The following is a 116,753-nucleotide window of genomic DNA, read 5'->3' as shown; positions in this document are numbered from 1 at the left end:
GGGGAATATATATATATATATATACACACACACACAGATACAGATATATATATATATGTATAGATAATTATGTATATGCCCCCCCCCCATTTTTTTTTTTGTTTTTGTTTAACGACACCACTGGAGCACATTGATTAATTAATCATTGGGTATTGGATGTCAAACATATGGTTATTCCGTCTCGTAGTCAACAGAGGAAACCCGCTACATTTTTCCTATTGCAGCAAGGGATCTTTTATATGTACTTTCCCCACAGACACGAAAGTATATACCACGGCCTTTGTCCAGTTGTGGTACACTGGTTGGAACGAGAAAAACCCCCAATCAGTTGAATGGGTCCGCCGACGTGGTTCGACCCTGCGACGCAAGCACCTCACCTCAAGCGACTGAGCTAAATCCCGCCCCTCGCACAAGTGTTGATGTTCCCTACAGTGATTTTAAATATATTAACCAATATATATTTTCGACTTGTTGCGAACAAGTTTGATCTCTTCGTTCTCTGAAGCCAATCTCGGGAACCCATTGGGCTATTTCTCGTTCCAGCCAGTGCACCACGACTGGTACATCAAAGGCCGTGGTATGTGCTATCCTGTCTATGGGATGGTGCATATAAAAGATCCCTTGCTGCTAATCAAAAAGAGTAGCCTATGAAGTGGCGACAGCGGGTTTCCTCCCTCAATATCTGTGTGGTCCTGAACCATATAATCGTAAATGAAATGTACTGAGTGTGTCGTTAAATAAACCATTTCCTTCTTCTTAATTTTTATACTGTACTGGGCCTAATTTCACAAAAACATCGTAAGCAAAGTTTTGCACGTCAACGTAAATCTACGACTAAACCAAAATTCTCATTACTATTATAGTACAACAGATATAGTTAGAAGTACACGTATTTCATTTTATTTTCCTTAAAATACTCCAGCTTCCGTAATGATGTAAGTTTCTTCATGAAATAGACGTCAAACACGTGTAAACGCAGTCGGTTTAACTGCTAGTAGCAGACGTAAACTTACTATATTTAGTGAAATGGGCCCCAGTATTTTAGCCAAGCTCTTCACACTGTTTTTAGATAATTATTTTGAAGTTTTAATGCAAATAATAATATTCATGTCATTCCCTTTGTTTGACCCCCAATAGCCATTGTGTATTTTTGTGCTGTGGTGTCGTTAAACATTTATTAATACATCCAACAGGTTAAAAAAAGAAGAAAAAAAAAGAAATATTTTATTTAACGACACACTCAACACATTTTATTTATGGCGTCATAAATATGGTTAAGGGCAACACAGATGTTGAAAGAGAAAGCTGTCGCCAATTCATGGGCTACTCTTTTCGATTAGCAGCAAGGGTTCTTTTATATGCACCATCCCAGACAGGACAGCACATACCACGGCCTTTGATATACCAGTCGTGGTGCACTGGGTAGAGTGAGAAATGGCCCAATGGGCTCACCGATGGGGATCGATCCTAGACCGACCGCACATCAAGCGGGCGTTTTGCCAATCCCACCCTTACATCATCAATCCAAGTCAAAAACTAAAACCAAACCCCACAATTTTCTACATTTTATTGCAAGTACATGTACATCGTATTTACACATATCTTAGGTACAAATGAATTCATCTAGATTAACTGTATTTAGAAATTACTGTGACGTGGTGCACTGCAAATGCTATACAAAGGCTTGTTATTGTTTTACAAACACACACACATATATATATATATACAAACACATACGTAACGCTACACATGTAAATACCTATTATTATATTACTATCAATACATAATATGCATATAAATATCTGTTTTCGGCAGACGTCTTTGGAAAGGAATGTGTAAAACAAGAGTCTTAGGTGGAGATAAGCATATTTGAAATGGTTTATTAATTGCATATACATTTTTAATTGAAAAAACTAAACAAATCATAGTACTTAACATGCATTATGTTGTTAACAACAAAGGCTGCACTGAACTGGTGGGTGGGTGGTGGTGGGGATGGGGGGAGTTGGTGGGGAGCTATGGTTTACACCATAGTATAAGCTGGGTATTTCTGGGATAAATTGTAATACACATTTCTGAGGTACTTTGGAACACTATCAATGCACCTTTATAAAAAAAATAAAAAAATAAAAAAAAGAAAGAAAGAAAGAAAGAAAGAAAGAAAATAAATAAATAAATAAATAATAAACAATAAAGAAAGAATAAAAAACCCTTGCCCCCTTAGAAATATCTCACTTATGCCCTTGGAGTTATGCCTAAATTTACAAATATGATTATTACCAAAATTATAACAAAGCAATTACACTCAATCACACACACTATTAAAGTAGAATTAATGTTACAATTACTGTACAATGTAGGTTATTACTAAAGATGAAATTTCAGTGAAATTCAAGAATCAAACATTTTAAAACAAACAACATATGGAAGCTGTGTAATATTTATGACAATTTAAAGCCACAGACCCTAGTTTCAACACGTGACACCAAGTTGGGTTAATCTTCAAACCTGTAACACATTGAATAAAGTTAGAAAAGAGTCAAACAAAACTCTGTGATGTTTGAAATGGAGGAAATACCCGTAAAAAGTAGACGAGCGTGTCTCCATAACCCTTACTTCTCAGAGGTATGAGACTCTATAAATATGAACAATGTATTTTGTAATATTAGAAACACCAGGATGACCGAAAACACTTCGAATGTACAGATATAATTAAACCAAACAATAAAATCTAAGAAATGTCTCATGTCACTTTTCAAAAATAGCTCACATAGTGAAGATTATGCTGTAGTGTTAAAAATCCAGAGTCTGTTACTTTAATTCGAAGAAAAAACAACAACGTTATAGCAAGCACATAGTATTCAAACCATTGACTATAATGAGAATGCCAAAGGTATCACCTTCCAAAACTCATGAACATGGGTATACTTTTATTGTAAAATATCCACACTCCAGCCTGCATAACACATACATGTAGGTTCATGTACTATCATAGTCACATTTAGGAAAAACACTTCAATGTAGATCAAAGGGTTTCATAAACACCACACTTTGTACATAACCTAACCCAACAACCTTTATATAGACCAAGTTGGAAAAATTTAAAACATTAAAATAATTATACTGTGTAGTGTACAATATCAACCAAACCAATAAACGTTTCAAAACAAAACGTAACGTAAGTATGATTAAACAACAAAACAGAATGTATAACCAATAATATAAACTGAATAATTTCAACAGTAAATACTCTTACATCTTTATATAAATGAAACGAGTCCCAATAATTGAATAACATTAAATAAAGACCATACACAAAATAACATATTTAATCTATAATTACGACTCCTCTAAAATTTCAACTGTAATTTTCTGAATGAATGAATGTTTAATGACACCCCAGCACGAAAAATATATCAGCTATTGGGTGTCTAACTATATAATTTTCTGCAGTACTGAGGGATAGGATAGTTGTTTTTTTGCGTACATATTTTGTGTATGGTACCATATGAACAACAAATAAAATATAGGTCAATCTCATGGAAAAATATAGGTCAATAACCCAAAATGTGGGTAATAATGCACAAAGAACTTAGCACAAACAAGTATTTGTAAAATGAATATGCACCGTAGTATAATGCAGAGATAATGCAGCCCTTGACAAAAAACGCTGAAATATTTTTCAGCTAAGGACATGCGCCTTTTTTTCTTCTTTTTTCTAGGTGCCAAAAAAAGCAGAATTTCACTTAAAGGCTGCTAACTTTCATCTCTGTAAATGTCACTGACCCTAGATTTTCGAAGCTATCTTTGTGCCACAATATTGTAAGACCGTTGTAGGCCAAGGCATGCATGATATTGTAAGCTTCACATGCAGCTTATGATGGTTTTACGACATCATAGTACAAAGATATATGTGACTTTGAAAATCTGTAGCCTGAATAATAATATCATGCTTAGTGTTCGTAATTTACTGCCATATATTTCACAAATATAACTAAAGAGAAGTGTATAGCTGTAACAAGAATTAAGCATCTCGTCTACATAGATGAGTTTAGTGTTAAAAAACCCCAAAACAAAATAATAATAAAACAATATATTTGCGTAAAGTTTTGAAGGTTCGGTATAATCTACTTGGGCCCGTTCTTATAAAACATTTAGTCCAGACTCAATTTCAAATGACGTCACACGCATGCAATTTGTATGGTGTTGTCATGAAATTAGTGTATCAGACTCTATTTGTCTAGAGTTTTTAGACTCTAAAAGTTTTATAAGCATTTCATTTCAACTTATTTCCGTGCTTACATCCAATTAAGGTTCAAGCACGCTATCCTGGGCACACACCTCAGCTATCTAGGTTGTCTGTCCAGGACAGTGGGTTAGTTGTTAATTGTTAACCGTTAGTGAGAAAGAAGAGGGTGTAGTGACCGTCCACGGAGTCGTTAAAACTTGCTCTGGGTTGGAGCCAGTACCGGGCTGTGAACCCAGTATCTACCAGCCTTATGTCTGATGGGTTAACCATGCCGCCGCTGAGGCCGGTGTTTTATAAGCACAAGGCCTGGTGGTTATCCTCGTTGCCAAGGGAAATAACTCATTTTTCCTCTGTTCGACTACATAATACATGTATGTACATGTATGTTCTATAAATGTTTGAGGAAATCTCTAGCAGTTACAGAAGCTTTGGCTACTACCCTATATGTATTATATAAATAATAAGTACATCATTCAAAGACAGGAGGAACCAAAATACAGCGAAAAGCTAAACCCTCTGAAAACCAAAATCCCTCAAAACCGGAAATTTTTCTGTCCTTTTTTAAATATCAGTAGATTAAAATATAACCCCTCTAAACCGAATACCCTTTAAAACCTGACTTTTTACTTGGTCCCATGGGTATCCAGTTTACAGGTGTTTCGTTATAAATCTTATACTTTTAACCGAGTGTCTCAGGCCTTCCAAAGTGTTATTTAATTTTTTTTACACAAAAATCTATTTAGGAGTCTGATTTCGAGACTATAATTTCTAATTGCTTCTGACTGTCTAGCCACTTGCTTCCACTTTGAAATATGAGAAGCAAAGATTGCTTCCGACTCTACCAAAATGAATTTCAAGCCTTGCAGTTTAAGCTACTACAAACGTTAGAACGACTAGAAACACACTGGCTATACATATACAGATGTTAACATTGTAAGCAAACAAACATACAGGGTTTACAATATTTAAATTTAATCTTTAAAAAAAAAAAAAGAGAGGAAAAAAGAGGCTCCATTAGATAAAAAATTAACAAGTTACAAAGACTACAAAGAAAAAAACGCCCCTTTGTCATAAATTCAAGATGTCTACTCAAAGATTCCATTGTTTCTCCCTCACCCCTCCCACCCCACCCCAATAACTGTAAATTATATATTCCAGAATTTTAAGTTAATCATTGTACAAAATACAAGTAACTTATATATAAAAAAAAAAAACCCAAAAAAAAAAAACCAACAACGAAAACACACACCCTTATACATGTTCATGCCAACACTGACACCAGAATGGAATGTTTCGTTTATCAACACCTCAGCACATTGTTTAATCTATATCTCTACTGTTCATTATGATTCAAAGGAGGTGACTGCTTTATTCAAAATTATCCCACATTTTCAAGATGATGTTAGTGTAAGTGAAACCAATTAGTTTACGAAGTTATAGAACACTGGCAGTCTTCGCCACGAGCAAAACAAAGGTGAGAAGAAGATGGAATGAAAAGGAATGTATATTTTAAACTCTAGCCCTGGCTTATAACTAATAATTTTGTCATAAAGTTAACCTTCAAGTTATGACATACAATACTATGAATGCTACATAAACGTTATCAGCTAAATTCTGAAAGCATATACACATTGTGTACATCATTAGACAGTATCTTAGTATACAACCATGTTAACGTTGAAGAATGCTATAAAAACACTGAGTTATAATCAGACAGAAATGTATGAAGAGTTCAAAACACTTTAATATCCAATTACGTCATTCTGACAAATATGCATTGTACAGCACATACTTTAAATTATTAAAATATTAGCAATCTTAAAATTTAAAAAAATTCAAATAAGTGACATACATGTTAGCATCATAACCTTTTAAGTGAGGTTGTCATATCAGAAAAAAATAATACGCTTAAGTTGTAGGATCAGTTGAAACGATACTTTTGATCAATTTTGATGTTAAGCAGCTTACAAACAACTTTCATTTACTAGAAAATTGTAGAAACTATTTACTGTTACTTTCTATCCTTTTCGTTTAATCAATAGCATTGAAGCATTGTTGTATCTTCAGTTAATCAACGACAAAACAATCGCACAAAAGTGGTTCTGGAAACCGTCTGTTGTACATCTCTTTAAATTTAGCGTCATAAACTATTAGTGTCTTGTATGACCTCGCTAAACTTTTATGGTTCCTAACATTTCCTGGGCCCTGTTCCACGAAGCGATCTTAGCCCTAGATCAACTTAAGTGCATAGGATAGCTATGCGCCTAAGGTAATCTTAGGGCTAAGATCTCTTTGTGGACCGGGGCCCAGACCTATAGTATTACATAGTTTTAATATCCTGTGAAATAGGTACAGACTGCATTTTTACAGAAACTTTATTGTCCTCTTATCGAGTTGTAAAAAACATTATCAGTATACCTCAGGAAACATTTTGTTCGGTATTTGCCTTGCGATTCGCTAAGCTAGTTTCAGAGATTGCTACACAATTTAAAAATATTAAAACAGTAGTTGTTAATCAATTTTCAATTGACTAGAAATACCGTTCATCAGGATTTTGAAAACAAAATGTTCCCTGTTACCTCCCCTACCAACTTAAATATCTGGAAATTGGTTTACACTGTGTTTAGCAAATGAACTCTTCATACAATGCATATTAACATCAAATGTGTCGTATGTACAGCAATATAAATGTATTGTATATCACAATATCGAATACTTCTTAAATTGTAACACAAATTATTCGAAAATCAACTGAAAGTAAAAAATGTCTTACATTTTAAATAAAATTTTAACAGCAATATCAGGGTTTGAAATTTGCCAAAAAAATAATAATGGATGTTGGCAAATTATGGTAAGCAAACCACGAGCAAGATTTTAATGTGGAATACAAATATTAATAATGGCTCATATGATATAGCTCTAAAGAAGATATTATTTGGGCGACTAAGGCCATTATTTGTTAAATATTTAAGTCACCCAAACAGGACATTGGTTGCATTTGGCGACCTGGCCACAGGCCGTTTTGAGCCCTGAATATATTTCACGTCGGTGTCAGTGATCAAATGTAATTGCATCTAACAATTATTGTACAGGCTTCGATGTTGGAACCATTTTGATATATCTACATTTGTGTATGTAGATCCATTTCATTTGTAGAAGATCAATTTTAATTGCAACATATTGCACACATTCTTCAAACAGATATTACATACGATTTCAATAGTTAAAATTATCAAAGCTATAAAACACTCTCTCAGTGCCTTTGACAATTGGCTATACAATGCATTTCATTTCAGTTTCATGCGAGAGAGAAAAATAACATATTTGACTATAAGCGCCCTACTACAACGATAAACAAAAGTAATGCAGCTTGATTACTGCTCCGTCTATGAATATTTAAATCAACACCTCAGACTTCACGGTCAGGTCAGGTCATAGGGCTTAATGTGCACATTCAGACAAAGCTGTTGTAGTGCACGCCTGTCCACTGTCGCCAGACCCTTTGTCCAGGATAGGAAAGTGGTTGGGAGAAGGGGCCACCTGCGTTTGGCAAGTGCAAGAACGAGAACGAAAATTAGCTCAATAGGCCCACCAATGGGGATCAATCCTAGACCAACCGCACATCAAGCGAACCCTTTAAGAAAATGGCGACCGACTACCGGCACAAGTAACAGTTAAAAATTTGAAAATAAAACTTTAAAAAAAACGAGAGAGGTGAATTAAACCAAATAAAAGCTATATTAAGATAGATATAATGTGAAGGAAGGTATTCCACACAAAACACTCTAAAACTAAACCAACAGACAAAAAAACAATGGCTTTGATCTGACTGGAGTAAAGAAAAAAGAACTCTGAACCAAGCCAGTAAACGAGAAAGATGAAAATGTTTAAACTGTGTAATTGACATGTGTAAAGGACGCACAAAGTACTGTCCTCCATGTTTTAAAATGGTGGGATGTAGTCCAGTGGTAAAGTGTTTGCTTGATGTGCAGTCAGTCTAGGATCGATCCCCATTGGTGGACCCATTGGGCTATTTCTTGTTCCAGCCAGTACTCCACAACTGGTGTAACAAAGGCTGTGGTATGAACTATTCTGTCTCTGTGATAGTGCAAATAAAAGATCCCTTGCTGTTAATTTAAAAGAGTAGCGCATGAAGTGGCAACAGCGGGTTTCCTCTCTCAATATCTGTGTGGTCCTTATCCATAGAACCGTAAATAAAATGTGTTGAGTTCATTGTTAAATAAAACATTTCCTTCCTTCCTTCCTTCCATGTTTTAATTTTAATAAATTCTCAAGGTTATAGTATGTCAAATAGGGTATCATACACATCACTAAAACTAGATTAAAGAACAGCTCAATTTTGATAGGAATAGCATATGAACAGAAACCAATTAAAACTGAATATGTTTATATCATTGCAACAATCAAATCCAATACATATAAATATATGTACAACTGAGTTAAAAAACCTGTTCAAACACTTAGCTATTTAATCACAGCTGCTATCAGTCACTATATAATTTTTGTAACTATAATCTCACAAACAATGGTACTACGAGTCACTACAGCAAGCCTAAAAACAGTCAGTGTGACATGCTATCCGTAAAACACACAGCTACTTTGAGTCTTTACATACTGTAAACCGTATTAATATTGCGAAGTGTTTTTTTCGTGAATGTATACCGTAGCGCATGTTTGCAACGTGTAAATTTCGCAAACTACCATTGACAGCTAAAAAGAAAAAAGTGGATAAAGACAGCTCACTGTAATTGTTATAAAGTTACTGTCTGTAAATCAATATTCTGTTATCCTACATCAAGCAATTGTGCCTGGTACAGTCTATAGAGGGGATTAGGCCCTACCCACCTCACCTGTATTAGAATCACAACTCACGGCTTCAGTTGTCAACTGTTAACACCCTTTGGTAGATAAAACAATAAACGATTAGTCGCCATCGATTGAAGTTACATAAAACAATTAACGATTAGTCGCCATCAAGGAGAGCTCGTGTATAGGCTGTGCCTGTTGAGTGAATCTTTTTGTGAATTTTATTCTCAATAAAATATTTCAAAATAAAACAAATTACTTTAAGCACACTTCAAACTGGACAATAGTGCGTGCGTATTAATTTCGCGACATAAGCTTGGACGCGAACGACGCGAAATTTATACGCACGCATTTTTTTCACGGTTTACAGTAGCTATTTCTTTAAGCACAGTGGCTGCGTCAATATATAAATTTTTGTAACTATCATACAAACACAGCTACCATGTGACCCTATATAGCAATCCTTAAAAACAGTTACTGTATCCTATATAGAAACCCTTAAAAACAGTTACTGTATCCTGCTATACGTCTCTTCTAAAAACACAGCTACTATGCGACCCTCTACAGCAGTTCTTAAAAACAGTCACTGTATCCTGCTATACGTCTCTTCTAAAAACACAGCCACTAGCCCCGAGTATTTATATAACTATTCAATATAAGCATGGGTACAGTGTCATTATATACCTTTTTGTAGCCATCTTACAAGGCTACTACGGGTCACTATATAGAGCCATACTAAAAAAAAACCTCTCAAAACCCAGCTAATGTGATCTGCTGTATTATTCTTGTAAAAACACGGCCACTATGAGTATCTCTACAGTAAAGTGCTCTTATAACAAACTGCAAGGGACCAGACACATCGGTACGTTATAGCAGTAGTTCGTTGTAAATATTTACACAAGTTACCTGTTTTCATCCAGGAAGTTGGCCATATTAGGATTTTTAAAATTTTAAACAACATAAACACAAGAATTAGTGCGGTTTTTTTTTATATATTTCATTTATTACCACCAACTGAAGCAAAATGTGCAAATAAATACAGCATGTTGAATCAAATGAGTGTTCAGTCAGTCACGCTTTGAAACAAAGTTGCTTATTTTGTCTGTTTAGTGAGCGTTGGTCTCATAGCCTACAGGGCTGTAGCGATGTCGGCAATCGAATGAAACAGGCATAGCTACATCAAATTTACTTTGGAAAAACAGTATTATCGTGTCCATCATGATTGCGCATAATTATACTGAATACTGTTCAACATTTCATACTTGTGTTACCTACCTTGAAAACAAAATATCTGATTATTTAACGCTAATTACAATGACTGTATAGCGAGTTTCACGTGTCAGTCGTATTGTTGGATACCGGCACTTAAACAAGCACACAATGGCAGTGAAGTGAGAGCAGACGGTTAATTGCTCACTGCATTAATCCCTTAATTGATACCAATCTACTATATACATGTTATCTAATCGGACTTATCAGTGCAATCATTTTGGATGCATTGTTGCTAATGCTACTGATTGATAAGATGCCAAGTGAGTTGCAGGTGTCAATCTTCTTGTTGGATATCGGCAAAATGACAAGGAAGCAATGGGGACTTAAACAAGCGAACAATAGCAGGGAAGTGAGAACATACCGTTAATTGTTCAATACATTACTCCCTTAACTGATGCCAATTGACTGCGTAAATACACGCGGACATTATCTGACAGATCTTATTAGTGTAGTCGTTTTTGATGCATTGCCGTTGATGCTACTGGTTGATAAGATACAAAACAATTATGATCGGTTCGCTGTATATGCACTAATTTACACAATTTTTACCCAAAAATTGGTTCATTTTAACAGTTAATTCGCTATACATAGTTCATTCTATACATTAAAATTTATTAATGCTATATGGGGGGGAGGGGGAAATCGGGACTTTACAATCAGTTTGTTGTAACCGGTAGTTTGTTATAAGCATGTTCGTTCTAAAAGTAGTTTACTGTATAACTATTCAACATAAGTACAGGTGCTGTGTCTATCTTACATGGCTACTACGGGTCAGTAAAGAGCATTACTAAAAATAACAAACAACCCAGCTAATGTGATCAGTTGTACTATTCTTGTTAAAACAGCCACTCTGAGTATCTATATAACTATTCAACACACGTACAGGTGCTGTGTCTATCTTACAAGGCTACTATGGGACACTAAAGAGCATTACTAAAAAACCCACCCCAAAACCCAGCTAATGTGATTTGCTATACCATTCTTGTTAAAACACAGGCACTCAGTTTATATAGCTTTTTTATATAAGCACAGGCTGTGTCACACAATGTTTTGTAGCCATCTTACAAAGCTACTACGGGTCACTATATATATAAAGCTATGCTATATACTGAAAAAACACACACAACCCCCAGCTAATGTCATCTGCTACACTATTCTTGTTAAAACATAGCCGCTCAGTTTATATACCTGTACATGTAGCTATTCTATAATAAGCACAAATGCTGTGTTGTCATATACCTTTTGTAGCCATCTTACAAAGCTACTATGGGTCACCATCCTTAAAAACAGCCATAATGATTCTGACCGGCTATACGGCTGTCACTACATACATTTTTGTAGCTATGTTATAACGCTGAACAGGTCACTCTGTGGTCATCCTAAACAGGCAACCATATTTTACAATCTTGGATAACCGAAATTCGGTTAATTTGATTCTTACCCAAGTAACCAATTTTTTTGGCTGCGTAAATTATGTTTGTGTAGCCGTTGAGTTACCTCGCCCTAACACACTTGTATTACTGTTCTGTAATACATTGACATTTAAAAAATATTTTGTATGCTGGTCATCTTAATGATAACATACATGTAGGTGATACGGAATTTTGAAATCTGAATGAATGTACAATGCTTTTATGATGGAAAGCAAAATCTTGTGAAAGAGTTTATAATAAAACATTGCATATTTTGACGTTAGCTGCTTATCAATTTTCAAGCCTTGACAAGCATTTCAGATTAGTTTTTGTTTGGAAAATGGATATCACACATCTTAATTCTAAAACCACAGCCATTTATATACATTTCTGTAGATTAACTCTTAAGCAGAGCCAATCCTAATAAAAACTACCTTCCAGATTTTATTATTTAAAAATGGGATATCACACATTTAATTCTAAAATCACTGCCACTATATACAGTTTTGTTGATATCTCGTAAGCGGATCAGTTACATATCATCACATAGCTAGCCTAAAAACATCCGTTATGCACTGTCGTACAACAGTCCTAATAACAGCTGCTACGCTGTCATACAACAGTCCTAATAAAAGCTGTTACGCTTTGTCATACCACAATCCTAATAAAAGCTGTTACGCTGTCGTACAACAGTCCTAATAAAAGCTGCTACGCTGTCGTACAACAGTCCTAATAAAAGCTGTTACGCTTTGTCATACCACAATCCTAATAAAAGCTGCTACGCTGTCGTACAACAGTCCTAATAAAAGCTGTTACGCTTTGTCATACCACAATCCTAATAAAAGCTGCTACGCTGTCGTACAACAGTCCTAATAAAAGCCGTTAAGCTCTGTCATACCACAATCCTAATAAAAGCCACTATGCTTTTAAATAAAAAGCCATAACACTGTCGTACAACAGTCCTAATAAAAGCCATTATGCGTTACTGTACAACTAGCCTAAAATCACAGATGCTAAGTGTCGATGTGTACGTGTAGCTACTCCTAGAATCACAGCTGCTATATATTTTGACTTCTATTTCCTGAGTTTACGTCATGTTACACACACATGATCTGGGCCCATATTTACAAAGCCATCTTAACACTACGACATCTTAACACCACCATCGTAAGCTATGATGTGACTACAGCGTGTGCTGTAGTGGCGTCATAGCCTAAGATGGTTTTATGATTTTGTAGTTTAGTGATGTCATGGACTACGATTTTGTAGCGTAGTGATGTGATAGCCTACGATGGTTTTACGATTTCGTAGCGCTATGATAGCTTTGAAAATCCCTAGCCAGGTTTGTATTTTCACTCTCAAATTATCTATCTATAATACAAGCTTTTGCACCAAGCCAGTCACCATGGACTAAGATACATCTCATCGTCAAACAGTCCTCGACTAAATTATTACTCGATTAACAACCTACACGTAGTATTATTAAAGTTATGCTTTTTTCTTCTTTCTTTTTTTACACCTCATCTGTTGCGTTCTTCGAAAAACCGGTCTGATGGCCGAACAATTTCCGCTAAAAGAAACGGATCGAATCAGACTTCAGGATGTGACGTCGTCATTCCTAATACACACATCGTCAGAAGATGTCGGGAGATCGCGACCAGTTGCGTAACCAGTACTCTCCACAGAACATCCAGTCTTCTTTACCAGTCGCCGGGTTCACAGCGTACTTAAACCATCTATAAAGAGAACAAGAATTCAGCGGAATGTAATGTCTTGCCTATGATAAAAATTATTCAATATTGCTAGAAATATTTTTAATATAAATAAATGTTTTAAAATTATATTTTAAATTAAATGAAATGAAATTAAAACAAAAATGTGTTGTGATGAACATCCAGAGGTGCCACTATAAACCATGTAATACCTAAAACTCTACCTTGTCTTTCTATTACGTGAATGTGAGAAAACTGAACAAGAATTCCGTGGAAGGTAATGTCTTGCCTATTAGGATATCCACGAGTACTCGAGTACTCGGGCACGGGTCGAGTCTAACAAGACTCGGAGTCCGTTCACAGGACTCAAGTACCCGTACAAGGTGGAATACAATGAGCAACTATAATACAATGGACAATGTAGGACAATCATTTCAGTAGTAGATAATCAACTATATAAGTTACACAATGAGTATACGATCATGGTCAGGTTAGATCATAGGGCTTTACGTGCACATTCAGAGCAAGCTCTTGTAGCGCACGCCTGTCCTGGGCACAAGAGCCGACCTCGGCAGGCTCTTCTGTCCAGGACTACGATCATGCGCTAGTTTCTCTTTTTAAACTGGTCGTCCGTTACAACACTGAACATATCAATCAGTTTCTAAATGCAATACAATGGCATTATTTGGCATCCATGTTCAGGACCGGCCTCGGTGGCGTCGTAGTTAGGCCATCGGTCTACAGGCTGGTAGGTACTGGGTTTGGATTCCAGAGGAGGCATGGGATTTTTAATCCAGATACCGACTCCAAACCCTGAGTGAGTGCTCCGCAAGGCTCAATGGGTAGGTGTAAACCACTTGTACTGACCAGTGATCCATAACTGGTTCAACAAAGGCCATGGTTTGTGCTATCCTGCCTGTGGGAAGTGCAAATAAAAGATCCCTTGCTGCTAATCGGAAAGAGTAGCCCATGTAGTGGCGACAGCGGGTTCCTCTCAAAATCTGTGTGGTCCTTAACCATATGTCTGATGCCATATAACCGTAAATACAATGTGTTGAGTGCATCGTTAAATAAAACATTTCTTTCTTTCCATGTTCAGCACTGGAATTAAGATGCATAATGCTATTTTACTTTGTTCCTTAAGCTCATCATCATCTAGTGTAAGTGTCGGGTACTCGGGTCCGGGTTGAGTTTGACCCTCGAGTACTCGAGTCCAATATTTTGGACTCGTGGAGGCCCTATTGCCTATGATACACTTTTTTGATATTGTTGACAGTCGCATCCAGAGATATTGATCAAAATTCATGTTTAAAAAGAATATATATATATTATTATTTTTTTTAAATATAAATTTAAAAAATCTAATAACATTTTAAATTTAAATAAAAAAAATAAAAAATGTGTTGTGATGAACATCCATGCTTCATTAATAAAGGACTTAATAGTTGGTGAGCTAAATGCAGAAGTTGATGCTGTTGTCGCTATCGGAAAATTAATACCTTTCTATAGTGTGAAGGTGAGACAAAAAATGAAATAATGAATGGATGTGCGAGTCACTGAAAAGGAAAGGAACTTTTGATTACCAGCACCCCAATACATTATTTATCAGCTGTTATATTACAGGGGTGCATAAAGCTATAAACTAAAGTTTGTTTCGTTTAACACCACCACTAGAGCACAATGATTTATTAATCATAGCCTACTGTTTGTCAAACACGGTAATTTTTTTACTCTTTAGTTAATCATGGAGGAAACTTGCTACATCTTTCCATTAATAGCAAGGGATCTTTTATATACACTTTCCCTATGGACAGAACAGCACATACCACGGCCTTTGATATACTAGTCGTGGGACACTGGTTGGAAAAACAATTTTCTTTTTTAAATCAGAGAATGAGTCCACCGAGGAGGTTTGATCCTATGGCGCAAGCACCTCAGGCGAGCACTCTACCGACTGAGCTAGATCCCGCCCCGGAGTGCAGGAAGTACTCACTTGGGATTCCATTCTTCGTTCTTCTTCTTTCTCTCCTTCTTCGCGGCTCGTTGTTTCTCCTCCAGTCTGTTCTTCTCTTCAGCTGCCGAGTCTGGAATCGGAAAGAAACGACAATCAGATGAAATTACATGCATGTCTATACTCTTTGCAAAAATGAATGTAACCGATATTTCTCATTTTATTCCTTTTTTCTACAAATGTAGTTAAATATACTCATGGTGTTGTTGGGGGAGGGGAGGGAAGAGAGGAAGAGGAAGAGTGACATACGTGCATGGAACATTTTGTTTTCAAAATCTGGATTAGCGATATTTCTAGTTAATTGAAATTTGATCAGCAACTACTGTTTAATGTTTTAAAACTGTTAACTGATCTCTGAAAATTGCATAGTGAATTGTTATGCGATACAGAACAAAATATTTCCCTGGTATGTAATTGGGGTGATGCAAAACTACATGTACTTAATTTCAATAAATAAATTTCCTTTCTTTTGGGTGTTTTTCAGAATTTTTCAAACATTAAAATTTATAATTTCTGAAATCCATGACTTTGGATATAACCTGCTCTGGTTGTCAGGGCATATGAAACTGTTCCTGTAATACCAATTTTGTATCCCCCCTAAAACCCCCCACAACAAACAGAAACAAGCTCATCCAATTTTGTATCCCCCCAACCAAACAGAAACGGGCTAATATATACCCGTCAAAAACAACAAAGTAAGTGTCATACTAAGTTTACTTTCCTTCTGCCCTCCCCACTCACCCCCCCCCCCCCCCCAAAAAAAAAACCCCTACAAAACACCCAACCCAGACCCACCCCACCCCCAAAATACCCCAACAACAACAAAAACCAAAAGAAACCCAGCAATTAAGAAGCAAACAATAAAAATAAGTGTGATACAGATTCGGGAAAAAATATATTAGACCCACTCCACCCTCAAAACACTCCAACAAGAAGAAAAGAAAGAAAGAAAGTCAGCGTGATACCAATTTTTCCTTCCTCCAGGAGCCTGATGTCGGGCCGCAGTCTGCAGTCGGAGCTGGGGAGCTGCAGGGCCATCCCCGCGATCAGCTCGTTCAGAGACAGTGCGAACAGTGTGAACGAGAAGTACTGAAACACAAACACACGACCATCACAACAACAATTACACTCGGTTAAACAATGTCTCCGACACCAGAAACCACAAGACCATCACAACAACAATTACACTCAGTTAAACTACATGTACATGTATGTCTCACACCAGAAACCACACGACAGTCACAACAACAATTACACACAATTAAACAATGTCTCCGAGACCAGAAACCACACAACCATCACAACGACAATTACACACAATTAAACAATGTCTCCGACACCAGAAACCACACAACCATCACAACGACAATTACACACAATTAAACAATGTCTCCGACACCAGAAACCACACAACCATCACAACGACAATTACACAAAATTAAACAATGTCTCCGACACCAGAAACCACACAACCATCACAACGACAATTACACACAAGTAAACAATGTCTCCGACACCAGAAACCACACAACCATCACAACGACAATTACACACAATTCAACAATGTCTCCGACACCAGAAACCACACAACCATCACAACGACAATTACACACAGTTAAACAATGTCTCCGCCACCAGTAACCACACAACCATCACAACGACAATTACACACAGTTAAACAATGTCTCCGACACCAGAAACCACACAACCATCACAACGACAATTACACACAGTTAAACAATATCTCCGACACCAGAAACCACACAACGACAATTACACACAGTTAAACAATATCTCCGACACCAGAAACCACACAACCATCACAACGACAATTACACACAATTAAACAATGTCTCCGACACCAGAAACCAAACAACCATCACAACGACAATTACACACAGTTAAACAATATCTCGCACAAATGTGGATTTGGTGAATAAAGAAATAATCTGAAATGTATCATTCAGAATTAATCTAGTTCTAAAAAAAATCCAAACACGTAAAACGTCAAAAAAAAGGAGAAAAGAATGATTGAATGAATGAATATTTAATGACACCCCTATTGGGTGTCAAACAATGGTAAATGCAAACATGACACCCCCCCCCCCCCCCCCCCCCCCCCCCCAAAAGCCCAAAACACACACAACCCAAACAAGCCCAAACAAACTTAAAAGTATTTTAAAACATTAATATATAGAGGATTTGTCATGAGTGTTTTTAATGTGGTAAATATCAACAGTCTATGTTAATCAGTGTTTGTCAAGGCGCTGGCGAGATAAATACCGATTAACTAGACGAGGTTGATATTTTACATATTAAGAAACATGAGTGGCGAATTCAATTTATCACATAACAGTTCCAAAAACACATTTTAATATGATATTTAGTAAGTAACAGTTCTAAAGTTGCCTCCATCGATCATATGACATCATCGTGATTAGCACAAATGTAGTCTGATGTCACTCATTTCAACTAAATCTCATAAAAGCATTGTGCTCAGGTATAGTCTTGTTGGCTTGTAAAAAAAATTACCCATTGACAGCAAAAAATTATTATCAGAGTTGATAATGGAAATTGTAAACTGATGGCGAGTGTGTTCTGTATTGTGATTGGTTAATTATATTCCTTTTCCAGAATCAAATGAAAATAACACCTGGAAAGCTAATGGTGTCATTAGAAAGTGACGTCATTAGCAACTGGAACAGGCTAAGTTGATAGTTCAAGGGTCTACAGTTTAGGTTATAGCCAGATATTTTTTTCAAGAAATACCAAATATACAGTTAGTTCTGTAGAAAAATGATTCAGTTGAGTATCTGATGCCTGCAAATGTTTCATTTTTGACCTCAGGCTAACGCCTTCAATCAAAAATGACATTTGCGGAATCAAATAGACAATAACACCCGCAAATCTAAAAACTCCATATGGTTTTATCTCCTAAATATCAAATGGATTTATGACATGGATATTATGGGCAAGTACTGTTATAAGGTACATTTGTAAATATTTTTTTAACATGCACGGAGCTGAACCTTCACATAATAGTCCTAAGAACACCTCAAGTACATAACTACCATATCCACTTAAAGGCATACTTTCGTAGACCACTGACCTACATGTATTTAATAGCCCAACAAATTATTACCTGAAAATGTGTACACATTTGATTTGTCCCTAAAAGTACTTTATTCAACCATCTACATAACCAACATATCCCACTTGTTAATGATATTTTGTAAAAAAGTAACTGAATTATGGCAACAGTCCATAATAAAAAAAAAATTGCAAACAGGGTTGACATGGATTTCACTCCAACGTGGTTCAGTTTGGAAGGAAGGAAGGAAATATTTTATTTAACGACACTCAACACATTTTATTTACGGTTATATGGTCGAGGACCACACATATATTGAGAGAGGAAACCCGCTGTCACCACTTCATGGGCTACTCTTTTCGATTAGCAGCAAGGTATTTTTTATATGCACCATCCCACAGACAGGGTAGTATATAACACAGTCTTTGATAAACCAGTCATGGTGCACTGGCTGGAACGAGAAATTGGTTCAGTTTGGGTAATACAATATAGCAAGGTTGGTATCACAAATGAATGTAATTTTCATTTATAATCCATTGTTAGTGGTTTAACGCCCTTAAATCCGTGACAATATGCCTTTAAGGTGATCTTAGCACAAAGATGGATTTGTAAAAAAGTTTGTTTTGTTTAATGGCACCAACTGATTTATTATTAACTGGCTACTGGATGTCAAACATATGGTCATATTTGACACAATCATAGAGAGGAAACCGCTACATTTTTTCATTAGTAGCAAGGGATCTTATATGTACCATCCCATAGATGGAATAGCACATACCACGTCGGCCTTTGATTATACCAGTCGTGGTGCACTGACTGGAATGAGAAATAACCTAGGCGTGCGATTTTAACACCAGGCTATGTCCTACGGCTCGCTTCGTAAAATGATGAAGGAAAGAAATGTTTTAACGATGCACTCAACACATTTTATTTACGGTTATATAGAGTCAGACATATGGTTAAGGACTACACAGATACTGAGAGAGGAAACCCGCTGTCACCACTTCATGGGCTACTCTTTTCGATAAGCAGCAAGGGATCTTTTATATGCACCATCCCACAGGCGGTAGCACATACCACAGCCTTTGATATACCAGTTGTGGTGCACTGGCTGGAACGAGAAATAGCCTAATGGGCCCACCAACAGAGATTGATCCGTAAGCGACCGTGCATCAAGCGAGCACCTTACCACTGGGCTACGTCGCCCCCCTTGGGCGCACAAGAGCGATCATACACTTCAGATATGTGAAGAACTGTAACCAACATGCAAAAAAATCCAACGGTTTGCATTATGTCCTATTAATTCTTCAATAATCTTGTACAGTGATGTTCCATCGACAGGGATCGATCCCACAGTGACCGCGCATCGAGTCACCTAGGGGCTATGACCCCCCCCCCCCCCCCGTAAAATGACGAAGCCCTGTTTAACTGACTATAATAGCATCTCTTCTGAATTGTACGATCTTGGCTTCATAAAATGAGAAAGCCCTGTTTAACTGACTATAATAGCACCTCTTCTGAATTGTACGATCTTGGCTTCATAAAATGAGAAAGCCCTGTTTAACTGACTATAATAGCACCTCTTCTGAATTGTACGGTCTTAGCTTCGTAAAATGAGAAAGCCCTGTTTAACTGACTATACTAGCACCTCTTCTGAATTAAAATGATGAAGCCCTGTTTAACTGACTATACTAGCACCTCTTCTGAATTGTACGGTCTTAGCTTCGTAAAATGACGAAGCCCTGTTTAACTGACTATACTAGCACCTATTCTGAATTAAAATGATGAAGCCCTGTTTAACTGACTATACTAGCACCTCTTCTGAATTGTACGGTCTTAGCTTCGTAAAATGAGAAAGCCCTGTTTAACTGACTATACTAGCACCTATTCTGAATTAAAATGATGAAGCCCTGTTTAAGTGACTATACTAGCACCTCTTCTGAATTGTAGTCTTAGCTTCGTAAAATGACGAAGCCCTGTTTAACTGACTATACTAGCACCTCTTCTGAATTGTACGGTCTTAGCTTCGTAAAATGAGAAAGCCCTGTTTAAGTGACTATACTAGCACCTCTTCTGAATTGTACGGTCTTAGCTTCGTAAAATGACGAAGCCCTGTTTAACTGACTATACTAGCACCTATTCTGAATTAAAATGATGAAGCCCTGTTTAACTGACTATAATAGCACCTCTTCTGAATTGTACGGTCTTAGCTTCGTAAAATGAGAAAGCCCTGTTTAACTGACTATACTAGCACCTATTCTGAATTAAAATGATGAAGCCCTGTTTAAGTGACTATACTAGCACCTCTTCTGAATTGTAGTCTTAGCTTCGTAAAATGACGAAGCCCTGTTTAACTGACTATACTAGCACCTCTTCTGAATTGTACGGTCTTAGCTTCGTAAAATGAGAAAGCCCTGTTTAAGTGACTATACTAGCACCTCTTCTGAATTGTACGGTCTTAGCTTCGTAAAATGACGAAGCCCTGTTTAACTGACTATACTAGCACCTATTCTGAATTAAAATGATGAAGCCCTGTTTAACTGACTATAATAGCACCTCTTCTGAATTGTACGGTCTTAGCTTCGTAAAATGAGAAAGCCCTGTTTAACTGACTATACTAGCACCTATTCTGAATTAAAATGATGAAGCCCTGTTTAAGTGACTATACTAGCACCTCTTCTGAATTGTAGTCTTAGCTTCGTAAAATGACGAAGCCCTGTTTAACTGACTATACTAGCACCTCTTCTGAATTAAAATGAAGATGCCCTGTTTAAGTGACTATACTAGCACCTCTTCTGAATTAAAATGAAGATGCCCTGTTTAAGTGACTATACTAGCACCTATTCTGAATTAAAATGATGAAGCCCTGTTTAACTGACTATACTAGCACCTATTCTGAATTCTACGGTCTTGGCTTCGTAAAATGACGAAGCCTCGTTTAACTGACTATACTAGCACCTATTCTGAATTGTACGGTCTTGGCTTCGTAAAATGACGAAGCCTTGTTTAACTGACTATACTAGCACCTCTTCTGAATTGTACGGTCTTGGCTTTGCCTTCCACAGACAGGATTCCTCTGGGATGTTCAGTTCGTACGACAGCAGCTGCTTCAAGGGGACGTCTTCACTCACGTCGTCCGTCGACGATGTTCTCGACGAACCATTCGGCTGGAAAACAAAACAACGAAAATTTTATCTTTGGTTAGCAACTCAAAAGCCGGTGGGTACCAACTTTACATCCAGGTACCAGGGGTGGGAAATTGTGAACTGTAAAAAAAAAAAGGAAATCCAGAGAGATCCCCCAGAAATTCCTGAAATCCTAAGTTAAAATCTGTGCCATCTGACACATTTTGGAGGAAAGGACGATTAAAATGCGAGGAAACGCAATGTTCCATGAGAGGAAAACAGCTGGTCCGAGGAGAATTCTCACCCCTGAGGTACGAAAAGTCCTGGGTCTCGTGTTATGAAGCGATTTTTTAGCGCTGAGAGCCCTTATGCACTTAAGGCGATCTTAGCGCTAAGATCGCTTCGTAAAACGGGGCCCTGGGCTTAGTGACTTTGAAGGTACTAACCCTAATTAATACAGGGCTCGAAACAGGAAGAAAAGTTTGTCTTGTTTAACGACATCACTAGAGCACATTGATTTATCAATCATCGGCTCTAGAGGTGTATCAATGTGCTCTGTCTGGCCTCGGTGACGCAATGATTAATTAAGCCATCGGACTTAGTCACTACAGGCTGGTAGGCACAGGGTTCACAGCCCAGTACCGTCTCCAACCCAGAGCGAGTTCTTAAGGGCTCAATGGGTAGGTGTAAGGCAACTACACCCTCTTCTCTCTCACTAACAACAAACCAACTAACCAACTAACAACTAACCCACTGTCCAAGACAGGCAGCCCAGATAGCTGAGGTGTGTGCTCAGGACAGCATGCTTGAACCTTAATTGGACATAAGCAGGAAATAAGTTGATATGAAATGAAATTTTATCTTATTTTGACACTGATATCCAATTAAGTTTCAAACACGCTGCCCAGGGCTTGACGTAGCCCAGTGGTTAAGCGCTTGCTGAATGCGCGGTCGGTTTGGGATCGATCCCCGTCGGTGGGCCCACTGGACTATTTCTCATTTCAGCCAGTGCATCACGACTGGTATGTGCTATCCTGTCTGTGGGATATAAAAGAGGTGTGTGCCCAGGACAGCGTGCTTAAACCTTAATTGGATATGAGCACGAGAAAATAAGGCGTATCATAAAATATTGTTTGTTTCCGGTTACCCGACCGATCCTAATTTGAACCTGCCGACCGTAAAACTTTTTTTGAAAATACAAAAATGTTTTTTTAATATAACGATTTCCACGAAAACATTCCAAAACTATCACAAGCACTAATTTGGTGTCATTTAGGGAATAACTCTACTGTGTTTTCCAATTTGCGGACGTATATCGGTAGTTTTACTGTCGCAAATTTAGTTTTATTGGCGACCCGTTAGGCACGAAATGTTTTCTTCTAACAATTGATTGATGGAGTTACTTCCCTTCAAATTGAAGTTCGGTAACTTTCGTGAGATATCGGGTGAAGAGAAGGAAAATAGTTTTCATGAATATATACGATCTTTTCCGATTTACTCTACATCTAGCGTAGCGAGGTGTTCCGATTATTAATAATAATAATAATAATAACTATATTTAATGATTTACTCCAGTGACAAACTGGCCTTGTAGAAATTTAGTGACCTTCTGATAAACTTGGGGAGGGAATGTTTACCGATACTGGTGGAGTTTACTGCCAAATCAAATGATTAAATATGTCATTAAGATTGCGATGCGTTTCCTTATTTTTTGTAAGTGGTCACTGGGAACTTTCCTTTTATTAATTAAATTATGAAATAGATATAGAAAATAAAATGGCCATAAGGTTTTTGTCCTTTTGAAAATTGTATAATGGAAAAAAAGCCCTTATATTTAAAACTGCACATAAAATATGCCCCCAAAACGTCACTTTACCATGCCTTACTTCATTTCTAGGGAAAACACTGTGATGAATGGTATTGTTGGTTTGCATAATGCATTTCTATACATGCAGAGAATATTTTGGATACCGGTAGGCAACACCTTTATTTACTATCCATTTATAAAATTATTTTCCAAAATAAAATGTTTTTCCTACCTACCTACCCTATATTTTGTAATAGGAAACAAGTAATTTTTTTTTTCGGCCTAAGTTGAAATGAAGTGTGCTCCAGAGGTGTCATTAAAGGAAGAAGAAATGTTTTATTGAAGGACTCAACACATTTTATTTACGGTTATATGGCGTCAGACATATGGTTAAGGACCACACAGATAGACCACATTTTGCTATGCATACTATCGAAACTATCGATAGTTGAGGAAACAATTGCGATAGTTATCAATAGCTGAATTAATAATCGATGCATTGCTATCGAGGCAATGACTGTCGCAACATATCGATAGTTCAATATAGTGTAACACTACTAATGTTGAATGACTAATTGGGTGGTCATTATAATGGTATTATGGTGATTGAATGAATGAATGAATGAATGAATGAATGAATTGTTTTATTTAACGACGCACTCAACACATTATATTTACAGTTATATGCCGTCAGACATATGGTTAAGGACCACACAGATATTGAGAGGGGAAACCCGCTGTCGCCACTTCATGGGCTACTCTTTCCGATTAGCAGCAAGGGATCTTTTATGTGCACCATCCCATAGACAGGGTAGTACATACCACAGCCTTTGATATACCAGTTGTGGTGCACTGTCTGGAACCAGAAATAGCCCAATGGGCCCACCAACGGGGATCGATCCCACACCGACCGCGCATCGAGCGAACGCTGTACGACTGGGCAACGTGCCTCCCCGTGTTGTTAAAGGAAACAATTTGTTGTTGTTCTGACCTTGGGGCAGTTAGTTGGCGAGTCCGAGGTGGACGATGGACTGCTCGTCTTTACGCACTCGTCGTAGACGTCGGGGTCGCAGGCGTACAGACCCAGAACCCAGTTGCCGTACAGCGCCTTCACCTTCTTCTTACTGGAACACAAAGCCAAAGAACAACACATGTAATTAGGCAACGTCGGCAAGAGTTATTCAAATAAGCAATTTTGTAACGTAGCTATGCGTGTGACGTCAAAAGTCGTAATCTGCTAGTATACGTTTATGACTTTGCTTTAATCGGTCACCAAAATCTGTCAATAGAAACAATGGCTGCAGGATAAACAGAGAACAATAAAGCAAGTTACTAGTTATTATAAAATTTAGGTCAGTATTTTACTCATCATGAGCTAATTAGCATGATTTTTTATTTTTTATTTCACATGATTCATGAAAGTTTGTGGAAGGAAAACCTGAAAACCACATTACAATTATGACAACCTACATATACATGTACAATGCACTACTCCATATAACTAACAGACATAATATCAAAAAGCTGCCTTTTATACATGACTGACTGAAGAAACGTTTACAACCACACAAACACAGAACATTTTAAACATACTATAACTTGACTTGAATAAAAAATTTCATGCTCATATACCACTAGAGTTTCGAGCATATCCGTCCCAGGGCCTGTTTCTGGATAGCCAATGACCTGCTCCGGGACAGAAAAAATTAACGGGACAATTTTGAAATTTACATCCAAAAATTAAATAGTGGGCTTTTAAAATTTTGATGCGCGTCGCTAATTAATATAATTAAAAAAAAAGAAAAATCTACTCATTAAATTTGGTCGCTAGATTAGATCGGGCGGTCAAAAAGAAATTAGATAGATAGATAACTAGTTTAACGTGTTCGTGTACCAGCAGGATCTCGAACACGCTCATCCCGAGTCTGACCTCCGACAAGATTGGTGGCCTGACTCGGGATGGGGACTTGAATGTAATTATTACACCTGGCTATTCTTTTGATCACACGTACCTTCTCTGTCGTAATGATGACCTAAAGACACACAGTCGGTTTCAAATCTGATGTCTTTATATGGTAGTTTCTCAATAAAGGGACATTTCTGAGTTTGCTGCATTGTAAGATGTTAATTTCCGACTAATAAAATATTTCTACGATTAAACTTACAAATTAAATATATTTTCTTGTTTAGAATATCAGTGTCTGTATATTCAATGCGTTTCTGGTCGTCTTAATATTTGTAAGAAGCCCAATCTGGATTTTGTCTTCAAATAATTTCGTACGTATGAATAAAATATATTTTAGGAAATAAAATTAAATTTAACCTCCATGTAGTACAAATTTTAGAATGATCAGAAACACGTTTAATATACAGCCACAATTTTTTTATGCAGAAAAATATATTTGATATGTAATTACAATCGTTAAAAAGTAACTGTTAGTCGATAACATCTTTAAAATTGCAGCAAACTCAGGAATGTCCCTTTAACAAACCTAAAATGTTTATAGGCTTTCTGCTGGAAAATAATTTGAGGCTCAATGGGTAGGCATAAGAGAATGTTTTATTTAACGACACACTCAACACATTTTATTGATGGTTATATGGCGTCGGAGGGAAGGTGTAAGGCCACATACACAGATTTCACCCACTTCACGGGTGCGATTATGGGTGTGTCCCCCGAGTGGTTGACCTCACATGAGGGATGATTACCCGGCATGCACTGCAGGTTCTGTGTACCCCGGGCTTAGGCGATACCGAGATAGCTCAATTGACAGCAAGCGTGGAGCATGGCCCTGTACCGTACAGAAATGGAAATAGCTTCACCATTCATGTTTGTAATGTCCAAAACCAAAAAGAAATGTCTTTGTCTCTCTGTGTTAAATGTTTGTGGAGTTTTAAAAAAATATATTATTATTATATGTTTTTTAAAATTATTTTAGAGTCGGCCTACTTTTCATTGTAGACGTATCCCTCCACTTTGTGAAGATCTCTGCCGAACCAGCCGCTCTCCTTGAAGTTCAAAACGGCCTTCATCTTGTTCGTGTGATTAACCAGCTCCATCGTCCCAGCCTGGAAGGGAAAGAAATCGCTTGGTTTAAAAACACACACCCACAGATTTAAAACTAGTTATTACATACAGTGTATAGGTGTTCAACATACATGTACATGTATGATTAGGAAAGAAGGAAATGTTTTATTTAACGATGCAGTCAACACATTTTATTGACGGTTATATGGCATCAGACATATGGTTAAGGACCACACAGATATTGAGAGAGGAAACCTGCTGTCGCCACTTCATGGGCTACTCTTTTCGATAAGCAGCAAGGGATATTTTATATACACCATCCCACAGACAGGGTGGTACATACCACAGCCTTTGTTACCCCATTTGTGGAGCACTGGCTGGGTCCATCGACGGGGATGTATGATTATATTAATGATTAAGAGAAGGGGGGTGGGGGGGAAGCTAAGAGAGAGAGAGAGAGAGAGAGAGAGAGAGAGAGAGAGAGAGAGAGAGAGAGAGAGAGAGAGAGAGAGACAGAGAGACAGACAGACAGAGAGAGAGAGAGAGAGAGAGAGAGAGAGAGAGAGAGAGAGAGAGAGAGAGAGAGAGAGAGATAGAGAGATAGATAGAGAGAGAGAGAGAGAGAAGAGAAGGGGTGAGCTCTGGGGGAGGGATAAAATCTACTTCCACCACAGATGTCTAGTTATTTTTTATTCAATGTGCAAAGCCTGTTACAATGCATCTGTAATTTAATTGTACAATGTATTACATATCTCAGCTCTATTAAGAAGTCAACATTTACCATACATAAACCATTTATGAGTTACACACAAAACATTTAAGATACTACTAACCCATTTCATTTGTATAACCCATTTTATGATGATGTCCTACATATGATGCGTGAACGAAAAATCTTTATGCAAAACTAATCTTGTGTGACTGATGCATAGGCAGAAGGAACGACTGTCAATGCAATTTTCAAAGGCCTGAATCTTGACAAACAATTAACTTGTATCAAGTCAGTTGACAAGGTCTGTTGATAGTGACATATTACATTACATGTATAAGCGGTACATATACATAGAGAATAACTAGTTAATGACGTCTGATATCATCATTATCCTGTGAAGGTAAGAACAGGTAATTCCGTGAGGCTCTGCCAAGCGGAATTTCCCATTCGGCCTGAACAGGATAAAGCAGATATCCGACGTCAGTAACTAGTTATTATTTTTATCCTGCAGACCATAAAAATTAGGGGAAAAGCTATTATTCCTGTTATTTTATGCCACATTGTACAATGACCTAGAGGTCAAATGAGCAATTTTGTAATGTAGCTATGCGTGCGACGTCATATGAGTGATGTCAAAAGTCATAATCTGCTAGTATACGTTTATGACTTTGCTTTAATCAGTCGTCATAATCTGTCAATAGAAACAGTGGTTGCAGGATAAATACACATGTACATGTGTAGTTGTTTCTGTGTTATGTCTTTGTAGAAATTACATAGGACTGGCACTTTAAAATAAAACAACTCACCAGTTCGACCCAGAGTTTGCCCACGATGACGTTGTGAACGCTGCAGTTGACGTTGTGCCACGTGTACACTTCGTTGTAGCTGAAACATCAAAAAGGTTCAATTAGCTATATTGACCTGAGTTTTCGTTAAGAGAAGACCGTGACAGAAAGATCCTCAATGTGGTATTGGGCGGCTTACTCACCAATAAAATGCACACCAGAATTGTGACATGTATTGAAATGACATGCAAAATGATTTTAATGTTATTTCAAAAAAATAATAAATACTGAGAAAAAAAAAAGCCGAAAGTGATTTTCCTGAGTGTACATGTACATGTATTTTTATAGCCCTTAAATGAACTGTGGCTCACTTAGTGAAACTGAGATTTTTATTACATTTAGTCAACCCCAGCAATTGCCCACGGCAATCAGCAATGCCGTGGATCGAGTTATTAATTCTCCATGGCATGTTTTTGTCTTGGGACAATATTACGGTTTTCTTTTAATGGCATGTTTTTTTTTGTTGTCAACATTTTCTTAATTACAGGGTTGTTACTGAAATCTATAATTTACTTGCACTGAAAGAATGAAATTGATCAACATCACACAATCTTTTATGTATGTATTATTCCACAGACTGGATACAGTATACTTTATACAGTCTCCTTACAATAACACTAAACTGGGTCATAACCTCTCAAAAACAATCTCCAACATACGTTGTATACCATTTTGATACACAACGGTGATCGCCTACACAGGTGTGTAAGAAATGTAGGACCAACATCTGTGATTATATTACTAAAATCAGAACCGTAATAAATAATATTCAAATTCTGAAAGTACAGTAATTATTTTTTTACATGCATTCAGGTGAAATAAAATTGATTATTCCCATAAACCAGAATTTTATGTCCATCCAGCGAGTAAAGTGGATTTCTAATTTTTTATGCTGCAGGCCTGGTACTAATGAGGAATAGAGAGATCGTTAAATCCTTCTGACCGATCTACTGCAACTGGAACAAGAGGCCAAGATAAATACACAGCAGGGTTTCTATCAGAGGGTAAAATGGGTATGGCATCATACCCAGATTTTTTTGCAAATTTAAATTTAAAAAAGATTTAATCTTTTAACAAAATTAATTACTCTTTATCATTAATGTATGATTTTCTTAACCCTAAAATTAACCCATTTTCTTTCTGGGGGAACCCCACCCCGCCCCCCACCCCGTTGACTGTGGTTGCATTCAATTCCATAGTGCCATACCCAAAAATTTCTTTCTGGCAGAAACAGGTAGGCAGATCGATTCCCATCAGTGGCCTCATTGGGTGTGATTCTACATTATTCTAGTGATGGGGTGGGGAATGAATAAATGAATGAATAAATGTTTAACGACACCCCAGCACAAAAATACACATCAGCTATTGGGTGTCACAAATGGTAAGTTTATGAAAATATTTTTTATATATATTTATGTAAAACCACAGTGTAAGGAGCTGTGTGTGGGGGGGGGGGGGGGGTGGGGGTAAGTATAATACAATATATAAAATTAAATTAAGTAAGATGATGGGGTGGGGAGGGCCAGTAAATAATTCAAGGGTACATAATAAAATAAAACAGACATCAAGTGCCTCTACTAGGTACATGTAGTTATGGGGGACTATTAGTCCATGTTTTTGTGTGAATAATTTCAGTTTGGTTTGATGTAAGAAGAAAAGTAAAAGTGTTTTGGAAATAACAAAGAAATACAATTTGTGTGTGCAATTTACAAATCAATCGGCTCGGAAATACAATTTGTGTGTGCAATTTACAAATCAATCGGCTCAGACATAAATAACTTGTAGTACATTCCATAGTATGAAAAAAGGCGTTCCCTGTTGGGTGGACTATAGGTAGTTATGGGTTTGAAATCTTTTGAAATTGGATATTGCATTTCACATACATTGACAAAGTTTTAAATAGCAGGTCTCTAACCATCATGGGGTGAGACGTATTGGGTTATTTCTCGTTACAGCCAGTGCCCCACGACTGGTATATATCAAAGGCCATGGTATGTGCTGTCCTGTCTGTAGAATGGTGCATATAAAATATTCCTCGCTACTAATGGAAAAATGTAGCAGGTTTCCTCTCTAAGACTATATGTCATTAGAATTACCAAATGTTTGACAGCAAATAGCCGATGGTTAATAAATCAGGGTGCTCTAGTGGTGTCATTAAACAAAACAAACTTTAACTTTCTTACCATTATCTATCTTAAAATTATTAAAAAATATCCATTAATTTCCAAGATTTTTGGATACATAATTTTACCCTCCGTACCCTCTGGCAGAAACTGTGACAGGAAAAACGATAAAGGGTTCAGGTCTTAAACTTAATGGTGGTACTTATGGCAACTGCCATTACAGATGTACATGTAGCTGTCATAGGAATTGTTGTAGGTCAGGGACTGAACCAAATGGCAGTTTTTTCCCACAGGATTAAAATGATTGCCGAAGTTGGCTGATGAGAAAAGCTATAGTCGGTCTCAGTGGTGTTGTCGTTAAGCCTGGTATATAAGGCTGGTAGGTATTGAGTTCGCAACCCGGTACCGGCTCCCACCCAGAGTGAGTTTTAATGACTCAGTGAGTAGGTGTAAGACCACTACACCCTCTTCTCTCTCACTATAAGTTATAACCACCGACAACTAACCCACTGTCCTGGACAGACAGCCCAGATAGGTGAACTGTGTGCCCAGGACAGCGTGCTTGAACCTTATTTTGATATAAGCACATGTTAAATGAGTTAAAATGAAATGAAAATGAAGCTTTGGTTTTAATTTTGTGTTTATTTGTTGCACAAAATACTTGGTGCAGGTAAGCGTTTTGCCTTAGGGACGGTCCATAAATATCGATGTGTTTCACAATCTGAACAAATTTCGGAGGGGGGGGGGGGGGGGGGGAGGGCGTAAAAGCCATGTTCGGATTGCTTTTCAGGTAAAACATCGGTCCATCGAAGGTCAATGTTTCTTACAATTCGAAACAAGGGGGAGGGGGTAAACGCCATGTTTTGATTGCTTTTCAGGCCATAACATCGGCATTGTGGGGGCTAGTTTTTGCGGCGGCGCTCTCTACATAATATTAAAAGTGCATAAATGCACTGTTTGTGGAAAGGTGTTCAGGAAAGCTCGATGTCCACAGAAAACTCCTTGGTCACAAACGTCAACTAGGCCATCCCAAGTAGCCTCAAAATATGGACCGTCCCTTAGGATTAATGTTTTATATCTACCAGTAGGCTAAATATGTAAAGCCAACACGTATAATCTGTTAATAAAAGTCATCTTGTAGTACACATTATATCAATGTTTTTATGTTAGGATTATGAAAACCATTGACATTTATGGACCGTCCCTTAGGCATAAACCTTTTAGAACTGCTGTGGGCAACACAGTGTACAGTTAGAGCTCTGTAAAGAATAAAGATGAAGCAAGAAGCTGCCAAAAACGGAGGAGGAAAATACTAAAGGAAGACAGTTCACAAGAAAACTAGCAATGGAGAGTTTGTTTTGTTTAATGACACCACTAGAGCACACTGATTTATTAATCATCAGCTATTAGTTGTCAAACATTTGGTAATTTTGAAATAGTCTTAGAAAGGAAACCCGCTATATTTTTTCATTAGTAGCAAGGTATCTTTTATATGTACCATCCAAGACAGACAGAACAGCACATACCACAGCCTTTGATATACCAGTCATGGTGTACTTGGCTGGAACGAGAAATAGCCCAATGGGCCCACCGACGGGGATCGATACCAAACCGACCGCGCATCAGGCAAGTGCTTTACCACTGGGCTATGTCCTTTGTCATAGGATCGAACCACATCAGTGGACCTGGGATAGACATGCCTGAAACCCTACTAGTGGTATAGTGGCATATGTACAAAGAGTGTTCTCTCTTTCTCTCTCTCTCTGTGTCTGTCTCTCTCTGTGTCTCTCTCTCTCTCTCTCCATGTGTCTGTCTCTCTCTCTCTCTCTCTCTCTGTCTCTCTCTCTCTCTCTCTGTGTCTCTCTCTCTCTCTCTCTCTCTCTCTCTCTCTCTCTCACACTTACGTTAACAATTCCAGGGTCATTAATCCCTTGGGGTGAATCTCGACGGACTTGCCCCAGAACTTCAGCTTGGGGTTGAGGCTGCCCTTGAAGTGGTAGTTCTGCGACTCCGCGTGGAATGCACTCACCGGGGGGTGGTGGCTTACCTGCTCCGAGACCAGGCGAAAACCCATCTCAGGTCTAAAGGGAAAAAAAACCCCAAATAAATAAAAAAACTAAGACAAAATAAGACAACTGATCATATTAACATAGGGCTCATCCTGTACATGGCCAAATTAGCCAATTACTAATTTTTATTAGAAGTGGCTACAACATTTAGTTTTTAGCTAATAAAACATTTCTCAAATAGACAACATTTTAATAATTTTCAAGGAAATACTTGACATACATGTGCATATCTAAACATTGGTTAAAAAAAAGTGGTTCTAGTGTTAGCCCTGTTAACAGTCAAGTAGTTATGGAGAAGAAGCAGAAGAACAAATTACAGTTTAAATGCATTTCTCTATTACAACTGTAGTAAACATCTACCCCCACCCCAGGCACAAGGAGGTGACCCAATATTAATGACATTAACAAATTAGATAAATCATCTGTTGACCTTTACACATATGAAGACTATTGGGTTATAGCATTTCTGGAAGTAGAGAAGACAATTTGTTTTTATTTGGCTAAGCTTACCTCATGCCCCTGGAGGGTGGGGGTGTGGGCGGTGGGGTCCAGAATCACCAAAGTCACAAATTTGGTTAACCATGTCCCAAGGAAGCTTACCACAAAATGTGGTTGGAATTAGTCGAAGCAGGTTTGGAGAAGAAGTTGAAAATATCAAATGTTTACGCATGAAAGACATCACACGGCGCCAGGCGAAAACAAATTGCAATAGGTCACTTGAACCTTTGGTTCAGATGACCCAAAAATGTAACCCTGTAAAAGTGGTGCGTACCTGTCCAACTCGAAGGTTTCCCCAAGTAGTGGGTTGAAGGGTTTGCCTATCCGCTCCCAGTTGGAGGAAACAGCCGACACAGCAAAGGCAGCCACATACTGCAAGAATATAAAACATAATATAACTAGGGCTTCTAGATTATGTAAGCCCCACTCCTGTGGCTAGTGATATTCAATGTTGGGCTAGTAAATAACTATAATTGCCATGCCCGACGGCTAGTTGCAGTTGTCTATTTTGGAAACCCGCTGTCGCCACGTTCGATCTTTTATATGCACCATCACATATACAGGATAGCACATACAACAACCTTTGATGTACCAGTCGTGGTGCACTGCCTGAAGCGAGAAATAGCGCAATGGGCCCACTGATGGGGATCGATCCCAAACCGACCACGCATCAAGCGAGCGCTTTACCACTGGGCTATGCCTCGCCCTAGAGAGAGAGAGAGAGAGAGAGAGAGAGAGAGAGAGAGAGAGAGAGAGAGAGAGAGAGAGAGAGAGAGAGATAGAGAGAGAGAAAGTTAAGTAATACATGACATTGTATACTCCTCCTTTAATAACTGTGACTTATGTCATGTCATGTCATAGGGTTTTACGTGCACATTCAGAGCAAGCTATTGTAGTGCACGCCTGACAGGAAAGGTGGGGGTAGGGGAAGGAGGGACCGCCTGCACTGGCAGGTGCAAGGGAGCACCAGCAGCCCGATTGAATCGGTAGCAGGCGGGTGGGAGTGGTGGTGGTGCTATGGAATTTGAATGGAGCCGTTAATGCCAAAGAGAAAGTGATGCGCAATTTTGTTGAGGAAATTTTGGCGCAATTTTGAATGGTCGGTCGAAAGGTAAATGGCCGAGCTAATATAGGTTTTGATATTAGTGAATCGAGAGTAGCTCGTTAATTTTAGACCTTTACGATGCTGTGGTGTCTCCCTAGGTTGCCCATCGGGCCCTTGTAAAGGGCCTGACCACTTCTGGTCGAGGCATCACCAAGTACCAAGTTATTACCAGCAGCAATAACTGTGACTGCTTAACAAAGGTTTAAATAATCTACCTGCATCCTCTCCGCGGGGTCAGGGGTCAGGCTTGCTCGCTCGAGTAGAAACGAATACTCCATGTACTCGGAGATCCGCTGGAGAAAACTCAGTGGCTCGTTGAAAACTATTGGCATGGTGATTTTCGACAGTTCCTGAAACAAAAAAACATACATGAACATACAACATTGTTTTAGTTCTTACATTTGACTTGACGCCCATTGCTTGGATTTTGGGAACTTTAGCGTCGTTTTTTTACAATTGGGAACTTTCAGTTTTATATGAAAAACATCTCTTTAACCTATCTCACCCGACATCACACAAGTCGACACACTGTACACCGTATCCAGTGCATTCCCCAATTCATATTTCCCGCCATTTTGCACACGACACTCACAGGAAATAATTATTAATAGACAACCAGGAAATAGGTTAAAAGTAAAGTTTGTTTTATTTAACAACACCACTAGAGCACATTGATTTTTTATCTTATCATCGGCTATTGGACATCAAACATATGGTCATTTTGACACTGTTTTTTAGAGGAAACCCGCTGTCGCCACATAGGCTACTCTTTTACGAGAGACAGCAAGGAATCTTTTATTTGCGCTTCCCACAGGCAGGATAGCACAAACCATGGCCTTTGTTGAACCAGTTATGGATCACTGGTCGGTGCAAGTGGTTTACATCTACCCATTGAGCCTTGCAGAGCACTCACTCAGAGTTTAGAATCGGTATCTGGATTAAAAATCCCATGCCTCGACTGGGATCCAAACCCAATACCTACCAGCCTGTAGACCAATGGCCTAATCATAACGCCACTGAAGCCAGTCGAAATAGGTTACTTAACAGTATATGGCAGCTTTAGTTTTTTGTTTTTCAATGGAAAATACCTGGGTTTTCAGCAAGTATTTTTGCTTGATAACAACGGTGGCACATCGCAGTCATTTTCAGGAATCAACAGCTGATTGTGGCAGCTAATTTGATAATAAATTTGACCATTTCACCATCAATGAAAATCACAAAATATTGGGATATGAATCATAGTTCGTTTCCCTAAAAAAATACAAGTAAAACATAGTTATTGGGAATAATGGACATCTGGCCACAAATGCCCATAAGTAAATGTGACTTTTTTGGGCCTAATTTTAATCAATAATAACTGACGTAAAAGATCATAAAAATTTGAAACCACCATGAAAATAATAGTTACCAATTGAAATATAAACGTTATTTTATTTATCCATTCAATTGAATGTGTGTTTTCTCATTCCAACCAGTGCATCACAACTGGTCAAAGGTTGTGGTATGTGCTTTCCTGTCTGTGGGAAAAGTGCATATAAAAGACCCCTTTTTGCATTAGGAAAAATGTAGCTGGTTTCCTCTGATGACTACGTGTCAGAATTATCAAATGTCTGACATCCAATAGCCGATGATTAATTAATCAATGTGCTCCAGTGGCGTCGTTAAATAAAACAGACTATTTATTTTATCATGTGACACAGATGTATGTATGTAATTGGGTGGGACAAGCATACGATGTCTTTTATTTCAGACATGACAAGAAGATCTGATCATCAATTAAAAATTTAAACCAATTCCTAAAGCTAATCTGTATAGTAAAACCTTTTTCCTTTTTCTCCTTTCTCTTCTCTAATCTAATTTGGAAAATGTGTTGAATCCACGGTCCCATATGCATTCAAGTAAATTACGAGCAAATCTCGAATTTAAAACCAATCAATAACAACAAGTCTTAGGGTTGAAAAACAACAGACGCCTGAAACAGATACATGTACGTGTCAATTCAATTTCAAACGCGGCCTGCAGCTTGGAAGGGGTATATGTGTACGTTCAAGCACACGTAATCATAGGGTGGAAGAATGACTTGAGTGGTGGTGGCAATCAATACACACACGCCACAACACACACATGTGGACAATGTATGCCAAAGATTTCAACATGAGGAACGAGTGTGGCAAATGTGTCCCAAATCAATAGGGTCGATATGCACAGTCAGATATATTCATGAGGGAACGCTTCAACTTGGGACTCGGGAGAGTGTGTTAGTCGAATTACATGATTGTATATACCATCGGGCCAGACCAGACAATGGTGCGGTGTAACGAGCACTCCATGTACTTAACTTAATTTATTGTGTATGATGTAACACTTACAGATACCTGTCTGCCTGATTGCAGAAAAGTACTAGTAACCCAGATGTATTAATGCAATTGTGGGACGGGACGTAGCCCACTGGTAAAGTGCTCGCTTGATGTGTGGTCGGTTTGGGATCGATCCTCGCCGGTGGGCCCATTGGGCTATTTCTCATTCCAGCCAGTGTACCACGACTGGTATATCAAAGGTTGTGGTATGTGCCATCCTGTCTATGGGATGGTGCATATAACAGATCCCTTGCTACTAATGTAGCGGGTATCCCATTAGTATAGCAAGGAATCTTTTTGCACCATCCCAGAGACAGGATATAACACAGCATTGTAAAGATGAACACATGAATATATAGTGTATATGTCGACATGTACGTACATCGGGCTGAAGAAAACAACACGAGCTTCATGCACTGTGAGACATGCCAGTCTAATTAACAACTCTACACGGTACCGTAACTCAAGCCGTTAACGTGATCAATGATTATGTAGGCTTCATTTTCACATTTTCTTTTTGAAGTGGAGTATAGATTGGGTAGGGATGTGTGTGTGTGTGTGTGTGTGTGTGTGTGTGTGTGTGTGTGTGTGTGTGTGTGTGTGGCAATCTCAATTAATTTTTGACCAACGAAAATCAATGGTGTTTTTATTATTACTCGACCACACCTCATTAAATGTTCATGTTTTAATCCTGTCTCACAAGTTGGCATGTTCTTTTTATAACACACCAAATCTACGGCAATCAATAGAAAAACTGCCTGCCTGGCCTATATCGGGCCATTGGGCTCTGACACACTTTCTCATTGATTAGTCGACTGCAAAACACAAAAACCGCTTGCCGTGTGAAGTTAACACGTCCATTACCCTGTGTTTGTCTTGGTGAGTTAGGATGACGAGAGAAATTACAACCAGCTATATAGTCCGTCCACTCCTACAAAAATGTGTTTTTTTTAAAAATAATTTCAGTTTGGTTTGACTTAAGAAAAATAGTAAATTTAAAGTGTTTTGGAAATAACCCAAAAAACAACAACCCAACAAACTATTTTTGTATGCAAATTAGAAAACAATTCGCTCAGAAATAAATAACTTGCAGTAAATTCCATAGTATGAAAAAAAAGCAGCAGCATTCTTAGTGGAATGGACTATAGATTGGAAGTCGTAAAAAGGAAAGGCAGATCATTATACATGGCAAACGTTGCCTATTGTTGGCACTGGTCAGAAAAAAGCGACAAAAATCCGCGAGTTGAAAGTAAATCAACACTAAGAACAAAGGAAAAATCAATAGCTATTGATAAAAATATCAAAGTCTTTTGTCTTTTCAACATGGCTGCTGTCTAACGATAGCTCAATATATGTCTCGACAAAATTCTACATAATGGAATTACTGGAAAGGAAAATGAGAGTTTGCTTATATAATGAGATCTCGGCGTATTTTCAACTACATAATTACATGTACATTTGTATATAGTATAGCATCAGGGCTTTAGATTAAATCAAAGTCAAATTGATAAACATTGTGCCCAGAGACAGAGACAGAGACAGAGACAGAGAGAGAGAGAGAGAGAGAGAGAGAGAGAGAGAGAGAGGCGGGGATGGAGGGGGTGGGGTGAGGTGGGGTTTGCATGCCAGTACCCTAAAGTATTATATTATGTTGTTTTATTATTTTTATGTACACAACCCATGTTTTACCCTTGGCATATGTTGTTCTAATTGTAAACAAGGGGATGGCAATAAAACTTGTAAAAAACCCCAAACCCAACTAACCCCCCCCCCCCCAAAAAAAAAACACAACAAAAAAACATTGTGCCCAGAAGAATTTTTTGTTTTGTTTTTTTGTTTAACGACACCACTAGAGCACACTGATTTATTAATCATCGGCTAGTGGATGTCTAACATATGGTCATACAGGGTTCGAAATCTGCCAAAAAATATAGTGGCCCCCAAAATAATAATGCATGTTAGCAAATTATGGTAAGAGAACCACGAGTATGATTTTAATGTGGAATACAAATATTAATAGTGGTTCGTGTGTTGTATCTCTAAAGAAGATAATATTATTTGGGTGACTAACACCATTATTTTTTAATATTTAAGTCATCCAAACAGGACATTGGTTGCATTTGGTGACCTGACCACACGCCATTTTGAGCCCTGGTCATAGAGGAAATCCACTACATTTTTTTCCATTAGCAGCAAAGAATCTTTTATATGCACCATCCCAAAGACCGGATAGCACGTACCACAGCCTTTGATATACCAGTCGTGGTTGTGCCCAGAATAATCTCTCACAAATTAAGTACAAACATAACTGACTTCAAAACATTTCATTGAAATGTTTAGCTTTAATTACATTACTAGGTTTGGTGCTAATAAAACTTTTAGAGTCTAGACTCGAGACTCTTAATAGAGTCTGAGACCCTAATGTCATGACAACGCCATGCAAATTGTATGTGTGTGACGTCATTAGAGATTGACTCTGGACTCTAAAAGTTTTATAAGCACTGGCCCTGGGCTTCAAAATTGTGGTAGCCCCATGCACTCCCATGGCTATACAGTGATATTCAATGTTGGGCTTAGTAAATAACTACTATTGCCATGCCCGATGGCTAGTGAAATTGTTTTTGGTGAATTATTGTAGTCAAGTCTATTTTGTAAATATGAATATCTTGTTCCCCCCCACCCCCCACCCCAATGTTAGTGTTTTTAAGCTCTATCTCTCCCTTTAGGTGACATCCGATTATTGCTATATAATTATATTTTGTAAAATTTTATTAACTTAAAGTAAAGTAGGGCTAGTGAATTTTTAATCGTGGCTAGTATATTTTTAAAATCACTGATCCCATGGCTAGTGGATTTTATAAAAAAAATCTAGAAGCCCTGATTATAATAACTTGAAATGCAATTTTGAATATCTACAACTCTTTAGTGGTTGTTAATTAATAACATTAATAACGAGCAATTTAATAGTACTGCTAAAGCAATACACGTCCCCTACCGGGCCCCAAAAGGATTTGTATATATATCTCCTAAATACAGGGGGCGGGATGTAGCCCAGTGGTAAAGCGTTCGCTCTCGATGCGTGGTCAAGCTGGGATCGATCCCCGTCGGTGGGCCCGTTGGGCTATTTCTCGTTCCAGCCAGTGCACCACAACTGGTATATCAAAGGCAGTGGTACATGTATGTCTGTGGGATAGTGCATATATAAAAGATCCCTTGCTGCTAATTGAAAAGAGTAGCCCATGAAGTGGTGACAGCGGGTTTCCTCTCTCAATATATGTGTGGTCCTTAACCATATGTCTGATGCCATATAACCATCAATAAAATGTGTTGAGTGTGTCGTTAAATAAAACATTTCTTTCTTTCTTTCTTTCCTAAATACAAGGGCCACAACTCCAAGAAAATAAAAATTGATCTGTAATATAATACACATGTACATGATAATGCTACATTGTATGCATACACAAAATGTCAGTTCAATACTGTGAGGCATTAATTTGTGGAAAAAGTTTGGAAAACTATATGTGGGACAGACTGACAGACAGACACACACACACACACAGACACACAGAAGGATAGAGTTAAGACTGGTAGGGGACCAATATTAATAACACCAGTTGAGTAATTTAATAAAATTAGTCAAATGGAGAGAAAAAACCCCAACCATCTAACGAAAAGTATGGAGATGACAGTTATCGAATAAAGCTATAATTTCCCAGTATACATTTATTTCTATATTAATACAATTTGTCATTGTTGTGAGGTATTATCGGCTAATTCAGTCCGGTGGGCAAGAACATATAATACATGTACGTACAACTTTTGTAGATGATGCCTAATGCTTGGCACACACCTATCGATTAACGCTGACCGTACAGTTCAGTTGCCACTAATGCACACCAACACACACCAGTCGATGTTACAGTCTTGTCGGCACTGTACACCAGGGGCCTAATTCACAAAGGTCTCTTAGGCTCTGCTAGACAACAAAGCATTCTCTTTGCAAGTCTTTTAGCACTGCACTGCGAGATCGCAAAGTTGCGAGAGTTTAGTGAATTAGGCCCCGTTCTTAGACTTGCTGAGACTAGATCAGGGAGAATACTTGCTTTTTTTAGTTCCTTTTAATCACTCCCGTCAGGGTTTTTTTCATGGGGAGGTCTGGCCTTGTGCTTATAAAATGCCATACAAATTATACCTGTGTGACATAATTAGAGATTGAGTCTGGACTCTAAAAGTTTTATATGCACGGGCCCTGTTCTGATGGAAGATAATGTTACAAAACTGCAGATTGAATGTGACCATCGTTTAATTGTGGAGCACACATCTTAGTATCTTACCCACTGATCAGTTGGCAATTACTGGGCAGGTGTGTGCCAAGCATCACACAGGGCATATTTCGTTATGTTGTAAGTGTGTTAACTAGGTGTCAGTAACTGACTAAAAACAGGTTTTATTACAGCTGGTGGATTCTGGATTCATAGTTACATTCTCCTCAGTACCGGCTCAATCAAACACATTTGTGAAGCCCATTTTTCTTGAACACACCTGGTCTTTCAGCATTGTGTTTAATACAATGAAACCTCTCCTAACTGGACACCAACAGGATCAAATGAAAAGTCCGAATTACGGGGTATCTGGTTCACAGAGGTCCTGTTCTTTGTTGATATTTAAAAAGGCATCTTAAAAATTTCTGATTTTGAGAAAAACAGAGATTATTATACAAGCTTGCATGTGTGTCATACTGATTTTACGAAACGAGTGTCTTGAGTTTTGTATTGTAATACAAGAATCCTGACACGAGTTTCGTAATATCAGTACGACTCACACACGAGTGTAATAATTTCTTTATTATCCAGGCATCAAAATAAGTTGAGAACGGTCGTTCAGGTTACCGGGAAGTTACCACATGTAAGAAAAGTCGAGAACGATGTTTCGTTCTCGACAAAATTTTTAACAAACAGTAGTTTCATCTCCAAACGTAAACCAGGCAATGCATTCCGCACTTCCTCGTTTCATTTTCTAGTAAGGAATTGCATCAATGTTCGTGTGCACTTGTGCAATTGCAAGCAATTATAGTCATTCTGCATTTTAAGCAGTGTCCACTAGATAAATTTACTTTCGCATTATGTTTTCTCGAACAAAATTGCACCAATGTTTGTGCACGCTTGTGCAATTGCAAGCAATTTCAGCAATCCACGTTTAAGCAGCGCCCACTAGATAAATTTACTTCTGGATTTCATTTCTCGTATGGATGTTCACGTGCACCGATACAATTTCAGAACGTTTATAAATGCATGTATACTAAAATAATCATCTGACACACATGTAAGGGTGTTAAAAAGTAGTAGTAAGTGGAATTCAATTGTAACTATCATATAGTTGTGGTAACCTATAGGTTATCAGGCTATATTTTGTGGTAACCTGTAAATGGGTTACCAGACACAATGCTTATTTCGATGTCTGATTATCCATAGTATTATTGTTGTTTTCTTTATGAATAACAAGACCCAACTGAAAATGTTTCAGCCATAAGTAGAAGAAGACGATGAAATGACGTCGTATTTCAAATGCACAGTGTGAGCTAGGACTGCAGAAGCAACGTCATGTTATGACGTCGCTTCCCAAAATTACGTCATTACACTTGTTATTACACGTGTGCTTCGTATGATTATTATTAACTCGGTTATGTTGAACCACATGGATAATAATTCCTGTTAACAGAGAGTTCGGCTTAGACGACATTCACAATACATCTAGCTACATGTGACAAAAACAGGCTTTATAAATTTGGTCCAGTCACGAGTCTATATAAATTCCTTTTCGAAGTAAATAACACCTCTATATACACTCAATTGCCAGCTAGTGTCTCTCTCTTTTGGACAGACAAGATAAATACATGTAAGTGAAATGTGCCAGGCAAGCATGCTCAAATGTTAGCTGAAAACAAATTAAAATGAAACGAGGCAACAGCAATGCATTTTGTGTGCATCAAACTATTCCCCTGCCAGTTACGCAGATCAAAGAAACATTAACACAAGCTGCAAAAATCCATCGATAATTCCATTGGAGTAAACTAGATGTGAGAAAGCTGATTACATGCTTCGAGCATCCAACATGAGATACATAGTATATATACTCAGTTACATTAACGTCTTTACGCCAATAAAAGAGAGAGAGATAGACAGAAACAGAGATGGACGGTAAGGCAGGGAAAAAAACACACACACACACACACACACACACACACACACACACACACACACACACACACACACACACACACACACACACACACACACAGACACAGACATAATGACCAGTGAAAATGGAAAATGAAAGAGCAATTATAGCTCTGGGCAAATTAATACTTAGCTATTTAGCTCTTGATAATAAGCAAATGTTATCTTAACAATAATTGTCTGAAAGTGCAACAGCTGTAAATGTTAAATAAATATTTAAGTTCTATCTAGTAATACATGAACCATGGACCTTTTGTGTATCCAGAGAGAGAGAGGGAGGGAGGGAGAGAGGGAGAGAGGGAGAGAGGGAGAGGGAGAGGGAGAGGGAGAGGGGGGGGGGGGAGAGAGAGAGAGAGAGAGAGAGAGAGAGAGAGAGAGAGAGAGAGAGAGAGAGAGAGAGAGAGAGAGAGAGAGAGAGAAGAGGTGAGCTCTGGGGAGGGATAAAATCTACTTCCACCACAGATGTCTAGTTATTTTTTATTCAAAGAGAGAGAGAGAGAGAGAGAGAGAGAGAGAGAGAGAGAGAGAGAGAGAGAGAGAGAGAGAGAGAGAGAGAGAGAGAGAGACAGACAGACAGACAGAGACAAAGGGTGTGTTAAAGTTTGTTTTGTTTAACAACACCACTGGATCACATTGATTAATTAATCATCAGATATTGGATGTCAGAGAGAGAGAGAGAGAGAGAAAGAGAGAGCCATAAAGATAGAGAGATTGACAGAGAAAGTGTATTGTCCCACTTGAGTATTTTCCCAACTGTCCAGTCCAGTCTTTATCCTCCATCCTCCGGGAGGAATCAATAGTGGCGGCCAGCTGACAATGTGATTGATCTACAATGCCAGGCCACTGTACAGCGCCCCGTGCTATCTCCTCCATCTACTGATGGCATGATGGGAGTCGGTGTAATTATTCATAAAACTCCGCAATCTATATACACGGTATCGATACCCCACAGACAGGGTGGTGCTCATTTAAACACAGACAATGCTGCACTTCACAGCTTGCTTTTACAGTTGTGTTTGTCCGATCGAGTGCAGATAATTTAATATCTATATTATGGTATTTGGTATCCATGGTTGTATTTGGTGATTTAATTGTGGGGAGTCGTACGGCTGGCTTTTTTGTTGGTATTTTTAGCATTTGGCAGAATTAACAAAATAAGAAATGTTTTTTTGTTGTAACGACACCACTTGAGCACACTGATTAATTACTCATTGTTATATATATTTTTTTCTTTTATTAGCAGCAAGTGACATTTTATATGTACTTTGCCACAGACAGGACAAGACTACAACCTTTGATATACACAGACCAGTCATGGGACACTGGCTGCGATAGAAAACACACTATGGCTCTACCAAGGGGTCTGACCCTCCAATCCAAGATGTTTTTCATGGTCCCTTTATAAATATCGGACTACAGGCTGGTAGGTACTGGGTTCGGATCCCAGTCGAGGCATGGGATTTTTAATCCAGATCCGACTCCAAACCCTGAGTGAGTGCTCCGCAAGGCTTAATGGGTAGGTGTAAACCACTTGCACCGACCAGTGATCCATAACTGGTTCAACAAAGGCCATGGTTTGTGCTATCCTGCCTGTGGGAAGCGCAAATAAAAGATCCCTTGCTGCCTGTCAAAAAAAGAGTAACCTATGTGGCGACAGTGGGTTTCCTCTTAAAAACAGTGTCAAAATGACCATATGTTTGACGTCCAATAGCCGATGATAAGATAAAAAAATCAATGTTCTCTAGTGGCGTCGTTAAATAAAACAAACTTTACTTTCCTTTATAAATATCGATCAGTACAAAACATATTCTCTCTAAATGGTATATCCTTTTAAAGGCATATATTGACAGAGACCGACCACTGACCTATTACATGGCATAACAAAGTATTACTTAAAAATATAAATACATGTATATATTTGATTTGTCCCTAAATGTACTTTATTCAACCATCTACGTAACCACCATACTCCACTTATTAATGATATTTTGTAAAAATAATTGAATTATGGCAATGGTCAATAATTCAAAAACAAACATTGCTGAGAAGGTTGACATGGATTTCACTCCATCATGGTGTAGTTAAAGTGATGCAATAGCTAGGTTTGGTCTGTAAAAATTAATGTAATTTTGATTTATTATTTATTTTTAGAGACATAAGGTCCTTAAATCTGTGACAGTATGCCTTTAAAACTATATGCACGAAGATGTTTTACTTGAGCCTGTAGAGGTGCTTATAGGTAGCACTAAACCAAATAATTTCCGGCTGGGTCAAAGTTCGTGGTGCACCCAACTTTTGATAGATAAGTTAACACCACAAGTCCTGTGATTGGTTATAAATGTGAATGTGTTGGTTGTAAAAAATATTAATTTCATCTGGCTTAAAAATGTATGCAATTTTACTTCATCTAGTACCACTGTGTCAAGACTCAAGTATACTATAGCCTTGTGCTTGAAACATGTTTGGGGTACCTATAAAAAAAAAAAGTACTCAAATTTTGTGCGAAACTATAGGGGTGCTGTAGAAACATCTGTTTATACCAAAAATGAGCCATGAAAGGTACCATTTTCTGCAGTTAATACTTTAAGGTAGGGGTTGTAGTGCTGATATTTATGGGTCATAATTTGGTTGATATATTGCATATAGTGTTTTTAAGCACAAACGTTAACATGGTCACCTATGGGATATTATTTGGTATAGTCCAACCTACAGACTTGTCCATTATTATGCAGGTAATGCTATGATCTTATCTTTTAGACCAATTGCAATCGAGACGTAGACGTAATGAGACGACACCAAACTTAACTTACTGCAGGTCACAGGTGGAAAGGTTGTCTTTATAAAAAGTCCATCCCCACCACAGGAGCTATTCGGGACACATACTTTCATAAAACCCCAAACATGGTCGCCTATGGGATTTTATTTGGTATAGAAAGAAATGTTTTATTTAACGACGCACTCAACACATTTTATTTACGGATATATGGCGTCAGACATATGGTTAAGGGCCACACAGATTTTAAGAGGAAACTTGCTGTCGCCACTACATGGGCTACTCTTCCGATTAGCAGCAAGGGATCTTTTATTTGCGCTTCCCACAGGCAGGATAGCACAAACCATGGTCTTTGTTGAACCAATTATAGATCACTGGTCGGTGCAAGTGGTTTACCCATTGAGCCTTGCGGAGCACTCACTCAGGGTTTGGAGTCCGTATCTGGATTAAATTTCCCATGCCTCGACTGGGATCCGAACCCAGTACCTACCAGCCTATAGACCGATGGCCTGCCACGACGCCACCGAGGCCGGTTTATTTGGTATAGTGCAACCTTACTAGTATGTGGACATGGATACGAGACAACAATCCACTTCCTCCAGGATTGCAGGCAGCACCAATAAATAAAAGACCGGATATGGCCCGATTACTTATCAGGGTTTCTGCCAGATGGTAAAATGGATAAGACACATTACCCAGATTTTATGGCAGATTAAAAAAAAAAAAAGTTTGATCTTAAACTTAACCCATTTTCTTTCTGGGGGAGGCCTCCCATACCCCCTGTTAACTGTGGCTGCATTCAGTTCCATAGTGCCATACCCAAAACAGAAACACTGCTTATTCCTGGCAGAAAAATTACACGGCGACAAAGAACACCTTAACTTCGGCTTAAGAAAACTGCCCAGTTCACCCTGATGTTGGGTAGAATAGTTTAGTTTGGAAAAGGAACCTATTTAGGACTCGACAGATGATTAGAGTGAATGGAAAAGACGAAAGAAGAAGTGAGATTTCCTGCTTGCAATTATTTACTATTTCTAAATGGAGAGGCTAGGAAAGCATTGAAATTACTAGGACTAGCATATATACATGTACATCTATTCAGGGAACATTTCATTTTTAATAATTTTCATCATAAGCATCAGTTGGTGATCGGTTAAAAATAGAGTAGCAGCTACTATTTAATCTTTTAAGGTTGTGCATCGATCTCTGAAATTTGGTAGGGAAGGAAGGAAGGAAACGTTTTATTTAACGATGCACTCGACACATTTTATTTTACGGTTATAATGGCGTCAGAGATATGGTTAAGGACCACACAGATATTGAGAGGAAACCCGCTGTCGCCACGTCATGGGCTATTCTTTTCGATTAGCAGCAAGGCATCTTTTATATGCACCATCCCACAGACAGGGTAGTACATACCAGGACCTTTGATATACCAGTCGTGGTGCACTGGCTGGAACGAGAAATAGCCCAATGGGCTCACCGACGAGGATCGATTCCACACCAACAGGGATTGATCCCAGACCGACTACGCATTGAGTGGGCGTTTTACCACTAGCTGAGCTACGTCCTGCCCCGAAATTCGGTAGGGAATCGCAATACCAGGCATCGAAATAAGCATTGTGTCTGGTAACCCATTTACAGGTTACCACAAAATATAGCCTGGTAACCCATAGGTTACCACAACTATATGAAAGTTAGAATTGAATTCCTGTTACTGCTACTTTTAACGTGGACATTCTGAAATTGTATCGGTGCGTGCGAACATCGGTACGAGAAACGAAATCCTGAAGTAAATTTATCTAGTGGGTGCTGCTTAAACGCGGATTGCTGAGATTGCTTGGAATTGCACAAGTGCGCGCGAACATAGATGCAATTCCTTACAAGAAAATGAAACGCAGAAGTCCGGAATGCATTGCCTGGTTTACATTCGGAAACGAAACTACCATTACGTTGAAATGTTTGTGGAGAACGAAACACCGTTCTCGACTTTTCTTACATGTGGTAATCTCCCGGTAACCTGAACGACCGTTCTCGACTTATTTCGATGCCTGAATATGATACTGAACAAAATATTCCCTGATATTGTCATATCCATATGATAGATCCTGGAGAGTTTGCTATATAATTAATATATGCACTTATACATATCAATATCTCTTTGTTTTACGATACACATGAAAACAAACACAAACACAGGTGGATTTCATACACACACACACACACACACACACACACACACCATGTGTTTAATAACCGTTATACTTATTATTCTCTGTGACAATCGTCCATGGTTTTCATAATTTAATAGATATCACATTGCTAGATAACCTGAGCAAATACTTTTCAATTGTAATGGATCAAACTGGAACATCACTGAACGAGATTGTTGAAGAATTAATAGGGCATAACGCAAACCATTTGAATTTTTTCTATGTATGTCGGTTACAGTCCTTCACATCTAAAGTGTGCTAATCGCTCTTGTGTGCCCAAGTGCACATTAATTTTATATCTGAATTATACGCTGTTTTTTTTGGGTTAAAATGGTAATCTAAAAATAGTAAAGCACAGGTTGTTTGAAAAGAAGTTGCTTTAACTGGGTTTGCGTATCATTTTAGTAATTCTGTAATTGTTCAATGTGCGTTAATCAAAACGTCTTTTTGTCAATATAATATTATGTACAAGCTTAATTTACCACTGGCGTAGGAAGTGGGGGGGGGGGGGGGGGGGGGGGGGGGGGAGGAGGGAAATGTGCCCCTCCTCTTTTCAGATATTTTGCTTTATATTTGCTTTATAATAGTGTAAAAGTGTGTAAATATAAAAGTGTCCATGTTTACTGAAGATTTTCCCCATGGAACACAAATCATTTGCTTGGAGGTTACATGAGGAGAGTGATTTTTACTCACCTGATATTTTCAAATGTGAAGGACTGAGGTTATAAACAACTTTAAAATAATACAAAATTAACCCCCAAACGGCCACATGCATGGTGAACTATTATGTTTAAGAGAGCTCTGCATGGTTTAAAATTAAAAGCTGATTTTTGGACACTTAATGCATATATACATGTACATGTAGAACATGTAAATATACTATCATTGAAAAACCTGTTAATTTACAACATATATTTCCAAAGTACAGTACAGAAATGTTGTATGTGTATTTTGAAAGCAAAATTAGTACTGGAGTGTTGTCAAGTATATATGGCTGTGTATCAAATATCTCACCCATTACATAAATCGAGGATAATAAACGACCTACCAGTTATTATCAAATTTATGTCCTGAGCGAAATGATTTTCACTTGGCACAAGCTTTAAATAGCATTTATTTCACATTAAACCAATGCAGAATATTTCTCACTAAAAAAATATGAACATTATTTTCTCTTTTTTGAGTGACTGCTGGGGTAATAAATATAATATATCTACATGTATGTAACATAGCAATCATGCAGTGTCCAACTTCTGGGGACTTAAAATTTGGAAAAATTGTCCCCTGAAATAATCTCAATGATGAAAACACTCAATTCATTAATGTATTATGCTAGTGTATAACTACCAACTGCCAGGACAGAGTTGGCCAACTATCTGTTGTCTCGACATAACGACTGTCCAGTTGCTAGTCTGATCTCTCTTACAATTTGATTCTCGTCGTATAACCCAGTAGTTATTTTGAGCGCACCTGTCTAAGTCAACCGGCAGTTGGGAAATTACAATGCAACTGTCGAGTTGGCCAACTTGGTTGTGACAGTTGATAGTCTGAGATTAGCATAACTAACATTACTGTTCAGTGTTTTTACTTACTTTTCCTATGCATTGCTTGAGAATGCTCCAAAAGCTGAAGTTCTGCCTGGAAAACATGGGCACAGGAAGCGCCGACCTACAATTAAAAAAAATAATTAAAACAATTATACATGTAGATACACACAGGGAGATTAGAAAATATATTACTAAAAAATAATTAAAATATTCTAGTAAAAGAACATCTTTGAAATATATATTAAAAATACAGCACAGATGATAGAATTTTCTGAGATTTAAACAAGACCTAAACAATATCATTTTGATGTTAGGTTCTTAGCCTCCTCTCAAACTACAACATAAACACAGCAATCCCCACCCTACCCCCTCCCCACCCACCCCCCAAAAAATTAAAAAATTAAAAACAAACCCCAGGACTAAAATGATTTGAATGTTAGCAATCATTTTTAATGGCAGGTTATGCTAAAGGCGGTTGTACTATAAAAAGCCGAGAATAATAATTTAATTACTACACGCTATAAGATTTAATTGTGTGTACCTTAAAACTGGCTTACTCTCATTCAAACATTTTTTCTGCAGTCCAACTTCCTTCAATGCAACATTACCAACATTTCCATTTTCTTCTACAATACCAACAGCGTTCAATGCAACTTTACTGACATTTCTATATTCTTCTACAATACCAACATCCTTCAATGCAACTTTACCAATATTTCCTTTTTCTTCTATAATACCAACATCCTTCAATGCAACTTTACCAACATTTCCTTTTTCTTCTATAATACCAACATCACATTGCAGAGGCAACATTTTACAGTATCTTCAACCCCGATGCTAATTAAACAGGACACCAGTTCATCAAGTTAGGACTATTTCTCAATTTATAGAGCTCTCTTAATCTTGAAAGTCCAATGTTAATTTAAACATGCTATTAAAAGCTAAGTCAACTGCCACATATACATCACACAATATTCATGATCTGTTAAAAGTCTGATGCTAACTTTATTAGCACTAGAACTTTAAACGTTTTGTGCTAGAATCATGAACTGGTGCAACTGCAGTGGACATTTAACAAGCTGCACGTAAGGCTATCAGCACAGGTGTGTGTACTTCACAAACTGAATTCTTCAGGACCAATTGAAATGTTGCAAGCTGTTAAAAAGTCCAACAGCTACGTAACTCCCATCAGCTGTCAAGTTCCAAGCTACTTCTTTGAACTGGTAAAATCCTACGGTAATACCCTTGTTTATACAGGTAAGATTGTAAGTGTAAGTCTGATACAATAACTTTTAAATGTCCAGCACTCTAACTTGATCACTCTGTATTGAACTGCTAAAATCCAACGGAAATATTGTTGTTTATTATTCTGATATTATAACTTTGTAAAGTCCAACACTCTAATTTTATCACTGTGTATTGAACTGCTAAAATCCGATAGCAATACTGTTGTTTATAATTCTGATAAATATTAAAACTTTGTAAAGTCCAACACTCTATCTTGATCTCTGCATCACTGTATATTGAACTGATAAAATCCGATAGAAATACCGTTGTTTATAATTCTGATAAATATTATAACTTTGTAAAGTCCAGCACCTCTAACTTTATCACTGTGTATCAGTTAAAACATGTAAACAACTACATTGTTGACAACTACATTGTTTACATGCATGTAGCTAGCTGGAAGCGTGAACTAATTAGAAATTTAATATAAACATGTACCGTCTACTGACGCAATATATGCAACAGTACATTGAATTTAATATCAATACACACAACAGGTGGTGTTAAATAGCTGACACCCAATTTGCTGATTGGCTAGAGACAGAGTCAGAAACATGTGGGAGTATGCTAAGTTCAAGGAAGTTGGCAGTGCAACACTTTACGGACAATGCAGTGTGTACATGTATGCACTTAAAGTACTAACAGATTGACCACTCATTTTTATATTTTACTTAATTACCTTTAAATTTTATTTCACACCCAACAAAGCTGAAGTACATGTATAATTTTTTTTGTGTGTGCTAGAATGTAATAAAATATAAATAACTACTTTACCGATTGATTGATTGACTGATTATTTTATATGACAGGAAAGTTAAGGTCTGTTTTGTTTACCATCACCACAATCATCGGCTATTAATATTTGGATGTCAAACATTTGGTAATTTTGATGTATAGTCTTAGAGGAAGGAAGGAAATGTTTTATTTAACGACGCACTCAACACATTTTATTTACGGTTATATGGCATCAGACATATGGTTAAGGACCACACAGGTATTGAGAGAGAGGAAACCCGCTGTCACCACTTCATGGGCTACTCTTTTCGATTAGCAGCAAGGGATCTTTTATATACACCATCCCACAGACAGGACAGCACATACCACGACCTGTGATATATCACTCGTGGGGTACTGGCTGGAACGAGAAATAGTTCAATGGGCCCAGCGACGGGGATCGATCCTAGACCGACCGACCACACATGAGGGACATAAACATGATACGAAATGGAAACTCCTTTAATTTCCTATAAATATTACCACAGGCCTGAGGGATACGATTACGAAATACAAATCTATATCACTCAACTCATTTAACTGGTTGATGTTCCTGTAAGGTTGCAGTGTGCTACTCGATGACGTCATCTTGGCGTTCTTGTGGGACGTATCACTTTGATATGAACTGAGATATTTTTAACCATAATTGTAATATTCCTTATTTTTATATCCCCTGATAATTACGCACATTATTCATGGATGAATATCTGAGCTGGATATATATCTCATCAGCTGGCTTACAACTGCATTCATGAAAACACAAATCAACGTACCGGTACATCTCAGAAAGAGAAGACTTTGTAATGAAAGCTAATTAATACATTCTTATTAAGTGCTGCATGGCGGTGAGATGACATGGACTCATTTATCATTTATGACAGTGCTACATGGAGCCGACAGACGGTGCGAAAACAATTAGGGCTACATGTAGATAGCTCTGGAAACTAATGAGATGGAAGGGAATGTTTGATCCGGCATACACTTGCATCCTAGCACATTTTAAACTGTGCATGACAACATGTCTGGTTATTTTGTCTAACCAGAGATAAAACAAAAATCAAATTTGGAATCCTAAAGTTTGTTTTGTATGATGACTGACACCACCCGAGTACATTGATTTATTAATCACCCGCTAATGGATGTCAAACATAACTTTGGTAATTCTGACATCATGTAGTCTTAGGGGCGAGACGTAGCCCAGTGGTAAAGTGTTCGCTTGATGTGCGGTCGGTCTGGGATCGATCCCCGTCGGTGGGTCCATTGGGCTATTTCTCGCTCCAGCCAGTGCACCACGACTGGTACATGTATATCAACGGCCATGGTATGTGCTGTCCTGTCTGTGGGATGGTGCATATAAAAGATCCCTTGCTGCTAATCAAAAAGAGTAGCTTATGAAGTGGTGACAGCGAGTTTCCTCTCTCAATATATACATGTTGTCCTTAACTATACGTCCGCGGCAAATAACAGTAAATAAAATGTGTTGAGTGTGTCATTAAATAAAACATTCCCTTCCTTAAATATAGGGGTAAAGAACTAGTACTGAAGGTGGCAATCGTATAGGCCCCACTATTTTCTGTGGTTTTCTTATGGGAGGAAATGACGTAAGCCTAAACTATTATTTTTAATGGCTGTCAAAATCACAACAGCATGCGTGTAATGGAGAGGGCGTGTTGAAAAATCAACTTTATATTGAGTTTGAAAATGTGTCTCTTTGCACGGGTTATTACGATAATTTAAATCAGTAGTATTAAAAATGGGTTCCCATGACTTAGTTTTCAGGGAACCTAAAAACAGTCCCATGATCACAAGGCACGGAACCGAAGTGTTTCCCATAAAATTTGAAATCCTATGGCCTGTACTGGATGTCAAACATCTGGTAATTCTCATTCATTCATTCTCTCTCTCTCTCATTCATTCTCTCTCTCTCTCTCATTCTCTCTCTCTCTCTCTCTCACTCACTCACTCACTCACATATATTTTTCTAGTAATATAGCAAGGGATATTTTCTATGCACCATCCCACAAACAGTATAGCACATACCAGGGCTTTTGATACACCAGACATGATGCACTGGCTGAAATGAGAAACAGCCCATTGGACCCAATGATGGGGATCGATCCCAGACTGACCACGTATCAGGCAATCCTTTATACCACTGGGCTATGACCTGCCAAGTCCCAGACTAGATAAATAAAATATTATTTGGCCCAGATCCAAGTAGATGTAAGTTAATATGTTCCTATGAAATGATGCCTGAATAACGGACACCATTTTGCATTCATATACTGACCATCATAAGAACCACAAATATAATTTTCAATAAATTAAAAAAATTTAAAAGTGGAATTGTTTTTTAAAATGTTTATTTTGTTTAACAACACCACTAGAACACATTGATTTTATTAATCATCGGCTATTGGAAAGAAGTGTTTTATTTAACAACACACTCAACACATTTTATTTACGGTTATATGGTGTCAGACATATGGTTAAGGACCACACAGATATGAGAGAGGAAACACGCTGTCGCCACTTCATAGGAATACTCTTTTCGATTAGCAGCAAGGGATCTTTTATATGCACCATCCCATAGACAGGGTAGTACATACCACGGCCTTTGATGTACCAGTCGTGGTGCACTGGCTCGGCTATTGGATGTCAAACATTTGCTTATTTTGACATATAGCCGTATAAAGGAAACTCGCTACTTTTTTCCATTAGCTAGTAGCAAGGGGTATATTTTACAAGGTTTTGGGTTCCACAAAGCATTGAAATTGATGAGGCAGGAAGCAAATTAATGTCACTCAAAATACACATCGAGCTTTCTCATAACCAGTTTCAGAAGCAACTTTTGCATACTTTCCACTTTATTTTTTTATATTATTCCATAAATGTATATTTGCAGGCAGAATCCATCATTTCCAGCAGTGATAATATTAATCATAAATTTAATCAACTGGTTGCAACGAAAAAAAATAGCCCATTAGTGTTTTAACATTGAGCTATGGAAATTATTGAGTGTATTGGTAAAAGCAGGGTGTATCGTAATATGCATTACTTATGCTTTGAATCAAAATATATTGGTACATGTGTACTTGTTAACAACACAAATCATCCCTAGTGTATGGTAAGTAAGCAGTGTTCGAAATAAGCACTTGTCCGTTTGTCCTGACAAGTAAAAATCTGCTTGGACAAACAAAATGTATCTCAGTGGTTGTCCAGTGGACAATTTTAAGTCAAAATGTTCAATGCAGTTTTGTTTTGAGCTATCAAAAACATCATCCTTGTACTTGAATAAAACAAACCATTAATTTGGACAAGTGAAAATATTGTCGGACAAGTAGATTTCTAGATGCATTTGTCCTGTGAATTAGTGAAAAAAATGTCTGCTTATTTCTATCACTCTGCAAGGGCTTGCTCAAGCAGGAACTTGCACCCATGACAGGCGTGTGCTACAACAGTGAAAGTGCACGTTAAAACCCTATGACCTAACCTCATATGACACCTGTAACAAGCACTCTACTATAGTGTGCTACAGAATACATAAAGCTTCTGCCGCTGCAATACTTGATACCATAACTATTCAGTTTCATTATGCAGCCGAACCAACCGGTTCGTGGTCGAGTGCGCTGTGCAATTACCCCCCCCCCCCCCCACCTGGGGGGATTAATTGCGACTTATGGGACGCTAATAGAATACCGCGCCTCGTACACCGGGTCACGGGCAACCGTGACCTTGGTGTACGGAGACAGGATTGCAAGAAAGGAAGGTGGAGGAAGAGGAGACGTGCGCCAGCGGCGGCGTAGGGGGAGCCAAAACTGGTGGCTAAAACGCCGGCAGCGGCTCCATCTGCTGGACCGCCCAACGCCGCTCACCGGAGTAAAAAGACGAAGACGGAAGTGGCCCCGGCCTCAACTGATGGAATCTCTTCAAACGAACAGGATGAGTTGAACGTGTTCGACACAGCCATCTGTGACATACCGGACAACAGACCTACTCCACCGGCCTCTACTTCAGCGCTTCCGGTTGTGTCACCGATTTTACAGGCGACACCCGTAGAGACGCAGGCCCGGAAGACGGCTGTTGTGAAGAGAAAGGCGACCACTCCTCTGAGTGACACTCCAGACAAGCCACGTCACCCCTCACAACCGCCGGAACCAGTTACACAACCAGTGGAGCAGTGGTCACTGCAGGCCGGCCGTCTCCCACAGCGTTACCAACAACTGGTCAAGATTAACCTCGAGGACGTACGTCAACTCATTAGCACGCCGAAACATCAGGCCTACCAACCACTTCCAGCCAGCAAAGATGAAGGGGACTTCGCCGTCCATCGAGTCAAGATGCAGGAGGAACATCACGCAGTATGCCTTACCATCCGCCGGGACGGAAGATACAACCAAGGAATGCTACTCTCGGAGATGGACAACCCGACATTACATCGCGTCCTGAAAACCGTCGCGGGGGGCAGATTACCGATCCATCGCCAGGGGTTTAGCGACCTCCGCCTACCGGCCGTACCTCCCGCATCTTGACACCACCGACTTCATCGGATCACCGTAGACGCCAACCTTTGCTAGGACAGGTAACAACCTCATTTTTTTGGGCTAGTTGGACTTTAAACTTTTTGATCGAGTTCAAAAATTTTATGTTTATTTTTTTTATAAATAGTCTGACGCATTTTACTTTGGCGCCCAAGCAAGTGCTCAAAATCACCATAAAACCTTTTCGGCCGAGCAGTCTTAACCAATTTTTGGCTTAACTATAGGTCCAGACATGTTTTGGATGCAGTTATCCTCAGTAGACTTAGCTATCTGACAGGTTTTGCCAAGGAATCGAACTTCAGCCAATCACAGCACGGCTATCACTTGGTGTCTGCTATTTGGTCTGCGCTCTTGCTGGACTTTACTAAATGGTTTCATTCCAAATTCCGCCCACTTTAAACTCAATCCCCCCCCCCCCCACCCCCCCACTCCGGAATTAGTCACTGGCAAAGTCAGAGGCTAAATCCGCGGTGGGCGTGCCTGAACCTCTGTGGATAGGGGCACGTTAAATGAGTTTCCATTCCATAACTATTTTATCCACTGCACAAACATTTCTTGTCTACTAATTAAAGTCATCCATACGACTGTAAAATTGGCCTTAAAAAACGGTCTGCAGTGAACACATTAAATCACTTGGCCAGTTGCACAACAGATCGAAGTAATGCGCTGCTAATGGAAATTCGGCTTCAATAATAATTACCCTGCTCGTCTTCTGTATGGAACAAAACTGATTAATGTTGGTCTATATTATATGTTGTATATACATGTACATGAAGATATACAATTCCCGTCAATGTATATATACATTGTATAATAGCTTTTATATCTACATGTATAGAAAGTATATTACAAGAGCAAATCCAGCTTTCTTGCCACTTAATTATTATTAAGTTCATTACACAAACATTCAAAGTGCATGTACATACATACAGACCAACTTACTTAATCAGCCACCTCTAGATCACATTAAGTCTTAAAAGGGATAAATGAAGAAATGCATGGATAAATGAAGGACGAAGGAAAAAAGAAATGTTTTATTTAATGACACACTCAACACATTTTATTTACGGTTATATGGTGTCAGACATGGTTAAGGACCACACAGATATTGAGAGAGGAAACCCGCTGTCACCACTTCATGGGCTACTCTTTTCGATTGGCAGCAAGGGATCTTTTATATGCACCATCCCATCGACAGGATAGCACATACCACAGCCTTTGATGTACCAGTCGTGGTGCACTGGCTGGAGCGAGAAATAGCCCAATGGGCCCACAAATGGGGATTGATCCCAAACCGACCGTGCATCAAGCGAGCGCTTTAGAACAAGTCAGATTATACATGTACACCTGATAATTACATATAGAGGAATGTCGCTGAAATAATTAGACACTGATAATTACATGTCTGGATACAGGGGAAATAATGAGGTACGTTCATAATTACACATTTACAATATATATATATATGTAGGCATGTGGCAAGCGAATTACTTAACACTCACTAATTAGGGCGTAGCAGGTTCTTTAATTGTCTGTTCTGAGCCAAGCATGCCAGCCTGTCTTATTAGCACCGTAAATTAACACGCACAGCTGCTTACAAGATATATATTAAGAAATACATTTTCAAGTTGACCAAGGAACGGGACTTATATGTAGCTCAGTGATAAAGCACTTGCTTGATACGTGATCGCTCAAGGATCGATCCCCGTCAGTGGGTCCACTGGGCTATTTATCGTTCCAGTCAGTACACCACAAGTAGTGTAGGTACATGTATAAAGTGCTCCTACTGGCAGTAGCTAGTGGGAATTGGGCTGAAGCTCGTGACAAGTGAAATAGAACTATTTCACTCGGGACATAAATTTTATAATAACTGGCAGCTTGTTTATTATCATCTATATACCTTTCAGGCAGAAACACTTTTTTTATGAATACATAAAACATTACATATATATATATATATAATGAAACTCCTCTAAACCAGACACCCTCGGGATCAAGAACAATGTTGGATGGTTTTAAGAGGCATCCAGTTTAGAGGGGTTAAGTTCTGTACTGATTTTTAAGAAGGGTCTACATGTGAAAAACGTCTGGTTTTGAGAGAATTCCGGTTTACAGAGGGTCCGGTTTTGAGAGGTAATATAGTAATATTGATATATTGATATATAGATATATACATGTACACCTGATAATTATATATATATATCAATCAATAATCCAGCACATGGTGTGTACACACATGTGTGTGTGTGTGTGTATATATATATATATATACACACACACATCATGTGCTGGATTATTGATTATTGATTGATATACACACACACACACACACACACATCATGCTGGATTATTGATTCTCTAGCTAGCTTGTCTAATTTCATATACACACACACGCACACGCACACACACACATCATGCTGGATTATTGATTCTCTAGCTAGCTTGTCTAATTTCATATACACATGTACACACACACACACACACACACACACACACCATGTGCTGGATTATTGATTCTCTAGCTAGCTTGTCTAATTTCACATACACATGTACACACACACACACACACACACACACACCATGTGCTGGATTATTGATTCTCTAGCTAGCTTGTCTAATTTCACATACACATGTACACACACACACACACACACACACACACACCATGTGCTGGATTATTTATTCTCTAGCTAGCTTGTCTAATTTCACATACACATGTACACACACACACACACACACACACACACATACACACCATGTGCTGGATTATTGATTCTCTAGCTAGCTTGTCTAATTTCATATACACATGCACACACACACACGCACATACACACCATGTGCTGGATTATTGATTCTCTAGCTAGCTTGTCTAATGTCATATACACATGTACACACACACACACACACACACAAATACACATGTACACACCATGTGCTGGATTATTGATTCTCTAGCTAGCTTGTCTAATTTCATATACATAATTCATCTTGTCATCAAGCTACATGCATGCACAGGAATATATTAATCTTTTTCTCATCTGTTTGGTGTAGACTAGTTAATCTTGCCTGATAGGAAACTGTCAATCATCTAAGCTAGGAGCCGTATTCTCCGATATTTGCATACATGTTTGTTAACTTTGGTTATTTACAGTTTTACAATGTCAGTCATGGTAAATTAATGACCACCCTAAAAAAAAACCCACTTACGTACACACTTGTACATGATTGTATGTATTAGCAGCTTTCGAGAAATCCACTAGATGCAAGTTCCAGCTAGTGAATGTCAGAACGGGGCTGGTGGAAATTATCAACTGTAAATTACTACAATTTACATCTATAGATCACAGGCAAAACTTCTGTGAGGGCTAGTGACTTTCTCAAACATCTGTCAAACGCACCTTTCGTACACATTGACAAAATTTAAACAGCAGTTCTCTTTACTATCTATCTAAAACTTACTAAAACTATATATTGAATTCATTGGTTTCCAAGATTTAAATACATGTTATTTGACCTTCCGAACCCTCTGGCAGAAACCCTGATGACGTAAATATGTTGAGGTTTGTGTTTCTTGCCATATATGTGTACACAAAGAAAAAAAAATGCATTAAAATTTAAATAGTTATTAAAGGTAAATTAAATTAGACATAAATTTGTCACAGTACGTGTACATGTAACATCAAGTTGGTCAACACAGAATTGCCCTTTAACCATTTAGAACAAACACTGGCATAGCCAGGATTTTAAATTAGGGGAACCCATATATTGGGGGGGGGGGGGGGGGGGAGAGAGAGAGAGAGAGAGGAGAGCAACACACACTATATATTGTTTTGTATAAAATATATGATTTTATAAAACTTAACTTTAAAAATAAAAGTTTGAGGGATCACATGGCCCCTATGAATCCCCTCCTTATACGCCACAGAGAACAAAATGTCCACATTAATTTGGGGGGTGAGGGTGAGGGTTGAGTAACATTTGAGCTGGTTGGTATAAGTACTGTGTACTACATACTGTATAATTATGGTATCAACTGACAAATGTCGAAATTTCGGTATTGAAATTTTTTACGTTCCTACCATGAAGTAAAATTAATACTATATATATAAAAATGTATATACCCAATGACACTTATTACACTAATTATATTAATTATGCAAACTGGTTACAAGATGATTGTGTGGACATCATATTTCCAATGAATTGAGAGGAAAAACGTACATGATGTACATTACAGTATGTATGTTGTGCAAGCAAAAATCATTAGCTGAACATAGTTATTACATCATAATACAGAAGCTTATGAAGATCATAGGGATACTATACAGTATGACAGAATATGAACCAAACAACTTGACGGAATAGCACGAATGGGCTTCAGTGTTAATGGGCTTCAGTGTTAATTTCCTCCAAACACATCAGCTAAAGCTTCCTTGAAGTTGAAGCCTTGTAGGGTAAATGTAACACAGAAAATCCAATATGTCAAAAGTTCACACAACATAACATATTAAACTTTTAGTGCCAAAGAAACAGGATACACATAAGGTACATGGTCTTAAAGCAAAATTCTGACAATAAATTGTTAATTAATATATTAAGAGATAAAACATGGGCATCTGGTGATAATGGATTACAAAATATGAACATTATCATGATTATGTTGCAGGGTTTCTGCCTAAAGGTAAAACAGATACGCATGGTGTTATACCAATTTTTTGCACTGATTTTTTTTTAAAGTTAACCTTTCGACAAAATTAATTACTCGTATCATTACTGTATGATTTTTTTTAACCCTGACCCTAAACTTAACCCATTTTCTTTCAGTTAAGCCCTTCCACCGAACCCAAAAGATTTCAACCAAAATTATAAGAGTCGTGGGTCCAGCTCAGTGGGTAGAGTGCTCGCCTGAGGTGCTTTGGCTGTAAGGATCGAACAGCCTCAATGGACAAATTTTCTTAGTATTTTTCAAGCACCTGTCAGCATTTCTGCCAGAATAAAATGTTTGGGTATGGCCCTATGAAACTGAATATTTACAATGTGTGTACCAATCCAACCGCATGCAGTCGATAGGGGGTATGAGGGGCCTCTTCCCAAAATAAAGTGGTTTAGAATTATATAGGGTTAAGAAAATTATACAGTAATAATAATGTAAGAGTAATTAATTCTGCCAAAAGGTCAACTTTAAAAAATAAAATCTGCTAAATATTTTGGGTATGGCCATTTTACACTCTGGCACTTTGGCAGAAACCCTGCCTGTGTGTGGGGTGTGGGGGGAAAGCATGATCGTAACCAAGACCCCTAAAAACTTAGTTTTTCTGTTCCAACCAGTGCCCCACGAATGGTATATATCAAAAGTCATGGTATGTGCTATATGCAGTGATAGAAATAAGCAGAATTTTTTACTAGTCCAACGGACAAATACATCCAGAAATTTACTTGTCTGCCAATATTTTCACATGTCCAAATAAATGGTTTGTTTTATCCAAGTACAAGGATAATGTTTTAAATTTTTTAAAATGAAACTGCATTGAATATTTTCACTTGTCCACAGGACAACCACCAAGGTACATTTCGCTTATCCGAACATATTTTCACTTGTCAGGACAAACGGACAAGTGCTCAGAGCCCTCAAAAGTACCCGGTCTCTGGCGGCAAATCGCCAACTGAAACAGCTTTTGCCGCCGCCTACTTTTCATTGATGGTAAAAAAAAAAAGTGCTTTCTCTTCTTTAATAAAGTCTCAGAGGTTCGATTTTTCAAATGTTTCTCGGGGTGGGCCCCCAGACCCCCCGCTTTGCTCCCTGCTATCATCACTGTTGTAGCCTGCTACTTCTTAAACTATTGAGGGCGCTGAGTGCTTATTTCAAACGTTGCTATGCTGTCTGTGGGAAATTGTATATATATAAAAGATCCCTTGCTGCCAATAAACTTTTTTTTTTAAGGTTCCCCAAAGACTACAGGTTTTATCAAATGTTCAAGACATCCAATAGTTGATGATTAATAACAAAATGTGCTCTAGTGGTGTCGTTAAACAAAACAAAAATAATATTTCCATTCATCCCATATTTCTTTGATGAAAAGAAAAACCTATTTTTTTATTTTCTATGTGGCCTTATAATAATGAACTTTTATTGTCTCAAACTTTGTTAAAGCAGGGGTAATTGTTTGGTTTTGTTTGTGTGGGTTTTTTTTTTTTTTTACCATTATTAATTTTTTTTTACACATTAAGATATTCCCAAAATGGACCTCCTCCCCCCCACCCACCCAGTCTATTTTTAGAACCCGGCTAATTCAGTGACTTTGGTAATTTTTTGTGTGCCCGTCATTTAATCAATAAAAATACTCCTTACCTATATTCATCATATTTTTCCACCTCTCTGTCTGTCGCGTTCTTAGCCATATTTTAATATTTTATTCCTTTAGTCAAAAACTGTTAAGAAAACCACTGGACAGTGACACTTCCAATCCATTATCGGCAAGAAACTCCGTTTATTTAATTCCACATAATTTTAAATTATTCCAAGAATAAATAATATCAGTGATATTCCTCAAATAATTAGTCCAAAGAACACATATTAAGTCTCTCGAATTATTTGTGTTGCTGGACTTCACTTAGGAACCAAGCAATACACAAATCCAAACATCAAACGGCAAACCTTCCATTCAAGTGAAAACTCAAGTTACACACTAACCTCACGGTGGATAAAAAATGTGGATTATAACACAGACTGGAATGGGATCGTAATTATTAATGTCAAAAATCTATACCGGGTACTGGTTCATGTAAAAGATAATTATATCACATAACAACATATATTTATCAGCCAATAATAATATTCTTTTTTGTCAAATTGGTTTAGGTTTGTGATATGAGAACTTTTTTTTTTTTTTTTTTTTTTTTTTTTTTCTCTGGATTTAATTTTTTGTATTTAAAATAGAAAAATACAAAAAACCCCCAACAAATAAACAACCTAAATTGACATATTTAATTAATGCAATGTACATTGTACTTGTTTACAAAAAAATGCTTAATCTATTTTATTTTAATGATGAATAATAGTAATAATAATAGTGATAATAATAATAATAATAATAATAATAATAAAAAACCCATTTAGATAGTAAAATTTAAATTTAACATAAAATACAAGATAATCTCTGCATCTCTAACTACTGTACTATCTATATATATATATTCTAGAACTACAATGGATTCAGTAATTTTAATTTACCTTTTGAATGTTTGTTTCAGAATGAAAATTTATGAACTAACAAACAAACAAATAAATAAATATGCCAATATGGAGTTTTGAATTATAGTTTTAAGTCATAGATGTATTGCACAAAGAAGTTGAAAAATATAATTATGAAGATGTATTCTGCATAGCTTAATTATTGTTAAACCGCTAGGGAAAACAACTGTTCATTATATATATATATGTATCATATAATATCTTACATTTTCAGTGCAATCAAAGTATGTGATATTTTTCAGATCACATACTTTGAGAATTTGATAACTTTGCAAATTAGATGTAAATTAGTCGAGGTCTCGGCACTAGGTTTATTGACATTTAAGCAAACGTACTTGGGTGACACTCCATGATTGACATATGCATTCAGTCATCAAATAAAAACATTTCAATGGCAATTTGACACTGAAAGCTGTCCAGCGTTCAGAAAACAAAAAACATTAGGCATAACTTTATTTTGATGTAAGGACATTCAAAATGATGTCATTTGAGTTTGACGTCATTTCCATTTTAAAATACACCGCGCCACATATTCTTATGTTATTTGAATATCTAGTAATGGCGGACTGGAATTAAAGTTGCGTGTACAGTTTACAAAACACGTTGTAGTAAGCTTGAGCTTATGTGATAAAGAAATTATTACCCTCGTGTATTCGGTATCGTCAATATCATATATTAGGAATAAAAATAATGTATTGTGCTCGCCAGAGGCTCGCATAATACAATTTTTATTCCTAATATATGATATTGACGATACCGAAATACACGAGGGTAATAACATCTATATATATATACAGTTGAATCTTGTTGGCTCGAACCGTCGGTACTTGAGAAAGTGTTCGACCCATCGGGTAGTTCAACCGAACCATTCGGTCAACATCGAATAGTTCCGTAACATCAGTTAGAAAGTTGAATTAGATAGGTGTCAGGACGTTTCGGCCCCAGTACATGTTCGGCCCCTAATGCAATATACTGCGATCTAGTGTTCGTGTATACAGATATATGCTGTAATTGGTATAGTAACACTTTAGATGGTCACATACACTGGTAATAATATAAATAAAATACAAATTTGTAACTTTAATTTGTCGAATGACATTCATTGCACGCACGCGCGCACACACACACACACACGCGCGCATACATACAATAGGCCTACATACATATTATACACCATGACACGCACACACATAAACATGTACGTCATCGCGTTCATGTAGAATATCACTGATGAACGATATGATGATAAAATAAGGAAGCGAAACTTACGTTTAGTATGTTTAGACTTTCATGTTTGTATATTACATTTTAACATTGTTTCACCAACGATTCAAGCGGTAGAGAGTGATACAAGACAGAATTGACCTAACCCACGATGCCATCACAAACAACTCAGACTAGGTTCAGGAATTGTGCATCCATATGTGTTTTTGCTGTTTCTTTTAAATGCTAGAACACTGAGATGTGTGCCCAGGACAGCTTGGTTGAACTTTAATGGGATATAAGCACGAAAATAAATTTGAACCTCGGTGGTGCAGTGGTTAAGCCATCGGTCTCCAGGCTGGTGGGTACTGGGTTCTGATCCCAGTCGAGGCATGGGATTTTTAATCTAGATACATATTATTCGAATCTGGGTCGTTTTGCCCTAAAACCATTTCAAACTCTGCGTTGTTTCGCCCTTAGTCCTATTCACCCAGGGTTGGTTCGCCCTAAATTTCATTCGTACCTAGTCGTTTCGCCCCACAAAATAAATATATTTATTATAGTTTTGAAGTATTTTTTTCTTCTGTTTATTCATTATTCATTACAAAGTATTAGGTAATTTTCTGTCTTTGGATATTAATGGTTTATCAGCGGTTTACTTTCTGTCAGCTGAAGCTAGGCGAAATCAACATACCGTACTCGGCGTTTTAACCTCAGCTGGGTATGTAGTATATTTAATAAGAAACCACAGCACATCAGTAGTATGCAGTGTGACTGTTCATAAATTAATTATTAATGTGAATACATTGTCTGTATATTATCTAAGGCCTTTATGTATTTCATATACATTGTATATGGCTTGAGTAAATGATACTGGAAATAAACAAAATTATAACATTATTTTTATCTGTAAATATAAACACGCAATGTGTGACCTCTAAAAATCAATGGATATAGGACAAATCAATGAATAAATGTACTTTATTAACAAAATAAAAATTAGTGTGAATCGAAACATGGGGCGAAACGACTTGGTTAGAGGTACGAATCAACCCTGTTCAAAACGACTCAGGTGAACTAGTAATAAGAGCGAAACGACCTGTTACCATATTATTTTGGTAACTGCAAACTTAAAAATTTCATCAATGTGTTATATAACAAAATATCAGAGTGAAAGGATTGATTAGAAATTACTCCGATTGTGTGATGCAGAAGACCATGTCGGTATTAATTCAATGTGTGATGACAGCTGAGTACTTCGCCCCTGGTTTCATTGAAAACTGGTCTGGTAGACATGTTCAGAGTAACGCTTCCCGCCGAGGCCAAATGTTTGATTGGTATCACGGTTCATCGAAAAGGCACCGTGACACTAGCTGTGCTTGTAAGACTTTTACCGATAGCTGCTGGTTGAACACACAACATGACAGGTATGGCAAAGAAAGGATTGCTTGGCTATTGTCGCGATTCTCCGATCCATCTATAACTCGTTCCACCTAAATTATTATAATCTAAAGTTTTTCCATTTGATATTTGATGTATCACCAGTTCGAGGGAAATATAGCTAATAACACAGACGGGACCGATAATTTAATTCGAGCGAACGCTTATAGTCGACTCTGGACGTATTCGACCCATCATCAGTTAATATAAGATTTACCGAACAAAAAACTCGGGACTTCTTTTTTGGTTCGAGCGTTGCGGTGTGATCGACCCTTCCGAGGTCGAGCCAACAAGATTCTACTATAAATATATATATATATATATATATATATATATATATATATATATATATCGTTAAAAAGTGTATGTTTTTCTCTACATGACAGGCTTGTTTCGTGAGAGAGTTGAATTATTGCTCTCACTCATCAGATGTAGATTTAATTACACCGTCAACGGAAAGCTGATGACGTAATGGACTCTGTGACGTCGAGGTTACGTCACTATGCAGGTCTATAATAGGTGATGTGTGGTATGCGCACAGAAGGTATTTGCGTCTGTGTCGACATGCTGATACGAGTTCATTCTTGGAGTTTAGTGTGCTGGTTTCAGGTTTATACATTATGAACAGTTTTTCCTTCAGGCAGAGGTTACATCTTTTGCTCGCTGGAGAGTATGATTTTGCTTTGGATAAAAAATTTCCACTTAATGGTGTATGGGGTGAATCTATCCTTCAGTGTCCAAATGTACTGACTTAGCGCTGTTGCGTTCTTCTGTGTTGCGTTTTGAAAACTGCTCGTGTGCGCAGTATATCTCGTCTTAAATGTGTTCTCGGTCAAACCAACGTATGTTTCTTGCTTGTTGTTATCGAGTGTATTAACGGTAGCTTGATATATTACTCCTTTCTGCAAGCATTTGCCCTCAAGTGGACATTCAGCTCTTCGTCTACAGTTGCATTCTCTGGGGGGAACGGCGTCTTTGTCTCTGTGTTGTTGAAGTAGAGTTTTGTTATGCGCTGAAATTATTTTCCCAACATTAGGCATGCAGCTATAGCTAATTTTAACGGTGTTTCGATTTATAATTTTGTGGAGAGGGTTGCTTTTGGGAAAGCACTCATCGAGTATCTGAGGAACTGGTGACCTACGTTGGTTTTCACGTTGGAGCTATATGGTGGGTTGTACCAGGTGATGTTTCTATTGCGGTTGTTTTCTGCGTCTGTTGTTTTCTGCTGTTGGGGTGTATTTGAGGTTATAGTTATATCCGCTCTTGAGTAAGGCTTCCTTATATGGGGAGGGGGGGGGGGGGGGGGGGACTCCGAGTCAGAAAGCCTTTTATTTATTGTTTTTTAATAGATATTTGGAGGGTGGTTGCTCTTGTTGTGGATGTATAAACGTGTGTTGTTTGGTTTCAACTCGAAAACGACTAGGTATATATATAATAGAATTAATCTTTAAGTTTCCTCTCTTTTTTCGGATTATTTAACTCTCTCTCCTCTCTCTACACCACTAGAGCACATTGATTTTTTATTTTATCAAAATGCTATTGGACATCAAACATATGGATACTTTCTCGACACTGTGTTTTTAGTCTAAAACTCCTCACTGTCGCCACTTTAGGCTACTCTTTTAACGACCAGGCAGCAAGGGATTTTTTATTTTATCGCTATCCCACTGGCATTCTGGTTTTTTAGCACAAACCACTGGCCTTAGGCTACTCTTTTACGACAGGACAAGGGAGTTATGGATCACTGGTCGGTGCAAGTGGTTTACACCTACCCATTGAGCCTTGCGAAGCACTCACTCAGGGTTTGGAGTCGGTGTCTGGATTAAAAATCCCATGCCTCGACTGGGATTCGAACCCAGTACCTATCAGCCTGTAGCCGATGGCCTAACCACGACACCACTGAGGCTGGTATATCATATAACATGTATTTATCAGCCAATATTAATATTCTTTTTGTCAAATAGGGTTGGGTTTGTGATAAGAGAATTTTTTCTGTGGGGCCTTTTCCTTATTTAAAAAAACACAATTTGTTGTTGTTTTGCTAGGATTATTATAATTTTTTATTTTTTTGGGGTGGGGGGGGGGGGGGGAGAGAGAAGGAATCAAGTAGTTAATAGTAAAAAACTCCTTAAATGGTTAAGAGAATTTTCTTTTTAAATTTCTACAATTTTTTCCAATTATTTTCTGCACCCCCCCTCCCACCCCCACCCCCAGCTAGCTACGGCCCTGCTTAAGTAAAAGAACATCATGCATTTAGAGCCAGGTACATGTATACCCCCCCCCACACACACACAAAAAAAAAAAACAAACAAACAAAAGCTTGATATTGGTATACATATAGGATAATAAATGAGTAACCAGTTATTATTAAATTTATGTCCTGAGTAAAAATTATTTCACCAGGGACATAAATTTGATAATAACTGGTACCGAGTTTGTTATTCTATTTATTACCCCAACAATTTTTTTTTTTTTTTAAAAAGCCTTTATTTTTTATATAGCCTACATTGGCTACACATCCATGTATATAGAAATGATGTAAACTACTTTACTGTTCTGGGTATTGCTTTAACTCTGTATTTTATTCACGGTTCAGAGATAATTTTCAAAACCCAAAGTGCTGCTATATATTCTGAAAAAAATCTATAATGAATTCCATTAAACTACCATTTTATTACAAGTTTAACACTGAAACCAGAAAGACGTAAACACAAATACTTTAAACTACGTGACATCACTGTGTGTACTTTGCCAAACTGTGATGACATCATATTTATTTTAATCGTTAACAGTGCCTACTGGGGTAATAAATGTATGTACTGGATTTTTATCAATACCAAACAACACACCGATACTGAGGTATTTAAATTACCCTCAAAATACTGATACCGAACCTGAAATAATGTACACGGGCATAGGAAGGTGCCAAAAAGTGTGTTCACACCCACACCCACACACATACACACACACGCACGCACGCACACATATAAATACATGTAAAAATATATAAAAACTATCGCTGCTGCTGCTACAAATTGGGGGAGGCACATGCCCCCTTGCACCCCCACTTCCTACGCCAGTATTGTACATGCACTTTATAAGGCCTACTGTGATTAGGCCTACAAACAAACTCTGTGATTGCAGGAACCTGACCCTAACTACAATCATGTACATGAAGAAAAAAGAAAGAAAGAAATGTTTTATTTAATGACGCACTCAACACATTTTATTTACGGTTATATGGCATCAGACATATGGTAAAGGACCACACAGATATTGAATGAGGAAACCCGCTGTTGCCACTTCATGGGCTACTCTTTTTGATTAGGTCAGGTCATAGGGTTTTACGTGCACATTCAGAACTAGCTGTTGTAGCGCACATTTTTGATTAGCAGCAAGGGATCTTTTATATGCACCATCCCACACACAGGGTAGTACACACCACGGCCTTTGATATACCAGTCATGGTGCACTGGCTGGAACAAGAAATAGCCAAATGGGCCCACCGAAGGGAATCGATCCCAGACCGACCTCGCGCTTTACCACTGGTCTATGTCCCACCCCTTCATGTACATAAAGAAAAAAATGGCTGGCCCTAATTGTTTTCAATGTATTATTTTAGCAAGGGATCTTTTATATTCCACAGACAGGACAGTACATACCACAGCCTTTTATGTATCAGTTGTGGTGCAATGGTTAGACAGACTGCGCATCAAGCAGGCCCTTTACCAATGCGCTACGTCCCACTCCCCTAATATAGCATTGTGCTCAACATTAACTTTAGTATGACATGAGCTTTATGGCTACCATATACCAACTTCTGTTTTTTACTCTTTTTTTTAAATTATAACCATTAAAGTCTATATTAAGGCAAACAACTCACACACCATAAATGTGTTTGCCTGGACATTATGTTTTCAAAGTAATTTTATATAAGTGGATAAATAATTAAAAATTAAAATCAAATTTAGTCGTAACAAGTTGAAAAGTTCAAAGGTCTAAGTGGAGATAACTCTTATTCTCTTAGTTTACATTGAAAATTTTTTATAACAACTTTTTTGACATTTTAATTGTTTCTAAATCTGATACTCTAAGAGGCTTCCTTCCCTATCTGTCTGTCTGTCTGTCTGTCTCTCAGTTTTCTTATTGTATTGGTCGTTCATCTTCTAGATCTTTTGGGTTTTCTCCTCTAATCACTCTTCTCGCTCTCTATGAGGAGTTAACTCTTACACTCGTATTTTAAAGGAAGGAATGAAGGAAATGTTTTATTTAACAACGCATTCAACACATTTTATTTACGGTTATATGTCGTCGGACATACATGTATGGTTAAGGACCACACAGATATTGAGAGAGGAAACCCGCTATCGCCACTTCATGGGCTACTCTTTTCGATTAGCAGCAAGGGATCTTTTATATGAATCATCCCATAAACAGGATAGCACATACATGTACCACGACCTTTGATATACCAGTCGTGGTGCACTGGTTGCAACAAGAAATAGCCAAATGGGCCCACAGACGGGGATCGATCCACAGACCGACCCCACATCAAGCGAATACTTTACCACTGGTCTACGTCCTATCTCTTCCCGATATATGAAGACACAAAACACCAAGAAGCTGTTACAAAGAACACGTTTTTACTGGACATTGACACACATATAGTTACACTAACTAGAATGAAACATAAGATAACGTAAATCTGTTGAAAGTCTCACAGCTCTGTCTGTTTACAGCTTGTTAAAAACGTTGTCAAGCTCATTCTGTTCACATCAACCTGAATATATTTTTTTTTTTTTTTTAACCAAAGCAATTTTTTGAAAAACACACGACACTTTGTAGGGTGTATGTATAATGTAACCAGCAAATAAAATCAAATACAGTCTTCACAATGAAGTCCTGGACGGAGGAGCTGGCGAAAGTCAATATCTGCGCCCATGACAAAGGTGTGCTACAGCAGCTTGTTCTAAATGTGCACATTAAAACCTATGACCTGACCTGACCTGACCTGACCTGACCTGACCTGAACGAAAGACGAGTAATCACTCAGAACTCACACTTGCATAAATTTTCTTGCAGCCAATTACCGGCCTAGCTGGTGTCATGGTTAAATCATCGGACATATATAAGGCTGATAGGTACTGGGTTCACAGCCTGGAACAGCTTCCCACACAGAGTGAGTTTTAACGACTCAGTGGGTAGGTGAAAGACCACTCTTCATTCTCACTAACAACTAACCCACTGTCCTGGACAGACAGCCCCGATAGCTGAGGTGTGTGCCCAGGACAGCGTGCTTGAACCTTAATTGGATATATAAGCACAAAAATAAGTTCAAATTAATGAATGTAGCCAACTTTCAGATATGAAGAGTACCGGTATTTGCTTGGAAATTATTCAAAAGTGGCTAATTCAAAGAACATTTTGTTAGCCAAAGACTAAATTTTGTAGCCACTTTGTATAAGTCTGCCCCGGGTTGGGTTCCCGGCTTTCCAGAGATCGAACTCTGGGGCGGACATGCTGGAAACCTCTGTGGTATATGAGCATGTTAAAAACTTATGCAACGCAACTTTGTATAAAAATTAGCAGTTGGCTAAATTTGGCAATGTACAGGTTGAGCTCTGGGGTCTAATTCACAAAGCTCTCTTAGGCTCTGCTAGACAACAAAGCATCCTCTTTGCAAGTCTTTTAGCATTGCACTGTGAGATCGCAAAGTTGCGCGAGTTTAGTGAATTAGGTCCCAGATATCTCCTGCCCTCCTCCACACTCCCATAGAAAGTTTTTAGAGAGTGGCAAATTGATCACCTTGTAAAGAAATTTCTAATATATTTTATTTGAAGCTTCCTGTGATTGCTCGCCTACAATAATTTCAGGAGAGTGATCTTCAGCTCGCCTTGAGTTTGCTCATGGGAAAGACGGACATAAGATTACAGTCAGATTACATTTCAGTCAACATATATACACTATGGTGGATATAAATTCTACCACCCTTAACCCGTAAAGTAAATAGGGCCTCCACGAGTACGAGTATCCGACACTTACACTAGGTGATAATGAGACTAAGGAATAAATTAAAATAGCGTTATGCATGTTAATTCCAGCACTGAACATTCATGCCAAATCACGCCATTGTATTGCATTCCACACATTCAGACCGGCCTCGGTGGCGTCGTGGCAGGCCATCGGTCTACAGGCTGGTAGGTACTGGGTTCGGATCCCAGTCGAGGCATGGGATTTTTAATCCCGATACCGACTCCAAACCCTGAGTGAGTGCTCCGCAAGGCTCAGTGGGTAGGTGTAAACCACTTGCACCGACCAGTGATCCATAACTGGTTCAACAAAGGCCATGGTTTGTGCTATCCTGCCTGTGGGGAGCGCAAATAAAAGATCCCTTGCTGCCAATCGGAAGAGTAGCCCATGTAATGGCGACAGCGGGTTTCCTCTCAAAATCTGTGTGGTCCTTAACCATATGTCTGACGCCATATAACCGTAAATAAAATGTGTTGAGTGCGTCGTTAAATAAAACACTTCTTTCTTTCTTTCTTTCCACACATTCAACTTTTGGGTTTTTCCCCCGTCTCACAGCCCTATGATGTAACCAGTGGCAAATGTGGTAAAATGATGTGGAGACAATATATAATGAGAATGCTCTTCCTTAAAGAGACATTCCTGAGTTTGCTGCAACTTTTAACAACTTTTAAGACTTTTTAACGACTGTAATTACATATCAAATATATTTTTGTGCATCAAATATTAGTAGCTGTATATTAAACGTGTTTCTGATCGTTGTAATATTTTTACTAGATTATATTTCATTTTATTTTCCAAAATATAATTTTTTTGTTTTGTATACATGTATGTACAAAATTATTTGAAGACAGAATCCAGTTTGGTATTCCTACAAATATTAACACGACCAGATACACACTGACTATACAGCCACTGATATTCTAAACAAGAAAATATATTTAATATGTAAGTTTAATCGTAGAAATATTTTATTAGTCGGAAACATCTTACAATGCGACAAACCGTTCCTTTAAACGGGTATTCGAGTCCTGCGAACAGAATCGAGTCTTGCTAGACTCGACCCAAGCCCGAGTACTCGAGTATTCGTGGAGACTCTAACAGTGAATCCGATAAATTGGGTGTTCAGCTGCTCATTTTCACACAAAAACTGTCATCCTATTTTTAATGGAACCCAGTACTTGTTTCAAGCACATTGTAGCTGGTACACCGACACCAGTTCAAATTAGAATACAATCATGAATTTACTGGCCAGATTAAACAACATTTCATAAAAACACAAAATGTCACATGTATCACCAATGGCTGGACTGGTAGCGTTAACTGTGGAATCAAAAGTTGGGTGCACTCCTGCCTTCGACCCAGTGAGATACTTATTTGATGTACTGCTACCAGTAAGGTTGGTTTTTTTTAAAGAGTCCACAAAAAATAGTTGTCACATTTATATTTGCTATAAATTATATACTCACATGACTAGAGTATAATTGGTAACATAAAGTGACATTTCTGAGTTTGCTGCATTGTAAGATGTTTCCGACTAATAAAATATTTCTACGATTAAACTTACATATTAAATATATTTTCATGTTTAGAATATCAGTGTCTCTATATTCAATGCGTGTCTGGTCATCTTAATATTTGTAAGAAGCCCAAAATATATTTTAGGAACTAAAATGAAAGTTAACCTAGTACAAATATTAGAAGGATCAGAAACACGTTTAATATACAGCCACTAATATTTTATGCAGAAAAATGTATTTGATATGTAATTACAATCGTTAAAAAGTCTCTGTTAGTCGATAACATCTTAAAAATTGCAGCAAACTCAGGAATGTCCCTTTAATACAGATTACTTTCTACAACCCTTTATGCAAATACAATGTAGCAACTAAAAATTCATGGAGGATATATACTTTAGTCAGAAGTAAATAGTCAGTTATAACAGAAAACTGGAAGGTTTTCTAGTGTCTATATTTGTGTTCTAGTTTTGTGATAGCAAAATGGCTTCTTTTAGCAAATTTGCAGTGGTATATATGTTGTTTAATTATTACAAGTAGGTGATTCAGCAGCAGACTTTCACATGGATTACCAGGTAAAACAGTTCAGATGTTTATATTAATTGGTTTTCTAGTTTTCGTTTCAAACCTTTGTGTAAACGTTTGCCACAGTACAGTACAGTAGTATACCGGCATCGAAAAAAGATAAATGTTTTACTGATTCAGTAAGGGTATTTTATATTACTGACAAGTCCTGAAGTGAAGAACCTTTTGTCATAGTCATTGATGTATATCACTTTGTTCCATGATTATAATATTATTAAAGGTCCTTTTCCGTCGTCATTTCCCCGAGCCCCCTGTGAATGTCGTTCCTCACCGTGGTGCTGGGGTGTCAACGTTCTTGTCAAGTTTTTCTCATGAGAGGGGCGGGAAGTAGCCCAGTGGTACAGCACTCGCTTGATGAGCAGTTGGTCTAGGATCGATCCCCATTGGTGGACCTATTGGGCTATTTCTTGTTCCAGCCAGTGCATCACGACTGGTATATCAAAGGCTGTGGTATGTGCCATTCTGTCTGTGGGATGGTGCATATAAAAGATCCCTTGCTACTAATGGAAAAATGTAGTGGGTTTCCTCTCTAAGACTATACTATACAGGATAGTACATACCACGGCCTTTGATATACAAGTCGTGGTGCACTGGCTGGAGTGACAAATAGCCCAATGAGCCACCGATGGGGATCAATCCTAGACCGATGGCACATCGGGCGAGTGCATTACCACTGGGCTACATCTCGCCCCTAAAAATAAAAAGACAAAAATCAAAACAAACGTCAATATAACAGACATGTGCATCTTTCAGAATGAAAGTACTAGTTTATGTCGATAATAATAATAATTTTTTTTAAAAACCTTAAAGGAAACATGTCACGTAAACCATATTTGGCACCAACCATGTACAATTAATTATAAATTGAATCACCTAAAAAAAAAAATTATAAAAAATTAATTACTTAAAATATCTCCATAAAAGAACCCCAGATACGAGCTCTTAGCGGAAATTGCCGATCTTTAATGAGCAGGGCAATCACGAGGTCCGTGACGTCAGAGACGCGTCGCTTGATCTGAAGCCTTACACTTAAAAGCATTAGTCCGTACCACTCATAAAGAATCTAAGACTTGCACAGCTTACCAAAACAATGAGTGTTCGTTCGCAAAACGTTTTGCCGTATCAATATGAGCTGTTAGTAAATGAAGAAAGACACACATTTACTTACAACAGTGATACTGATGAAAAAACGGATAGCGAGTCGGAGGGTGGAGAAACTGATGGTGCCAGACCAGACCGGTCGACCAATTTACAGCCCGGAGCCCGAAAGTAACCCGGAGACAAAACCAAAACTCGGATGCTAATGCCGAGGTGTATACTGTTCATATTTAGCATAAAGATACACCTCGATATGATGTATTTAAATATGTAAAAAATATAAATGTAGGACAAACATTTTTTTGGTGGGTTTTTTTTTTTTTAGAAAATATCGCATTTTTTATGTTCGGGCTGTACATAATGAAATCTGTATGCACAGTGTAAACAAACGCTCTAATTTACGACAAGGCGCTTCACTTTCATTAACCTGGCTTGTAAAACAACATAAATGACTTGAGAGTATAATCAACTTTTAAACTAAATATATTTCTATTTGCATCAATAGAACGAAATGGGGTTATAGTATTTTTCTCTCATAAAAAAGTAGCATATTATTAGGCCTATTGGTAGGGTGCGTTAGAGTAAAAACGACCACTCACGATACCCAAGTGATAATTTTCTTTTCTTTGGTACTACGTAATTGGTCAGTTTTGTAATTTTAGATGGGAAAGTTTACTTAATCAAGGGTTTTACAGCATTATTTACAGTAATGAAGCAGGGCGGCTGATAATGTCCATTAACATTGTACTATAGTCGCGATAGGTTACGCCACAATACCCTGTGATCTTAAAAAAACTGGCACGTATTTTGTACGTATGTCTAGACCGTGGTAATCACTTACCTGGTCGATACCCTGCAATATACACCTGCCAATCAGGAATCACATGTGCAGGCCACGGAAAGAAAGGACCAATTAACTAAAACAACACTCCGATTCTCAAGTCAGCCCGTGGATGAAACATAATAGTTATTTCGACACCGACAGTAGTGGTTTATTTTGTATTGAACTTCGTGTTGCTTTGGGGCTTCGGGCGATGAGGAACGTTTTTTGTGACGTATTCCGCCCGAAGATTAAAAACATTATTTAAAATTATTATTGTTTTCTACACGTTTTTTAAAAACATATTTAAATACATCGTACTGAGATGTATCCTCATGCCAAATTCCATGTTTGTATATGCCATATTTAATTACTTGTTGACGTTTCCTTCTTCGGACGGTGAATACAGATTTTGTTATGTAGGCCTACAGCCCTAACATGAAAAATCTTCTTTTTTTTCCAAAAAAATAAATAAATAAAACATTCTACATTTTTGTTTTAACATATATAAATACATCATGCTGAGGTGTATCTTTGTGCCAAATATGTACAATGTACACCTCGGCATTCGCAACCGAGTACTGTTTTTGTCTCCGGGTAACGTTCGGGCTCCGGGCTGTAAATAGGCTGACACCAAAGTACTATGCGGTGTTGGTGTCCAATCTTTTCTTTTGTGATAAAATACACGCGTCTTTCTTCGGATACAATCCTTTGGAAAACCATAAAAAGACAATCCCGATCTTTTAAACTGTTTATTTTTTACACCCAAAGGCCGCGCAGTACGGCACTGTTGGACTGAAAAGATCGTAAGCCCCTTACTCCATATATAAACAGTTAACAACAATGGAAGAGTACAGCGGCTCTGACGTCACTCCCTTTTTTTCCGAACGCTCACGAAGAAATATGCATAAATCGTACTTTGATACTGATTAGCGTAATTTCTTCATTTTAAGTTAACTACACGTATTTTATTGTTATAAAGTTATTTGTATATTATTTTTATATCATTTTTCTTTTAAAATGAGCTATAATATGGTCTCGTGTCATGTTTCCTTTAAAACAAATGCATTCTGGAAAAGCGAAATGAAACGTCCACGATTTGTTGTTATTCATACTAAGCAGGTTTCCATGTTATCCAATAACCAATGATAAATTAATCAATGTGTTCTTGTGGTGTCATTAAACAAAAAAAACCTTTAACTTTTAACTTTGGGGCCGGGACGTAGCCCAGTGGTAAAGCACTCACTTGAAGTGCGGTCGATCTGGGATCCATCTCTGTTGGTGGACCCACTATGCCATTTATCGTTCCAGCCAGTACACCATGACCGATATATCAAAGGACATAATATGTGCTATCCTGTCTGTGGGATGGTGCATATAAAAGATCCCTTGCTATTAATGGAAAAAATGTAGCAGATTTTCTCTCTAAGTGTCTTAGAGAGAAAATCACCAATTACCAAATTTCTGACATCTAATAGCCGATGATTAATAAATCAATGTGCTCTAGTGGTGTCGTTAAAGATAAACAAAATAAAATGAATGAATGAATGTTTAACGACACCCCAGCACAAAATACACATAGGCTATTGGGTGTCACAAAGGGTAAGTATATGAAAATAATAACAAAATAAACTTTAAACTTTCATTCATTCATTTACTTTGGTCTTTTACCCACTACAGCAGGGCTCAAAATTAACATCAGGCAGGAAGCAAATGCCTCTCAAAATGCACAATATATTTTCTGACGTTCACTTTCACCAGCAGCTTTTGCTTTCCGCCTTATTTTTGACAATATTCCTAATATATCGAGAATATTTCATTTTTAGGAGTCATATTATAAATCAATAACTTTAATTTATCCATGTTCGTCTCAAGTATTCTGCATTGCAAAAACCAACAACCAGGTTACACTATCAGGGTTCGAAAAACTGCCGTCCCGATCCGTTTTTGCCAGTTAACATCACCATGGGCCGGGAGATATTTTTGCCCGCTTTCAAATCAGACCAGCAATTATTTTGCGTTTTTATATTTTATGATTATGTTTGGTTCTGCAGATTTTTAATTCGTTCGGCAGAATTTGTAGCTTGATATCTTGAGGCATTTCCGTAAAATCGGTCTGGAAAACAAATTCCTAAGTTTAAGGGCAATAACTCTGTCAAAAATGGGTAAATTATACCATGAAAGTCAAAGATGATTTACTTGCATTTCAGCTCAATATCTTAAGGCGTTCTGAAAAAAAACATCCACAAAACTGTATGTGGGACAGACGGATAGATGGACAGACGAAACCTATAGTCACCTTTAGTTGGACCAGTAGGGGAGTCCCCCCCCCCCGCAAAAAAACAACAACAATATGAAACTCACCTTGTAGGGTGAGAGTCACTCGGCCCATCTGACATAGATTCATCAAAACTCTTGAAACTCGATTGAAATCCTTCTGGGGATCCTGAATCAGACAAACAAACAAGATCACAAAACGTCAGTTTGAAGGGCTTTAAACACTCACCGAAGTGGTCAGACTAAGCCCATGCACAGCTAAAAAAGCTGATGGGGAATGGCAGGTGTGTGGCACAGATAGCCACAAGAGACAAGCACATGTCGCGGTTGGAGAGACAAGGATTGGGATGTGGAGGTGGACAGCAAAATAAGTTGAAAGATAGGAGGAACTGCCAGATTGGGAAGAAATGAGATGGAATTCAAAGGAGAGAAAGGAAGCTGTTTGAGAGACAAGGATTGGGATGTGGAGGTGGACAGCAAAATAAGTTGAAAGATAGGAGGAACTGCCAGATTGGGAAGAAATGAGATGGAATTCAAAGAAGAGGAAGAAAAGGATGCTGTGGAAAAAAAAAATAATAAAAAAAAAATAAAAATAATAAAAATAATAATATTCCCTACTTACCTACCCACATTTGAAACTACTGGTCAGAAATGGACAAAACTAAATACATGTATTTTAAAGCATGACCTCAAAGGATGGGGTAAATAATAGTATGAAAAACCCCCCAAACAAATCTAACAACCACCACCAAAAAACAGACCTACTCTATCTACAGTATACTTGTTTGGTACGATTCCAGAAACACACAATAGTTTATTATTATTATTATTATTATTAAATTTGTTGAGGCCTAATCCCGTAATTAAGGCTTACAACATATTAATATTGAAACACTTCATATGGTTTTCACGTGTAGAACTGTCTGCTAATAATAATCGTATGATTCTGAAGATCGATATTGCATATTTTAATATTTAAGTGGTTGTAACTATCTTCATTAGGTATTGTTTTGAAGAATCTGAACACAACTTGCCTTTATTCCAAAACCATAGCGTTTTTTAATGATGACAATAAACTTGTAAATGCCGTAAGCCAATTATCCCAGGCAGGGGATTGCCATGTGCATTTGTGTTATTACGTGACGAGATCAGATGTCATTTTTAGCGAGGATATCGCAGAAAGAAATAGTAAACAATAAGTGAGATTTAATTAAAAATAATTGTAAGAAAGATTAATATTTTCAACATTGAAAACATTCGTCAATGTATACATTTCTTTAACATAATAATAGATATTAATTTTGTAAACAATAATCTGACAATTTGCATACATGTAGGTACCTTACACGGAAATATACCGTGATTGAGTTTTGGTTTAGTTTAGACTTCAGCTGGCGGAAAATAGTCTTGATCATACAAGGCATTAGTGATAAGTAGGCATCAAAACAACAGGCCATGTTGTTCATTGTCATAAATATCTACGAATAGATAACCCATGACCCAAATGAAAATTCTATGACCCGTACGAACCCTGTATATCTGGCCACAGAACTTTAGGTGGAATTTCAGACACTGATGAATTACATGTGTTGTTGACTGTGGAGTGACTGGACATGCCAAAACATTTGGTAGCCCAGCGGACAACCAGGGTTAGACAACTGATAGTCCAAGTGAGAAATCCGTAGTTAAAAAAACCCGGGCTACCGCTACGGTTGAGCGTCGCATCATTAAGTTCAAGCCCTGCATTAATTTGAGCACAACATTTTTCTTTTTGTCTGTTCTGACTACTGAGGTCTTGTTAGTACAGTATGGGCAGGGCGTAGCCCAGTGGTATAGCGCTCGCCTGATGCACGGTCGGTCTGGGATCGATCCCCGTTGGTGGGCCCATTGGGTTATTTCTCGTCCTAGCAACTACACCATGACTGCTATATCAAAGGCCGTCGCATGTACTATCCTGTCTGTGGGATGGTACGTATAAAAAATCGCTTACTACTAATGGATAAATGTAGAGTGTCTTTTATCTAAGACTTACCAAATATTTGACATCCAACAGCCGATGATACTTTTCATGTTATTTCAATCTAATTTCAGCTAAACATTTCAGTGGTTTTAAGGTGAAGTATTTTGGGATCAACATGTTTGTACTTAATTTGGGCATGATTATTTTGCAGGTATTGAAATGAGCATTGTGTCTGATAACCCATTTACAGGTTACCACAAAATATAGCCTGGTAACCTATAGGTTACCACAACTACATGTATACGAAAGTTAGAATTGAATTCCTGTTACTATTACTTTTAACGCCCATACACGTGTGCCAGATGATTATTGTAGTATACATGTATTTATAATTCATTCTTTATCTTATCACTGTTCTGAAATTGTATCAGTGTGTGAACATCGGTACGAGAAACGAAATCTGGAAGTAAATTTATCTAGTGGGTGCTGCTTAAATGCAGATTGACGAAATTGCTTGCAATTGCACAAATGCACACGAACATCGGTGCAATTTCGTACGAGGAAACGAAACTCGGTAGTAAATTCATCTAGTGGATGCTCCTTAAATGTGGAATGACTATAATTGTTTGAAATTGCACAAGTGCTCGCGAACATCGATGCAATACCTTACGAGAAAATGAAATACAGAAGTCCGGAATGTATTGCCTGGTTTATATTCGGAAACGAAACTACTATTAAACGTTGAAATTTTCTTACATGTGGTAACCTGAACAACCGTTCTCGACTTATTTTGATGCCTGATTTTGGGCATACCTATTCTGGGCATGTTTATCACTTCGACTTGGTGCAATCTAAAGCTGTGGGCACATATTTTTGAAGCTATCTTAGCGCTACAATATCGTAAAACTGCTGTAGGCCATGATATCACTATGGCGTGTGTTGTAGTGATGTCATAGCTTACGGCGGTTTTACGATATCGTAGGACTAAAATAGCTTTAATAATCTATCATGGCTAGCCCTGGGTGTGGAGAAAATTTCGCCAAATTTATCCATTGAACTCTAAAAATTGCAGAAACCCACCATCATTTTCAAGAAAATTACATGAAATTCTTTTGCCAAATTCAAATAAAATTCGCCAGTTGTGTTTAAAATTTGCAATTGGCAAATTTGGTGAGTGCCAGAGATAGCCCTGTCTATAGCCTGGTTCGTGTTTCAGTGCACAAAATATTTATATAATACGTAACTACTGATGACGCCAGTTGGCGAGTCAATATAAAGCACTGCTTTCAATCTTGTATACACACGGAGTGTGTGTGTGTGTGTGTAATTTAGCTCAGTCGGTTGAATGCTCTCTTGAGGTGCTTGCATTGCGGGATCGATCCACCTCAGTGGATCCATTCAACTGACTGGGTTTTTTCTCGTTCCAACCAGTGCAACGCAACTGGTCAAAGTCCGTGATATGTGCTTTCCTGTCTGTGGGAAAGTGCATATAAAAGATCCCTTGCAGCATATTAGGAGAAATTATGACTACGTGTCAGAATTACCAAATGTCTGACATCCAAAAGCCGATGATTAATTAATCATTGTGCTCTAGTGGTGTCATTAAACACGACAAATGTTTTGCATACACACCAAATCTGCAGTTGTTCACTTCATAACAGTCGTAGAACTCTTCGTCGTCGGTGTCAAATGACTTCTTGGTCGACCTCCTGAATGAAATAGACCGCTCCAGCTGGTGGTGCTCCATGGCCAGAGCATGCAGTCCATCCTGCAACACGCGACACTTCTCCCGCTCCTCCTTTAGTTGCAGCTCTCGCAGCTAGGAGACAGGCAGAGACAGGTGAAATGATGGGGAAGAGTGAACTTGGTTTGGAAGGGAGGAGGGAAGGAGTGAGGCAGACACAGCAAAGGAGTAGAGGGAGGGAGGGGGAGAGAGAGAGAGAGAGAGAGAGAGAGAGAGAGAGAGAGAGAGAGAGAGAGAGAGAGAGAGAGAGAGAGAGAGAGAGACAGACAGACAGACAGACAGACAGACAGACAGAGAGAGAGACAGACAGACAGAGAGAGAGACAGAGACACAGAAGAAAGTGAGTAAGAAAGAGAGCGACTCACATCTTCTTGTTGATTGAATAGGGTCATACACTGAGTCAAGGACTCACAAACGTCTTTCGAGGTGGTCACCACAGATTCCAGTTCTTGTTGAATATTCTTTGTTTGTTCTGAAACCAATAACAGCTGTTAATCATTTATACTATGTGGATTTTTTTTATCAGCTGATCTACCATCCCTTCCCATCATTAATAAATAAGTAGCTGTAACACCGATAGAGATGAGCATTATGAAAATGTGTGTGCCCTTTTTTTTTCACAATATATAACATAAGATATTATTTACAGCAGCGTCAACCAATTATAAGGACGGCTTCTAACAAAATAAGGCGGGGCGTAGCCCAGTGGAAAAACGCTCGCTTGATGTGTGGTCGGTTTAGGATCAATCCCTATCAGTGGCCCCATTGGGCTATTTCTCGACCTAGCCAGTACACCACGACTGGCAAATCAAAGGTCGTGGTATGTGCTATCCCGTCTTTCTGATGGTGCATGGCAGGATGTAGCCCAATGGTAAAGCGCTCGCTTGATGCATGGTAGGTGAGCCCATTGGGCTTTTTCTCGTTCCAGTCAGTGCACCACGACTGGTATATCAAAGGTCGTGGTATGTGCTACCCTGTATGTGGGATGGTGCATATAAAAGATCCCTTGCTACAAACTGAAAAAATATAGCGGGTTTCATCTCTAAGACTATATGTAAAAATAACTAAATGTGTGACATCCAATAACCATTGATTAATAAATCTATGTGCTCTAGTGGTGTTGTTAAACAAAACAAACTTATACTTAACTAACCTGTTTGCACCTCACCCAAATGTTTTATGGACTGCGTGAGTGAAGTCACTTTCGATTTCAGTAACTGTTGTTGTGCCTGTGCAGTCTACGAGAAACAGCAATACAGCATTCATTATAAACTTGTGTTACAGTGTCACATACACTGGCCAGACTGAGTCTTAAAATCTCCAATCTTATTAAAATTTAAAGACCGAGTCTTAAAACCCCCAACTTTATCCAAAATTTTGAATTTTATTGCCGTGTTAAATAGATCGGCCAGACTGAGTCTTAAAACCCCCAACCTGAATGCAAAAACCCAACCTTATCAACATTTTAAAATTTTGTTACCATGTCAAATACACTGTTACCATGTCAACACTGGACCCAACCTCATAAAAATTTAAAAAAAAATTTATCATGTTAAATACACTGGCCAGACTGAGTCTTAAACCCTCCAACCTTATCAAATTTTAAACATTTTTACTGTGTTAAATACACTGGTCAGTCTTAAAAACCCAACTGTATAAAAAAAAAAAACTTATTTTTTCATGTGTATTACATTGGCTAGACCGAGTGTGAAAACCCCCCAACCTTATCAACATTTTGATTTTTTTTACCATGTCAAATACACTGGCCAATACCTACCAAGTGTACAAACCAACCTACCGTACTTAGGACTGTTTGCAATAATACACATTTTTAAAAACTTATTTTGCTACCCTCTCCCACACTCATAAAAGTATATGTCAAAGTTTTATTTATTTGTTTTTAACTAAAAAAGCATGTACACGCTGGCATTAAGCATTAAATGTTCGAATTGTGACTATAGGAACACAAAAATAAAGTTCAGAAAACATCAGCAGCCATCCATTTTTAAACGGACAACATATTTTCAAATTTCCAAACACTCGGGGGAGCATCCTCTATACATGTGTATACTATTTACCTTGAGGACATCACTCATCGTTCCGAGAGTCACTCTATCCATGTCAAGCTCACTGGAACCTTCGCCAGTGTGAAGGTAGTGTGTGCTGTACTCAATGTGCTCCTTCAATGCATTTAGCCATTTCTAAAATAATCAAATATTAATATTTTAATTCTAAATTCATTTTTTTAAATAAAATAAAAAAATGGAGAAAACTTGGTGTTTTCTCTTTTATGAAAACTTCACCTGGCCTCAAAACAAATGCATATTCCCCGAAGGATATTAGTCTGGTCCGAAAATCCAAACAGCCGATGGGATGGCCTAAAATTCTTCCAATTAGTCCTCTTTCCTGTTCCGGTCACAAACAATTTGTCCTGAATGATGTTCAATATTGGATTCTAGCAACTTGGATGATAAAAAATCCTGTACCTTCAATGATAATAATAAAAGCCCAATAAACTCCTAGTATGAATTATGTAACCACCACTGTCAGCCAATCACTAAACTGCTTTGTTACTGCAGTCCATTCAGAAAACCTAGAATGTGTCATGTGACCACCACTTTCAGCCAATCACTAACTTGCTTCATTAAAAAGAAATTATAACCTTGAGTCATGTGACCACCACTTGCAGTCAATCACTAACCTGTTTGTTTACTTCGGCACCATCAATGTGTTCAGCCTTGAGAATATGTGTTGTTCCATCAGAGAAATATATTTTAAATTCTAGTCCTTGCTCTACTGGAACCTATAACAGAAAAAAAAACATTCATACAAAACAGAACTGATACAGATTGACTTCTGACTTGAAGTGTGTCACGTGCGAAGGCTGGGGATGGGGGGGGGGATTCTATGCTTATTTTGATGCTTGCACTGGGGTGGAATGTAGCTATGGTAGAATGTTAAAGTTTGGTTTGTTTAATGACACCACTAGAGCACATGGATTAATTAATCATCGGCTATTGGATGTCAAACATTGTGGTAATTCTAACAGGTAGTCATCAGAGGAAACCCGCTACATTTTTCCATTAGGCGTATCATAAAATATTGTTTGTTTCCGGTTACCCGACCGACCCTAATTTGAACCTGCCGACCCTAAACCCTTTTTTGTATAGCCAATTTTTTTTTTTAATATAACAACGATCACAAGCACTAATTTGGTGTCATTTAGGGGATAACCCTACTGTGTTTCTGATTTGCGGACGTATATCGGTGGTTTTACTGTCGACCCGTTAGCCACGAAATGTTTTCTTATAACAATTGATTGATGGAGTTACTTCCCTTCAAATTGAAGTTCGGTAACTTTCGTGAGATATCGGGCCAAGAGTCAGAAATATATGCGATCTTTTCCGATTTACTCTACATCTAGCGTAGCGAGGTGTTCCGATTAATAATAATAATAATCATAATAATAATAATAACTATATTTAATGATTTACTCCAGCGACAAACTGGCCTTGTAGAAATTTAGTGACCTTCTGATAAAACTAGGGGAGGGAATGTTTACCGATACTGATGTTTACTGCCAAATCAAATGATTAAATATGTCAGTAAGATCTCGATGCGTTTCGTTATTTTTTGTAAGTGGTCACTGGGAACTTCGCGGGTTTCAGTGCAAAGGTGAAGGCAAAACACCCATTGTGCAAAGGTCATATGGGTGTACATTGAAGTAGAGTTCATGGACCGTATTAAATCATTGTTTATGGACTTCATTTAAATAACCGTCTCCGCACTGAACACTGTGTAATAAACATGGCCATGAAAAAATTGAACGCAATTTTTTTTTTTTTTATACATATTTCATTACAATATTCTTGTTAATAATTCTAACATGATTTAAGTTTTACATCAACATTGTTCTGAAAGAGTAGCCTGTGTGGCGACAGCGGGTTTCCTCTAAAAACAGTGTCAGAATGATCATGTGTTTGACGTCCAATAGCTGACGATATTAAAGATAAAAATCAATGTGCTCTAGTGGCGTCATTAAATAAAACAAACTTTACTTTTCAACATTCGTTTGAGCATCCCCAGCACGTGCTGTAACCTCACTGTGGTGCAGGAGTGTAACATTCTCTTTGAGAATGGCCAATACAGCACAATTGAAATTTTGAGTAAAAGTCAGTATCTATCTGTGATATTTGTAGTTTTGCACAGTTCTTTACACTGTTTTTATTTGGATCTTGAATTTTTATATTGAAGTTGATCGTCACTTTATTTGTTTGCATTACCATAGTTTGACACCCAATAGCCGATGTATTTTTCGTGCTGAGGTGTCGTTAAACATTCATTCATTCGTTTGAGCATCCTGAGCATTTGTTCTGCATTTCTATTCATTGGACCAATTGATTGCTTAAAACCAAGTGTGTACTTTAATACTGGATGCATACAGAATAAAACTAACATTGCAAATTATAAAATTGGTAAGTCTACCATTTCTTAGATACACTAGGAAAGATAATATTCATAACATTTTTTTTAAATGTTATTGTTGGAAAGATAAATATAGAACCCTTCCTTTCAGTTTTCATTAAAAGAAATTGTTATAACTTATTTACTGGTTTCTATCCAATTAAGGTTCAACCAAGTCTGTCCTGGACCAGTACAGAAGTTAAGTGTTAGTATGAGAGTAAACCTTCTGCCTATTATATTTAAAATGTCACTTTACCATGCCTTACTTTATTTCAAGGGAAAACACTGTGATGAATGGTATTGTTGGTTTGCATAATGCATTTCTATACATGCAGAGGTTATTTTGGATACGGTAGTCAACACCTTTATTTAATATCCATAAATAAAATTGTTTTCCAAAATAAAATGTTTTTCCTACCTACCTACCCTATATTTTTCCAGCATGTAATAGGAAATAAGTTTAAAAAAAATTCCGGCCTTAGCAGCAATGAATCTTTTATACGCACAGACAGGAAAGTACATACCACAGCCTTGGACCAGTTGTGGTGCACCGACTGGAACGAGAAAAGACCCAGTCAGTTGATTAGGGTGGTTTCACCCTGCGATGCAAAGATGTCAGCCAAGCACTCAACCGACTGAGCTATGCTTCCAAAGTGAAATGGGTTACAGAATTGATCAGTTGATGGGTTACCCCCTCATTATAAACCAGTACCACATGACTGGTACATCAAGACATGGTATGTGCTGTCCTGTCCATGGAAAATATACATAAAAGATCTCTTACTTCTATTCTAGTTATAGATATATTTAAAAAACAAAAACATTTGACAATCCTCAAATGAGACAAAAACCAGACTCAGTGGTATGGTGGTTAATCCATCAACACTTACAGATGGTACGTTTGTTTCTCGGTATCGGCTCCCACCCAGAGCAAAAAAAATAAAAAATTGTTTTATTTAACGATGCCTCTAGAGCACATTGATTTTTATCTTATTGGATGTCAAACACATGGTCATTCTGACATATTTCTTTAGAGGAAACCCGCTGCCGCCACATAGGCTACTCTTTCCAATAAGCAGCAAGGGGTCTTTTATATGCACTTTCCAAACAGACAGGACAGCACATACCATGGCATTTGATGAACCAGTTGTGGACCACTGGATGGAAGGAAAATAGCCCAAACTGCAAATGGGTATACTGAGCAGGCCACCCAGAACACGTTTAACGGCTAAATGAGTAGGTGTAAGGCCACTAAACCAACTTCTCTCTCGCAAACTACTGACATTTAACCACTAACCCACCGGGGCGGGACGTAGCCCAGTCGTAAAGCGCTCGCTCGATGCGCGGTCAGCCTGGGATCGATCCCCGTCTGTGGGGCCCATTGGGCTATTTCTCGTTGCTGCCAGTGCACCACGACTGGTATATCAAAGGCCGTGGTATGTACTACCCTGTCTGTGGGATGGTGCATATAAAAGATCCCTTGCTGCTAATCGGACAGAGTAGCCCATGAAGTCGCGACAGTGGGTTTCCTCTCTCAATATCTGTGTGGTCCTTAACCATATGTCTGACATCATATAACTGTAAATAAAATGTGCTGAGTGCGCCGTTAAATAAAACATTTCCTTTCCTTTCCACTAACCCACTATCTTGGACAGCCAGCCCAGACACATGTGGCTGAGGTGTGTGCCCAGAGTAATTGTATGCAAGTATAAAAATCACTTTTAAGAAAAGAAACAAACAAAAACAATATATTCCAGTAGGATTTATCTACTATGTATATGGTAGCAGCAGGTTTCCTTTCTAGACTTTCTCTGGACCAGGGGCAGAAATTAGCTCAGTCGGTTGAGTGCTCGTTTGAGGTGATTGGGTCACAGGATCGAACCACCTCGGTGGATCCATTCAACTGATTGGGTTTTTTTCTCGTTCCAACTAGTGCACCACAACTGGTCAAAGGTCATGGTGTGTGCTTTCCTGTCTGTGGGAAAGTGCGTATAAAAGATCCCTTGCTACTAATGGAAAAATGTAGTGAGCATCAGAATTACTCAATGTTTGACATCCAATAGACGGTGATTAATCAATCAATGTGCTCCAGTGGTGTCGTTAAACAAAACAAAGTTTAAAAAAAATGTCTGACCAAGTTTCTAAAAACCATACATGAATGTTGGGAATAACTGTAGTTTGAAATGCGAAGAGGTGTCAGTTAAAGGCATACTGTCACGGATTTAAGGACCTTATTTCTCTAAAAATGGATAATAAATAAAAATTACATTAATTTTTGGAAACCAAATCTAGCTATCGCATCACCTTAACTGAACCATGATGGAGTGAAATCCATGTCATCTCTCTCGGCAATTTTAGTTTTTGAATTATGGACCATTGCCATAATTCAATTATTTTTACAAAATGTCATTAATAAATGGACTATGGTGGTTATGAAGATGGTTGAATAAAGTACATTTAGGGACAAATCAAATTATTTTTGATCAGGTAATACTTTGTTAGACCATTAAATACACATGTAGGTCAGTGGTCTGTGATAATATGCCTTCAATATTACTCTCCTTTCCACTTACAAAGATCTTAGCTTCGTCGAGATACTTCATTCCTTTTCTCTTCCGACACAAAGCAGCATCAGCTCTGTGGAAAAATTAAAATAAAATTTTAAAAACCCGAAACAAATTATAATAATAATAATAAAAAGAAATAATAAAATAAAATAAAATATATAAATAAATAAAATAAAATAAAATAACTCCCCCATCTATCAAAACTTGATGCTACTCCAGAATGTATTCTCAAAAACAAAATACACCATTCTGCTCTTTTGAGATTAGAAGGACAGATGGATGGGTGGGTGGATTGCTGCATGGATGGATGGATTGATGGATGGGTGGCTGGAACTAGAAATAGCCCAATGGGCCCACTGGTGGGGATCGATTTTTAGACATGTGCTTCAGCCGTGTGCTTTATCACTGGGCTAAGGCCCGCCCCAATGACCTATTATAAATGCCTAAATATAAAAATATCCATGTAATTGAGTTGCTTAGCAACTTACTTGTTTTCAAAGTATGAAAGGACACCTCTCTCTAGCACAACCCAAACAGAACGGAAACCAAGCAGTCTTAACTTCTGCAATAAAAAGGTAACAACAAAATGTGAAAAGAGCATTTTGTTTTTGTTTACACCACTAGATAACACTGATTAATTAATTATGATAGCTACTGGAAGAAAGGAAATGTTTTATTTAACGACGCATTCAACACATATTATTTACAGTTATATGGCGTCAGACATATGGTTAAGGACCACACAGATATTGAGAGAGGAAACCCGCTGTCGCCACTTCATGGGATACTTTTCGATTAGCAGCAAGGGATCTTTTATATGCACCATCCCACAGACAGGGTAGTACATATCACGGCCTTTATTACACTACTTGTGGAGCACTGGCTGGAACGAGAAATAGCCCAATGGGTCCACTGACGGAGATCGATCCTAGACCGACCCCACATCAAGCGAACACTTTACCACTGGGCTACGTCCTGCCCCTGATAGCTACTGGATGTCAAACAGTTATTGGATGATAATTCTGACAAATTGCTGAAGGTCGCCTGTTACTCCGTTATCTAAACCTTGCCAAATAACCACGTTATCAAAACGTAGTAACCTGATATTCTATATTTATCTTATAACTTACCCATGACATCCATGTCATAAACCCATGTGATGATTTAGTGTATTAACCCGGTTAAGAATGGTATGCAAATTTGCAAGGTCTCTAGGTGATGTCTTGCTGTGGATGAGTCATTTGTTTACAAGCCAACAAGACCTGTATACCCGAGCTTAATGTTTTCAAAGATTTAGTTAAAATTTGTGACGTCAAACTAATTTGTGCTAATTATGATGACGTCATGTTACCGATGGCGGGGACTTTAGTACTGTGATTTACTAAAAAAATTAATTAAAATGTTATTTTAGAAGTGTTATGGGATAAATAGAATCCACTACTCATGTTTTTTAATATGCAAAATATCAACCTTTAGTTAATCGGTATTTGTCTCGGCAGAGCCTAGACAAATACCGATTAACATAGACGAGGTTGATACTTAACATATTAAAAAATACTTGTGACGAATCCTCTATAGATCTACTACTACAGAGTGGGTCTTAGGTTTGATCCTATAACGCAAGCACCTCAGGTAGACAAAATCTTGTCCCTGTGTGAACATAAATATTGTATTTTCCCACACCATCTTTACAATACTTTTAATACTGTCAGCAGTCGCGGTTGGTGCAATTAACGTTAAGTGAAGTGATTACAATTAAACTCAATCTGGGAATAAATTAATTCCCAAACTTGCAGCAGTCGTGGTTGGTGAAATTAATGTTATTCAGCATCATCGTAACTGACCTCATTGAATATTATTAACATCGACTGTGAAGAGATTACAAGTAATCTCGATCGGGGAATAAATTAATTCCCAAACTTGCAGCAGTCGTGGTTGGTGAAATTAATGTTATTCAGCATCATCGTAACTGACCTCATTGAATATTATTAACATCGACTGTGAAGAGATTACAAGTAATCTCGATCGGGGAATAAATTAATTCCCAAACTTGCAGCAGTCGTGGTCGGTGAAATTAATGTTATTCAGCATCATCGTAACTGACCTCATTGAATATTATTAACATCGACTGTGAAGAGATTACAAGTAATCTCGATCGGGGAATAAATTAATTCCCAAACTTGCAGCAGTCGTGGTCGGTGAAATTAATGTTATTCAGCATCATCGTAACTGACCTCATTGAATATTATTAACATCGACTGTGAAGAGATTACAAGTAATCTTGATTGGGGAATAAATTAATTCCCAAACTTGCAGCAGTCGTGGTCGGTGAAATTAATGTTATTCAGCATCATCGTAACTGACCTCATTGAATATTATTAACATCGACTGTGAAGAGATTACAAGTAATCTTGATTGGGGAATAAATTAATTCCCAAACTTGTTCCATAAACATCGTATGTTACTCCTGCTTATGCAGGGGCGAGATGTAGCCCAGTGGTAGAGCGTTCGCTTGATGCGCGGTCGGTTTGGAATCAATCCCCGCCAGTGGGCCCATTGGGCTATTTCTCGCTCCAGCCAGTGCACCACGACTGGTACATAAAAGGCTGTGGTATGTGCTATCCTGTCTATGAGATGGTGCATATAAAAAATCCCTTGCTGCTAATCGAAAAGAGTAGCCCATGAAGTGGCGACCGCGTGTTTTCTCCCTCAATATCTATGTGGTCTTTAACCATATGTCTGACGCCATATAACCGTAAATAAAACGTGTTGAGTGTGTCGTTAAATAAACCATTTCTTTTCCTTTCCTTTTCTGCTTATGCAATAATCTATGTATCCGAGTGAAGGGCACACTGACCTTGAGGAGATGACCTTCCATCTTCTGCGGCTGTAGCTGAAACACCTTGCCTGGTCTGACCGCGAGCAGCTGTTTCATGTGGACCATCTGTGTCATGTCAGCCGCGATCTGGTCTGGATCAAACAAAGATAATCAGACTTTCATTTTTGTGTGTGTGAAAAATAAAATTAGAAAAAACAAAGAAATGATTTTTGTTTTAAAATTATTATTTTTTTTAAATCGAACACCTCAAAATGTTGAAAAATTATAAACTGCAATCCTAAAAAGGTCCAACATGGGAAAATTGCTCTTCTCAAAATGTTGTGGATGGGAATATTGCACTCGATCCTTAACATGATGAAGAGGGTCATATAAAAACGGAATAATTGCCAATAACATCTCAGCATGTTTTAAATTCTAGCTACTTTATGTCTTAACATTTCTTTTGACACTTGGAGAGAGAGAGCGAGTGAGAGAGACAGAAAGACAGAAAGACAGAGACAACCCATTGCTACCACATAAGTTCCTCCTACCAAAACAGCAGCTGCTACATTCCTTTCATTTCCTTTGACATACCATTTTTGTTTTTGATTGATGTGTCCACTCCGTGCTGTAGGAGAAATACGACCACGTTCTCCATTCTGTTTAACGCACCGATGTGTAGTGCGGTGTTGCCAAATAGGTCTGTACAAGTTAAACTCGGGGGATGGGCTTTCTTCAGCTAGTAATAAAAATAAATTACTTTTCAAATGGTTACAAAAAAAAGAAGGTTTTTTTAACCAGTAATAAAATAATTTTAACAATTATTTAAGTTTTAAATATGAAAATTTAATTAAGATTTTTCAAATATTAATAGTGCTTTCCCTACAAATTTGTTACGGCATGGTAGACTAAACACTTTTGAGACATTTTCACCATAAACTTTTCAGAGCATTTTTGTTCCATTAAAGATAAAAAAAATTGATTTAAATAAAGATAAATGAGCTTATTTTTTAATAAATGAATTAAAAAATATAAACAGGAATATTTTATTAATTAATAATACATTTTTGATTTAAGAATTAATTATTGGAAAAGGGCAAGATGGCACTAGAATACAGAGGCATGGTGCCGCACCATGCTAAAACAAGCTAATTTTAAAAACATTGTTTTGTCATTAAATATACTGATGGAAAGAAATAAGGCAACACATCAATATTGATCATGTCAATGACGTTCAGTGCCATATTACATCTCTGCATGTTATACAGATGTAACTATTCTCTCATCCTCAGGTATATACAACAGAGCTATCCCATGAAAGAAAGCTATGTAAGCAGGGTTTCCGCAACAAAGAGTAGAACAAGTATAGCGCCATACCCCCAAAAATTTAGAACATTGTTGAAGTAAACCTTTTGAAAAAATTAATTACTTTTATCATTACTGTATGATTTTCTTAACCCTAACCCTAGCCCATTTTCTTTCTGGGGGAGGCTCCCCATACCCCATATGTTGACTGTGGTTGCATTCAATTCCATACCACCAGACCCAAAAATATCTTTCTGGCAGAAACACTGATAAGAAATCTCTATCCCACACGGGATATTACAAAGTAAAGTTTGTTTTATTTAACGACGCCACTAAAGCACATTGATTTTTTACCTCATCATCGGCTATTGGACGTCAAACATATGGTCATTTTGACACTGTTTCTTAGAAGAAACCCGCTGTCGCCACATAGGCTACTCTTTTATGACAGGCAGCAAGGAATCTTTTATTTGCGCTTCCCACAGGCAGGATAGCAGGGTTTGGAGTCGGTATCTGGATTAAAAATCCCATGCCTCGACTGGGATCCGAACCCAGTACCTACCAGCCTGTAGACCGATGGCTTAACCACAATGCCACCGAGGCCGGTCACACGGGATATTACATGCTTATGCTTAATATGACGTTATATTATTGCGAGATGGTGATGTGAGGTCATCAGACAACAATTAAAAATTGATATTTTGTTATTGAAGTCTTCATTATAAAAACTATTGTGTTAATTTGTAGTGTTAAATTATATTTAACACATCAAACAAACATGGCAAATACAATAGTGTAGTTTATTTATGATAAAATGGTCAAATAAAAAAGTTGCCTTTTTAACCATCTTTGTCTGTTCATGTAAAATAAGATTTTATGTACTGAATGAATGAGAGAAAAAGACTCCATCACATGCTATCACGTGGGATAGAAAAAGTACACACTCGGTGGTGAAAATTTCGACCTTAGGACTCATCGAAATTTGCACAATCTCGGGTGTACTTTTTCTATCCCACATGACAGCATATAATGGATTCTTATACACTTCACTTATTTCCTTCCATTAATACAGAAAAATATACATAGAGGCTATTTAATGGGTTTTTTCGAATACGATTTTTATGTCAACGAGTGATGTGTGAAAACCATATTTTCACGAATTGCGACTTCTATATTTTCACTGTAGCTAAAATACAGTGAAAACATGACTTTTCACCGGATATGACTTTTATGGTTTCCGTAGATCTATATATTTCATTGCTATGTATATAATAAAAATGTATATTGGAGGCTGGGACTGTTTAATCTCCAACCAGTGCAACACAACTGGTATATCACAGGCTGTGGTATGTTCTATCCTGTCTGTGGGATGGTGCACATAAAATATCCTTTGCTATTAATGACAGGTTTTCTATATTATGGTAGCCCAACTCCCATGGCTAGTGATATTTAATGTTGGGCTAGTAAATATCTACTATTGCCATGCCCGACGGCTAGTGAAAATAAAATGGTCAAATGTTGCAGTTAAATCTATTTTGTAGATATGAATATCCTGCACCTCACCCAAACCCCCCAATGTTAGTGTTTTTAAACTCTATCTCCCTCTTTAGGTATGATATCTGATTATTACTATTGTTTATTACCTTAAAGTAAAGTAGGGCTAGTGAATTTTTAAACGTGGCTCGTACATTGTTTAAATCACTGATCCCATGGCTAGTGGATTTTTTAAATCACTGATCCCATGGCTAGTGGATTTTTTAAATCACTGATCCCATGGCTAGTGGATTTTTTAAATCACTGATCCCATGGCTAGTGGATTTTTTAAATCACTGATCCCATGGCTAGTGGATTTTTTAAATCACTGATCCCATGGCTAGTGGATTTTGTAAATCACTGATCCCATGGCTAGTGGATTTTGTAAACATTCTAGAAGCCCTGTTAATGGTTAATAAATATAATAATGTTCTCTAGTGGTGTCGTTAAACAAAACCCACTTTCACTGTATAAACTAGTGAACACGCAGAGTTACCAATAATTCTATCTGGTCAACATGGCCGCCCGCTGCCGCCTCTAAAAACTCCTGCTCCAGCTTTTTACGCTCATGATCTTCAGCAGCTGAAAAAATAATGAATTAAAGGTTTAAAAAAATGACATACATGTGAATCTATCAAAGTTTAACGGTTAACTTTACAAAAAAACGTGAAGTCAAAACCAGTAACCAAAGTCTATTCAAATATCAGGAAGAAAGGAAGAAAGGAAGGAAATGTTTTATTTAATGGTGCACTCAACACATTTTATGGTTATATGGAAGGAAGGAAATGTCTTATCTAACGACGCACTCAACACATTTTATTTTCGGTTATATGACGGCAGACATACGGCTAAGGATCACACAGATACAGAGTGAGGAAACCCGCTATCACCAATTCATGGGCTACTCTTTTTGATTAGCAGCAAGGGATCTTTTATATGCACCATCCCGCAGTCAGAATAGTACATACCACGGCCTTTGTTACACCAGTTGTGGAGCACTGGCTAGAACGAGAAATAGCTCAATGGGGCCATCAAATTCATGTATCAATTCACACCATTTTTCAATATGTGTATCACGCTTTATTTCAACTTTGAAAAAAAAAAAAAAGACACTTCAGCATTTCCATAGTTTGCACTCAGCTGGGAATCCCGATGATGCTGTAAGACATTTCGGCCAATCACAATACTCTTTTCTGCTGCACGTGATACACTGACATGAGCTATTCCAAACCCAACACACTATCATGGTGTGGGAAAATGGAATAAATGGTTTTGTTTTCTAATCAAAACATAGTTTTGTCTTTAGGGTTTTTTTCACGATTCATTTACTTACAATTATTTAACAAGTGACCATTCAAAACAAACTTTGCTGCTCTTAAAATAATCTATTTAAACGTATGTTTGATAGCTGGCAAACTTGTGGTAAGTATCATGAACAAAGTTAAAGTTTGTTTTGTTTAAAGACACCACTAGAGTAGATTTGATTAAACATCGGCTATTGGATGTCAAACATTTGGTAATTCTGACATATAGTCTTAGCGAGGAAACTCGCTACATTTTTCCATTAGCAGCAAGGAATCTTTTCTATGCATCATTCCAGACAGGATAACACATACCATGGCCTTTGATATGTTAGTCGTGGTGCACTAAATGGAACGAGAAATAGTCTAATCGGCCATCAATACGGATCGATCTCAGACCAACTGCACATCAAGCGAGCTCTTTACTACTGGGTTACGTACCGAACCGTATCATGAACAAATCAAACTGTAAACCAAATATAGAAAATAAAACATTTTTTTTTTTTAAAAGGGACATTCCTGGGTTTGCTGTAATTTTTAAGATGTTATTGACTAACAGAGACTTTTTAACGATTGTAATTACATATCAAATATATTTTTCTGCACAAAATATTAGTGGTTGTATATTAAACGTGTTTCTGATCGTTCTAATATTTGTACTAGGTTAAATCTCATTTTATTTCCTAAAATACAGTTTTTTCGTACATACGAAATTATTTGAAGACGAAATCCAGCTTTGGATTCTTACAAATATTAAGACGACCAGAAACACATTGAATATACAGACACTAATATTCTAAATAAGAAAATATATTTAATATGGAAGGTTTATCGTAGAATTATTTTATTAGTTGGAAACATCTTACAATGCAGCAAACTCAGGAATGTCTCTTTAATGGATCATTGTCCCATACCTTCGATAAGACGTCTAACATCTGGAGAGCCTGCTACCTGCTTCGGAGTGTGACCTTCACGATTAACAATGGAAACGTCCGCACCACGCTGCAGTAAAACTGTCACGACGGACTGCAACACAAACCATCAAGGTTAAAAACTTTGTTTTGTTTAAAGACATCATTAAAGCACATTTATTTATTAATCATCGGCTATTGGATGTCAAACATATGGTAATTTCGACATATAGTCTTAGAAAGGAAACCCAAGTAGAAAAAGTCTCATTAATTTTACTTTCGTAAATACCGTATGATCGACATTGTGTTGATATATATTAGAAAATACATTCAATACATTACCGTGCAAAAGAAGAAGGAAGGAAGGAAATGTTTTATTTAACGACGCACTCAACACATTTTATTTACGGTTATATGGCGTTGGACATATGGTTAAGGACCACACATATTGAGAGAGGAAACACGCTGTCGACACTTCATGGGCTACTCTTTTCGATTAGCAGCAAGGGATCTTTTATATGCACCATCCCATAGACAGGATAGTACATACCACGACATTTGTTACACCAGTTGTGGAGCACTGGCTGGAACGAGAAATAGCCCAATGAGACCACTGATGGGGATCGACCCCAGACCAACCATCCATCAAGTGAACACTTTACCACTGGGCTATGTCTCGCCCCATGCAAATCAAGAATGCATTGAATTATTTTAATAGGATTTTGGCCAGAAAAAACATGGTATATGCATTGTTAAGTGAGACCATTTATATATATATATATATATATATACACACAGTCGAACTTCGTTAAATCGAAGTTGAAGGGGACGACGAAATAGTTCCGAGTTTCAGGGAGTTCGAGTTTTCGAAATTCGTACAGCAGACCCCAAAGTGAAACTGCATTGTAGTATTATCATTTCGTTGATATCGGAAGACACGTTTGCTGCTCCATCCCTGTCCCCAACACACAGATGTTAGCACATTCCTTCTGTGTATATGATAAAACTAAGTAAATATTAACAGAAACGAGATAAATCTGATCAATTTGACGTACATCTCTATGTACTTTTATTGTATTTATTAATAAATTAAAATACTGGATGTCGATTAGCACTAAGTAACCCTCTTGCATAGAAATTTTGTTTTTAACCCAGGTTGAAAGTGTACTTTGGGGGATACTAAAGTCAATAGCAATTTGTTTTTGTGTCTTTTTACCTGCCTCTACCTCCATTACTGCTTTGTACTTCGTCTCGATGTCTTTTACCGTTAATTTTCTCTTCACACCCTTTCTTTCTGTCTCCAATCTGGCTATCCCCCCCCATTTCTGGGCCCTTCGCCAGATTGCTTGGATGACAAGAAAGCGTGACTATTAACCGATCTGGCTATCCCCCTGTTGCCAGGTCCTTCCCCAGATTGCTCGATCATCTGATGTATCAGTTTCTAACATAATTAAATGACTAGTAATGAATCATTTTGAATTCACACTTAAATAGCAAATAACAAATTTGACATGATTCACTCGTTTAAGAGAAAAAACAAACAGCGTTAATTGTTATTACAACAGTTCTTTGAAGATTACAAGACTATCCGTATTTTGTGTAATGAGGCCCGCTGCCGTGTACAAACACCGACAACCAAATGCAGGCATGTAGGATCATTTCGTTCCGCATAGTCGGCAATCTATTATTCTATAATTACTGCGTGTATCATCGATAGCCGAGACCAGTCGGGGCACTCACGCTTGGCTTGGGTGACAATTCATTTTTCTTTAAAGTATTACCGGTACAGTTAAAAGGCTCAGTCACTCCACAAGCTTCGAGTTTTGGAAGTGCAATATCCCTTAATTTTTTATGGTGGGACCAAAAAATTACTTTGAGAGAAAGTGTTTTTCGAATGTTCGAAGTTTGAGTGTTCGAAGTCTGTTATTACTAGTTTGTATAGCAGTTCGGCCGGGACCGCCGTTTCACTTCGAGAGATCAACATTTACGAAAGATCGAAGTTTGAGTTATCGAAGGTCGACTGTATAGATATATATATATATATATATATATATATATATATATATATATAAAAATCAAATCAGTTTATTCATAGGATTTTTTGTTTTCTGCAGCTGAAATACCGTACCTCTCTGTTAGTTAAAGCTGCCTTGTGAAGGGCCGTGTCACCTGTCCCGTTGAACAAATTCACCTGGGCTCCATGCTGCAAAAAAATATATTTAAAAACTGGTAAAATTTTAACTGATTGGGGGCCACAGCAAGCGTTTAATTACAGAAATTAAGGCACAAAGGCATCTTATTTTCTATCAAGTTTTCTCAGACAAAAATTATTTTACTCTCGTGCCTTCGGCTCTAACCTATGCAATTTTTCGGATTCGGATGTCTTTTGTGTTACTGTGATAAATTTACTATTTCTTATATATGTACAACATGGTATGTATGGGAAGGGAAGTGTCAGATCAGGCAGAGCATGCCATCACAGCATTTTGTTTTTGCCACTGACAACTTAAGATTTTCGAGGCATAACACATTTACATCATATATAGAGAATAATACACAAGTGGCCATTTATCTCACGAGTTGTTTTAAAAACATATCTAACGAGCAAAAGTGAGTTTGATACGTTTTTAAACCATGAGTTGTAAGAAAAATGGTATCTAACAGACACAAATACCTGATCATCACCTAGGAGCAGCCTGTCGTATGTCTTGAAATTGTTAACACACATACGTGTGTAAACAAGTGTGTGTTATAAAAAATAACACATGATGTTCTCACCAACGGGTAATGAAATTAAATTTACACATTTTCATCTACATATCTTTTTTATACACTTTCCCACACATACCACAGTCTCTACATGTAATATCCCAGTTTGGGATATAGGTACCTCAGGTATGAGCTCTACTAAATAAGCTGTGTAAAACATGCCCCCATAAAAATTATTAAGAATCTTTAAACATTAAAAAGTTGTCTTTTATAAATAAAAAAGTATCTACCCTCTTTTTATTATTCTAGAACAACCCTTCGGACATAATTAGGCTGGTATTAACTGGGTTTGTAGCCCGGTACCGGCTCCCACTCAGAGCAAGTTTGAAAGACTTTGTGCGTAGGTGTAAGACCACTACACCCTCTTCTCTCTCACTAACAACTAACCCACAGTCCTGGACAGACAGCACAGATAGCTGAGGTGTGTGTGTGTGCCCAGGACAGCATGCTTGAACCTTAATTGAATACAAGTACAATTTTGTTTTTGAAATAAATGAAATAGATGTAAAAAAAAAAAACGTAATTTGATGTGTAACATCATTTAGGACAGTTTTACGATATTGTAGTGTTAAGATAGCTTCGAAAATTTGGGCCCAGAAGTTTACATGATTGATTTATTTTTCCCCCACGGAAAGGACGATTAAAATGCGAGGAAACGCAATGTTCCATGAGAGAAAAAAAGCGGATCCAAGGAGAATTCCCACTCTTGATTACTGGTCAGTTTACTCAAACACTGTGTAAATAGATATCATCTGTGATAAAAAGTTGCTAATGTACTAATATTATAATGTTCCAGTCAGCAAAAACTGGCCAAAAATGTTTACTGGAGTTTATTAAAATTTTGTTGAATAAACAAGTCTACCACTAACCTCTAGCAATAAATTCACGGTGTCTTCGTGGCCAAAATATGCCGCAAGTTGCAAGGGAGTCCACCCCCGGTTACGTTTCTGACTACCTGTTAAAGAAAAACAAACAATGGAGAAAATTTTATATTTAACAACATCTCAGCACATTTTTAAAATATGTTAATTTGGGGTCTAGCATGCATGTATGGTTCTTTTGCAGGGCTCGAAACGGCCTGTGGGGCGATCTTCTTTAGAGCTATAACATATGAGCCACTATTAACATTTCTATTGCATACATTTAGTCCACATTAAAATCTTGCTCATGGTTCGCTTACCTTAATTTTTTGGCGAGTTTCAAGCCCTGCTTTTGACACTTGGTCAAAGAAAAAAAAGAGGAAACCTGCTCACATTATACAGGCAATCGACTCCTTAACAATAAAAGCATGTGATATTGTCCTAAAGACAGGATAGCACATACCATGACCTTTGATATACCAGTTATGGGGCACTGGTTGGGTTGGGATAAAACCTCAGTACAAGGAGGGCGATCAATCCATGTCCAATAAAATCAAAAGTGTTTTGTCTAACGACAACACTAGAGAAAATTGACTATTTACTGATTATCGGATACTGGAATTAAAAACATCTGACCTTACATAATAGCCGTGTGCATGTGTATAAACATTTCTTAGACTCAATCTAGTACACATGTACATTTGGAGTTACAATACTGATTTGTAGAGTTTAAGCTGGATGCCAACAATTAATAGCAATCTGGCTTATTTGGTAAGAAAAACAAAATCAAATAATTAAACAGAATTATTCTTTTAATTCAGCTATACACATACAAATGACACACACTTTTCGAATAACGTTTCTGGTGAATTGGTAATGACATATATACATTTATTATATAACATTTAGTGAAATATCTTAAAATATCAGCGAAATAAAAGTGTTATCAGTCACTCAGTGACGATAACACATTTTAGAGTGAAAATTTCACTAGTTCACTCTAAAATGTGCTATCGTCACTGTCGAAAGTGTTATCTTCACTGTAAGAAAGCCGGAACTATTTTGCTGCTGGCATTTTAAAAATAAAGGTAAATTGTCAAAAGTTATATAATAAATATTTTTTTTATATTTTTTCTCAAATATGATTTATATCTCATCTCGTGAAGCTTGCAATGATACCGTGAGATATTATTGCAAACTTCACTTGATAAGATATAAATCATATCTGATAAAAACCATAAAATATCCTCTATGTATTTACCAAATTCAACTTTAAAGGCATATTGTCACAGACCACTGACCTATTTAATGGTCTAAAAAAGTATTACCTGAACAAAAATAATTTGATTTGTCCCTAAATATACTTTATTCAACCATCTTCATAACCACCACACTCCATTTATTAATGACATTTTGTAAAAATAATTGAATTATGGCAATGGTCCATAATTAAAAAAACTAAAATTGCTGAGGGATGACATGGATTTCGCTCCAACATGGTTCAGTGAAAAAATGCGATAGATTTGGTTTCCAACAATTAATGTAATTTTTATTTATTATCCATTTTTAGAGAAATAAGGTCCTTAAATCTGTGATAGTATGCCTTTAAATTGCGATTTGGCAAACAACAGCTTTAAGCTTTAACCCTGAATTTGTAATTTTTATTATATAATGGCTGTGTGCGAGAACATTTCCTGCACTCAAGTATTATACAGAGTTACAGGTATATGTATGGTACTTAATATTACCAATCTGTAATATTGATTTTATAAAAGGGCTGTGTAAACATTTCCTCGACTCAGTCTTGTATAGTTATATGTATGGTACTTAATATTACCAATCTGTAATATTGATTTTATAAAAGGGCTCTGTAAACATTTCCTCGACTCAGTCTTGTATAGAGTTATATGTATGGTACAAAATGCTACCGATTTGGAACTTTGACTAAATAATAGGGGTATGTCTTCATGTCGTCTGTACATTAATATTGTTATTCTTATTAATTGTTATTGATTTTGTATGGGTTTTTTTTTTTTTTTTTTATCTGTTTGCTGACACCAGTTTGTTTGGTATTGTGCAATAAATTGAACTGAATTGAAATTAAATTAAAATTGAAATTGAATTAAAGGGACAGACCCTAGTTTTTAAGCACTATGGCATATTTTTCAGTATTAGAGCCGTTTATATTTTATTGTTTAGTTTATCCATTTCCGTAGAACCGAAGTGTTTCTGGTCATCCTGGTATTTATAATATCACTATTCTAAAAACACATGTGCATCTAAGAAGTATCGGTTATTGATTCAAGTTCTAGTCTATTTTTATAGAATATTTTCCGATTTTAACATCAAAGACTCTTGTTTCACTCTGTTGTAACTTTATCCAAGTGTGTTACAGGTTTGTAGATTAGTGTCCATTTTTACGAGTTGAAACTAGGGTCTGTGCCTTTAATAGGGGTGTGTGTAAACATTTCCTGGACTCGGAGTTATGGTATTAAATGTTACTGATTTGTAATTTTGATTATATAATGGTTGTGTATGTAAAACAAATTCTGGACTCAATCTTGTATATAGTTATGGTATTAAATGTTACTAAAGTACTAGTCAAAATTATACCCAGGTGATTTTCCAGTCTTATATATTATTTATGAAAATCTCAGGAATAAAAACCATAAAAATCTGTCAGTATTATCATGACCTGTTATGGTATTCAAACAACCGGTACCTAAAATGACAATAAATGACCTGTTATAGATAAAAATGTGAGATTTTATTTACAATTGTACTGCAAAAGGTATGTAATATGAAATAGACTATAACACCAAGTTTGATATTGAACACACCTAAGACCACCTCTTTGCTTAGCTTAATACTTGTGATTTCACCTGTCAAGTGTAATCAATATAACATGATTTGCAGTAAAATTGTAAATAAATCTCATATTTCTATCTATAACAGGTCATTTATTGTCATTTTTTCTACCGTTTTTTTGAATACCGTAACAGGTCATGATAATACTGACACATTTTTATGGTTTTTATTCCTGAGATTTTCATAAGTAATATATAAGACTGAAAAATCACCTGGGTATAATTTTGACTAGTACTTTAGTAACATTTAATACCATAACTATATACAAGATCGAGTCCAGAATTTGTTTTACATACACAACCATTATATAATCAAAATTACAAATCAGTAACATTTAATACCATAACTCCGAGTCCAGGAAATGTTTACACACACCCCTATTAAAGGCACAGACCCTAGTTTCAACTCGTAAAAATGGACACTAAGTTTAGTTAATCTACAAACCTGTAACACACTTTCTTTGATGTTAAAACTGGAAAATAGCCTAAAAAAATAGTACTTTAATTTGTAAATTGTTGGCTATATACCTTTGCAGTTGACGTCAACATCATCATCATGCTTATGATGATCATCAACAGCACGTCTCCTTTTCAACAGCTGCTCAATGTGCGCTACATTGCCATGACGTGAGAAGTGCAACAACTCATCATCAACTGAGTCAAACTCCAGCTCACTCTCGGCTGAACTAGATGAACCCTCTTCACCCATTAGTCAGAACAGTGGTGGATCCTAAACTCATCTGTGATGTCTTCATTGATTGGTCAAGTCTGCTGAGACTTTTGAAATTCACCTTGATGATGTCTTCACCGATTGGTCAGACTAAAAGTTGACCTGTGATGTTCTGTGCATTGATTGGACAGCTGAGAACTGAACTTGACCTATACCATCTGATCAGTAAATGTTATAGTTCATTGGTCAAGTCACATCAGGATCCAAACCTGAATACATTAAGAAAAAGAAAAGAAAGAAAAAACGTCAACCTTACATGTATAAGGAAGGAAATTTTTTTTCACAAAGTTAAAAGTTTGTTTTGGGTTAATGACACCACTAGAGCGCATTGATTTATTAATCATCGGCTATTGGAACTAAAAGTTTGTTTTGGGTTAATGACACCACTAGAGCACATTGATTTATTAATCATCGGCTATTGGAACTAAAAGTTTGTTTTGGGATAATGACACCACTAGAGCACATTGATTTATTAATCATCGGCTATTGGAACTAAAAGTTTGTTTTGGGTTAATGACACCACTAGAGCGCATTGATTTATTAATCATCGGCTATTGGAACTAAAAGTTTGTTTTGGGTTAATGACACCACTAGAGCACATTGATTTATTAATCATCGGCTATTGGAACTAAAAGTTTGTTTTGGGTTAATGACACCACTAGAGCACATTGATTTATTAATCATCGGCTATTGGAACTAAAAGTTTGTTTTGGGTTAATGACACCACTAGAGCACATTGATTTATTAATCATCGGCTATTGGAACTAAAAGCTTGTTTTGGGATAATGACACCACTAGAGCACATTGATTTATTAATCATCGGCTATTGGAACTAAAAGTTTGTTTTGTTTAACGACACCACTAGAGCGCATTGATTTATTAATCATCGGCTATTGGAACTAAAAGTTTGTTTTGGGTTAATGACACCACTAGAGCACATTGATTTATTAATCATCGGCTATTGGAACTAAAAGTTTGTTTTGGGTTAATGACACCACTAGAGCACATTGATTTATTAATCATCGGCTATTGGAACTAAAAGTTTGTTTTGGGTTAATGACACCACTAGAGCACATTGATTTATTAATCATCGGCTATTGGAACTAAAAGCTTGTTTTGGGATAATGACACCACTAGAGCACATTGATTTATTAATCATCGGCTATTGGAACTAAAAGTTTGTTTTGGGTTAATGACACCACTAGAGCGCATTGATTTATTAATCATCGGCTATTGGAACTAAAAGTTTGTTTTGGGATAATGACACCACTAGAGCGCATTGATTTATTAATCATCGGCTATTGGAACTAAAAGTTTGTTTTGGGATAATGACACCACTAGAGCGCATTGATTTATTAATCATCGGCTATTGGAACTAAAAGTTTGTTTTGGGATAATGACACCACTAGAGCGCATTGATTTATTAATCATCGGCTATTGGAACTAAAAGTTTGTTTTGGGTTAATGACACCACTAGAGCGCATTGATTTATTAATCATCGGCTATTGGAACTAAAAGTTTGTTTTGGGATAATGACACCACTAGAGCGCATTGATTTATTAATCATCGGCTATTGGAACTAAAAGTTTGTTTTGGGATAATGACACCACTAGAGCACATTGATTTATTAATCATCGGCTATTGGAACTAAAAGTTTGTTTTGGGTTAATGACACCACTAGAGCACATTGATTTATTAATCATCGGCTATTGGAACTAAAAGTTTGTTTTGGGTTAATGACACCACTAGAGCGCATTGATTTATTAATCATCGGCTATTGGAACTAAAAGTTTGTTTTGGGTTAATGACACCACTAGAGCACATTGATTTATTAATCATCGGCTATTGGAACTAAAAGTTTGTTTTGGGTTAATGACACCACTAGAGCACATTGATTTATTAATCATCGGCTATTGGAACTAAAAGTTTGTTTTGGGTTAATGACACCACTAGAGCACATTGATTTATTAATCATCGGCTATTGGAACTAAAAGCTTGTTTTGGGATAATGACACCACTAGAGCACATTGATTTATTAATCATCGGCTATTGGAACTAAAAGTTTGTTTTGGGTTAATGACACCACTAGAGCGCATTGATTTATTAATCATCGGCTATTGGAACTAAAAGTTTGTTTTGGGATAATGACACCACTAGAGCGCATTGATTTATTAATCATCGGCTATTGGAACTAAAAGTTTGTTTTGGGATAATGACACCACTAGAGCGCATTGATTTATTAATCATCGGCTATTGGAACTAAAAGTTTGTTTTGGGATAATGACACCACTAGAGCGCATTGATTTATTAATCATCGGCTATTGGAACTAAAAGTTTGTTTTGGGTTAATGACACCACTAGAGCGCATTGATTTATTAATCATCGGCTATTGGAACTAAAAGTTTGTTTTGGGATAATGACACCACTAGAGCGCATTGATTTATTAATCATCGGCTATTGGAACTAAAAGTTTGTTTTGTTTAACGACACCACTAGAGCGCATTGATTTATTAATCATCGGCTATTGGAACTAAAAGTTTGTTTTGGGATAATGACACCACTAGAGCGCATTGATTTATTAATCATCGGCTATTGGAACTAAAAGTTTGTTTTGGGATAATGACACCACTAGAGCGCATTGATTTATTAATCATCGGCTATTGGAACTAAAAGTTTGTTTTGGGATAATGACACCACTAGAGCGCATTGATTTATTAATCATCGGCTATTGGAACTAAAAGTTTGTTTTGGGTTAATGACACCACTAGAGCGCATTGATTTATTAATCATCGGCTATTGGAACTAAAAGTTTGTTTTGGGTTAATGACACCACTAGAGCGCATTGATTTATTAATCATCGGCTATTGGAACTAAAAGTTTGTTTTGGGTTAATGACACCACTAGAGCGCATTGATTTATTAATCATCGGCTATTGGAACTAAAAGTTTGTTTTGTTTAACAACACCACTAGAGCACATTGATTTATTAATCATCGGCTATTGGAACTAAAAGCTTGTTTTGTTTAACGACACCACTAGAGCACATTGATTTATCAATCATCGGCTATTGGAACTAAAAGTTTGTTTTGGGTTAATGACACCACTAGAGCGCATTGATTTATTAATCATCGGCTATTGGAACTAAAAGCTTGTTTTGGGTTAATGACACCACTAGAGCACATTGATTTATCAATCATCGGCTATTGGAACTAAAAGTTTGTTTTGGGTTAATGACACCACTAGAGCACATTGATTTATCAATCATCGGCTATTGAATATCAAAAAAATTTCATTAGTGGCAAGGGATCATTTTTTTATTCACCATCCCACAGGCAGGATAGCATATACCATGGCCTTTGATATACCAGTCGTGGTGCACTGGCTGGAACGAGAAACAGCCCAATGGGCCCACAGATGGGGATCGATCCCAAACCAACTGCGCATCAAATGAGCGCTATGCCCCCCCCCCCCACCATAGTACTGAATCATAACTGAAGACTTATTTCTCTTGAATGGAAAAAAAAAGAAAAAAAAAAGCAACAAATACAGATTTATATGAAACTCTTTTTTTTTAAATACTCATTTCAAAACTATTGAACAGATCTATTTGTAAAAAATTCTACATGTATATTTTAAGGCTGTAGTTTTGTGACATTTTCATTTCTTGGGATTAGTGTAAAAATAATATAGTTACGTTTTACCAACGACGATTGGTCTTAATTTTATTAATTACATTTTATAAAGGCAATGAAGATGTTAACAAAACGGTATGCTCTATCAGTGAACCATGTCATTCCCACGTTGAAGGAAAAGACGAGCCTCGGTGGCGCCGTGGTTAAGCCATCGGACTACAGACTGGTAGGTACAGGGTATGCAGCCCGGTACCAGCTCCAACCCAGAGCGAGTTCTTAAGGACTCAATGGGTAGGTGTAAGGCAACTACACCCTCTTCTCTCTCACTAACCACTAACAAACTAATAACTAACCCACTGTCCTGGACAGGCAGCCCAGATAGCTGAGGTGTGTGCCCAGGGCAGTGTGTTTAAACCTTAATTGGATATAAGCACAAAAATAAGTTGATTGCAGTGAAGGAAAACTATCGAACAACAATTAAAAATATTCAGAGATGTGAGACTTAAAGGTAGGGTCAACTCAAACAAGAGCCTTATGTGTTGGAAAGATGCATACCCAGACCACCAACACATACTGACACATTAACAAATAAAAAACACGTAATTTTAGAGTTAATAAAAAAACATGATTATTCCTGCTAACTGGGGGCAGCCATTTTGTTTCGTTTTTGTGACATCCATTGCTATAGCTTGGGGCGAAGTGACGTCAGCTCCGTCCATCTCCTCTATACACAGTGTAAACGCTCTAATTTACGACAAGGCGCTCCGCTTTCATCAACCTGACTTGTAAAACAACATAAATGACTTGATTGTATAATAAACTATTTAACTAAATATATTTCAGTTTGCATCACTAGAACGAAATGAAGTTACTGTATTTTTCTTTTTTTAAAAAACCAAAGAAAAAATGCATATTATTAGGCCTATTGGTAGGGTACGTTCGAGCAAAAACGACCACTCACGATACCCAAATGATACTTTTCTTTTCTTTGGGACGATGTAATTGGTCAGTTTTGTGATTTTAGATGGGAAAGTCTACTTAAGCAAGGGTTTTACATAATTACTTACAGTAATAACGCAGGGCGGCTGGTAATGTCCATTACGAATAAAGGGGTATCCGTGCGGTTATAACATAATACCCTGTGATCTTAATAAAAGAGGTACGTCTTTTTAGTGTGTCTAGACACAGTGTCTGGGGACCGTCTAAATATACACCTGCCAATCAGGAGCCACGGAAAGAAAAGACCAATTAATTAAGAAAACACTCCGATTATTATTTCAGTACATGGGTTAATTTATGTACAAAATATAATAGTTATTTCAACACTTTGACAATGGTGGTTTATTTTGTATCGAAAAATAATATATAACTGTTACTGGCTTACTGGGATGGCTATTTTTAAAGAACACTGCGATGCATCCGTAAAAATCAGGTATGTTTGTTTCTTCAGTTCGAAGACTAATTCCTGACGTGACACGTTAGGTATTACGTAACCACCAGCTCGCCAGAGGGCGTATTCACTAGGATGGTACAAAATGGCTTCGAACAAACTAGGAGCAAGTTTTAATTTTTTTATCTGTTGGAAGAAATTATGTCCGGTCAAGTGAAGCAAATTGTCTTTATTTTTCACAAATTGTTTTGGATAATGGTTGTCCAGTTCCGGAAGCTGAATATGTGGACTAACAAACACATTTATATAGTGTAGAGTTTGTTTTGTATTTCAGGTGTCCATAAGGTGGGGTGTCTGGACTATTCCGAATTATCAAAAGAAGGAATGAAATGTTTTATTTAATGATGCACTCAACACATTTTATTATAGGTTATATATGGCGTCAGACATATGGTTAAAAACCACATATATATTGAAGATAGGAAACACGCTGTCGCAACTTTATGAGCTACTCTTTTCGATCAGCCTAATGGGCCCACAGATAGCAGTGTTTCTGCCAGAAAGAAATTTTTGGGTATGGCACTGTGGAATTGAATTCAACCAGTCAACAGGGGGTATGAGGAGCCTCCTCCAGAAAGAAAATGGTTTAAGTTTAGAGTTAGGTTTAAGAAAATCATACAGTAATGATAAGAGTAATTAATTTTGTAAAACGGTTTACTTAAAAAAAAAAAAAAGAGCAGAAACCCTGGACAGGGATTGATTCCACACTGACTGCACACTCCTGGGCTACATCCCCCCCCCCCCCCCCCCCCCCCCCCCATGATGATTTTGTTTAACAGTCCATCCCATCCTCCTACAAAATCTTTTTTTGTAAATAATTTCAGTTTGGTTAGACATAAAAAGAAAAGTAAAAGTGTTTTGAGGAAAACAAAAATACATTATTTTTGTGTGCAATTTAGATAGCAATCGTCTTAAAAATAAATAACTTGTAGTAAATTCCACAGTATGAAAAAAGGCGTTCCCATTGGGATCGCCTATACTATTCCAGAAATAACATTGCCAGTAAGTGAGCAGATTGTTTGCTCAATTGTACACAAAAATAGTGGGTTTTATGTTATTTCCAAAACACTTTTACTTTTCTTCGTACGTGAAACAAAACTGAAATTATTTACAAGAAACAAAGTTCATGGAGGTCGGGAAGGACTGAAAGTGAAACTGTGAGAGGGTAAGGTTAAGGTTGTTCATAATGAATCATAAGGCCTTGAGACGGAGTACTTCACGTTTTTAAATGACAGAAACAATACAAACATAATATAACTATAATATGTATAATACAATTTCTAAATATTTAATCGGTGTACTTTTATCTCCGATTTGATAGGATCTGACGTTTAAATCTTGAAAATGTATAATCTGGCTTGTCAAATGATTCGAATGAAAACTCAAGTTATCCGCCGATCACATGTCACAGGAAGTTAGTAAGGGAGATCATTCATAAACAAACGAACAACGACGGAACAAGCCGATTGTTAGAAAAAGTATTGGGAATATGTCGGAAGAAGTTGATCCATACTGAAGTCCCTATTAAAAATATTTAAAACAGTTACCCAACCATTTTATGTGTGTATATCGGGAGCAACGGAGGCTATCGCCTTTCCTCACTTTTCTTGTTACTATGCCGTATTTGGGCGCATAATGCCCCTTCCTTCAGGCCCAGTGAGGGGGCAACTGCTACAGGCGTACGGGCACCTATTTTCTAGTGGTAGGCTGGCTTTTGCCCAAATTAAACGAAAATAGAAATTGAAACAGAAGTTTCGAGCATGTCCGTCCCGGGGCCTGTCTCTGGATAGCCAGGGGCTTGTCCCGGGACTGAAAAAAATTAAGCAGACAATTTTGAAATTTACATCCAAAAATTAGAATACTGGGCCTTTAAAATTTTGATGCACATCTCTAATTAACAATTAATAAAGAAAATTCTACTCATTAAATTTGGTCGCTAAATTAGATCGGGTGGTCAAAAAGAAATTAGATAAGATCGTTGGCCTGACTGGGGGGGGGGGGGGGGGGGAGGGGGTATTGTTGAAAATGGGCAGAATTTTGAAAATAGCAGTTAGTAAAAAAGTTAATAGAATTTAAAAAAAAAGAAGTTACAAGCTAAAAATAAAAAGAATTGACTGCTCGGTCGAATATTTATATAATTTGGAGCATTTTAGAAGGACAGTCCAAACATAAATAAGAGAAAGATGAGAGAATCGGACTATTTAATAATATTAAAAAAAGAAAGTAATTTCGACATAAACTTTTGAACGAAGGTCTAAAAGTTTAAAGTCCGATCTATATGTCCACGTGAGTGGCCTCGTTAAGGCCGTTAGGGTGCACAGCTTGTAGGGACGGGATGGGTTGCACCCCCATCAAGAAAACCCCTAGATTGACAGTCGATAGACGTTGAAGGTGTAGTGCTGTGCTGAAATACAGATCTTGAGAAGCCGGATCCGTCTGAACGAGAGAGAGAATCAGACTAGGGTATAGTCCGGTCGTCATGGGTTGCTACAGTGGTGCGGACGGGCCCGACTCAGGAGGATACGAAATGGTATCACAATAAAACAAAGTAAAGTCTAGAAAAGAGTAGTAGGGGACGACCCCGCTTCCTATTTCTTTTTAGAGTGGGGCGGTCAAACTTCCAGTGCTGTTTTTTGCACTGTTAATCGTCGACAACGTGAAATTCAGTTTGCACGTGCATGCATGGTTCGACATGTCCCGTGTAGTATTCGGTCAATTTGTTTTACGTGTCTTACTGACATTGTTGTCAAGTGAACGAAAACGCTTCAAAATTTGTAAAAAAATTAACGTTTTTCACATTGTAGCATTTTTAGTATGCCAAGAATACCCAATAATTTACGCGAACGGGCGATTGGCATGCTTGATGCTGGCATGTCGACAGAAGACGTTGCAAGGCATGTTGGGAGTTCTAGTCGAGCGATACGAAATCTTCACGTAAGATTTCGAACAACAGGAAGCACCAACGACTTGCCACGTCGTGGACGTCCGCGTGTTACAACGCGTGGTCAAGACCGCTATATCATGAACACGCATTTGCGCAATCGATTCCAAACTGCCACTGCTACTGCTGCTAACACACCTGTGCTTCATAATAACCGAATCAGTGGGCAAACTGTTCGTAATCGTCTGCGGGAGAACGGTTTACGTGCACGACGTCCTTACGTCGGATGCGTTTTAAAGGGACAGACCTTAGTTTCAACCCGTGAAAATTAACACTAAGTTTAGTTAATCTACAAACCTGAAACACATTTGGATAAAGTTACAACTGAGTGAAACATGAGTCTGTGACTTTACAACGGTGAAATACCCCCTGAAAATGAACTAAAACTCGACTCCATAACTCTTACTTCTCAGACGCACGTGCGTTTTTAAACATATGAGAAATGCATTTTGTGATATTAAAAACAACAGGATGACCAAAAACATTTCGAATGTACGGAAATGGATAATTTAATCAATAAGATCTAAATAATGTCTGATTTCAGTTATCAAAAACGGCTCTAATAGTAAAAAATATGTCTTAGTGTTTAAAAACTAGGGTATGTCCCTTTAACGCAACGTCATCATCTAAATCGTCTTAATTGGGCACGTGTACACACTCGTTGGATACGGCGACGCTGGAATACCGTTCTTTTTTCGGATTAATCCAGATTTTCTTTACAACGTGGTGATGGCAGTTGCGCGTCTACCGTAGGAGAAATGAACGCTATGCTGACTGTTGTGTTCTTGAACGAGATCGTTTCGGGGATGGGGGTGGTGTCATGGTCTGGGCAGCCATTGCCCATGGTTATCGTTCACCACTAGTCGGCATTGATGGCAATTTAAATGCTCAACGTTACCGCGATGACATTCTCGCTCATCACGTCATTCCTCTGTTCCATAACAACGACAACATCTCGATATATGATTTGATATTTCCATAAGAAAATATTCAGTAAATAGGCTTACCCAATGCGTTATTTATGTCTCTCAGTATACACTTGCGCGTCTGAGACAGCAGCCTGGCTATTTCATACCATTACCTTGGTATAATTATAACATGATTCAATATGTGTGTTATATGTGCGCAGTTGATATGTACATGAACCTTTTTTCTTACACACCCATTCGTTAATTTTGATAACACATACACGTCAACACTTGCGCGTGCGTTAACATTTTAAAGACGTACTACTGGCTGCTCCTAGGTGATGACCAGGTCATCAAGGTTATACCATCCAATGAAAAAAAGATCTCGTGCACCCCTTCAGGTCAGGTCATAGGGCTTAACGTGCACATTCAGAGCAAACTGTCGTAGCGCACGCCTGTCATGGGCACAGGTGTCGACTTATGCCGGCTCCTTTGTGCAGGACAGGAAAGTGTTGGGGGTGAATGGCAGAAGGGACCGCCCGCGCTTGACAAGTGCAAGAGAGCAACCCGACCAGGGTCAGTAACTGGTGGGGGTATTTGTGACGCTATTAAATTTTGAATGTCCCGTAGGATTAAATCCCAAAAATAAAATTTTGCGCAGTTTTCATGAAGGAATTCAGATGTGTTTCTCTTTAAATACCAAATCTGACTCTGGTCCAAGAAAAAATTAAATAATCACTGTTCTCAAACTGGGTCGTTAAAATATATAATAATAATAATATAATAAAAAGAGAAGAAATCACTGTTAGGTGTAATTACAACCGTCAGGTGTAAAATAATATAACCAACAGATGCTAGTTGCAATCGATTTCATATACATGTGTACGCTAGTTAGGATATTAATATAACATTTTCTGAGTTTATAAATGAAGGGGATTTTGTTTTTTAATTACTTATTTTATTATTGCATTTTAAAACTTATTATTGCTTTTCGTATAGCTTTTTTAAAAATAAATTTATGTAAACGGAAACTTGTTCCAGTTTAATGAAGCATATATAATAATCTTCCGGTTTATAAAGGATTTTAGTAGATTAAACATTCATTATATAAGTTTTTATTACATTACATTCATCACATAACTTGCATAACAGTTACAAGCAGTTTGTCTCTCTTTATCTGTCTGTCTGTTTGTCTGCCTGTCTCCGTTTCGTCCTGCCTCCTTGTCTCTACGTCTGTGTTTATATATCTCTTTATATCTGCCCCCCTGTCTCTATCTCTCTCACTTTATCTCCCCTTCCAGACCCATATTTAAGGGGGTTCGAACCCTCCCGCAAAAGCTGAGGTGTACTTTTTGTTTGTTTTCTTTTCTTTAATATTGCACTAATACTTGATTGTAACTTTTGGAACTCTTCCATAAAACAATATTTGCCGGTCTTCGTCATTTAGGACTACCCTTAACAAAGCTGCAGTGTACATGATTCAGAATTTCTAACTAATCTGGCAAACACACACACAAAAAAAAGTTTAATTTATTTAACGACGCCACTAGAGCACATTGATTTTTTATCTTATCATCGGCTATTGGACGTCAAACATATCGTCATTCTGACACTGTTTTTTTTTTTAGAGGAAACCCGCTGTCGCCACATAGGCTACTCTTTTACGACAGGCATCAAGGGATCTTTTATTTGCGCTTCCCACAGGCAGGACAGCACAGACCATGGCCTTTGTTGAACCAGTTATGGATCACTGGTCGGTGCAAGTGGTTTACACCTTCCCAAAGAGCCTTGCGGAGCACTCAGTCAGGGTTTGGAGTCGGTATCTGGATTAAAAATCCCATGCCTCGACTGGGATCCGAACCCAGTACCTACCAGCCTGTAGACCGATGGCTTAACCACGACGCCACCGAGGCCATCCACTTGAAATGCTGGCTACGGGCCTGTCTTCTCTCTCTCTCTCTCTCTCTCTCTCTCTCTCTCTCTCTCTCTCTCTCTCTCTCTCTCTCTCTCTCTGCATCTCCACCTCTCTCCGTTCACTATCTCTCTCCCTTTCTCTTTCTCTCTGTCGCTCACTGTCTCTCTCTTTGTCTCTTTCTCTCTGTGTGTCTCTTTCTCTCTCTTTCTGTGTCTGTGTCTCCCCCTCCCTCTCTCTATCTCTCCCTCTCTCTGTCCCTCTCTATGTATCTCCACCTCTCTCCCCCCCTCTCTCTCCCCTCTCTCTCTCTCTCTCTCTCTCTCTCTCTCTCTGTCTGTGTCTGTCTGTCTGTCTGTCTGTCTGTCTCTCTCTCTCTCTCTCTCTCTCTCTCTCTCTCTCTCTCTCTCTCTCTGTCTCCCTCTCTCTGCCTGTCTGTCTCTCTCTGTGTCTGCCTGTCTGTCTCTCTCTGTGTCTGTCTGTCTGTATGTCTGTCTCTCCCTCTCTCTCTCTCTCTCTCTCTCTCTCTCTCTCTCTCTCTCTCTCTCTCTCTCTCTCTCTCTCTCTCTCTCTCTCTCTGTATCTCCACCTCTCTCTCCCTTTCTCTCTCAATATCCATTCGTCTGTCTGTCTGTCTTTATCTAATTATATATCTGTCTATTTACCTATCTGTCTGTCTGTCTGTCTGTCTGTCTATATAAATTAAAGGTCTGTAAATATGTTATAGTTTGTCACCCAATAGCCGATGTATGTTTCATGCTGAGGTGTCGTTAAACATTCATTCATTCCCATTGGACTATTTCTCGTTCCAGACAGTGTTCCACGACTGGTGTAACAAAGGCCGTGGTATGTATTATTCTGTCTGTGGGATGGTGCATATAAAAGATCCCTTGCTGCTAATCGAAGAGTAGCCCATGAAGTGGCGACAGCGGGTTTTCTTTCTCACTATCTGTGTGGTCCTTAACCATATGTTCGATGCCATATAACCGTAAATAAATGTGTTGAGTGCGTCGATAAATAAAACTTTTCCTTCCTTCCTTCCTGCCTTCCTTCATTCATTCATCCATTAATTCACCATAATACCATTATACTGGCCGCCCAATTAGTCATTCAACATTAGTGACGTAACACTATATCGAACTATCGATATGTTGCGATAGTCAGTGCCTCGATAGCAATGCATCGATAGTTAATTCAATGATAGTTAATTCAACTATCGATAATTATCGCAATTGTTTGCTCAACACTATCGATAGTTTCGATAGTATGCATAGTGAAATATGATCTAGCTACGACCAACACATGGTCTTACTACCTATTGATGTTATTACAAATGACGCATTTCCAGTCTGGAGCTCAGGGCGGTAAGACGTGTTTGTTTCGCTTGTGCACACTGTACGTGCTTTCGTGTGCTCGACTTGGGGATCCTTCAGTTCGTTGTTTTTGTCAGCGGCCATTGGAACTGACTGAACGCTGGAACGCTTCTCGATTCGACAGCCTGCACCACCAGGTTGGATTCTTTTTTTTAGCGAGATTCCTTGCCTCCACGTCTTTTCTCCGGCTGACTATGTCGCCTTGTTTTTTCGTGACTCGTATGACGGCCATTCTGCAGAACGCCACATTTGTTCGCGTTTAGTCTCTACATGTCCGAGCCTGTCCTAGCAGCACTGGAAGATTGACCGCCCCACTCTAAGAAGAAATAGGAAGCGGGGTCGACCCCTACTACTCTTTTCTAGACTTTACTTTGCTTTATAGTGATATCATCTCGTCCGCACCACTATACCAACCCATGACAACTGGACTATACCCTAGTCTGATACTCGTTCAGACGGATCCGGCTTCTCAATATCTGTTTTTCAGCACAGCACAGCATTTCACCTTCAACGTCTAATGACTGTCAATCTAGGGGTTTTCTTGATGGGATACAACCCATCTGGTTCCTATAAACTGTGCACCCAAACGGCCTTAACGAGGCCACTCACTTTAAACTTTTAGACCTTCGTTAAAAATTTTATGTCGAAATTACTTTCTTTTTTAATATTATTAAATAGTCTGATCCTCACTTCTTTCTCTTATTTAATTTTGGACTGTCCTTCTAAAATGCTCCAAATTATATAAATATTCGGCCGAGCAGTCAATTCTTTTTATTTTTGGCTTGTAACTTTTTATTTAATTTAAAAAACAATTCTATTAACCTTTTACTAATTGCTATTTTCAAAACTTCTGCCCATTTTTAACTCTACCCCTCC

At 37.6% G+C, this 116,753-nt stretch overlaps 1 protein-coding gene across 1 annotated transcript; it reads right to left on the bottom strand.

Annotated features, from left to right (window-relative positions):
* Positions 1-11,071: 11,071 nt before the first annotated feature.
* On the bottom strand, positions 11,072-110,141 carry LOC121376947 (oxysterol-binding protein-related protein 1-like). The gene is made up of 27 exons (XM_041504757.1): positions 110,045-110,141; positions 103,461-103,871; positions 100,075-100,160; positions 98,565-98,639; positions 96,440-96,551; positions 94,721-94,806; positions 91,981-92,125; positions 91,426-91,538; positions 89,057-89,130; positions 88,575-88,638; positions 84,239-84,340; positions 83,616-83,738; positions 82,691-82,775; positions 81,903-82,009; positions 81,426-81,612; positions 77,921-78,002; positions 49,058-49,133; positions 34,102-34,236; positions 33,056-33,153; positions 32,119-32,295; positions 28,053-28,131; positions 26,457-26,575; positions 24,498-24,630; positions 21,601-21,741; positions 16,449-16,572; positions 15,466-15,556; positions 11,072-13,496 (listed from the first exon to the last, which is right to left on the bottom strand). The coding sequence occupies exons 2-27, from the start codon at positions 103,639-103,641 to the stop codon at positions 13,394-13,396; spliced, it is 2,898 nt and encodes a 965-aa protein (XP_041360691.1). The 5' UTR covers positions 103,642-103,871; positions 110,045-110,141; the 3' UTR covers positions 11,072-13,393.
* Positions 110,142-116,753: the final 6,612 nt, after the last annotated feature.

The sequence above is a fragment of the Gigantopelta aegis genome, chromosome 7, assembly GCF_016097555.1.
Source record: "Gigantopelta aegis isolate Gae_Host chromosome 7, Gae_host_genome, whole genome shotgun sequence".
Classification (NCBI taxonomy): domain Eukaryota; kingdom Metazoa; phylum Mollusca; class Gastropoda; order Neomphalida; family Peltospiridae; genus Gigantopelta; species Gigantopelta aegis.
Note: the sequence above shows the minus strand (reverse complement) of the source record. Positions and strands in the feature narration are given on the sequence as shown.

What these genes read in the sequence shown, in the direction of transcription:
- LOC121376947 (XM_041504757.1), bottom strand. Translation starts at nt 103,641, where the DNA reads ATGGGTGAAGAGGGTTCATCTAGTTCAGCCGAGAGTGAGCTGGAGTTT. An exon ending in CAGCTTTAACTAACAGAGAG is followed by an intron (nt 96,552 to 98,564) that starts GTACGGTATTTC and finishes TTTGTGTTGCAG; the next exon opens with TCCGTCGTGACAGTTTTACT. An exon ending in CTTTCATACTTTGAAAACAA is followed by an intron (nt 88,639 to 89,056) that starts GTAAGTTGCTAA and finishes ATTTTTCCACAG; the next exon opens with AGCTGATGCTGCTTTGTGTC.